Source organism: Halichoerus grypus, chromosome 2 (genome assembly GCF_964656455.1).
Source record: "Halichoerus grypus chromosome 2, mHalGry1.hap1.1, whole genome shotgun sequence".
In the NCBI taxonomy this organism is placed as follows: domain Eukaryota; kingdom Metazoa; phylum Chordata; class Mammalia; order Carnivora; family Phocidae; genus Halichoerus; species Halichoerus grypus.
The window spans coordinates 192,278,230-192,400,756 of NC_135713.1; the positions used below are offsets into that span (position 1 = coordinate 192,278,230).

Here is a 122,527-nt window from a genome sequence, read left to right on the forward strand (position 1 = left end):
GGTGGGAGGTGACTTCTAGTGGCGAGTCAGAGAGGGCCTTCCTTCCCTGCCTCCAGGGTTCTGGGACCCTGCCCCCTTCCTAATACCAACTGCTCCAAGCTGGAGGAAGACACCCTTTGTTGCCTGGTCCAAGGAGGAAGGATGCGGGGTTGCTGTGCCATCGCTGGCCCTCCTGCATGACCCACGGTTAGCTGTAACCACCTTGTCGTCGCTCCAGGGCATTTCTAGGAGGGGAGTGTTTGTGGAGTTACTCCCGTGGCTTTGAGCTAAGGCTGTGGATTTTTAAATGTATCTTTTCTATCATTCTTAGGGATTTTGGTGGAGGTTGGAAGGGTAGAGACTTGGCATATTTCAGTCTGCCAACTTGAAATAGCACAACCTCTTAGGAAAATAATTTTGTACCCCTATTAAATCCTAGAGAAACTTAGGCACAAGTACAAGAATGTTCAAAGCAGCACTGTTTGTAATAACTAAAAACTAGAAAAATCTAGTATCCACCAACAGTAGAATGAATAAAGTGTGGTATCGTCTTAAAATGGAATACTATTCATTTGAAATATAATGTAAGGCACACAAGTCATCTCAAATTTTCTGGTGGCCACTTAAAAATTAAAAGTAAAAAGAGATGACATAAATGTTAATGTATTTTGTTTAGCTCTTATCTCCAAAATATTATCATTTCAATGTGTAATCATTATATACATTATTAATAAGATAGTCTACATTTAAACTGTCTTCAAAATATCCAAAATATTATCATTTCTACATGTATTCAGCATAAAAATTGTTAATGAGAGAGTTTATGTTCTTTTTCCCATACTGACTCTGAAATCTCAATTTGGTTACTAATTTTTTTATCAGAAATACTTGGCTGTATTTAGATTTCATAAAATTTACAGTTGAAAAGCTAACATCACATACCCACATTGTTGCAAACATATTTAAACATTTTCTAATAACTGTTGAGTATCCGTTTTTTAATTTAAATTTTAAAATAATTGAAATTAACTAAATTAAAAATTCAGCTCCTCAGTCACACTAGCTACTCCCAAGTATTCAGTAGCCACATGTAGCAAGACATGCAATACTAGGCATTGAAGTGAACCAACCTCAGCTACATGCAACAATATAATGAATTTACAAGATAATGTTGAATGAAAGAAGTAACATAGAAAATAATACATATGATTCCATTTATGTAGAGTTAGAGTTCAAGAAGAGGCAAAATTAACTTATGTTGTTTACAGCTGCCATATGATAGGTAAAACTACATTTAAAAAGAGAGGAAATTAGGGGTGCCTGGGTGGCTCAGTTGGTTAAGCATCCAACTCTTGACTTGGGCTCAGGTCATGATCTCAGGGTCGTGGGACAGGGCTCTTTGTAATTGAACTCTAACTCTATATAAATGGAATCATATTATATGTATTATTTTCTATGTTGCTTCTTTCATTCAACATTATCTTGTAAATTCATTATATTGTTGCATGTAGCTGAGGTTGGTTCATTTCAATGCCTAGTATTGCATGTCTTGCTACATGTGGCTACTGAATATTTGGGAGTAGCTAGTGTGACTGAGGAGCTGAATGTTTAATTTAGTTAATTTCAATTATTTTAAAATTTAAATTCAAAAACTGATACTCAACAGTTATTAGAAAATGTTTAAATATGTTTGCAACAATGTGGGTATGTGATGTTAGCTTTTCAACTGTAAATTTTATGAAATCTAAATACAGTCAAGTATTTCTGATAAAAAAAATTAGTAGCCAAATTGAGATTTCAACTCCCCACTCTGTGGGGAGTCTGCTAGAGATTCTCTCTCTCCCTCTCCCTCTGCCCCTCCCTCTCTCTTTCAAATTAATAAATCTTTAAAAAAATAAAAAAAACCGAAAAGCAAGGAAATTGTTATTAAAGTCAGCATAGTGGTTACTTCTGGGGAATCAGAGAGAGGGTTGTGATTGGAAGGGGCACACTGGGGGCTTCTGGGATGCAGGCAGGGCTTTTTCTTGACATGAATGGTGTTACATGGGTATTTGCTTGATAATTATTAAACTGAACATTTATTAATGAACATTGTTTTAGTTCTCAAAAATAGTTTTTAGTCGGGGAGAAAAAAAACGAACGGCTTTCTCTGCCACACTGCTATAGTTGTGTATGGGGCTTCCGAATAGAATTTGGGAAAAGAGAGGAGGAAATGGCAGTTCTGCCAGGGTTGTTGGCACCCAGAGCTGGGTTCTAGCAGAGACTTTGTGATCCAGAGAGTAGGCATTAAATATGCATTTTGGTGCAAAGAGTAGATAGGGGTGTGTGTGTGTGTATGACAGAGAGAGAGAGAGAGGGAGAGAGAGATGGAGAGAGATGGACACAAAGGAGTACATGAAAAGGATTTGAATGGAAACAGAGCAGAGATCAGTACTCCTAAATTAAATAAGAATTAGTGTATTTACGGGGCACCATTACCCAAGTTTCCCCTCCCATATGGAAGTTAATCCTAGGTAGTAAATAGTTGTAGTTATTTTGCATTTTGATGCAAAAATAACCTTTTCATTTTTCAGAATTCTCAGTGAAAATAATTTGACCGAATTACATAAGGACTCATTTCAAGGCCTACTATCCCTCCAGTATTTGTAAGTTAATTAATCATTTATTATGACTTTTTAGTTATCTATAAAATAAATATGGGGTTCAAATTAGATAATCGCGACAATTTCTTCTAACAATAAAATTCTACAGTTCTGTAAGTCTGTAGGGCCCCAACCCATCTCTAGCATTAAATGTCTTCTATGCGTTTTCAGTTTTTTTAATTTTATATACAAGATATAGACAGAAAAAGACCCTACAGTTATAGAGCAAAAGGGGTAATGAGGTCTGAGCAATTATGGACACCCATATGTACCTTGTTTCCTACGTGTTCATATACCATCTGCTTACATTTATATTTAGTTTATGGCTCATGGATCAAATCCCGCCCATGGGCTGTCTTTATACAGCCTATGAGTTAAGAATGATTTTTACATTCTTAAAGGGCTATAAAAGAGAAAAGAAGAGGAAGAGAAGAATATGCAACAGAAACGGCATGTGGCCTGCAAAGCCCAAAATATTTACTATCTGGCTTTTACAGAAAAGGTTTTAAAAGTTGGTTTAATAAAATGAGAGGAATTAAAGTTAACCTCAAATTATCACCTACAGGACAAGAAAATATAGAACACTCAGATTAATTTGAATGCCATTAACGCAGAATTTTTTTAAAATTTAAGCTCAATTAAATATTTAAATATTAAATATTTAACTAAGCAGGTAAATTATGTAAGCAGTATGATCAAGTACATATTAAGTTACCAAGAGAACAGATTAAGGATTTCAGTGTGGGAATTCTTATACCAATATTAAAAATAGATGTTTAAAATGATGGTTAAGGGGTGCCTGGCTGGCTCAGTTGGTAGAGCAAGCGACTCTGGATCTCGGGGTTGTAGGTTCAAAACCCACATTGGGTATAGAGATTACTTGAGAAAAATAACCTCTTTTTAAAAAAAAGTAAAATAAGGGGCTCCTGGGTGGCTCAGTCGGTTAAGCATCTGCCTTCGGCTCAGGTCATGATCCCAGGACCCTGAGATCGAGTCCCTATCGAGCTCCTTGCTCAGCGGGGAGCCTGCTTCTCCCTCTGCCTGCCGCTACCTCAGCTTGTGCGTTCATCCATTCTCTCTCTCACAAATAAATAAATAAAATCTTTAAAAATAAAATAAAATGATGGTTAAGTGGTATAGTTAGAAATGTTTACGCTAAAGAAACATATCAGAAATGCCCCTAACTTCACAAATTACAAAATAAAATCTCTCCAGCCTCATTGTAAAGGAGGAAATGCTTGCATGGTATTTCTATGGATTTAGACATACAGGGATACTATATTCTTTGTTACGAAGGTTCAATTTTTATTCTTCTTTTAATTTTTTAAAAAGATTTTATTTATTTGTTTGACAATGAGAGAGAGAGCATGAGCAGGGGGGGAGGAGCAAGGGGAGAGGACTCCCCACTGAGCAGGGAGCCTGATGCGGGACAACGCAATCCCAGGACCCCGGGATCATGACCTGAGCCGTAGTCAGACGCTTAACCAACTGAGCCACCCAGATGCCTGGTTCAATTTTTCTTCTTTGTCCATGGCATCCAGAGCTGTGTACGTCATTAATCCTTATTAATGATGCTCTTTAGCAAATAGATTCTTCTTGTAAATGTAGAAGGTTTAAGGGTAGTGGGTAAAAAGAGCCTGATATGATATTAAGAATAGTCTTTTAAATGATCAAACCTTCTAGGTCTTAGGAAACAGCCAGTCTTGTATTGGTCTTCTTGGATACCTCTGCCATCTGGACTCCAAACCTTACAAACACAGTTTGGAAAAAAACAAATGAGATAAACTGCTCGATGGATTCAGTCCTTCATTACTTCTACTGTGAAATACTTTGTAAACCAATTACTTCATGTTAGCTGAAGTATTCTCATTCATTTAAAAAAATGTCAATCAAAAGCTAATATGACAGGCACTGTGCCCAGTATCATAGGCTCACAGATGGTTAACACAGGCTTCTGACCCTTGTAGGAACCCATGATCTCACAAGGAAAATAAACAGAAGCTCAAGCCATAATGTGTAAAGCACTAAGCGGACAAGGTGCCGGAGAGGTGCAGAAGAGGGAGCCATAAAGTCATAAAACTACATTTCTTTTAAAACAGTCATTTTGCTTCTGCTACTCATTACCCAGCTATTTGTTTATTTTATAAATATTTGAGTTTATTTTATGTCCCTGTGTCAGTTTTAAACATGGTAGGCAATGCAGATGAACACAACTAGTCCATAGTTTCAAGGAGTTTATGCTCAGTGGACATGGGATGCCAAAATAAGTATATTAAAAAGAAATTGGGGTGCCTGCCTGGCTGAGTCGGTAGAGCATGTGACTCTTGATCTTGGGATCATGAGTTCAAGCCCCTGGTTGGGCATGGAGCCTACTTAAAAATTTTTTTAAAAAGAAGAAGGAGGAGGAGGAGAAGGAGAAGGAGAAATGGATATGGGCAATGAGAGATAGAAGTTGTTTTTGGAACACAGATGAGGGAAAAAAGACTTCACGTTGGATCAGGGAAGCTACTAGAGCAATGCTGTTAGAACAGGACCTTGAAGAGCTATTGGGTATCATCAGACAGACATCTTAGGAAGAATAAGCTTGCAAAGGAGAATGGGAGAAAGGCCAAATGCAGGAATATCTTGTACCTGTAGAGTAGGAGGTTGGAGCCAGATCTTCTAGGATTTTGAAGGCCATGGATAGCATGCCAAGCTACTGGGTTATCACAGCAGTGCTCCAGGACAGACTTTAGCCTACAGCAGAGTCACCTGAAGGGCTTGTCAGAACACAGTTACTGATTACAGACTACTCAGTCCACAGTAGGGCTGAGAATTTGCATCTTGATTAAGTTCCCAAGTGATGCTGGTATTCGAGAACCACTTCGGGAGAATTAATCTGGTAACTGTGTGTAGGATGGATCAGAAAGGGAGAGACTGGATATGGCAATGGCCATCAGAAGACTAGGTGGAAAGTGAGGAACTAAGCTGGGATGAGTGGAAGTAAGAGAGTCAGCTATAATCAAGAATGGGTGTTTTCAAATAAAAATCCAGTACCATGTGGTTTTTATTGTTGTCTCACTACCTGCAACTGAAGCACTTAATAAATTCATGGACTATTAAGGCAGTGTGTGACCAAAAATGAATTTCTATTAATATGATAATATAATTCTGAGTTAGTTCAAAGTTATGTATTGATTAGAGGAGTGATTTCCTTTCAAGTTAAATGAAAGGATATCTTTTATTTCTTCTGCTATTGAATTGGCCTAGAAAAATAGAACTAAACCAAGAAGTTGTGCTAATGTGAGAATATCCCTTTTAATATTAGAAATTATAATTATAGGGGCGCCTGGGTGGCACAATTGGTTGAGCATCTGACTCTTGGTTTCAGCTCAGGTCATGATCTCAGGGTCCCGAAATGGAGCCCCGCATTGGGCTCTGTGCTCAGTGCGGGGTCTGCTTGGGATTCTCTCTCCCTCTCCCTCTGCCCCTCCTACTTGTGCTCTCTCTCGCTCGCTCGCTCACTCTCTTTCTCTGAAATAAATAAATAAATAAATCTTTTGAAAAAAGAAATTATAATTGTATGTGGAGATAAAAACTTTGACCTCATAATCTAGAAATTGATGAGACCACAAAAGATCCTCTAATCAATTCTTCTGCTCTCAGGAGAGATTCCTTCCAAGATCTATCAAGATCTATAGTTGTGGATTTTATTTATGAAGATCTTGAAGGTGAGACTCTTTTAAGAGAGGTGAGGACAGAGTAAGTAGAGTTAGGGGCTCTGGAAGGTTCAAAAAACAATTCCTGAGATTCAGAGTTTAGGCAAAAGCTACTTATTCAATACTATCATCCTACTCATTAGATATCTAATAGATAATTGAGGCAATATTTTCCTTTTACTTTTTCTAGAGATTTATCCTGCAATAAAATACAATTTATTGATATCTAATAGATAATTGAGGCAATATTTTCCTTTTACTTCTTCTAGAGATTTATCCTGCAATAAAATACAATTTATTGAAAGAGGTACATTTGAAGCACTACCTTTTTTGCAGTTTATGTAAGTTACAAATATAATTTCATTATACTTGGGATTTTTGTTAAACTTAATTGTAAGCCTCTTTGTTATAATCATTTTGAAATATGATTGAAATTTTATTAGTAGAAAGCTACTAAAATTATGTAGCAAATCTTTTCTGTCTGTAGCAAAGATTAGTGTGAGAATTTTATATAGATCAGACTGAATCATTCTAGAGCAGTGGTTCTCAACCGGGGTCATTTTGCACCCGGGTGACATTTGGCACTGTCTGGAAACGTTTATGGTTGTCAGACTGTAGATGAACTACTGGCATCTAGTGGGCAGAGGCTGCTAAACACCCCACAATGCGCAGGACCGCCCCTCCTAACAAAGACGATCCAACCATAGATGTCAATAATGCTGATGTTGTGAAACATTTTTCTAGAGAAATAAAGATTACTTGACACAAGTATTTATAGAACACTGACTGATTTGTATCTAATGCACCACATGTATAAACATGAAAGTATAAATCTTTCGTGCAAGTTTTTTTCAAAAAGTAAGTATCTTCCATAGTGAGATTTCTTCAGTGTATGGAGAGAGTATTGAGGTTATGCTTCATCATATATAAATTGGAATCACTGCCAAAGGATAAATGTTCTGAAAGAATATCTTTTGTTCTTCTTTTGCTTGTGTCTTTTTTTTTTTTTAGAAATCTTGGTTGCAATTTACTCACGGAACTGAGCTTTGGAACATTTCAGGCCTGGCATGGAATGCAGTTTTTACACAAAGTGTAAGTGAAATAGAAAATGAATACATGTAAAAAACAATAACTATGTGTAAAAACATCATACAGTTATTGGTTCGGTGGGTATAATAAGCCTAGTATGAACTCTGAAAAGTATGTCTTAAAATCTATTCATTTTTTCAAATGAGGAAACTAAGGTACAAAGAGGCCAAGAGACTTGTCTGTCTCATAAATGGCACACTCTGCTTTCTCTAATACTCAGCTTTGGTGTGGGCAATAAAAGACCCCAAGCAAATAACACCCAAATCAGCATTATCCTGGGACTCCATGACAATGATGCTTCTCCAATAGGTGCGTGGTCCTTGAAATTCCACTTTTGAATTTAACTTTGATTCCTGCTCATGTGCAAAGTTCCTAACTGCTTCAATACATGCAAAAAAAGCTTCAAAGAACTAAGTTTAGCACAGAGTTCTCCAGGGAGCAAAAGTGTGTGTCCTTCCTCAGCCATCAGCTTCTTTTAAATGGTAAAGCAGAAAGAACTCCTGAAAACTTACCACAGGACACTTCTCTCCCCAGTCACCCAGAGCAAAAAGTATATACCTCTGAAGTAAATGATCTGGGGGCAATAGCAAGGTATGGAAAGGTATGGAGGTATGGAAAAAGATGTGTTTCTGCTAAGTTGGAGTGTGAAAAACGTTCATGAAGAAAATACATTGCTGTAGCCTAATTTCATATGCTTTCTTTCCTGGCTGTTCTTCAGTAAGAAGCGTGTTATTCCCTTTCAGCTGGAAAATTCCGTGATTTCTCTGTGACATAGCAAGTCATAAGTGGGTATGTTCAATGGCCTGAGTGGGATTTTAGACACAAGGTGAAGATCCTCCTCTAACCCTGACTTTGGAAAAGACTATCTTACCTGTCTCGTGGTTCAGAAATACAATTTCACACAGTTTATTTTAGAATAGATGAAGGTGTTGAGGGTGTGTCTGGAGCTGAGTAACTGTTGCCGCCGATGTCCATCTGCAGTGGCCTCCTCTCTCCTCTCATTAATTTGCTGATGCCTCACTTGGGGAAGGAGTCCTCAGGGTCAGTTTTTTGTTTTGCCAGCACACCAGAGAACAGGCTCATTGGGTTTCTCCACCAAGAGGTATACCGTCTCAGACTCACCACCTTTACTAAGCACTCTCTAACACCAAGAGTCTCTTACGAGAGTCTGCATTTCATTATAGTTAGGTGGGCAACATAGGAAAAAGTCGGGTGGAATCAGTTGATAAAAATTAATGGAGTCACTGAAAAACATTCACTGAGTGCCATGCCCACCATATGTTGACACTGTACTAAGTACTGGGGGTGCAAAGAAGAACGGGACAGGGACTGCTCCCAAGAAACTTTCATACCAGAAGGAGGAAGATGGGTGTTGAGGGGAAGGCACACGGGAGTCCTGCGGGCATCTGTACAGCAGGGTCCCAAGGTGGGGGGGTGACAAAGTAGGCAATGGGTTGCGGGATAGGAAAGATTCGTAATGGATGAGGCAACAACTTGTTTGTGTTGAGTTTCTGCGTGCATCTTAAATGACAGAAAAAGGTAATTAAAGAACCAGAGCTAGCTGGCGTTGAAAATCAATTCATACACATGTCACATGATTTGAATAGAGCTGCACTACTGAAACTAATTCACGGTTCCTTCCGAAAGAAATCACAGTATAGTAAGTGTGTACTGGGGGCGAGGCTCCTTCTTTGTTTGGAGCCACATTTTTCTAATAGACAAAGCTAGTCTGCTTCGGGAAATGTTTGCCATAGTGAGATATAGACTTTATTGCATCTCTTTTCAAAGGCAAGTTGCCAAGGGAAGGTGCTACCCCTTGAATTAAGTCATGTTATTACCTATGTGACATATTACCGGGGTGTTTATAAGTTGAAACGATACTTTCTCTGGCATTAACTTAGTTTGTAAAACTTAGAGGCCCCAGCTGAGGTGGATTTATCTTGAACTTACGCTTCAGGGCTCCTTGCTTACACAGGCCCCTTCCAAGGTCTTGGGAGAGGGTCCTAGCAATTTTTTGTATTCATAATTTTGCATGTTTTTATTAGACAGGATTTCCCAAAGTAGATGAGGTTCAGGCCCCACAAGATCCTTGATTTACCCCTGGGTTTCAGATAACTATAACTCAGTAAGTTTCCTGCATGAAGCCTCTAAGTTATTGATAAACACAGAGTGAACTAGTTAGCAGTGTGGTAAAGTCTATTTTGAGTGGGCATGGCACTCGGTGAATGTTTTTCAGTGAATCCATTAATTTTTATCAACTGATTCCACCCGATTTCTTCCTACGTTTCCCACCTAACTATAATGAAATTCAGACTCTCGTAAGAGACTCTTGGTGTTACAGAGTGCTTAGTAAAGGTGGTGAGTTTGAGACGTTATACCTCTTGGTGGAGAAACCCAATGAGCCTGTTCTCTGGTGTGCTGGCAAAACAGAAAACTGAAATCCACCTCAAAGACATTCCAAGAGCTTATTAATAAGGTACCACTTTCGGGGTTTTTTGTTACATTTTGTTTTAATAAGGTACCACTTTTTGAATGGTAGTAATAATCATATCTCTTTCAGATGAAATCAGGAATGAAATATATTATGGAAAACCAGCAGTGGTTGATAATCCTAAATGTTAAGTATACTTTTTTTTCTGACTTTAAAGTGCTTCTCCTTCATTCACCTACACAGGTCCAAACTGATGGCTTATTTTTTAAAATTCTTTTAGTCACTTCATTGGTTCTAACAATACAAGCTCCATGATTTTAGAAACTGAAGGACTCTGCAATATAGAAGGGTTCTACCTGATCCACATAGAGCACATCCACATGCTGGCTTGTCTGTGGTGCATCAGTGTTGTGCCAAGAACATAAGCACTAAGAGAGAATGAGGAAAATCTAAGCCTTATCCCTACTGAATTATTTACCCCACTATTGAGAATACCATTGAGGTAGTCGTGGCCACACTGTGAAGGCAAATCGAGCTGCAGTCACAGAGACACCCTAATGCTCCCCCGTCATCCAGCATCGGTTTCCTTTAGATGGCTGTGTGCACACACAAGTGTATACACTGCAGGGTATCGTCATCACTTTTTGCTATGTACTGGAAATCCTGGCAGCTTCTTCTCTGATTCAGAAAGGCATAAACATTCAGGATGAAAATAATAACTCGGGTCTGTCCTTTGAGGGAACTTCGGGTGGCTGTTTTATTATTTTCTATTTGTAATAGTTCAAAAGGTTTGAGATAGTCCTACCCAGCAACTACCATACTTTCCTTCTCCCAGCCGCATCCCTTCTTCCCACATATCTAACAACATATCTTCTTTCTCTTGGAAGCAGAGTAGTTCTTCCTCTGCCCCTTAACATTTCTTTATGACCTATCTCTAGTAGGCGCTTACTGTGTTTCAGGCACTAGGCTAGGGACCTTTACGTATTGTACAAGCAAGATAGTGTGCCCAACACTCTCAGATAGTGCCTGGCACATGGAAAATGCTCAATACATGCTCTCTCACACTGTATCTCATTTTCATGTTTCCAACAACTCTTGCAATGTAGATATCGTTATCCCCACTTTGGGGATGAGGAAATTGAAACTCGGAGACGTTGGGTCACTTGCCTAGGTTCACACTGTTAACAAGTGGCAGAACCGCCTAGGAGCTTTGCAAGTAAGGCAACTCCGCATTCCCTTGGACTAGGAGCTGAATGATGACTATTTGGTGTTTTGTGCATCGTCTCTTGGAGTTGGTTTCTAACTGGAATAGGACCTTTTGGGGAAGAGAGCTCCTTTTCCCCACGACAGTCGCATGCTTCTGGAGCTCCTGGCCATGCCACCTCTGGGCATCCCCAGATTTTCTGCTCACTGCCCAGTGCAAATGTAACATCATTATTACTAGGCACCTACTCTGTGCCCAGCCTTATGTGAGGTGCTTTGCACATGCTCTTTCATTTAATCCTCAAATTGCCTTATGAAGTAAATGGTGCTAAGTGAGACTCAGAGATGTTTGTTACTCCAGTCACTTCACCAGGATGTCACAGCCAGAATTCAAACCTAGGTCTTCCTGATTCCAGAGGCCCTTGCTTCTTCTGCTGTTCCTCACTGCCAGGAACTCTTCTTCAAAGCTATTCTCAGAACTTTGATTAAAATATGGGCCCACAATTTCAGATCCTTTAGACTTCGCCCTCCCCTCCCACCCGAGAAAGGATTTACGTCATGAAATTAGATGTCTTGTATTGAGGAGCTTCACATGGGGAGTCATGTTCTCGTGGCTCATGGACCTATGTAGATGAATAGAGGAAAGGGGTTACTCCATCCCCAAGTACTTCAAACATACTGGAACAGGTTCTAGGTCACTCTGCTTACTTCTTGGACTGCCTTCCTCCAAAGAGCCAGTTTTCCCTGCCTGCCTTGGGATTCTAGCATAGATAGTTTGGAGTTGGTCCTATTTTAAATTTATTTTCACTGCCTGCTTTGGACATTTTTTCAGCTAAACCTGTTAGGATTTCAGTACATTCAGGACAGTGATGACATGCTTCAGTCCTCAATTCTTCTCTGTCTCCTCAGTTAATAGAAAGGAAACGTAGCCCTTCTGTCTGGACCTGTATAGAAGAATTTGGAGAAAAAAAAATAACAGCTAAGAAATGTTCCCTTATTTTGTGAGCTACCTTTAATCTGTCCCGTTGTTCTACAGCAAAAGGCTTTTGCAAAAATACTTGAGTTTTCCTCTTCAAGTAAGGTATATTTTTAAAAATCATTTAGAAGCCCGTGAATATCAAAAAGCTGATGGACTAGGAGTCAGCACACCTTTTATCGGTAAAATGAGGGAATTGAACTGAAAGGGAAATGGTCTCTAGTGTGATGTCCTCAGTGCATCTAAAACCATTCGTTTTGTGATTTGTAGAAAAACGGTTACTGTGGAGTCCCCCACATGTAAACTGTTGAGTCAGTTCTCATTCTGTCCGCCCCCCAGGCACAGCTTTCATGAAGAAAAGACAGCACAAAAGACAGGAGGAGGAAATAGGATAATTTAGAGTGGCCCTATATTTTGGTTTCACTAGGGATAAACGCAGGATGTTAATCTCAGTAGGACAAGGGCTGTCTGGTTAAGAGGAAACACTGAGCTGATGGATACAAGGCCATGGGTGAGCACCCAGGAAAGAGTGGAGGGTTAGAGAACTGAGATAATTTGGGGGGAAGGATAACTAATTGCTAAATTGTTTTGGCTACATAATGCCTTATAGTCATTTTTAAAACAGAGAAAGATGCACAGGTGGAGGAACTCACTTGCACAGAGCCCACCAATGAGCTTATAGATTTTAATGCCAATTTTTTTTTCAAAGCAAAGGACATTCAAAGTCTCAAAGTTGAGGAACTGTGCTTAACCAGACATGTGACACTCACATTCTTCCTCTTTATAACTAGTGTTACAAATCCAACATGTTAATGGTACTGAAAAAAATCTAGAAGAATGGGCTAGAATAAGAAGAATAGGGGAGTTTCCAAGGCAAGAACAAAAATGCATGGTTCTTCCCACCCCCCACCCCCACCACCCCCCCCCCGCTGCCCCCCGAACCCCCGCCCCCGCCCAGAAAAAGCATGGCTCCCAGCCTCACCATTGGCACCCTCTGACCTCCGTTGTGGAAGAGTCTGAGTCTTTACTCCTCTTTTCTCCACCTACCAACATATTTGGTCTTCTGACAACTGGTGCTCTATTTATCACAATATGATTCTTTTTTTTAATGGAGATATAATCCACATAATATAATATACAACATTATAAAGTATACAGTCCAATGGTATACTTTGACAGACAATAGTCAGCATTAATGCCAGGGAATTTCCATCAGCCCCAAAAAGAAATACCATACCCATCACCTGTGACTCCCCATTCTCCCTTCCTCCCAGGCCCTGGCAACAACTAATTTACCTTCTGTCCCTGTAGATTTGCCCATTCTGGACATTTCATAGAAATGTGTGTCTAGCTTCTTTCACACAGCATGTTAGCTTCGAGGTTCATCCATGTTGTAGCATGTCTCAGTACTTCATTCGTTTTTAAGGCTGAATAATATTCCCTTGTATACATACATCACATTTTGTTCATTCCTCAGTTATGAGACATTTGAATTGTTTCCACTTTTTGGCTATTATCAATAATGCTGCTGTGAGTATTCACATACAAGTTTTTGTGTGGACACATGTTTTTAATTCTCTTGGGTACATACCTAGAAGTGGAATTGCTGGGTGATGTGGTAACTCTATGTTTAACCCTTTTGAGGAACTGCCAAACTGTTTTCCACAGGTGACTACACCATTTTATGTTTCCACCAATGTATGAAGGTTCCAGTTTCTCCATAATCTTGCTACCACTTATCGTTGTCTGTTTGTTTGGTTATAGCCATCTTGGTGAGTGTAAAGTAATATCTCATTATAGCCTTGATTTGTACTTGCCTAATGACTTAAGACATCAAACATCTTTTCATGTGCTTATTGGCCATTTGTGTATTTTCTTTGGAGAAACATCTCTTCAAATCCTTTGCCCATTTAAAAATTTGATTATTTGTCTTTTTATTGAGTTGTAAGAGTTCTTTATATTCTGGATATTCTGAATACTAGACTTTTATCAGACATATGATTTGTAAATGTTCTCTCCCATTCTGTGAGTTGTCTTTCACTTTTGTGATAATGTCCTTTGAAGCACAAAAGTCTGTTTTTTTATAAAGTCCGATTTATTTATTTTGCCTTTGGCTATTTGTGCTTTTGGTGTCATGTCGAAGAAGCTGTTGCTTGATCCAAGGTCAGAAAGATTCCTAGTTTTATAACTTGAGCTCTTGCATTTAGGTAGTTGGTCCATTTCGAGTTAATTTTTATATATGGTATGAAGTGTAAGAATCCAACCACATTATTCTGTATGTGGGTATACAGTTGTCCCAGCACCATTTGGAGAGACCAGTCTTCCCACAATGAATTGTTTTGGCATCCTTGTTGAAAATTAATAGACCATAAATGTGAGTATTTATTCCTGGACAGTCAGTTCTGTTCCATCGATTTATATGTCTGTTCTTTTTTTTTTTTAAGATTTTATTCATTTATTTGACAGAGAGACACAGCGAGAGAGGGAACACAAGCAGGGGGAGTGGGAGAAGGAGAAGCAGGCTTCCCGCTGAGCAGGGAGCCCGATGCGGGGCTCGATCCCAGGACCCTGGGATCATGACCTGAGCCGAAGGCAGACGCTTAACGACTGAGCCACCCAGGCGCCCCTATATGTCTATTCTTATGCCAGTATCCCACTATGATTACTGTAGCTTTGAATTGGGTTTTGAAACCAGGGCACATGAGTCTTTCCACTTTGTTCTTCCTTATCAAGATTGTTTTGGCTATTCTGGGTCCCTTGATTTGACGTATGAATTTTAGAATAAACTTGCCAATTTCTGGAAAGAAGTCAGCTGCGATTTGGATAGGGAATGTGCTGAAACCATAGTTCAGTTTGGGGCATAGTGCCATTTTAACAATATTTTCTTCTAATCCATGAACGTGGCGTATCTTTCCATTTATTTTGATGTTCTTTAATTTCTTTCAACAATGTTTTATAGTTTTCAGTGTAGTCTTGTACTTCTTTGGTTAATTTTTTCCTAAGTATTTTATTCTTTTTAATATTGTTATACATGGAATTGTTTTCTTAATTTCATTTTGGACTACTCATTGCTAGTGTATAGAAATACAGCTAATTTTTACACATTGATCTTGTATCCTGCAACCTTGCTGACCCCATGTATTAGTGCTAAGTTTTTTCCTACATTCCTAGGAATATGTCTTGTGGTCTTCTGGTTTCCCAGGAATATGTTGAAGCATTTCAAAGTCTCTGTGGACATCTTATTTCTCAGCTTTTTCCTTTTAAGATTTTTGGTTAGGCTATTTTTTTGTCCCGCCTGTTAATCCATTGCCTCACACGACCACCAGGATAAAACATTTACCTGTAATTGTTTTTTAAAAATGCCCCTTGAGAAGAAGAGGCTTTTAGCATTGTGCAGCTCTCAGTGAGGTCAAAGACAAGCTTTTCAAGCGAGGTTTTCCAGGGAACCCACTATACAGGTAAAACAATGACAGTTCTTTGAAAATGAGGCTTTAAAAGAGCCAAACTGTGGAAAGAGCCGAGACGCCCTTCAACAGATGAATGGATAAAGAAGATGTGGTCCATATATACAATGGAATATTACTCAGCCATCAGAAAAGATGAATACCCAACTTTTACAGCAACATGGATGGGACTGGAGGAGATTATGCTAAGTGAAATAAGTCAAGCAGAGAAAGTCAATTATCATACGGTTTCACTTATTTGTGGAACATAAGGAATAACATGGAGGACATTAGGAGAAGGAAGGGAAAAATGGGGGCGGGGGGGAATTGGAGGGAGAGATGAACCATGAGAGACTATGGACTCTGAGAAACAAACAGGGTTTTAGAGGGGAGGGGGGAGGGGGGATTGGTTAGCCCGGTGATGGGTATTAAGGAGGGCACGTACTGCATGGAGCACTGGGTGTTATACGAAAATGATAGATCGTGGATCACCACATCAAAAACCAATGATGTATTGTATGGTGACTAACATAACATAATAAAATTTAAAAAGAGAAAATGAGGCTTTAAGGAACTCCAGCTCCATTTTGCTCCCCTGGGATGTGGGCTATTTTTCAAGGCGACCATCAGGATAGAGAGCAGAGGTCTAGGACAAGTTAAAACAACAGAGCTCACTGTTCTTACAGAAATTAGTTTTTATTTAATAAATGCTCTCTGGGTTGCTGCAAGCCCATTGGTTAAATTTTCCAAACTTCTAACAAAGTTAATTCTGACCATTTTTGCCAGTTTTTGTCATTGTTGTTGTTGCTTTTATGAGAGATGAATTTTCAGATGTCCTCACTTTCCCATTTTAGCTGATTTGCCTATAACATGGTTTTTTAAATCTCTAAAGTCTCAATGACCATTGGCTAATTAAACACTTAATCATGTGAGATGATTAGAGAAAAGGAATAAAAATAGAAAATGTATTTCTCAGAGAAGCTCTCCCAGATGGAGAGATGAAGTTCAACAAAGTATTTCTATATTTAGTGCTCTCAAAGTTAAGTTTAAGGTAACAGCTATTTTGAAATCCCCTTTTCTTCATATGAGTTAAACACAGGCTTTGAAGTCAAAACTGATTTCAAATTCCAGCTCTGCTTCTGACTCTCCTGACAATCTAGGACAAATTACATAACCTCTCTGTACCTCAGTTTCCTCATTTGTAAAACGGGGTAATGATCATATCTATCACATAAGGTTATTGTGAGGATTAAATGTGAAATGCTGATCACAGATGCCTTACAGTCCAATAGTATTGGTTGTGATGATTATCTTTCTAATATTTGGCAAAAGTACAGTAATGATTCTTGAGTATAGTCAACCTCAAGGAAGATTTTCTTTTCTTTCTTCCTATTTCTTTTACCTTTTTTGTTTTTAAAGCATTGAGAAGAAAATGTATTCAACATTTTGGAATAAAAACTTGTGTCAAAGAATGAAAAAATGTTATTTATTTATTCGACAAACATTCATTAAATAACTAGTAAATAACAAGCACTATGTCAGGCACAGGGACAATGACAATCAAGTATGGTCCCTGCCCTCAAGGAGCCGACAGTCCAGGAGACTGACAAGGAAACAGGTGATTACATGCCATGACAAAGGCTGTGATACAAGGATACACGGAACATGTGGCGGGATATAGCTTTCACCAGTTCCTCCTACATTTAGCCCCTATTGTTTGGCTCCAAAACTGAGGAATTGGTCCTCTTTTTGTCTTTCACTGCGTGGCTTAAACTGTGGAATTTTTAAATTTCTAGAGATAAGAGAAAAACACCTTAAATCATGGAGGACACTAGAAATGGTGTTTCCTACAGAGCCAGGGCTTCCTACTAGTGTAGTCACTTCTCGGGTTTTCAACCTGAAAAGTTCTTTGGCATAGTTTTTCTTTGCCGTCCACTTAAAAAAAAAGTTTTTTCTCTTTCCCACTTTATCATTCAGAGACCTGGGTAGTTCCCAAAGGAAGACTGCTTTACAGATTTATAGGCAAAGGCAGAAAATGATTACTTTTAACCTTCAAGTCCCATACCAAAAAAATGAACATAAACTTTCATGGTAGTTATTGAAAATGCAGATAATTTTAATTCCATTGCATTTTTCAGAATTCTCAATCATAACCCTCTGACAACTGTTGAAGATTCATATCTTTTTAAATTGCCGGCATTAAAATATTTGTAAGTATTACAACAATCTCATGGCTCATGAGATGATTTCTGCTGTTTTTTAAAGATTAAGTATTTTGCATTTTGGTTAAAAAGTCATAATTTAAATTTTAACTGGGTTATTGAAATAAGAATTATTGGCAAAGAAACAATGTATATGGGCAAGACAGCCTGCAGAGGAAGAAAGCAGTATTGAAGAACACATACAGATATGGAACATGCAGATGTATGCAGAAATATCATTTATCATGTATGTAGAAATATCATTTGTCTCAAAAAGCAAAGTGGAATAAGATGTACATTATTTTAAAAAAAAGATTAATCAAGAGAGGTGGATGCAATTGAGAATGAGAAGTAGGATAATGGTAAAAAGAGATTGTCCTGTTCATCACCAAGGTGATAAATTGGATGATGCACATATATTTAAATTTCTTCAAAAAAAGTTCTCTGAACTTATTGTCCATAGCAAGTTAACTCTTGAGCTGGCTTGACGGAATTTAACTAATCACATGTTGTTAAGTCTCTTTTTAAGTATAGAATTTTTGTCTTTGGTATCATTCATGTTTGGACTTTCTCCTTCAGAGACATGGGAACAACACAGGTGTCACTTCCAACAATTGAGAGCATCCTCATGATGACCCTTGAATTGGAAAAACTGTAAGTTGATTTTTCTTATGTTTATTTTCACTTAGTTGTTTATGTTTGTTTGATTCTTTTCTTAAGTCAGATTTATTGAGGTATAATTTTCATTTAATAAAATTTACTCTTTTTAAGTATACAGTTTGATGAGTTTTGGCAAACATATAGCTACGTAACCACCACCACATTTGAGATCTAGAACATTTTTGTTTGCAGTCAATCCCCTTTTCCCACCATCAGCCCCTGGCAGCCACCAGCCTCATTTTTGTCCCTATAGTTTTGCCTTTTCCACCATGTCTTATAAATGAAATCATACAGTATGTAGTCTTTTGTGATTGGCTCCTCTCACTCAGCATAATCCTTTTGAGATTCATCAAGGTTGTTGCATCTATCTGCAATTCATTCCTTTTTATTGCTGAGTAGTATTCCAGTTGTATGGATACACCAGTCTGTTTATGCATTCATCAGTTAATGGACATTTGAGTTGTTCTTAGTTTTTTGTCTATTATGAATAAATCTGCTAAAAGCAGTCACATGCAGGTCTTTGCGTGAGCATATGTTTTCATTTTGGGGGAGGTAAAATACTTAATGGTAGGATTGCTACATCATATGCTAAGTGTATATTTAACTTTTTAAGAAACCGCTTACCTGGGGGCACCTGGGTGGGTCAGTCGGTTAAGTGTTCGACTCTTGATATTGGCTTAGATCATGATCTCAGGGTCGTGAGATCAAGCTCCCAGTTGGGCTCCACGCTGAATGTGGAGCCTGCTTAAGATCCTCTCTCTCCCTATTCCTCTCCCTGCACCTCCCCACCCCCGGCTCATATGCACCCACGTGTGTGCTCTCTCTAAAAAAAGAAACAAACAAACAAAAAACACACAAAAAAACTGCTTACCTGTTTTTAAAATGGATGTACCTTTTTGCATTCCAACCAGCAGTGTATGAGATCTTCACCTTGTGTTTCAGTTAAAAAAATTTTTTTAGACCTTCTTATAGGTATGTATGTAGGCTGTATCTCATTGTGGCTTTAATTTGCATTTCTCTAATAGCTCATGATGTTGAGTGTCTATTCATGTACAGATACCTTTTTTTTTTAATTGCAGGAGAACCAGTTTATTTTTTTTTTTAAGATTTTTATTTATATATTGGACAGAGAGAGAGACAGCGAGAGAGGGAACACAAGCAAGGGGAGTGTGAGAGGGGAAGCAGGCTTCCCGCTGACCAGGGAGCACAATGCGGGGCTCGATCCCAGGATCCTGGGATCATGACCTGAGTCAAAGGCAGCTGCTTTAACCACTGAGCCACCCAGGCACCCCATGTACAGATACCTTTTTAAATGATGTGTCCTTCAAATCCATTTTTTCTTTTTCTTTTCTTTTTTTTTAAGATTTATTTATTTATCTTAGACAAAGAGAGAGAGAGTGAGTGAGTGTGGTGGGGGGAGAGGCTGACGGAGATAGAGAGAGAGAATCTCAAGCAGACTCCCCGCCAAGCATGGAGCCTGACTCAGGGCTCAATCCCACAAGCCTGAAACCATAACCTGAGCCAAAATCAAGAGTCGGACACTCAACAGACTGAGCCACCCTGGCACCCCCAAATCCATTTTTTAATTGGATACATATTATTGAGTTTTAAGAGTATGTTCTATATTCTGGAAAAAGTCCTTTCTCTCAGATAGGTGTTCAGCAAATTTCTCCCAGGTTGTGGTTTGTCTTCATTCTGTTCTATCTCTGAAGACCAGAAGTTTTTAATTTTTAAATTTTGATGCACTCACCTATTTCACCTATCCTCCCACCCCCTGTCCTCTCTGGTATCCATCAGTTTGTTCCCTATAATTAAGAGTCTGTTCCTTCATTTGTCTCTCTCTTTCTCGATTCGTCTCTCTCTTTCTTGCTCTTTTTTTCCCTTTGCTCATTTTTTTTGTTTCTTAAATTTCACATATGAGTGAAATCATATGGTATTTGACTTTCTCTGACTGACTTACTTCACTTACATTGTACTCTCTAGCTCCATCCATGTTGTTGCAGATGGCAAGAGTTCATTCTTTTTTATGGCTGAATAATATTCCATAATTTATATATATGAATCTCTTCTTTATCCATTTATCTATCAATGGACACTTAGGTTACTTCCCTAATTTGGCTATTATAAATAATGCTGCAATAAACAGAGAGGTGCGTGTATCCCTTTGAATTAGTGTTTTTGTATTCTTTGGTTAAATACCCAGAAGTACAATTACTGGATCATAGAGTAGTTCTATTTTTAATTTTGTGAGGAACCTCCATACTGTCTTCCTCAGTGGCTGCATCAGTTTGCGTTCCCACCAACAGTGCATAAGGTTCCTATTTCTCCATATCCTCACTAGAATTTGTTGTTTGTGTTTTTTATTTTAGCCATTCTGACAGATGTGAGGTTGATATCTCATTGTGGTTTTGATTTGCATTTTCCTGATGATGAGTGATGTTGAGCATCTTTTCATGTGTCTGTTGGCCCCATCTGTAGGTCTTCTTTTAAAAAGAAAAAGATTTTATTTATTTATTTGGGACAGAGCACAAGCGGGGGGAGAGGCAGAGGGAGAGGGAGAAGCAGACTCCCCACTGAGCAGGGAGCACTATGTGGGGCTCGATTCCAGGACCCTGAGATCATGACCTGAGCTGAAGGCGGACGTTTAATCGACTGAACCACCCAGGTGCCTCTGTGTGTCCTCTTTGGAGAAATGTCTGTTCATGTCTTCTGCCCATTTTAAATTGGATTATTTGGGGGGGGGGGTTTGGTGTTGAGTTGTATAAATTCTTTATATATTTTGGATACTAAACCTTTATTGAATATGTCACTTGCAAATATCTTCTCCCATTCAGTAGGTTGTCTTTTAGTTTTGTTGATTGTTTCCTCTACTATGCAGAAGCTTTTTATTTTGATGTAGTCCCAATAGTTTACTTTTGCTTTTGTTCCCCTTGCCTCAGGAGACATATTTAGAAAGATGTTGTTAAAGCCAATCCCAGAGAAATTACTGCCTGTGCTCTCTTCTAGGATTTTTATGGTTTTCGGTCTCACATTTAGGTCCTTAATCCATTTTGAGTTTACTTTTGTATATGGTGTAAGAAAGTGGTCCAGTTTCATTCTCTTGCACATAGTTGTCCAGTTTTCCCAACAACATTTTTTGAAGAGACTGTCTTTCTCATTGCATATTCTTGCTTCCTTTGTCGAAGATTAATTGACCATATAATTGTAAGTTTGCTTCTGGGCTTCCTATTCTGTTCCATTGATCTATGTGTCTGTTTTTGTGCCAGTACCATACTGTTTTGATTACTACAGCTACGTAATATAACTTGAATTGTGGAATTGTGACATCTCCAGTTTTGTTTTTCTTTTTCAAGATTGCTTTGGTTATTCAGGGTCTTTTGTGGTTCATACAAATTTTATGATGGTTTGTTCTAGTTCTGTGAAAAATGCTATTGGAATTTTGATAGGGATTGTATTAAATCTGTAGATTGCTTTGGGTAGTACTCATAGATCTGCTTTCTGTTACTAAAAATTAGTTTGCATTTTCTAGAATGTTATATAAATGGAATCATGTGGTAAGTACTCTTTTCTAACTGGCTTCTTTCATTCATCATAATTATTTTGATTCATCCATGTTGTTATGTATATCAATAATTCATTTTTATTGCTGAATAGTATTCCATTATATGGATATGCCACAATTTATCTGCTCACCATTGATGAACATTTGATTTGTTCCAATTTTCGGCTATTAAAAATAGCGCTTCTGTGTGTGTACGTACACGTCTTTGTATGGATACGTACTTCCATTTCTCTTGGGGTAAATACCTGGAAGTGGATGGCTGGTTCATATGGTAAGTGTGTGTTTAAGTTTTTAAAAAATTATTTTCCACAGTGGTTGTACCATTTTACATTCCCACCAGCAATGTATGAGGTTTCCATTTTCTTCACATTTTTGCTAATACTTGCTATAGTAAGTGTTTTTAATTTTAGACAGTTTAATAGGTGTATAGTGGCATCTCTGTGGCTTTTATTTGCATTTCCTTTATAATTAATGATGTCAGATATCTTTTCATATGCTTATTTGTCTTTCGGCTATATTATTATTGAATTTTGAGAGTTCTTTATATATTCTGGAAACAAGTCCTCTATCAAATATGTAATTTACTAAGTATTTTCTCCCATTTTGTAGCTCGTATTTTCATTCTCTTAAGAGTGTCTTTTCCAAGATAGAAATTCTTAATTTTGATGGTGTCCAATTTATCCATTTTTTTTTTTGTAGGCTATACTTCTGGTGTCATATCTTAAGAAATCTTGCCCAACACAAGGTCTCCTGTGTTTTCTTTGAGACGTTTATAGTTTTAGGTTTTATATTTGGATCTTTGAACCAATTTGAGTTCATTTCTGTATATGGTTTGGATTGATGTTTGCTTTTTTGCATATGGATATCCAGTTGTTCCAGCACCATTTGTTGGAAAGACTATCCTTTCTCCATTCAACTGCCTTGGAACCTGAAAATAAGTTGTTCATATCTCTTTCCTTCTGGACTTTCTATTCTGTTTCTTTGATCTGTTTGTCTAAATTTATACTAATATCACAAAGTCTTGAAAGTGTAGCTTCAGAAGTCTTGTAATCTGGTAGTGTTAGTCCTCCAATTTTGTTTTCTTTTTCAAAGCTGTTTGGCTATTCTAGGAGCTTTACATTTCCATATGAATTTTAGCATTAGCTTGCCAATTTCTACAGACAAGTCTGGTGGGATTTTTATCTGTAAATCAATTTGGGGAGAATTGACATCTTAACAATATTGAATCTTCTGATCCATGAACACTTTATGTCTCTTCATTTATTTAGGTGTTCTTTAATTTTTCCCAGGAATATTTTATAGTTTTCAGTGTGTAAGCCTTTTACATCTTTTCAGACTTTTCTAAGTGTTTTATACTTTTGATGCTATTATAAGTAATATTTTTTAAAATTTCAATTTCTAATTGTTTATTGCTAGGTATTAGAGATAAATTAATTTTTTGTATATTGATCTTTTTCCTGCAAACTTGATAAACTCATTTATTAGTTCTAGTAACCTTTTTATAGATTCCATCAGGTTTTCTCCATAGATAATCATTTTATCTGCAAATAAAGATAGTTTGGCTTCTTCCTTTCCATTTTGAATACCTTTTATTTCTTTTTCTTGCTGTATTGCACTGACTGGAACCTTCAGTGCACTATCAAATAGAAGTAATGAGAGAAGACTTCCTTTCCTTTGTCCTGATCTTGGAGAGAAAGCATTTGTCTTTCACTATTAAATACGATGTTCGGGTTTTTTCTGTAGAAGTCTCTTATCAAGATGAAGTTTCCTTCCATCCCAGTTTGCCAAGGGCTTCTTTTTTTTTAAATTTGTAATCAGGAATGGATGTTAGATTTGTCAGATACTTTTTCTCCGTCTATTACAATGATTGTATAATTTTTTTAGTTTATTAACTTGGGTAAATTACATTGATTTTCAAATATTAAACCAATCTTGCAATCCTGAGATAAACCCCACTTCATAATGTAGCTAGCATCTTTTCATATATTGTTGGATTTGATATAGTAAAATTTTGTTTAGAATTTTGCATCTGTGCTCATGAGAGATATTGGTCTGTTGTTTTCTTTTCTTGTAATGTCTTTGTCTAGTTTTCATAAAGCAAAAGTTGGCCTTAAAAATGAGTTGGGAAGTTTTCCCTTCTCTTCAATTCTCTGGTAGAGTTTGTGTAGAATTGGCATTATTTCTTCCTTAAATGTTTGGTAGAATTCACCAGTGAAGCATGTGGGTTTGAAGCTTTCTATGTGGGAAGGTTGTAAACTACACACTCTATTTCTTTAATAGTGCTATTTAAGTTACATATTTATTTTTGAGTAGTTTATGTCTTTAAGGACTCTGTCCATTTCATTTTGAATTGATTGACATGAATTAGTTTATAATATTCCCTTATTATCCTTTTAATATATGTAGAATTTGTATTGATGTCACCCCTCTCGTTTCTGTTATTGATAATTTGTGTCTTCTCTTGTCTTTTCTTGATCAATATGGCTAGAGGTATATCAATTTTATTTACCTTCTCTAAAAACTGTCTTTTCATTTCACTGACCTCTCTATTTTTCTGTTTTCCATTTTATTTCTGCCTTGATCTTTATTATGCTATTTCTTCTCCTTACTCAGTGATTAATTTTCTTTTTCTAGTTTCTTAAAAGTGGACGCTGGGGAAGCTGAACACTGTGTTAGCAACATCCCACATGTTGACATGTTTTCAATTTCAGTCAGTAAAAAAAATAGTTCTTAATTTCCCTTTTGCTTTATTTTACCCACAGGGTTACTTAGAAATGTATTGTTTAGTTTCCAAATATTTGGAGATTTTTCAAATCTGTTAATTTCTAATTGAATTCCATTGTGGTCACAGAACATCTGTTGAATAACTGAAATCCTTTTAAATGTATTGAGTCTTGTTTTATATCCATGTATTCTGGTAATAGATGAGAATATGGTCTATTTTGGTAAATATTATGTGTCTACTTGAAAAAAACGTGTATTCTGATTTTGGGTGGAGTGATCTATAAATATCAATTAGATCAAGTAGGTTGCTAGTGTTCAAGTCTGCTATATCTTTACTGATTTTTTATATTTTTTTTTCTGTCAATTATTGAGACAGGGGTATTGAAATCTCCAACTATAATTGTGTATATATTTGTTTCTCTTTGCCATTCTCCTTAATATATTTTGAAGTTCTTTTATCAGATGCATAAATATTTAGGTTATGTCTTTTTTATTAGTTGACATTTCTATCATGATGGAATAACCTCCTTTATCCTTGGTAATATTCTTTGCTGAAATTGACTTTGTGTTATAGTAATATAACCACTCAAGGTCTATTTTGATTAGTGTTAGCATAGCATAATTTTTTCCATACTTTTCACCTACTTGTATCTTTCTGTTGAAGATCATTCTTGTAGACAGCATGTAGTTTTGGCTTGTGCTTTTTTATCTGGTGTGACAACTCTATCTTTTAATTAGGGTGATTATACCATTTATATTTAATGTAATTATTTATATGATTACATTTAAAGCTACTGTCTAATATTTTCTATGTGTCCCATCTGTTCTTTGTTTCGTTTTTTTTCTTCTTTTTCTTCCTGCTTTTGGATTGACTGAGTACATTTTATTATTTTATTTGTTGACTAGTTACAACTCAGATTTCGTTATTTTAGTAGTTGCTTAATGGTTTGTAGTGCTCATCTTTAACTTATCACAGTCTATCTTCAAATTATATTATATGATTTCGTGATTGGTATAAGAACCTTACAATACATAGTATACTTCCATTTTTCCCCTCCTGGCCTTTGTGCTATTGTTTTCATACATTTTACTTTTTTTTTTTAATAAAGATTTTATTTATTTATTTGATAGAGAGAGACAGCCAGAGAGGGAACACAAGCAGGGGAAGTGGGAGAGGGAGAAGCAGGCTTCCCGCTGAGCAGGGAGCCCGACGCGGGGCTTGATCCCAGGTCCCTGGGATCATGACCTGAGCCGAAGGCAGACGCTTAACGACTGAGCCACCCAGGCGCCCCTACTTTTACTTATAAACATCACACCATATTATGTTTTTTGTTTAACCAATAAGTTAACTCTCTTATTGAAGTATAGTTGATGTAATATTAAATTAGTTTCAGATGTAGAACATAGTGATTCAACAATTATATACATTTTGAAATGCTCACCACGATAAGTGTATTACAGTATTATTGACTGTATTCCCTACATTATACTTTTCATCCGGTGACTGATTTATTTTATAACTGGAAGTTTGTACCTCTTAATCCTTTTCACCTATTTTGACCATATCCCCACCCTCTCTGCTTTAGCAACCACCAGTTTGTTCTCCATATTTATGAGTGTGTTTCTCTCTTTTTTGTTGTTGTTGTTTGTTCATTTGTCTTCTTTTAAAGATTCTACATATAAGTGAAATCACATTGTATTTGGATATTTAAATAGTAAGAAAAATCTTATATATTTACCTATGTAGTTACCAGTTCTACTGTTCCTCATTCTTTTATGTGGATCCACATTTCCATCTGGTATCATTTCCTTCCGCTTAAAAATATTTCCTTTAGCATTTCTACGGTGTAAGTCTACTAGTGATGAATTCTTTCAGCTTTTGCATGTCTCAGATAGTCTTTGTTTTGCTTTTGTTTTTGAAAGATCTGAATATAGAATATTAGCTTGATAGTTGTTGGGTCCCCTCTCCTCTTCACTGCTTTAAAGACTGAGTTCCATTATTTCCAACAAGAAATATGTTGTCATTATTATCTTTGTTTCTCTATATGTTGGGTGTGTGTTTTTTTTTCCTTTGGCTGCTTTAAAGATGTTCTCTTTATTGATGGTTTTGAGCAGTTTGATTATGATGTGCCTCCATGTAGTTTTGTCCATGTTTCTTTTTTTTTTTTTTTAAGATTTTTTATTTATTTATTTGACAGAGAGAGACACAGCGAGAGAGGGAACACAAGCAGGGGGAGTGGGAAAGGGAGAAGCAGGCTTCCCGCCAAACAGGGAGCCCGATGCGGGGCTCGATCCCAGGACCCTGGGATCATGACCTGAGCCGAAGGCAGACGCTTAACGACTGAGCCACCTAGGCGCCCTCATTGTCCATGTTTCTTGTGCTTAGAGTTTATTGACCTCGGATTTGTGGGTTTATTGGGCTTTCCTGTTTGGAAAATTTTAGGCTATTATTTTTTCAAAATTTCTTATATTTCCTCTCCTTCATTCACTCTAAGTACACATATATTAGGCCACTTGAAGTTGTTGTACAACTCACTGAGTTAAGTAGAGGCATGGGTTTCTTAGTCTGGGTTTTTTTAACATATGAAATACAGTTATAACTTTTTTTAAAAGATTTATTTATTTGAGAGAGAGAGAGCATGAGCAGGTGGGGCAGAGGGAGAGGGAGAGAGGATCTCAAGCAGACTCCACGCTGAGCTAGGAGCCCACTGTGGGGCTTGATCTCATGACCCTGAGATCATGACCTGAGCTGAAACCAAGAGTCAGATGTTTAAATGATTGCGCCACCCAGGCACCCCAGTTACAGCAACTTTTTAAATGTCCTTGTCTGCTAATTGTAATATCTGTGTAGATTATGGGTCAGTTTTGATTGATTGCTTTCTATCTTCAGTATGGGTCATATTGCAGACTTATTCAGACTCTTCTTAGAAATCTACCCTCTCCCTGTGTGCTCTCAACCCAAAGTGAGACTTTTGGGTTGGAAGGAGATACTTCTGAACTAAACTACAGATCAGTGTCACCCAGTTCTCATCTTTATCTTATTCTAGGCATACCATACCCCCTACCATCCTTACCTTTCTGTTGGACACCTCTGTCCTTGTATTTATTTACAATATTCAAGAGCAGCAATTGGCCAACTGGTCCCTACCCAAACATCCAGGCCATATGCCTCAAGAATTCCTTTTTGCACAGCCCTGTGATGCCCTTGGCATGCCTACTCAAGTAACTCCTTTAGCACTAATTTAATTCTCTGTTTTTCCATTTATAGGATTTTACCTAGCCATATGGCCTGCTGTCTCTGCCAATTCAAAAATAATATTGAGGTTGTCTGCAAGACAGTCAAGCTGCATTGCGACAGTGAATGTCTGACAAATGCCACACATTGTGGTGAGTCTGAATTGCCTCATGATAAATTTTTTAATTTTTATTTTATTTATGTTTTTTTATTTTTAATCAACAATGATAAATTTTTTTTTATTTTTATTTTTTTAAGATTTTATTTTATTTATTTGACAGAGAGAGAGAGAGACAGCTAGAGAGGGAACACAAGCAGGCGGAGTGGGAGAGGGAGAAGCAGGCTCCTGGCAGAGCAGGGAGCCTGATGCGGGGCTCAATCCCAGGACCCTGGGATCATGACCTGAGCCGAAGGCAGACGCTTAACAACTGAGCCACCCAGGTGCCCCGCAATGATAAAATTTTTAACTAATGATGTCATTGCATTATTTTTATTCATTCAGAGTCAAATCCCTAAGTCTCTCTTTTTTAAAAAAAGATTTATTTATTTATTTGAGATAGAGAGAGCACGTGAGTCGAGGGAGGGGCAGAGGGAGAGAATCTCAAGCAGACTCCCCGCTGAGTGTGGAGCCCAACGCGGGGCTCGATCCCATGACCTTGAGATCATGACCTGAGCCAAAACCAAGAGTTGTATGCTTGAGCCACCCAAACACTCCTCAAATCTCTAAATTTCTAAGAACTATTCCTTTGTTAAAAGTCAGATTCTCAGTCATGTTATTAAATTAATTACCCCCAAATGAAAACTTGTTCATATAGTGCATCACAGTTTGTAAACTGATTTTTTAAAATATTTTATTTATTTATTCAATTGACAGAGAGAGAGAGAGACAGCGTGAGGGGGAACACAAGTAGGGGGAGTGGGAGAGGGAGAAGCAGGCTTCCGGCTGAGCAGGGAGCCTGATGCGGGGCTTGATCCCAGGACCCCAGGATCATGACCTGAGCCGAAGGCAGTCGCTTAACCAACTGAGCCACCCAGACGCCCCTGTAAACTGATTTTATATGCATTAGATCTCAGGTGCCCTTTGTCTTATAGGACAGGTAAAGGTACATTTTTGTTTATTTTGTTTATTTTTACAAGTAATATAAGAGTAAAAGTAATGCTGATTTATAAAAAAGTTTTATTCAGAGGCTGAGACTTTCTGTTCCCTAACCAGAAGCTGCTACCTTCTAATGGATAGAGAGGGCTCTTCTATTCTTGGATTGTCCAACTCTGAACTTGTTCTGAATCTTAAGCTTTTCTGTCCAAAAACACTCAGGTGCTTTTAAGTATTTTTCTGTATACTATGTTTTATTGGCACTAACTTGATGACTTCCAAAATGTGCTTTTGCACTTGGATAGATGGAATACGGGTCCTTATCAATGATCTAGGGTACATCAGAAATAATACTTTGCTACTTCTGTAAGTACAGTGTTGCTTATTTTTCAAAACAATTTTTTACCAATTATATTACTCCCTTCTCCCTTAGAGGTGGACAGAATAGGCATGTTGAATCTCCTTTTACAGGTGAGGAAAACTGTGATCAGAGGTGTTAAGTGCTGTAGCCTAGTACTCAAGTGTCTCATTTTGCACTCTCTGCAAGCCTGTTGCTCCTCCTTTCTCGTGACCTCCTCTGACCCTCACCACCACCACTAAAGATACTTCCAATTCTTCTGGAAAAGAAACCCAGCAGCACAATGCTGTGCAGTCTACACAAGCTGTACACTTGACCTTCAGGTAGTTGGAAGCTCTGGACAGTTCCCTAAATAAAGCTGGAAATACTAGAAATGAAAGTGAAGTAGGCATCTGGCAAAAGATTCTTTATCCCTTGTGCATTTTAAAACCTCAAGTATCATTCCATTGATTTATTGAACATTCCACATTGACATATCTCTCACACCTGGGACATCTCTTAACCTAGACCCCAGATCCCTGCCCAAATTTAAGCAAAGAGCCAGGGTGGACATAGTGGGTTTTTTTCTGTTTAGAGCTTATGTTATGTGAGCTGCAATATATGGGAGCAGGGACCAAGCAAAGGAATTGGTGGGTGGGTAGAGAGGGCATGTCCAGATGAGGACCTGCTAACAGTGGGTGTTGTCATGGGCATCTGTGATGGCAGCAAGAACACAAGCATGCTGAAGAGTGGAAGGAGGAAGCATCACAGGATGGGGTATATGAATGCCAGGAGTCACATTAGATCTGCACACAGTTTAGCTGAGTGTCTTCCAGCCTTGACTTTTTTTGAGTACTGCACAATCGAGCCTTGGGGAACCCATGGAATAATCCCAAATACAGTTATTCACACTATAGAAGGTTCTGAGTAAATAGCTGCTTTTTCAAAAAATACCCTTTTCTCCTTTTGTTGTTGCCAATCATAGATTCGAGTTTGAGTTTGTCTCCTCTCTAAATGGTACTCAAATATTTGTTGATTCTTAATTTATTTGGGATGTGTGACTGTGGACTGACAGAAAGCTGTACTATCAGTCTTTCATTATCGAAACTAGTCTCTTTTTTGTTGACAGACGAACTATCTACAAATAATTTAGAAGGATCACTCATGAACGTATTGAAATCCCGGAAGAAGAGCACCAGTACTGAGCTGATAATTGAGCCAGAGAAGCCATCCTCAGACAAAAATCGCTTCAGTTTAGCCTTTATGAATGAGCAGCTAGACTTTAATGATGAAAGTGATGTTATTAGTGCGCTGAATTACATATTGCCTTATTTCTCAGAGGGAAATCTAGAAGATGTAGAATCAACATTATCACCATTTATTAAACTTCTGTTTTCAAATGTGCAAGACAGAGACAAGCCCATGGGTCCCTTGACAAACAACACAGGGAACCCTTTTCTTAAACCTGGACCCATAAACGATTCAACTTACAAAAATAAACTGAGGAAACTCCATTTTCTAGAAAATTTGTTAGATGCAGAAATTCAAGAAAAAATTGATGAGGTGGAAAAGAAAGAAAAAACTGCCATGCTTATACATGCCGGCCTTTTCGGTCCCAAATTCAGACGCCAAATCTTTCGAAAGAAATTGGAAACTGCCCAAGCACAGGAAAAGAGCCTCACCAAGGCTGAGAGTGTAGGGAAAAAGTTTCTGAGAGTAAAGAAGGTTATCAAGGGCCCAAAGGGCCTACGGAAAAGGTACCTCAAAAAAATGCGCCGTCAGAGAAACCGGGGGAAACAGAATGCCCAGCCATTTGTGGAGAATATGGCCAAAGAAAGTAGACCGTCCCCAAGGGAGCTGGAGCAGCTTCACATGGCGCAGAGGCCCAGTACGGAGCCATCCTTCACAAAGGAGCACAAGGCAGCAGTCTCTTCTTTCCTGAGACAGTACATCTTGGGCAGGCCTTCTGCCTCCACTGCTCCAAAATCCCTACCTGAGGTGAAAAACAAACCAAAAGACTTAACCGACACCATTTTTGTTTTAGAGGATGCAAATGCTAGAGTTAGGAATATGAAGGCTTCTAAACCAGTCTCACATTCCAGAAAAAAGTACCTCTTTCATAAAACTCGCTCGCGTGTGGTCCACAGAGCACCCAAGGCCAAGCTGAGTCGAAAATTCAGAAAGGAAAGTCCTATCAGTAATAGGCTGATGCTTGCAAAGAGGCCTCCGTTCTCCGCCATCAGGAGCCTCATAAATTCCCCTTCACGGGAGGCTTTTTCATCTTCAGGAGAACTGAGTTCTCAGGAAAATCCTTTTCCAGAATTATTTACTCTTTCAGAACGTTTTAAGGAAAACACTACTGGAGAAAACACTACTGCACAGAATGGTTTTGAGAAACCTATTTCTACAAGAAACATGACTGTGCCAGAACAAACCCTCCCTGCATTCAGGAACCATAAGATTAGTTCCAATGACTATTCTGCGGTCACCACAGACAACTTTATGCCAACTGTTAAACAAACCAATGAACCAGGAAGGATAAACCACAGCGTGGGCACTGAATTGCCCCCGAAGCCCACAGGCTTCACTGTGTCGAAGCTCTCAGCCCCAGGTGACCTATTTGAAATCCAGCTAAACCAGCAGCTACGGTCCCTCATCCCGAACAACGACGTGAGAAGGCTCATTTCTCACGTTATCCGGACTTTGAAAATGGACTGCTCTGAGACCCACGTGCAACTGGCCTGTGCCAAGCTCATCTCCAGAACAGGCCTCCTGATGAAGCTTCTCAGTGAGCAGCAAGAAGTAAAGGTGTCCAAGGCAGAGTGGGATACGGACCAATGGAAGACTGAGAACTACATCAATGAGAGCACAGAAGTCCAGAGTGAACAGAAAGGGCAGGAGTCCAGCGAGGTGAGGAAAACTCCTAAAACATGGGATCTGGACTTTGAGTCAGTTTAGGACGTGCCATGAAAGCACCCAAGCACATAGGCCAGGGGGCTCCTAGTCTGGGTCTTGTCTTGGCCAGGTAACGTTGGCTAAGACAGTGATCTGCCACTTTGCTCATTTAGAGAACAGTGCCACTATCCCCAGGGTAGATGAGAAGAGGACCTAACATACAAGATAAATAAAATTTTGAAGAAAATGCTAATGATAAGATTACATAACACATTAGATTTGGTGTGTTCCTTAAGAACCTGTAAGCCACTCATCTGAAAGAATGGGGTCTATTTTAGAGTAGCTGAAGAATAGTTAGCTTTCATCTTGTCTCTTTGTTTTCTAAAAAAAATTGTTCTTTATTTTTTTAGCTCACAAAAGAAGTTCCAGGTTATGGCTATAACAACAAACTCATCTTGGCAATATCTGTGACTGTAGTAGTGATGATTTTGATTATAGTTTTCTGTCTCATTGAGGTAAGGACAACTGTTAATTTAGATTTCCAGAGTATCTTCTATCTTTATAATAGATTCAGAACCCACAAACTGAAAATCAAAGCCACTTTCCCACCTACTACTACTTGATGTTCCTCTTCAGTCTGGAGGACTGAGATATGCTTTGTTCTCTTTTTGCAAAGTATATTCCAGGGAATTTTAAAGGAACCCCACTGACAGGAGATCTGTGGATTGTAACCAAGGCAACAAGCCATTAGACTGTTCTGAGACATTCAGTTTAAGAAGGCCAGAGTTGACATGATAGTAACATTTCTTCAACTCAAAATTATGTTGATTAGATGTACTCACCGGTGACTCTCAGACAACCACTGATTTCTTTCCTTGGCTGAAATGATGAGAGAGAGAGTCTCCACCCTCCCGGAGCTATCAGTCATCCTAGAAGAAAGGACATGGCTTACGGATAAAAATGTCATCTTGTTGATTAATTAGATTTACTTAGCAGCTTTCTCCTCCACTGCGAAAGGTGTTATGTGACTAGGTTCAGTTAAAACACTGCAGCTAAAATCCTGCATCAGACTCCTCCAAAGCATGTCATATTTATAGTCGCCTGTTCCTGGAGCTCGTCTGTTTACCTTTTCTTCAATCCTATAATGACTTCTTACTTTTCCCAACAGGCAGGTGCTAACATTTTTAAAAGAATGATTTAACAAGTTGACAGTCTTGACTCTATCCTACCAAACCAACCTAATTTACCTTATCTACCTTTTCTACTGCTGTGGCAGGCCTCCATTCTAACCAAAGCAGCCCCTCACCACACCCTAGTCACCCCATGCCCATTCCTGTTTCTGTCGGTGACTTTGCCCATCTGAAATTCCCTTAATTTGCTCTGCCTGTGGAAGTACCAGGAATCTCTCAAAAGCCAACTGAAGTTCATCTTTCTCCATAAAGCCTTCCCTGAATACTCCAGCGCTCGTGGTCCTAGTCCTTCTGTGAGATTTGTCACCATTTCTTAGGGTCTACAGTGATTCATTCCCCTCCCCTGATAACAAAAATAAGGTAAACAATTTTTTAAAAGGCAGTTCCCCAAGAGAGAAACACCAAGGTCAACACATGGAGCAGAGCAGAGATATGTAAGGATCAAGTGGCTTCCTGGTTTATCAGACTTGAGTAAAACCTGACTGGATATATTAACTGCTAAAGAGAAACATGTCTGTCTTCAGGAAGGTTGGTCAGTAGTAAAAACATAGAAATGGTGAAGAAGAGCCCAACATGGGCAGTGCCCGTCCTAGGCTTGCCCAAGAGTAGGGACGGCACCTCAGGCAGCAGATGAAAGTCAGGCCCACTAGTGAGGCTGTGCCTGTGGGGGAGATGGATGGATCTGGCTACTTCAGTCCTTTCTGGGAAACACTGGATTCAGCTGGTTACTTTCCTTCTAATTTCCCTTCTCACCAAATAGCCTTCTGATTGTGCTTCAGCGTGCCACGGAGGCCTGTGTCCACGGGAGGTAATTCCCAATCATGTAGACACAGATGCCCTATCTGTGGAACAGATATGTTTCTCCTTGTCAAGTCATAACCTGGCATTCTGATTTTGATCAATCCTGGGGCATTGATAAAGTGAGATTGCCTCTGTAGGAAGAAGTGAGTTCGCTTTTGATGAGGACAGAGTCTGATTTCTGAGCCCAGGAGGGTAGGAACTGGCGTGGAGTCAGCTTACCAAGGTCTCTGGGAAGATAAATCATTGGCCATTGTCCAGATAGTACCCTCTGCATCTCCAGGTGGCATGTGGCCTTTGGTTTTTAGCGAAGTTCTATAAATTCTTATGGCTGTTTTTAATTTCTTAACCTTGTGTTTGTATTTATGTGGTTTCATTATTTTGCCTCCCTACTTTGATGATAAGCTTTTCGAGGACAGAGACCATGCAGTGTTTTTCCTTTAGTAGACAATAATAGTGTTCATAGGAAGAGAGATGAGGCATTATGTCAATTTCACAATGAGGAATAAGGCAGCCTAATATTTATTTGAAGTAGCATACAGAGTCCAGCAATAGACAGACCCATGTGTTACTAGGACTTCTGAAATGTTACCTTTTAGTATTCAAACCAGCGGAAGAAAATAAATAAATGGTAATAGAACAACTGCTTCATTATTTGGGAGGAAAATAACAGCAGATACCCATTCCTCACCTTAAAACAAACATATTTCAGTAAATGTAAGAAGAGAAAAGAACCCATAAAACTATTAGAAGAAAACAGAAGCAATATTTTTATCATCTGGTGGTGGGAAAGAGCTTTCTGACCCGACACCACAGGCAGAAACCTTTGATAGATTTGATCATCCATCCAAAGGTGTCTGTGATACCATTAGCAAACTTGGCACTGGTTTATGCCAAGCATAGGAAGAAGAATTTCCCATATCTGATTTAATCCCCACAATCCTGTGATGACGATATTACCATCCCTCTTTGATAACTAAAAGAGGATGAGCTTAAGGTCCCAGTGGCAAAACCCAAAGCAGAACCCCGTTCTGCCTGACTGCAGACCCTGTGCTCCGGTTCCACGTGTTCTGTCTCCTTAAAGATGAAAACACTGGCAAATATTTGAAACATTGAAATTCAATGAAAGCCCCTGAAAGGATTAATGGATTTACTATGAAGACAGTTTTATAAATCAATAGGAAGACCAACAATCCAGGGAGGGGGAAGGGGGCAAGGACTATGAATGATGGGCAAGGACCTATCTGCCAGTCCTCTCCTCACGCCTTCTGGGATGTGGGTCTTGTTAACGAGGCCTTTGTTGACTCTATACTGTTTTCTTCTATGCTTTTATAACATTTGTTGTTATTTATAGTTTTTAATATGTATAGAATCTGTTTTGTTTTTTGGTATGGTTGAGGTAAGGGATCTAACTTTTTTTTCTCCCTACGTAAAGATCCAGTTACTTTAAAATCTTTTATTGAATGGTTCATTCATTCTTCACTGATCTAAAATACTATTTTTATCTGGACTCTATCAATCCAGTTTTCTTTCCCTGTACCAGTATCACACTATGTACTTAATTCCAGTTGCCTTATAATAACATATTTTGATGTCTGGTAGGGTAAGCTCCTGCTCTTTGGTCTTCTTTTTCATACATTTCGTAGCTAGGCTTGCATATTTTCTCCACCAAATGTCAGCTGGCCAGTTTTTGTTAAAAAACAAAACAACTATCTTGAGATTTGAATAGGATTGTTTTGAATTTGTAGGTTAATTTGAGGAGAACTGACATCTTTGCAATATTCCAGGAACATGGTATCTCACATCATGTATTCATTTCTTCTTAATGTCCTTCAGAAGAGTTTTAATATTTTCATCTCGTAAGTCTTACCCATTCTTTGCTATAAGTTTATTCCTAGGTACTTTATGCCTTTTATTGATATTGTAAATGAGATCATTCTTCCATTTGTTGATTAGTTATTTGTGGAATGTAGGAAAGCTATTGTGGTTTGCATGTTGAGCTCTTGATTTTGTATCTAGCCATCTTACTGACTTCTCATACTTCAGTAAAATTTTAGTTGATTCTCTTGGGCCTTTTAGGTTGTCCATAATTTCATATGCAAATATGTTTTGCTTCTTCCTTTCCAATACTTCATTTTTCCTATTGCACTGATTAGGACCTCGTCAACAATGATGAATAATAGCAGGAATAATAGGCATCCCACTCTTGTCCTTGACTTTAAACAATGCTGCTGCTTAGGTTTCTAGTAGATACTTATATTTTCCTTTCCTACCTCTAAGAATTTTTATTAGGAATTACCTGTTGAATGTCATCTAAAACCGTCAATAAGATGTATTGCCAACTACACACAAGATCCATCCCAAGTTAGGTACAGTGGAAGAGTCAAAGGACTATTAAGCAAACCGAATTCCTGTCCTCAAAAAAGTTATCGTCTCACTGGCTAGATAAGACTTAAAATACAAAGGAATGAATAAAGATTTGGAGGCAGTGGTCATCAAGATGGGTAACTGTGATCACGTTTTCTTCCAAAACAGATTTATTCTCACAGAGCAGCAGCCAAGAAAGCTAAAGAAGGAAGCTCAAGGTAAATATGAGTCTGGCAATTGTTAAAGTAGAATTTTAGAACTAGATTTTAGAACTCCTCTCTTTTTCAATCCCCTTGTTTTACGCCCAGGACACCACCAAAGGCAGAAAGAATACTTATTTGGCCTAATGCTCTGCCTGGATCCAGCAAAATTAGCTCCCCAGCCAAACCTGAGTTAGAATGAGACTGGCAGAGAGCATCTGCTGTCACCAGTCCTTTAAAGAAAGAGGGTGGAGGTGGGGAGGTGTTGGTTCCTGCTGGTAGTGAGCATCAGGCCTGGCTGGAGGCCTTCTCGGAGGCTCTGGGGAAAGGATAGGGAGGGCCACAAAGTCTTGGGCTAAGAGGGCTAAGTCTTCAAGGCTGATGGAAGGCAGGTTATATGACTCCTTCCTGTAAAGTGGCAGGAAAACTTTTCCCTCCTCCTCCTCCTGGTTTTCGAGCCCCCTCTCCATTCCCTTTGTCCAGATCCCATAGAACTGTAACTGGGAGAGGCCTTAGATAACAGTTTGTCTTTTCCTTTTATAATAAGGAAATGGAGAAGAAGAAAGGGAAGGTAAATTGCCCCATGGTCATACTGCTAGTGAGTGTCACAAGATGGTTCCTTTCCAGTTGGGCACTCCTCCTCTGATTACACTGTTCTTGGGCTGCAGGCTACATTTTATGTCACAATTCAGTACACACATACCGTAGAGACATAAGCAGTTTCTAAGACAAACTTCCTATACACTCTTTCTCTATATTGTTTGTATTCAAAAAGAATATTTTGTATTTTAGTGCTGGTTGTGACCTTTAAGCTGATTTCACGACTCACTCACTCATCAGTGACAGGCTGCAGTGTGAAAGTCAGTGAGCTAGATATCTTTGCTGGTTGGACTCAGGCATTTTCTTGGTGCAATTCAACTTGCAGGATAAAGCAGCTAGGAAAATAGAAGCACCTCTCCTTCCCCCTCCCCAGCAAATGATGCCTATGAGACTAAGTGCATGGGAGACCAATGTAAAATACTTCCGGAGAGTAAGGTGCTTCTGCCGTGCGGTTGCACGGTTTGTTCACTGCACTTGGCCAATGGCCCAGGTGAGCAGGATGAAAATCCTGCCTATACTCCATGCCGAGCCACGTACAAACATCTCCGACATTGTGGGGCCATTACAGACAGACATGGGAAAATTCTGGAAGCCCAGCATGCATGGGATTATTTTCAAGATCCCAGGTCTGTGGTTATTTTGCTTCCTGTGATTATGGACAGAGGTGTCCTAATAAGACCAGAGATGCACATTGTGAGAGGCAAAGGAAATGGCACGAATCACTAATTGTCTGCGTGTGTGTTTCCTCCAAGGGGCTTCTTTCGATCTCTGCTGCGGAAGAGATGCTCAACAGAAAGTGAGAGTCAGGTAAATCTGAGCAGGGTAAAGTCCTGTGGCTGGAGAGTGCAGGGGAAATGCAGAATTAACATCGTCCTTTCTGTTTTCTAGGAGGGCTTTTTCTGGAGGAGGCGGCCACTTTGGCTTCGGGACATGTACAGACCTCTCAATGCCACACGCAAGAAAAACATGGCACAGAAGCTGCATGACAGGGATTCTTCTGATGAGGATATTTTCAACATGGAACGAGGGTACCTGATTTACAATTCTTACCTCAAATGAGTATATTATGAAAAGTTGAATTGTTCCTCTGCAGAGTAAAAGCCTTTGGTATTCTTTTCGCAGAGAGAAAAGTGAAGACCTGGCAGAGAAGGCTCAGTTCACAGATTCCACCGGTGAAGAGCTGGGTGACGAGAGCGAGACTGTCCCCGAGATCGTCATTGAGTGAGCCCATCCTGCCTCCGGTCACCTACAAAGTTTATTTTCTGATATTGGCTTCTCAGCATTGCTTGTAAAATACCGATTTTTCTCGTATTAAAATGTATAAATTCATAACCAATTCTAGCCATGTGGTAAGGAATTAAAATGGAACTAGTTAAACATGTCTATCCAGGGAACAGGGGCCACAGGCGTGAGGAGCAGGACTGAAGCTAGAATCCCTTGTGGGAGCCAGTGCACTTCCACAAGAGCAGTGTGGGCAAAGGAGGATGAGTAGGGGCATCTTTCCCTCGCTTCCCTGATCAAATCAGTCTCTGGAAACTGGAAAACATATATTCAGGGGATGTAGACTCTTAAATCAATTAGCAGTTTATTCTGGTGCTCTCTCCCCTGGCTCACCAAGGACCAGCTATTCACAACACGCTTGACCTCCTGCCCAGAGAGGACCATCTATTTCTGGCCCCTCTCGTAAGGTCTTCGGCATTGCCAGAATATTTGGATCACTGAGCCTAGCTCCACTGTAGAGCTAAGCCCTGTCTTTCTTCCCAAGTGCTCAAACTCATGCACAAAATGTGTGCCCTGTCTTGGCAAGTAGAGGGTTCTTCACCCTTACAAGCCGTGGATAATTCACATTGGGGTGTTTTGGGTTTGTTTTCTTAAAAAAAAAAATCCCAACCCTTGGGTAGCTAGCAGGGAGGGAGGGGCTGAGGTCTAGGGTAAAGAAGAATGTGTGAGAGCAGTAATTACCCAAGACTGCCCTCCTCAGGCCTTTATTTCAGAAAACATACTGGTGGGGTCATTTACCCGTTCGCATGCATGTACCGCCCTAGCCTCTCCTGACCCCACTGAGGGTCAGACGTGTGCGGCCTGGCTCTCGCCAGCGCAGCCCAGCACCAAACCTACCACCACCTTCCTCACCCAACACAGATCATGGCCGCATGATTCCAAGGGATAATGCGGCGCAATCTGCGGAAAAGGCACAAATTCCTCCACTCCTGCGGCGCCTGGGTGGTTAGGTTGGTTAAACATTCAACTCTTGGTTTCAGCTCAGGTCATGACGGATGTCCGTAAACGTACTTGGTGCCCCTCACTGGGGGGCTAGCGGTGGTGAACGTCGGGGGCGGGGGGATCGCATCACTAGCTTTCAGGTTACAGCTGCTTTCCGAAGATTCAAAGCTGCTGCCACCACTCAACAGACTGCTGAGGTCACGGCAGCCTCCCAACAGTCCCAAGCCCAGTGACTAGTGGGGGAATATGGAGTCCAGCGTGCAGCCTGCGTGTCTGCTCTGCAGAGGAGGAGAGAGTGGCTTCCACCTTCCAGATTTCACCCAGGTACATTTTATTGGCAGAACTCTGCTGTCAAGGGAATCTGTGAAATGTGGTTCGTGGGCTTCCAGCACCTGCAAAGAAAGGGATAGAAGTGGGTGTCAAAAGCCAACCAACACTATCCAACAAATGGGTGGGTGTTCAAGTCTTTCTAAAAGGGGGGTGGTGTCTACAAGGAGTAACATGGTGGAGAGCTAGCTAAGTCAGAAACCTAGAAAGGTGTCATTCTAGCTGGGCAGCAGGTGAGGTACCAGATACTGGATACTGATGACATGCAGTCATCCCCAGAGGTGACTGGAGAAGCACCTGGAGTTGATTCTTAGTTTGGTCTCTGGAGTGTTCTCACTGGAATGAGAGCTGGATGGACTATGGGCAATGAGGTATCTGAGGAAACACAGCCCTCATTCAAAAGGGCTGCCAGAGAAAAGGTATCCATAGGGAAACACAATTTCTCAAAATATGGTCTTTGAACCTCGAAACTCAAACATCCCCGAGATGCTTATTTAAAAGACTGATCCTGAAAAATAAACAGATTAATTAAATTTAAAAGGCCGATCCTGTGCATCTCCCCTGTTGAAAATAAACCAAACCAGACACCACTGAAAGTGGTCCAGACAGATCTCAATCAGTAATAAAGGACTGCTGTAGTACATGGAATATGGGACTGCTGTAGTACAGGGAATGCGGGACTGCTGTAGTACGGGGAATACGGGACTGCAGTAGTACGGGGAATACGGGACTGCAGTAGTACGGGGAATACGGGACTGCTGTAGTACAGGGAATACGGGACTGCAGTAGTACAGGGAATACGGGACTGCAGTAGTACGGGGAATACGGGACTGCTGTAGTACAGGGAATACGGGACTGCTGTAGTACAGGGAATATGGGACTGCAGTAGTACAGGAGATACGGGACTGCAGTAGTACAGGGAATATGGGACTGCTGTAGTACGGGGAATATGGGACTGCAGTAGTACGGGGAATACGGGACTGCAGTAGTACGGGGAATACGGGACTGCTGTAGTACAGGGAATACGGGACTGCTGTAGTACAGGGAATATGGGACTGCAGTAGTACAGGAGATACGGGACTGCAGTAGTACAGGGAATATGGGACTGCAGTAGTACGGGGAATACGGGACTGCTGTAGTACGGGGAATACGGGACTGCTGTAGTACAGGAGATACGGGACTGCAGTAGTAGAGGGAATACGGGACTGCTGCAGTACGGGGAATACCGGACTGCTGTAGTACGGGGAATACGGGACTGCTGTAGTACAGGGAATACGGGACTGCTGTAGTACAGGGAATACGGGACTGCAGCAGTACAGGGAATACGGGACTGCAGCAGTACAGGGAATACGGGACTGCTGTAGTACAAGGAATACGGGACTGCAGTAGTACAGGGAAAAGGGCTCATCGTGACCGGAACTTAACTGGGGCTAGTACAGAGGTGACTGGGTATTTCACAGGGAGACTGAGGGAATAGGGAAGGGAATGACTGGGGACTCTATAACCAGAAGTGAAAAACTACAAAAAGCAGGACGGTGGGTTGGCCCATATGAAACCATCTGGGCTTGCTAACTGGCACTTATCAAAGTTAGGCTCTTACCCTCTCCCGGAAGCTGGGATAGAAGGGCCCTATCCTCAGGTGTTGGCTGGAATAAGCAGCAAATTCTTCAGACAGCCTTGAGCTTTTGAGGCAGGCACTTTAATGGAGGCTTGGGTTCTACTCGGGATGCGGCCATGAGCTGCTCGAAACTATGTTAGTGTTTGTTCAAGTCTTCAAGGGCCAAGCAAAGTTGAATGAAGAAGAGGGCTCAGAGGAGCCTGGCTAGCATTTAGAGAAAGAGAGAATCTGTCGCCCTCGAAACCCACATGCCCACCCCTCCTGAGCTGGTCTCCGAAACAGAGGGACCATTCTAACAAGGCTTTTTTTTAAGATTTATTTATTTATTTATTTATTTATTTATTTATTTGAGAGAGACAATGAGAGAGAGCATGAGAGGGGAGAGGGTCAGAGGGAGAAGCAGACTCCCTGCCAAGCAGGGAGCCCGATGCAGGACTCCATCCTGGGACTCCAGGATCATGACCTGAGCCGAAGGCAGTCGCTTAACCAACTGAGCCACCCAGGCGCCCCTCTAACAAGCCTTTTTATGCTCACCAAACTACTGAAGTAGGGCAAAGAGAGCCGGGAGGCGGTGGAGCAGAGGTTCTCTGGCTTCTTCAGGACTGGAGGTCAACAGGGATTGGAGGGTGGGAGAGGCAGGGCAGAGCCGACTGAAGATGACCAGAAGGCACCACTGGATTCTTACCCTTGGAGTCCCGAAGGCTCACGCCGGCTGGCAGCCGCCCCCATGGAAGTCAGGGCCTCTCAGTCCTGGGGAGTGCCAGGCACGACCAGCTCCGGCTCCTGAGGTCCTAGTGGGGAGGAGATGTTGTTGAGACCTGGGGGATGGGGGGGGAGGAGCACACTCATTCAAGAGTTAAAGTCCTAGAGGCCTGAAGCAGAAGCGGGAATGGTGCTTCAAGGTGGAGCTTTGTGTGTTCAAGGGTAGTGTTGGAGAAGGTTTGGCGCCACGCTGTGGAGGGTTCCAGCTTGCAGGGCCAAGGGAAATTAAGACCTCAACCTGTGAACAGCATAAAGACCTCACGTGGATGAGGGCGACACCCCAGAATGGTGGAGCCGTCAAATAGAAGGCGCCTGGCTCCCTGACATGTGAACCACCAAACCAGCCCTGGACTACAGTCCTTAACCAGATGATTATATCAGAAATCAATAAGCTTCTTTTTTATCTACCACACTGTTGTGTTGGGTCTCTACTGCGACTGAACCTATAGCCTAATGAAGGAGTGAGTACGTGCACTGGTTATCCTTCGCTACGACAATGCTAACTGATAAACCATCCCCAAACTCAGCGGACTGGAACACCGATTCTCGCAGGATGGCCGGTACAGCTGTACTCGAATGCTCTGCCGGCTGGGTCAGTGCTGGTCTGCAGATCGGCGGGGTAGCTCTTTTCCACCTGTGTTGGTTCTGGGGCCCCCCAGCTGCAGAGGCTACCGGAAGGAAGCATAATAAGAGGCGAAGCAGAAACTTCATTGGACCTCTTCAAGCCCAGACACAGAACGATCACACTTTCATTTCTGCCCATTCCATGGGCCAAAGCAAGTCACATGGTCAAGCCCCGGGCCAGGGGACAGGAAGTACACTCTGCCCACAGGGAGACAAAGCAAGAGTGTGGATGTAGGGAGAGCCAATAATTCTCTCTATCCCGGGATGGGACCGAGCCCTGGTTTAGAGGTTATGTACAAGGCCCCGCTCTTTTAGGTGTCCCCTGTAAATGGAGCAGAGGGAAAGATAGTCCATCAATGTGAAAGCCCCACCGCAGTTCTCTGTTAGGGCAGGAACCCTGACAAGGCAAGAATCACATCTCCTTCCTCTCCCCAATACCTAGTACCAGGCCCTGCCCGCAGCGATGACTCAGGAATCTTACTGGGTGGATTTTAAACCATTTCTTCATTCTCCACATATGATTTCCTTTTGAAATATAGACTGACCTCCTAAAGGTCAGCACATAGTGCTGAGTTTGCCCCAGAAGCTGCAAAGGGACTATGCCATTAGGAGCTGGGATTTGTACCTAGATCTGTCTACACTGAATCCTGTATCCACTGCTTCCCATAGGAACCTCCAGAAGAAAGGGCTTCTACAAGTTAAACATCAAACCAGGGTAATGAGGGGCACCTGGGTGGCTCAGTTGGTTCCGCGACCCACTCTTGGTTGTGGCTGAGGTCATGATCTCAAGGTCCTGGGATCAGCCTGTGTGGGGCTCCACACTCAGCAGGGAGTCTGCTTGAGGATTCTCTCTCTCCCTGTGCCCCTCCCCTGCCCAAATAAATAAATCTTAAAAAAAAAGAAAAAAGAAAAAAGGTAGTGAAATTTCTTTGTCTTGAGGCCTTTTGAAACTAGAAAGATTCTCATTGCCTGAAATGTCCTAAGAGGGAGGCTGTCTAAAGGCACGACCCTAGTCAGGGATCTGCATGGACTTCGGACAATTTGAAGAACAGTGAGATTCACCATCAGAGCCCCCAAGGCTCCACAAGGCCTCCGGCCCCTGTCATCATCTCTTTTGCCAGCTTTCAGGGCAAAAGCAGAACCGGCCCCAGATGCTCTACCTTAATTGCTGCCTTTCCCCACATACTTTGCACTCCAAAGGAGTACCACTTGAAGAGGGCCAGGATTAACCCTAGAGAATGCCACCGTCACCACCGAATTCCAGGCACGGGGCATGTGGGTGGAAAGTATATTTTAGGGCAGTGACTCATGGTAAGTTGCTTCCTCCAGTCCCTAAATGGGACTATTCAGTGTCAAGCTATCTCAGGCTCGGGCTGACAAAAGCAGAGGGATAGGGAACCTAGTGTTGCTGTAAGCTGTTGGTCAGGATACATGAATATATACACTGCTTGTATAACTTGACCAAGTTCACAAAGACAAATATATCAGTCGCTGTTCTTTATGCTCCAAGTGAAAGAAATCCAACTAAAATATGCTTGAACCAAAAATGTCATACAGTGGATCAGCTCACATACCCGGGAAGCCTAAGTGCTTAAAGCTGGCTGCATCTAGGGCTCAAACAGCGTCATCCTTTCCCCATCTGTTCCTCAACTGTGCTTTCCTCTGGCTTCAGGCTCTGAAGGATGCAAGCCCCAAGGCTGCAAAGATGGTCATTAGGAATTCCAGCTCTACACCGGTGTACAGGAAAACCCATCCTCAAAATGCCTCTGGTTGGTCTGCTTGGACGCTACCTCTGGGAAGAGGAGATTTCTGATTGGCCAGCCATGGTCACGTGCACATGCGAGGTCAGGCCTTAAACCAGTACTTAAGTTCGGTTAAAGCACAGGGACTGAGTTGAAAGTTAAGAGGGAGGTTGTCTTACCGCAAGATAAGGAGGTGAGGTGGCAAATGGAGGATGAGAGACTGAAGCTAGATTGAACAAACCCTTAAGCCTAAACTTGGAACAGGCTTTCAGCCGCCCCCATTCATAGATGCTATTGTGGTTAAGTAAAACACAAACTCACTTAGGAGCAGGAGTGCCTCCATGATAATTTTGGGTCCTTGTGTATTTTTTTCCCCAATTCGTAGCTACTAAAGGTATAATTACTATCATGAGCAGGTCCCAAGACCATTCTGTTCTTTAATATTCGATAGGGATTCTTAACTGCGGATGAGCTCCAGCAGAGAGAGAGAGTAAAGAAAGCAGGAAGAGAAGGGAGCCAGGAAAAGGCCAACCCAGGAAGCAGTGAGGGAAGGTTCCAGGGTGGCAGCTGTGGGACAGGTGGAGGAGGTAGCTGGAGGGCACGGGAAGGCTAAGTACCAGCCAGAGCACTGGAGGGGACCAGAGGAGTGCTAATGGCAGGTAGCACAGAAGGAGGAGAAGAACGGAAACGTTCTGGGGGTCAGGGATGGAAACGATCACAATCAGAGTACATGAGGAAGCTCGGCAGTGAACAATATTTACACAGTCACAACTCTGTAAACACTATCAGTTACCTTGAAAGAGTGACATAACTAAACCCCAAGAATGGACTGGGTTGTTAAAGAGCTAACTCCTTGTCTGTGGTATTAGGAAGTCAGTAGACAGTGTCTAAAATGGATAAATCAAGAGCTAGAAGCGCAAGATAGGTGGAGATAAGCACCAGAAGATTCAGCTAGAAGTAACCAGCCCCAGTGAGCTGGCTCAGGAGGGTGGGGATGGGGGGGGGGGCAAGAAAATGCTGTGGGTCATTAGGTTTCCTCACCATTTCATTTCATACTATTTAAACTGTAAGCTATGTGTATAACAACATTTGGGGGTTTTAAAAATTCATTATTTTGTCAAAGCTTTATTTTTGTCCAGCTTTATTGAGGTATAATTGACAAATCAATAATTAAAAACCCTTTAAATCCATTTTTTAAAAGAGAGTGGGGAGAACCAGCGTTCCTATAACAGAACCCAGGAGAACATTAGCTATTCCAGTTTTGAGAGAAAGGGCTGCATTAGTACTAGTTTGATGATTTCAGTCAGCTGCCAAATAGGGATACATCTGGGGTTCAAACAAGAAAGGCTCTCAAAAAAAAAAAAAAAAAAAAAAAGAGAGAAAAGAAAAAAGAAAGGCCCTCACTCCAGTGCTCAGAGAGAAGTTAAAAACAGATCTGACTGGATTGGGAAGGGAGAATTAGCCCAAACTATAATAATATAGCCAGTCATCTTTTCTTTTTCTTTTTCTTAAGATTTTATTCATCCAGGGGCGCCTAAGATTTCCTGGCTCCAAACCCCACTTGCTCCACCACCGAACTATGCCAGCCCTCCAACTAGAATTAGAGCTGGGTGAGAGTCCTCCCTCTACCATTTATTAGTTGTGTGGCCAAGTTACTCAACTTCTCTCTTAAGCCTCTCTTCTTATCTGTGCTTTGGAGGTAACAATGGCAACCTACCTTCCCAGTGGTTGGTAAGGACAAATCACAATCCATTGGCGGTGAGGGCTGGGCACAGGAGAGGTGGTCAAGCCGAAATTCTGGGGCCCCATCCCAGAGTGACTCTCCAGGGTAGGGGTGGGTTCAGGAATCTACACGTTGGACCTGTCCCCAGGGAATTCAGACACCCACAGTTCTCCTACCTGACTTTTTGCATGACTCTGCATAGTGCTTGAAATCTAAGCTGACAGACCAGTGGCCTGTAAGGGGCCTTTGGGAATGTTTCACCCCTTCCTGCACTGGCCTCCAACTGTGTCCATGCATCCTCCCTTTCCCCCTCACCCAATCTGTCTTTATCACCCCTCCTATCCGAACCCCCTCCCCTTCCTCTGTTCTTACCTCCTAGCTTCCTCTCCACCTCTCGCTGCACCCTCCCCTGAGCTCAGCCTGCATTCCTACTCAACAGCCATTTCTCTTCAGTCTCTTCACCTGCAATGCTCTTTCCTCTATCCATCTGGAAGGCTCAGATACAAGTTGCCTCCTCCAGGATAACCTTCAAGCCCTCTTCTCTGGCACCGTGGCACTTTGCATGTGCCTTTATTACTGTTCAAATGACATGGTAGTGTGAGATTTTTTTCTGCCTGGAGACTACCTGGTGGACTCACGGCCCATGAATGGTGGAAGTCACACCAGAGCAAGATGAAGAGAGGAAGACAAGCCCATAGACTTTGCAGAGGGGCCAAGAGGCATGGGAAGTAAGAGAAGATCATGAGATGGGGGCTCCTGAAAAGGCAGACAAGAGATTACTATGTGGGGGTTCCCACGGTTTTTGCAGACAGGGGCTGTGCAAAAATTCACTGGAAGAACTGAGGACTGTTGCTTGCTCCATTTAGGGGAGGGCATGCTTGTGTCAAGACACTGATGCTCTTGCTGTGCTAATTATGACGAGAAACACTATCCTTTTGCCTGGGAAACGGGATTTCCCTAGTAAATCCCTTACTTTCCACCTTGTTTAACACCAAGAGAATACTTTGCCTCTATGTCTTTATTTCTAACTTCCTCCTCAATGATTAACCATACTGAATGCATTCAGGCTCATCTAGTCTAAAACCAGGAAGAGGTGGTTCTCACTCCTGGAGAGAGAATTACTGAAGGGGCAGCCCCCACGCGCTCAAGTGCCACACCTCCAACAGCTGGTTTTATAAATGGAAACAGGCACTGGGACCTGGACCTTCCCAGAAAGGCCAATGAAGCCCCTGACCCAGATCAGTGGAGCTTGCTTCCAAGAACTGTCCTGTTCCTAGACCAGCCCTGTAGATACCCCCTAAGTTCCCCTGGACCTGCAGGTAGCGATACCTCTCCACCCCAGCACTCACCCCACACTCAGGCCCTAAGCTCCCATTTGACCAAAGCCTTCAGGTGTGAAATAGCGGAAGCAAAGACATCCCCCCAAAAAACACACACTTTTGACCTTTTGTTCTGAGTGCATCTGAAAGAGAAATACCAACTCTACCAAGGAAAGCAAACAAACAACTACCTGGCTGGATGAGAATAACCGGGCCCTTGATCTTCGCGCCTCCGGGCTGATGGGCAGGTTACGGGAGAAAGCCCAGGGGACCTAAAGGCGCTCCCCTGGTATAAGGTGTGGCCCAAACACGTATGCTTTTCCCCAGAGCCGCAAGGCGGGAAGCACCACCTGCGCTGATGCCCTCAGGGAGGCAAAAATACGGTAGGCTATTGGTCCGATTTTACAAGTGGGAGCCTTCCCCGCAGGAGGCCAAGAGACAGTCCCAATGTTACACAGGCGGTGCTGTGGCCCGGCGAGGTCATGAACCCAAAAGCCAGGATCTAGTCTGACACAGACACTGCTAGAGGCGGGCAGGAGGACACGTTCCGCCCGACGCTGGTGGCCTCGCCTAGTGACCTCACCTCTTCGCGCGCACCTCGGCGGGGTAGAGTCGGGAGCCTCCCAGATCACTCACCTGCTCGCGGTTTGGCAATTTGGGCGTGCGGAAGCGCGGGCCCCGCCCCACGGCTCCTCCAGCCCTGCGATTGGCTTCGGGGGCCGGGGGCGGGGCCGGGCGCTGAACCGACGTGATGGCGTCAGGCGCCGCGAGCGCCGTTTCCTGTTGTCAGTGGGGGAGAGGCCGCAGCTTCGGGTCGGAGGTTTAGAGGCTGCAGCGGCCACGAGTGCCCCTCGCCCCGTCGCCGCTCCCTCTGGTGAGTTAGGGGTCGGGGGCGAGGAGGGCGAGAAGGGGCGGCGGGGCCGAGACGCGAACGGGCGGTGGGCCACCAGCCCTGTCCATGCTCCCAAACCCCTGGTTGCCTTGACACTGTCCTGCTTTAGAGCCCTTTCCCTTCCCCGCCTGAGCCCCGCACCCCACCCCACTCGGACCCGAGCCTTCAGCCCGCACAGCCACTGCTGACCCGTCCCCTCCATCTTCTCCCGCCCGGGACCCGAGCCAAGCCCCTACCCCCCACCCCCTCACCACTGGTGCTGCGTAAATGCAGCCACACTTTTGACCCCACGGTAGCCCAGTTCCATCCCCCAGCGCAGCCACATCCCTCGGCCTCCCTCTAACGCATCTCCTCCTCACCCCTCAACCCCTTGGGCAACTCCAGTGTTCCACGCCAGCCTCCTCTGATCCCCACCATTCTGGTTTTCCCCTATTCTGGCTCACCTTTCTTATCCCAGCCCCCCAGCCCCCAAGGTCTGCTCAGCCGTAACACCCCACCTCCACCCAGCCTCATTTAATACCTACCACCAAAGCAGACGCTCTGTTGAGCTCACCCCCTCTTCTTAATAACTCTGATCTCAGCCCTATCCTAAGTCTTATTACATGTATCTTCTTGTCCTCACAGACTCAACCCCTAACTTCCGAGCCCACCACATAATTTCTTATCACCTCCAGCCGGCCCGAGGACACTTCATCCCTAAGTCTTTGCTAAACTGCCCCCAACTCTTGCTGCCCCAGTTCCTACCACCCCTCCCCAGTCTTATTAAAATGAGGTCTCCATGTCCCCATTTCTTCACCCCAACTCTGCACCCATTCTTCCCTTGACGTGGTCCCCGTTTGATCTGAGAACTTAGTGCAGCCCCCTGCCAACCCCACCTGCTTCCCCTCAACAGCCAAGTCAAGGTGCTTCCTCAGAGCCAGGCAGTTGCTGAGCAGCTCGATGGGTACAGGGCCTCAGATGGTAAATAAGTGTGGAGGAGTAGAGCTCCATCTCCTGTGGTTCAAGGGTTTTTCCTGGATGTCTGGTCCCCTGTACCTGTTGTCCCCAAGGATTGTGTTTCTAGCGTTCATCTTACATTACTTGTGTTGTCTGCTGGAATGGTAGGTATCATCCAAATACCTGGAAGGTGAGGGATGGCTACTCATTGAGCCTGGGACAGTGGAAACTTATCACTTCCTTTTGGATGGTAATCTGTAGAAACTCAGAGGGTCCTACCATGTGGGGTTGGCTGTGGTCACAGAGCCATGTCCAAAAGTGTTGTCCTGGCACTTAGAAAGGACCCTCACCCAGTGCTCCCCCCAGCCAGAGCTGATTGCAGATTAGTCCCAATACCGAACACAGGGAAACACAGTACCAGAGGTGATGTTACATGTTGTGAAGAGTATAGGTGAGTGGTCCTGGGGAGGCTGAGGCCTAGGTGGATTCAGAGGCTGTTGAATTGCTTCCTCTTTTTGCAGGTACTGGATCATTGAGTTTTGACCATTTTGATGACCCATGAACTCGGAGAGCCAAGTTATGTCAGAGTAGCTAGACCTTCTTGAGGCATCCAGGCCCCATTGTTAATATTTATAATCTCCTGGGCTTGTTGGGTGCACATCCCCTCTTAGTTCTGGTGACCAGGCTCCAAAGGATTGGCCATTTCACAGCAATTGTAAAGGGCCCCAAAGAGGACCCATTGTCTTTGCTTGCCATTTAGAGTCTCACTTCTTTGAAAATTGAATGCTCTTCTACCTTCAATATCCCCCTACCCCCCCCCCCCCACTAAGGTGTGATATATCTAAAGGGTTTTCAGCCAGTTGGTAGCTTGGTGTAATGGAAGGAATTCCACAGTGGCCCTATCACTGAAAAGTTGTATACCTCAACTTCTCCCTGAGCCTTTTTATTTTACTCATCTGTTCATTCAGCAAGTATATTTTGAGCACCACTGTGTGCCATGCAGTGTTCTAGGCACTAGAAATGCAATGGTGAATGAGTTGGGCAAAGTTTCTGCTTTCATTCCTTCAGAGTTTGGTCCTTGCTGGAATCCTAAGGGATGTGGGACAAGAATATGGGGGAGAGGGTGCCTGGGTGGCTCAGTCCTTAAGCGTCTGCCTTCGGCTCAGGTCGTGATCCCAGGGTCCTGGGTTCGAGCCCCACATCAGGCTCCCTGCTCAATGGGAAGCCTGCTTCTCCCTCTCCCACTCCCCCTGCTCGTGCTCCCTCTCTCGCTGTCTTTCTCTCTGTCAAATAAATAAATAAAAATATTAAAAAAAAAAAAAAAGAATATGGGGGAGATGCAGGGCGCCTGGGTAGCTCAGTCAGTTGAGTGTCTGACTCTTGGTTTCAGCTCAGGACATGATCTCGTGGATTGTGAGATCGAGCCCCTCATTGGGCTCCATGCTGGCCATGGAGCCTGCTTAAGATTCTCTCTCTCTCCCCCTGCCCCTCCTCCCACTCATGTGCATTCTCTCTCTCTCAAAAATAAATAAATCTTAAAAAAAAAAAAGAATGTGGGGGAGATGGGTGTTGTTGGGTAGGAGGAGGGAGGGAGTAAAGAAAGATACCCAATGTTCATAGACTTCACATTTCTGGCCTCACCCACTAGCCTTTAGACTGAGAATCACAAGCTAGAAGTTTCTTGCCCTCCAGCTGGGATTCAGTTGCTTCAAAGGCCTAGTTGCCTTCACCCCCATACACACACACACACCCATCCCACCCCTCACAGGACCCTTGTCCAGAACTCCAACTTTCTTCAGGTGGAAGGAGGTGCTGTTTACTCACCCAGCACTCACATGTCTGAAGGATCAGCTGCCTTTCTGAATCAGAAGATAACTTTGTCATTTGTTTCCAACTGAAAACCCTGACTCATCACCTGGTACAGCAGCTGGAGGGCTTAAACACCGGCCTGTTGTTCTGCATAGCCAGGTGCAGGATCGGATTCAGGCTGTGGAGACTGAGGCTGTCACGGATGGCGGGGAAGTCTCTAAGAAGAGGAGATTGCTGTTTACTGATGAATGGAGTGTTTCGAAAGCGGTGAAGCCAGGTCATCCATTTCTTCTTTTAATGTAAGTCTCATCTGGGCCTTTCTCCTCTTTTCATTCTTCCTTAGTCTCTGGAGGAAGTGAAATTGGAAGTATATAGAAGGGCATATAATAAAGAAAATCAACCAGAATGTCTCCTTCCTGTGTGTAGGAACATTTAAGAAAGGACAGTTCTGAAACCTAGCTACCGTGGAAAGAATCTGTGCTCCGAGGATACTTTGGGAGTATCTACAGGGCTGGCCTGGGAACAGGACAGTTCTTGGAAGCAAGCTCCGCTGATCTGGGCCAGGGGCTCCACGGGCCTTTCTGGGAAGATCGGGGTCCCAGTGCCTGTTTCCATTTATAAAACCAGCTGTTGGAGATGGGGCACCTGAGTGTGTGGGCCTGCCCCTTTGTTATGCTACAGATCTGACGGGCAAGATTGTTTCTTGTTGGTTTTAGGCCTTCTTTAATAAAATGGAGCTTCTGAGTGCCCCTAAACGGTCTCTGAGTAATAAGTTTGCCTGCAGCTCTTTGAACCAAGGACCTGAGACAGTTTGATCTGGTGAAAGGCACAGGACTTGGAATGAGGAAACCAAAGAATTCTGTCCTTTACCTGAGACCTGTTTCTACTGAGCCTCCGTTTTCTCCTCTATGAAATGGGAGATAATCATCCTCCTTTCACAGGATTGTTTTAAGAATTAAATGAGATTAGAGAATGAGATCCTGTGCCAGGGTGAATCAATGCTGAGGGACGGAAGTAGACTTAGGATGGGTTGGAGTTTCCTAAAGGCAGACGCCACTCACCTTTTCTGCTCAACTGCACTTGTGATGTTTGAAACTCTCTATTTGCTCTCCTCAGCCTGGGTGTCCCGAAGAGACACCCCTCTTTGGTTTGGTTCTTGGTGTCAGTGAAGACTGTTCTGAGGATAGGAAGTGAAGCCAGTCCCATAGGACGGTAGATTGGGGGTCTGGGCCCCCCAGGAGCCCTGCTGACCTAGCAGTCAGGAGACCCAGACCCCAGAGATCTCATAGACTGTCACGTTCCTGCCTCTGAGCTGGTTTCTTGCCTCCCTGAGGTGTTAGGGAACAGACAAGCCTCGGTAGGGTGCTCTGGCTTCTTGCAAAGAAAGATGTGCCCTTAACTTTGGCCTGACCCCAGAGTCTCATCCTATTTTGTGAATTGTCAAGTGGCTCTTCTGGATTTCTCTGTGCTGTTGTCATTTTGTGGCTTTTCTGACTCTTCACTTTGTTTTAGGCCACAGTTGTCTCCTATCTGCCCCTGCTCTGATCTCTCAGTGTCCGTTGACTTTGTTTTTTTTAGCAGACCCTGACTTGGCCAGAGCACCCAGTCACTGAGAAGCCTCCCTCCCTCCCTCTGTGAATACTCTATTATTTTTGGTTAATTAATTAATGAGGCCTTAATGGACCTACCATTCAAATTGTTGAGGTCCAAGTCATAAGGCTGCCTGAGGGAAGGGCAGTTTTGGAGCTTGAGGCTCTGTTGGGAAGGACCGGACTGAAGGCAGGCCTTAGGCCTCTGGAATTGCTGAAAGGGATTGGATGCCAGGGTCTTGGAGCCAGAGAACCTGGACTTGACCTGCAGGGCTGTAAAGGGTAACCTTGAAGGAACCTCGCCTCCAGGATCAGGCACAATTTCAGGAGGGACTCTGACTGCAGCCTTTTCCAGTCGTCCTGGTGGCCAGAGCGTGGAGCTGGTCTGCAGAGGAGGGTCCTGAGAACTCCAGGCGGGTAGGAGCCAGGAACATGGTGAGGGAGAGGCAGTCAGACAGGGGCTGTGGCCAGGGGCCGGCGCGCTCTTCCTGCCAGTCTGTCATGGGCTGACCAGAGCTGGTGCTGCAGGGGCCATTCCCCACACACACCTACGTCCCTCTGCATGCCCTTCCTTAGGAAGGTTGGCTCTGGGTCCTGTTTACCCTTGGCCAGCTCCAGAGGCCAGGGCTTGAATCAGAGCATCTAACATCATTTCGGGCCACCCTGCTGTTCTCCATGCTCCGCTGTTCTCTGTAAATCTTTCCCACCAGCCTGACCTTGATGTTCCCTTGCACCCCCTCAGCTGGGCCCCCAGCTGGAGAGCCCTCCTCCCAGACCCCCCTACTCCCATCCTACCCATCCCTTAGCCCTAGCTCACATTCGCCTCTTCCAGAAGGGTTGACATCGTCCTAGAGGGAGGTGGTGGAGTCTGCCACTATCAGCCCTGGAATCTTGGGAAGTTCCTTGACCTGGGTCAGCTTCTATTTCTTATCTGTTAGATCAGGATAATAAAACAGCTCTCCTAGGGTGACTAGGAGGAATGCAAGAAGCAATATATGTAAAGAGTACAAAATCCATTTAGCATGCCTTGGCTTTATTAACTTCTTTGGACAATGACCTATTTTTTGGTGTCTCCTCCTGCTCAGGCTGTGTGGTCACTAGAAATCTGTTCAGATGGGACGGTGCCTGCCTGGGAGGGGAGACTACATAAGGCCATGAAGACTGGGAGGCATGGTTCATTGGCAGGTGTCTTTGGAAACCAACTGCTACACTGATCAATACATGAGTTTTATAATTGGAATTCCAAGTATGTTTCCCTCCCCTGTCTCTTTTTTTAGAAATGTCATCTCTTGCTGGGTTTGCACAGAGTTACTGAAAAGTATTTGTTGACTATATAGAGTAATTTAGAGTCATGTGGACACCACCCAAACTACAGTCCCCTGGGATGGGTGTCATGTTTGTTTCTCCCATATCACCCCACCGGCCTAGGAGCGGGCTCTGCATACAGTAGGTATTAATATTAAATAAAAGCTGCACATTTTGTTGGATATTAGTAGTTCTATACCAGCTTTATTTTGGTTAATATTTTCTTTGTGTATCTTTTTAAAAACCTTTTCCTTGTACGTTTTCCCTGTCAATGTTTATGTAAGGCACATAAAATATAGCTGGATTTTAAAAATATCATCTTTTTCCTGGTGCCTTTCATCTGTTTTCATTTCTTGTGATAACTAATATAATTGGATTTGCTCCTACCATCTTATTTGGTGTTTTGTTTTTACCACTTTTTTAGTTGCTTCTTTTTTCCCCCTTCTTTCATGACTTCTACCGATTCAGAAGTTACACATTTTATTTCTGTTCCTCTTAGTGGTCACCTTCAGTTTTTAACAGCATTCTTGACCAGTCTGAAATTAATCAGTATCTCTGCCTTCATCCTGGACAAAACAAAGACTTCAAATGTTCAAACTCTGATGACCTCTCCTATCTACGAAGTTTTCTTATTCCACCTTTAAAAAAAAAAGAACTCTCTCCAAAGTGGTCATTATATGTATTTTTATTTTTAAATTTACATTCAGTACAATTCACTTTTTTTGGGGGGGGTATACAGTACTAAGAGCCTTGACAAATGCTTAGGGTTGTGTAATCGCCAACATAATCAGGATAGGGTTCTACCAGACCAACAAGCTTCTTCATGGTGCCTCTTTGGAGTCACAACCCCCTTCCTTCCCATAGGCCCTGATGAGCACTGATTAGTTCTTTGTCCCTATGGTTTTTTCTTTTCCAGAATGTCAAATAAATGGAATCATATGATAGGTAGGCTTTTCAGTCTGGCTTCTTCCACTTAGCCTCATATACCCACTTGCTGCAAGTGTCCATTGCTGTTATTGCTGAGCAGTATTCCATCATATGGATGTATCACGGGTTTTTTTTTAAGTTAAATTTTTATTTTTATCCATCTTCAGTTGAAGGACATTTGGGCTGAATCAGGCTTTGGTGATTATGAATAAAGCCAACATAATTATTCACATAGTTTTTGTGTGTATGTGTGAACAAAAGTTTTCATTCTTCTTCGGAAAATACCTAGGAGGAGCACTGCTGAGTCATGCAGAGAGTAGATGTTTAACTCTATAAAAAAACTGCCAAACTGTTTTCCACAGCGGCTGTTACAGTTTGCATTCCCACCAGCAAAGTATGAGTGTTCTAGCTGCTCCCCTCCTCAGGAGCACTTGGTTTGGTCAGTTGTGGGTGTGTGCGTGTGTTTCATTTGTTTGTATGTGTGCCTTTCTATGTGTGTGATGGTATCTCATTGTGGGTTAAATTTGCACTTTCTAGTGAATGATGGTGTTGAACTCTTTTCAGGTGCTTATTTCCCATCTGTGTATCTTCTTTGATGATGTGTCTTTAGCTCATTTTTTAAGTGGGGCTGCTTTCTCATTGTGGAGTTTTGAGAGTTCGTTACGCATTTTAGATACAGTCCTTTGACAGATAGGTGGCTGGCAAATATTTTCTCCCCATCTGTGGCTTGTCTTTCCATTCTCTGAACAGTGTCGCTCACAGAGCTCCACACCTCCCCGATCCACCGCCTTTTCCCTCCTGCTACTGTGTCTGCAGTACCTAGCAAATGTCTGCATAGTAGGTACCCCACAAATGTTTGTTGAATGGATGAAGTCATGAAGGAGTGGAAGAGCTGAGCTTTCTGGTCCCTGAGGAGGTGACTACGTATTGCTCCCCTCAGAACTACTGGCTCCTTGCTATGGTTTCTGTTTTTCAAGTGACCTTCCGAGCTCTATTTTGGCTTCCTTGGTCTCCTGAGTCCCCGAAAGGCCTCCCCAGAATAATGAGCATGAGTAGCCTAGTGACTGAATAGGCAGCTTTCATCCCCCTCCCGTTCTGAGTTTAGGAAGCAGCATTCTAGTGGCTCATCATTGAGCTTGGTCAGTCCTGAGAGGCTGGCCCCCTTCCGAGTGTCCTGACCCCACTGAGCTTTGGGACTCTTCTGAAGCCTGGACCATGGTCATCGCTCTGAATTCCGGGCTGGGAGGTCCTGCCTGAGGATGCAGCCAGCCTTCCTCCTGTGGCTTGTCTCTTGTATCTCTCTCTTCCCTGCTCAGTCCAGAAGTGAGAAGAATGGCTTCTGAGGACCTCCAAGGATGGGAGGACTTTCCATTGTTAGGGAGAGTAAAAGGAAGGGAAAAGTTTTGGGGTGGAGAGAGGGATGGCACAGGAGAGAGCCTGGAACAGGAAAAGTGCTCAAGAAATGCTCTAGCTTAATCCCTTCTTACCATACTCGGTGGAAGGGGTTTGCCATCCATGGGCGTTGGTAACAAAGTTTTACTTCCAAACGCAGATGAGACCCAGCAGAGCCTTTTTCTTTGCTCTAAAGATAGTCAAATTGCCTCTTTTCTTAGTTTCCAAAGGAAAAATGAAAAACCTCTTCTGTCTCTAGAGTTTTTAATGCAGCCTGAGCTACAGAGGCTGAAAATTAGTCAATGGCCCTGAAGCACTATTGGACAAAGAGAAATAAAGGTAGAATGGGGGTGGGGATGGGGGTGGTGGATTTAGGTTTTTCTAAAAAGAAAGCATTATACTTTTCCCTTTGAGGTAAACTTCTTCTTTAAAAAATTAAAAATTGGGGGAAAAATTAAAAATTAAAAATTGGAGGTTGCATGCTTTGCTGCCTGCCTCTGAGTTCACTCGATCAGTCAGACTGTCTATCTGTCTGCTGGTAGGAAGCAGATGATGCTTCTGCTAAGCCACTCTCTACCCCCACCTTGCCACCATCTTCCTTGTACCCCTCTCTGGTCGCACTCTAGGTTCCTCCTTGCATTCTTGACACTGACTCACTTGTCCTAGGACACGTCTCTGCCTGAGGAGGAGAGTCTTGGGTGCAGCTAATTTATCAGATTGCCCTGCATGGCCCTACAGACATCTCTTATCTTTGGGTTGGACTTTACTTTGGTAAAGCATTTCCCATCTCACTCTACTCACTCAGCCTTGTAATAGTTCTTCAAGGTAGGCTGCACATTTCACTGTGGGGAAGCTGAAGAGCCATTGAGCAAGTCAGAGAGCAGAGTGACTAGAGCTCGGTTCTCCCAACCCATGTCACGTGTGAGATTTTTAAGGACTGGACTCAGTCTTCAGGCAAACTCAAACTCCCCAGAGCCTTTGACTTCCCAGGAAGTTGGGTCCATCTGTTGTCCCCATCCCAAGATCTCTGGAGGCAGGGAGAACTTCTGTCCACCAGAAGTTGGTGGGGGGTGGGGGGGAAAGGTAATGCCCTGATGGCCCAGTCCTCACCCCCCACCTAGCACATCCTCCTGGAGGGTTTCACAGCCAAGCCTCAGACTAGCTCGTCTTTAAGGCTCCTTCCAGCTTCTGGTTCCAATGGTTCTTGGCTTAGTCAGGCTCTGAGACGCCTTGGTTCCTGCCGTCAGCTCTTCCTTCAGTTTAAGAATAAAAGGAAGCCATCCTCTGAGTCCCCACGCATGTCTCCCACCCCCAGAGTCTTCTTTGCTAGCTCCTGCTGTTGCAACTGTCAAGAGTGAATTTTTGGGTAATTGTTGCCATGGAGACTCTGCCTTGAGTTATTGTGCAAATGTGTCCCATCTTCTTCCTTATTTGGTGTGTGATATGGATGCTTGCAAAATGGTGAGGTTGAAGGCTCTTCACCTCTCTCCCTTGCCCTCCAAGTTGGTTCACCTGGGCCAAAGCTTCTTGGCAGCCTGCTTCCCATTTCTGCCTTCCCTGAGGCTTTCTGGCCAGTCACTGTCAATGGAAAGAAAGTCCTGCCAGCTGAGGACAAGGAGACCTGCACTATGTGGGTTGAATGGGTGGCCCAGATCCAGTGACATTTGGTGGCAACTGATCTCCAAAGCAGCAGCCCAGATTCCTGGGGCCACCAATCCCTGGATGGGGAACGGAGCTAGAGCTCCCAGCACCTTTCTCCAAGAGACAAAGCCTGTCTACAAGTGGAGGAGTTGCTCACACAGACCTCAACTCCATCCAGCTTCCATAACCATCTTCATGCACACTGATCCCCGGTGCAGAACCCTGGCTTCACGCCTCGCCTCCGTTTCCCCTGAGCATTCATCCTCCCACATGCAGATGATGGGATCATTAGCACTATTTTTTAGCATGTCTCTCTCCTATCCAAGATCTGCCCTTGTCTCCCCATTGCTTTTTCTACCAAATACAGACTCAACTTGCATTCAAGGGCTTCCGTCAAATCCCTCCTCTCCCACCAAACCAACCAGCCCTTAATGTCCTCTCTGCCCTTCCCCTCCTCCCTTTTGCTTTCTGCTCTCAGTAGTTCCTTGCAAGTCAGCGCTCCAGTGGCAGCCTCACCCACCTCACTCACACTGCCTTTACTCAGGTTATCTGTCCTTCCAGAATGAACAACTTTCCCTGACTCTTTTGGGAATGCATCACCTTCAAGACCCTACCTACGGTAGCATCCTTCCTCTACCCATTGCGCAGCTGCTGTTTAAAACGTTCCGTGTAGGGATGGGGGCAAGGGGCTACAATGGCACTGCAACATGCTGGAGCAGAGCAGGATGGTGGGATCCTGTCCCTCTGGTACTATCAGCTACGCAGGTTACTCCAGGGCTGCCATCCAACGGGAGCCATGAGACAGCATACACATGGCCGCCCCCTCAGTGTCTACTCGGATTTGACAAGCTTCCCAATAAAGGATTCATCATTACACAACAGTAGTGGAACAAGGGAAATAGGAAAGCTTGTAAGGCAGAATTCTGGCCTTACGTGGGGACAAGATTTCTGTTTATATGACTGCACAGGAGGAGACAGGACCTGAATTAGAATATTGTACGAGTTGCTGAATAACGTATCTGATCCAGGACTAATCTTAGGGGCTGTTAATCAGTTCTTCCCTGAAGGTTAAGATGGATCCTCCTGCTAACTGCTCTTTCCCCCTACTCTGTCCACTCTCCATCTCTACAGGGTTGTAGTCCAGACCATATTTTCTTGTCCTGCTGATGAGATTTCATGAGGTGTGAAGATGATTCTTGATTGTGCAGGTCCTGTTGTGCTGTGAGGAGAGGTAGCACCTGGACCCCCAATCTAACAGAGGAGTTAGAGGCCCTGACCCCAGAATGTGCCTAGTCTGATGGTGGAGACATAGCCCCTGTTCTAAAAAGCTCTTTAGTCGGTTAGCAGGAGGTGGGGTGGGAGGGATGACACACATAAGTTCTGCCCAAATGATACGTCTAACCAAGTACAGCTGGACCAAACTGCTAATGAAAGGAAGTAATCACAAAGGTAGGAAGGATGATGGAGTTAAGACCTGGTTTGGAAGGCTTCCTGGAGGAGGTGAGTGTTGAAGGAATGGTTTGGTGAAGAGAAGGGATTCCACACCATGTACTGCCACCAACGTGTGTTTGGCCTGAGCCGTCTATTAAAGATTGGAAATTCTGTTCCTGATATCAATGAGTCTAGTTCAGATCTCAAGTTTTCAAGCTGTTATTTGACTCAACATTGTTGAGAAAACAATTTGGGGGGCTCAAAGTCTATTCATTGTGTGCCAGCTTTGCATCTAACATCTTATGATGTGGGTAGCTTGGGAGTGGAGAGCAGAGACAAAGACATGGTCTTGGTCTTATGGAGAGTTTTCTTTGGGGCTCCTTCACTGAAAGAGAAACTCAATGTAAACCCACTTAAGTAGAAATGGGATTATTGGCTTCCCAAATTAGGAAGTTCTGAGGCTTCAGGCATGGCTCAATCCAGGTGCTTAACTAATACAGTCTTCTCCTTCTCACCCTGCACCCCCCCCTCCCCCCACATTAGAGGACTTCATTCTCAGGCAGCCTTTCCACACAGCAGGAGCAAAGGCCTCCAGGTGAAGATGTCTTCATCTTTGGTCAGTGATCACTTAGGATTATTGCTAAAAAGGGCCATGCCAGCTGAGTTGGTTCCTTTTGAAATTCTTTCCCAGAAGTTCCTCCCAGTAATTTCTCCCCGTATATTATTGACCAGAACTGGGTCTTTCCACTGGACCATTCCTAGTGGAAAGAAAATCTAGAGAGGTAAGTATTTTCAACTGGGCTTCCTGCTGTATTAACAAAACTACGCTTTTGTTAGTGAGAACCAAGGGGAGAATGGACATTGGTCAGGGAACCAGCAGTGTCCACAGGAATACCAGGGAAGATTCTGATTGGCTCTGCATGGTCATGTAGTCATCCCTGAACCAACCACTATGGCCTCCTGATAGAGTCCCCGGATTGACGAGGCCTATTTCTGGTGCATCCCCCTGTTGGAGGAGGCAGTTCTAGCTGAATCCCATGGAACAGGTCTTACATAGGAAAGAAAGATTCTGTTGCCAGCAGAAGGGCATATGGGCTTGTAGTCCAGAGATGGAATGCTGAGCAGATGAACATCATACACCCACTACAATAATTTTCCAGTACAGAAAATACACCAAAAAATAGCTTCATAAAGAAGAAAAAAGGCCCAGGAATCTCCCCCTCTCCCTGACGCAATATATACAAAGTTATGTTGCAGAAACCAAATATAACCATGCGGAGAGGATGCAGAGAAAAATGGTTTAGAAAGGAAGACTTCCTGGTGGGAGTGCACTTGGAGCTGGGGAGTCAAGGTGGTGATGGTTAGAGGGGGAAGCACCACACAGAGGCCATGAACAGGGCTGGCTGGGAGAGTGAGGGAGGGTGGGATGTACAGACCACCCTGAGTGTTCTCTTGCCCTTCGGCCATGGAGGCTGGGCTTCCTGGGCCCCACAGACTAGAAGACTCCCCCCCTGCCCACCGCCCCCCGGGTTAGCAGCTGCAGCTGGCTTTGGAGAAGCCTTGATTAGCATTATCTTGGTCTGGGAGGTTGGGCAGAGGGGAATGGGGAAGATCTCTACTGCTAAGCTCCAAAGGAGAGGAGGGAGGTGGTTCTGACACAGGAGCAAGAGGGGGCCGCTGGGAGCAAGTTCCTAACCCAATTAAGAAGTGATTATATGGTCATTTTCAAGGGCTATGCCAGTTACCAGGCACCTCCCAGGAGGCCCTAGCTGGCAGCCTGACAATTTACCATTAAACCTGGGATCTGGAGCTCTGCCTGGTGTGGCAGCTGGGCAAGGAGCCCAGGCTCAGGCAGCTGGGGTAGGAATCTTTAAGGATGAAAATGATGGATAAGGAGTTTGCTGTTACCATGGAAACTGACTCTGGGTGGATAAGCTATAGTCTAGTGGATAACGGGGAGAATGCCATCTACCACCAGGCTTCACTATGGTGGCAGGTGGGCACCTCTGGAACCCACCAAATCGGCTGTGGGCATGGGCTCTGTCCACCTCTGTCTTGCATCCTCTTAGGGACATCACGATCTGCAATGTGCCTGCCAGTTCATGTCAATATCTGAGGGGCCTTGGGAGATGCCCCCAAATCAGAAAAGCCTCTGGGGCTGCCACCCTGAGTTAGAAAATAGTACAGTGCCAGGCCATGGGATTGTAGTTGGGGTGAGGGCCACACGCTAGGGCCAGGCCCAGGGGGCATGGTGTGAATGCCCGTGGGCAGCAGGATGCTGGATTGGGAGTAGGTGACCTCCACTCTGATTCCAGATCGATCATTACCAACTGGCTAAATGACCCTTGGCAACTCACTCTCCCCAAGGTCAGCCTTGGTGATCCCCGAGACTCCTTCCACCTCCACTTTTCCTCTCTTCTGGGATTTGGAACCCGGCAGTTTTCATCTCAGCCCCTCGTGCCAGCCCACTGAACTGCCCTGCCAACGCAGACTGCCCCCCCCCCCCGCCCCGCCCCCAGAGACATGTCCAGGCTCTTCTCAGGCTGCTGTACCGGGTCTGAGACAGGCCTGCTGCTGGGGCAGCCCCTGTTCTGCTGGTCTTTGCTGCTTCGGGCCCTCTTGCTCCTGAGCTCAGGGGGCTCTGAACTCACACAGGGATGTTCCTGAAGCTCGAGACTTGCCCCGCGCTCCGGGAGATGGGCTGAACCAGCTGCCTGTTGCAATTACTGTGCCATTTCCAGTAGGTGCTATTTTAATTGGGCCTTTCTCTGGGACAAGTGTCAAGGGAGAAAGCATTTGCAGCGTGGGGTTTGGGCTCTGGCACTGTACACACTGACCGATTTAATCTTCTGTCCCCTCATTCTCCATCCCCTCCCTCTTGACCCTTTCACTCCCCCTCTGCCACCTCCATCCCAGGCCCCTCAGCCCGCGGCCCACTTCCCACCCTAAGAGGGGCAGCAGTGCAGGTTGGGGTCCAGGAAGCAGGGGAAGAGGACCTAAGAATCCTGCCTGGGGCGAGGGACAGGAAAAGAAAGTGATTTGGGTACTGCTACCGGCTCCTGGGGACTCTTTCAGAGACACTAAAAAATACGGAAAAGCCAGCAACTAAGAAGGAGGACACCGGGTTCCACAATAAAACAGTGACTTCTTGCCTGTTTTCATCCCACACCTCCTCCAGGAGGCCCAACTGCATCACTTTGACACACACTGTTCACTCCAAATTCAAACATTTATTAAGTGCCTACTGTGTGCAGAGGGGTGGGGAACGTAGGAGAGCAGAGAGTAATGACTCTACTTTCAGGAACTGTCTGGCTTTCAACCCCAAGCCTGAGCTCCACCCCTCCTGGGTACACCCTTTTGCTCACACTCTTCCCTCTGAGACCTTCCTCCCAAGCTGTGCTCGGTCAAATCTGACTCATCTGGGGATTCAGCTCAAAAGCCTCCCCCAGTGTCTCAGGTGGCTAGACGCTCCCCGGTACCTATGGTAATAGAGTTTGCACGTTTTATTGTTGTGAGCTAGATGTGTGCATTATTCAAGGGGAGCGTGGCAGGCTGTACTTTCCAAAGACAGCCAGGCCCATGGGTTTATCCTACCTGCTCTTCCTAACACTGTGACTCACACTTCCCCCCGCCCCCGAGAGGTGGGGGGGGGCTTGAGATTGGCACAGCCCAGGTAGTAGGGCAGAACTGATGGCATGTGGCTTCTGAGACTTGGTCATAAAAGGGGATACAGCTCCTACCTGACTGTCTCCCTCGCGCCGCTCACTCTGGGAACCGCCACGCTGCGAGGAAGGCCTGGCCACAAGGCACAGCCTGTGCGGGCGGTCCCGTGCACGGCCCTGGCTGAGAGCTCAGCGGGCATCGAGCACCACATGCGTGACTCAGCCTTCCGATGATTCTCCGCCCCCGCCCTGGAATCTTCCAGCTGAGACTCCAGCACCATGGAGCAGAGGCAAGCCGTCCCAGCCAGGCCCCGTCCTAATTCCAGATCTATGGAAACGTGAGGTATAACAACTGAGTATTGTTGTTTTAAGCCCCTGGGTGTTTGTGGTGACTTGTCACACAACAGTAGATCACTCATACAGATGGGACCTTGTGAAATCACGTTGGTGCTCCAAGGCCCAGCCCCATGACCGGTACGTAGTGGGTGCTCAAGTACCAGTTATTGAGTGAATAAGGAACCTGAGTGGGCAACAATTCCAGTCTGACCTTTCAACCATCACTCTGGCCTCTCTTCCATCCCTTCCCCAGAATTCCACTACCCTCAGGGAACCGAGGCAGTCCCCAGCCTCCCCTTGAGGCGTGAGGGCCCCGAGCCCTGAATCGCCCAACCCTGCAGCCTGCCCCAGCTCCACAAGCTCTCAGTGTTTAGCTATTTGGAGTTGGGGGTGCTGCTTCTCACAGTCCAGAGCATCCTCACTGGTCCCCACATGTCCGATCATTCTGTCCTCACTACAACTCTGAGGAAGGTCATTAAAACCATCCCCATTTCACGCATGAGGGCACTGAGATCGAGAAACAGATGGGGGTAATCAAGTGGGGACCTGAATTCAGGTCTTCTGATACCAAACTCAGTATTGTATCTACACGATACCTATTCCCAAACCCAGTCCAACTGGAGGAGACTGGTGGTACTTTCTGCAGGGATATCAGATCCTCGACTAACCACCACATCAAGTTGAAGAGGAAGGGACCAGACTCGGGTCTTCTGCAATGCAGACTAACAACACTTCAGCTACTGTCTCTTTATGGCCCGGCCTGTGCAGTAAGCACTTTATCTACATTGCAGTGTTCACTGGCCCCCAGCCGGCCTGGGAGATGGGCACTATTCATCCCTAGAAGGTAACAGAACAGAGGCTTGAGTGATGTGACTTGCTCAAGGTCACACAATTAATAAGGGATGGAGCTGAGCTGCATACCCAGGCCTGCTCGATTCCCATCATAAACTCTTCTGCCTCCTTACAAATCAATGCCACTTCCTGGCAAAGCTCCGAGTGTGGCCATACGAACCACCATTCTGTAGTATTATTATTCTCATGATACACACAGAGAAACAGGTTAGGGTGATTAGGCCCAAGGCTGCCCTGCTAAGAGTGGAAAAGTCAGGATTCTAAACCACATCTGCCATCCGCATCCCAAACAGCATGGCACCACCTCCATCACCCTATGTCACATCTCAAAATACACAACAGGGTCCTTGGGGGTCAGGTCCTCCCAGGACAGCTGAGCCTGTCCGCACCCCACACCAGGCTGACTTCTCCACTAGGTCTCATCCACATGTCACCATCAAGAAAATGAGCTGTTAGGGGCTCTCAGGCTATGCAGCAGTGCCAGCCCCCCATACCCAAGCCCATTTGGCGGTTTCACCAGGTCGGGGGAGTCCAGGTTGCTGGGTGCTCCTGAGACTGGCCACCCAGAGCCCCAGCACACCCTCTCTCCTACACACTTACACCAGATGAGGCTGCCGTACGAGCATGCACCCCTGTACTGAGCTCCTGGGTCCAGAGTCCAGGGTGTGAGCAGGGCTCCTTCCCACATCTCTGGTTTCAGGACAGCTAGGGACCCCTACACTGGCATCCACACCAGTGCCTCCTGTCACCCCCTTCCTGCTTCCCACACAATACTTCCCCACCCTTTCCACAGGACACCCCAAACCCAGCCAGCTGAGAACTGAGCTCTCCTCCCTGAGTCCCCAGGAATATCAGTCAGTACCACAGCTCTGGCCACGAATCCATTCTCTACCCAGCTCAAATCCTCCCTCCTCCAGGAAGTGCTCCATCACCACTCCCACCCTTGTCTGGACAAACCGTCCTCTGAACATGGTCTCTAGTGTCCAATCCACTTGCTTGGCACCTATCACCACCCTGTGATATCTGTTGTCATTTTTTAAAAAGACTTATTTATTTTAGAGAAGGGGGGAGAGCGTGAACAGGGGGAGGGGCAGAGGGGGAGGGAGAGGGACATGCAGACTCCCCACTGAGCGTGGAGCCCAATGAAGGACTCGCTCCCACCACCCCGAGATCATGACCTGAGCCGAAACCAGGAGTCAGATGCTCAACCGGCTGAGCCACCCAGGCGCCCCCTTGTCATTATTAAATTGACTTTTTGTAGTAAGAGGGTACAATACTAGGATTGAGCTTCTCCCCCGCCTTAAGTATCTCAGGCCCTCTACATCGTTCATTAAGTGCTGTTCCCTCCAAATGGGGGACCTCAGAAAATTGATTCCAAGGTGTTTTCTCATGGAAGGAGGCGGCCACAACTTCCATTCTGGAATTCCACTCTTCTTCTGAGGCTCTGCTTCCGTGAAAGAGGCTGCCCTCTGCCAAGGGAGTAAAGGAGGGGGAAGGAAAAAAGTTTCCTGGAAGAAATTCTAGAGGACACTGAATTTACACCTGCCCCATGCATACAGCACCCAGAATTTGGACAACATGCAGGAGAGTTCAGGGTTTTATCTGCTGATATTCATGCCAATGTGGAGAGGTCGGAGGGGCAGCGGTGAGTCTTCTCCTCCTACAGAGGTCCAACTTCCCGATTCCTTGCCTCTGTCTCTGCACACGCCCTGGGCACGGGAAACTCTTTGCAGAGCAGGCCTGGAGGTGGGTAGAGCCAGACGGTTGGCTCTGCCCACGCGGTCCCAGGGGCAGAAACAGGGAGCCCATTGTACTGGCTGGACCGGGGAGGGGGGTGGCATGGCTTCCCGGCTGCCCAGGGCGGGCACACCCGCTTGCCTCTGAGGAGTTACTGCCCACCAGCGATCCGGCTCCACCTCGGGCTTCTCGGGCCTCTGAGCGGCAACACCTGTGCCAGGAAGCTGTGCGCCAAGGGGACACCGGCGTCAGCCCTCCCAGCAGCGCTCCCCGCTGCCTTTGGCAGCTCCAGGCTGGTCGGAGCTCGGTAACTGTGGCCAGCACCTCGCTCTCCCAGAAAGCCCCTCCTAGTTAGCCCGCTGTGACAGCCACTCTAGACTCTTGTCCCTTACCCTAGACACATCCACAGGTCACTCTGTTCTCCAGTTGTTTCATGTGAGCCCTTCCTGTCCTCCCAGTTAGACAGGAATAACCACCGGTCACACCTGGGAGGCATTTAGAGCAGTGGTCTCAACCTTGGCTGTGCAGAAGACTCTCTTGGAAAATTCAAACAAATACCCTGAGCTCCGGGCCGCCCCCCAGATCAAGCAGCTCCGCAGCTCTGGGGGCAAGACCCCGAATCCGGACTTGGTAAGCTCTCCAGGAAGCAGCCGTGGCCCCAGACCTTCGGGTCTCTACAAACACCAGGTCACTTGGGCCCCGCATCTGCTGTGGGAAGGGACACGGGATGGGGGTTACCCCAAAGCTGAGGCTGCCGCCTGCACCCTGGATTCCGGGCCCTCACTGCTCCTTACTGCAGCTGCAGAGACAGGGGCTGCTTCCAACCCACCTGGGCCCTGAAACAGTGAACAGGGTGCCAGGTGCATGCCGGGCTCTGGTGGCTGTGTCCTAAAGGACTGAGGCACCGGGCGGGCTCAGCTGTAGGGCCCGGTCAAGGCCACGTCCTCTCCGGGAGGCATCACAGGTGCCCAGGAGGAGGGGCCGATGAGCCCCCACTAGTGGAATCTCTAGGTCAGGGGTCAGCCTCCAAGGTCACAGTCCCCATCCCTGGGCGCTCTGCATCCGTCAGGGTGGTCTGAGCCTCTAGCGTGGCTGCGGTGACCAACCATCCGGATTCGCTCCGGCCCGGGGAGGTTACCAGGAGTCAGGACTCTGAGCTTTAAAACCAAGAGGAACTGGTCACCCTACTGGCCTCTCCCCTAACGGTCCTTGATGCATTCTTGCTCACGAAGTCCCACACCCTTTTACTTCAACCACAGCACATGGCTAGTGGCATCAGTGGCCTTGAGCCTTCTGGCTTCCTCCCAGCCTGGCCACAAAAGCTTTGCTGAGCCATTGTACCCATTTCTCAGAAACCGGTTACCTGCATGGGCTGGGCTCATCAAGTGCCCTCCTGCAGGCCAGTGGCCCAACCACTACTGAACACCTCCGTCTCCATACGCAGGACGCACACAGGTCCCCGTAGTGAAGCCCTTCCCGCCACCGTTCCCCAGATGCGCGGTGCCAGTGCTATGTTGGGGGGTGGCGGGGGCAGGCTTCTTGGAGGGGACACGGCATTTGGGGTGTCTGTGGCTCACCCCAGAGGAAACATCTTGTGCAAAGGTGCAGAAGGTTCCAAGAAGCCCAAGCGGTCCGGGGAGGATGCAGAACTGGGGAGGGGGTGGTGGGGAGGGCTGACAGGTGCACCAGATGTGACAGCATGAGGCTGGCCTGTCCCACTGAGGTGCTTCAGCCAATAGACACAGAGGCGCCAGTCAATGAGGGGGCCCCACTGGCCAGGAAGGATTTGGCCCCTTCCCCCACCTGATGGGAGAGTGAAGCTTCCACCCTCCCGAAGCCCACCCCAGCTGCTCAGGGCCGTAGGTCCCTGGTGTGGCCACAGGGAAGTTCACAGGGGGACAGCCTGACCTCGGGTAGAAAGCTCTAGGACTAAAGCAGTCTTTCTCACCCTCGTCTACATGTTTCAATCGCTCGGACAACCCTTAAAACTCCTCATGCCCAGGGTGCACCCAGGCCAATTACATCAGATCAGGGTAAGACCCACAAAGCTCTGGAAGGAATCCCCATGTAGAGCCAAGATTGAGAACCCTGTGCCAGAAGGATGTAGGGAGGAGGTGGGGAGGGCATGCTCCCAGAGGGGTTCCTAAGGCAGGGAACTTACCAACTGCACTGGAGGGCGCCAAGGACCTACCACATGCCCTTGCCCCATCCCACCTCCCTCCTGTCCCACGTGGCACACGAAACGAAAGGACACGAAAAGGGGAGTAGGAATGAACACGCGCTTTGAGAAATGTTTTCCATGCTTGTTTGCGATAATGTCCATGTGCTGAGGGAAAGACTGAACGGAAGGGGAGTCTGAAATCAGAACTAATAGATTTCAGGTCTTTTTTGGCCATATCCTGAGAACCCCAAGGAACAGCCCAGAACCACTACTCGGCAGGGAATTTTGTATCTAAAAGGAGCCAACCCAAGTGTACGGCTGTTTCCTCCTCTTCCAAACATACCAGGCCTCAGGCCCAGAGCCCAGTGCTGGACAGCTCAGCCACAGGTAGGGTTATGTCGCTCCCTAGTGGCGAGGCCTGAGTACAGCGCCCATTCTCCACTTCGGAAACTTCCCCACAAATCCCCTCTCCCGCATTCAGTTAGGAAAATACTTTCGGACAGAGAACCTGCCCTGCGAGGCACAAGTGCCTTACAGCCTAAACTCAATCCTGGCATCCGGCCTACATCTCCTGCCCCTCATCCCGGGCACGGGAAGCGCCTCGATACCATGGTTATGATATTGGGCTATAAAGCCAGACAGATGTGGGGCCTGGAGAAAGTCACTAAATCTCAGCCACTTGCACAGTGGGGATAATACATGACCTGATTCGGAGGGTTTGTGAAGAGCAGAGGGGAGGGAGACCCAGGAGAATAACCATACCTGACTTCCAGTAAGGGCCACACACAAGCTAGCAGTATTAAGGGTCTGGGTTTTCCTCTGAGCAAATGACATCCCCACCCGCACTGAGATAGTAACGGATCATGCTTCTCTCTTTGCTCTGGCTGCTGGGGTTCAGAACCAGACCCAGAACAATTCTGGAAGGGCTTCATGACTTGCATTTGGGTTTTTTTTCTGAGTAATGACACTCTACTCTGATTCGCTCTTGGTCCTCATTTCTTCATATTGCACTGTTTTAGTTAGTTCCTGTAAATTTCCTCAAATCTTTTCTGGAATAAGATAGGATATAAACAAATGAGACTTTATTTTGGACTTGGTAAGTTTTGTTCTTTACACATATATGCCCGCCTAGTTCAGCATTTATTTTCAAATGATATCATCTTTGATTAAGACAAAAGCCTTGTGTCTAAAAGACAGTGGTTCCAAAATACACACATCAGAGTTACCTCAGAGACTTAAAAAATACTCTAATTTAGAAGGTTTGGGATAGGCCCCCAGGAATCTATAATTTTAAAAAAGTTTCCCAGCTGCTTCTGAGGCAGCCAGCCTAGCCCCTGGCCATGGAGCAGTGTTTGAGAATCTCTGGCCTGGAAACTTTTAAAAAAGGGCCATTAGTTATAAAAGATAATTTTCTAAAAAATATATCAATCTCAACTTTATTTAACTGACGTGTTTCAAAAACAATGGGTGTAAATCCAAATCTGCAAATCAAACCCACTTAAATTCATCAGGGCAAAAGACCCTGGGAAATCCCAGCAGTTGAAGCCTCGTATAAAAATCAAGACTCTCAGGGCGCCTGGGTGGCTCAGTTGGTTAAGTGACTGCCTTCGGCTCAGGTCATGATCCTGGAGTCCTGGGATCGAGTCCCACATCAGGCTCCCTGCTCAGCAGGGAGTCTGCTTCTCCCTCTGACCCTCCTCCCTCTCATGCTCTGTCTCTCATTGTCTCTCTCGCAAATAAATAAAATCTTAAAAAAAAAAAAAATTTAAAAATCAAGACTCTCCTACTTACTTGGGTCTTTGAGTTTGGTTTTTCTTAAAGTGGTCACCCCTGGAGGAAACTTCCACGGAATGAAGATAATCCCAAGTTCTCTGACAAAACACCTGTCTTCAACCGCCACAGGCACATCCAAATCCTGTACAGGGTCACAGATCCTGTCCCCTGGAGAGTCTTGCACTTGCGTGACCTAAGACTTCACCCCAGCTCCACTAGAGGGTGCTCCTTCCCCAGCCTGGAACGCTTCCCTACGCTCTGGCAGGGGAGAGGGGGGTGTTGTGGAGACAGGAGACGCAGTTAGGCCAAGGTGTGTTTCTCACAAGGCCCTGAAAGCCAGTTTATGCCATCTCAGGGCCTCTGGGTCCCCAGACACACTGTGGGGGCTGTTCCTTAGCCCCAGGTGGTAAAGACCCACGAACTGCCTTCATAACTTTTTAATAAAAGTCGGGAGGATGGCTCTCAAAGTACAGCAGGACAGAAAGCCTCAGCTCTGGCTCACCAAGACCAGCGCTCACTGGGAGGGCGCGTGTGGAAGCACGCTGGTGTACACTACAAATAGATCTATCACATCAGCCGTGCAGGATGGGGCGTCAGGTCCACATGGCTTAGTTGTTCCTTACGCACCTTCCTCTAAAGGATGCTCTTCGGCAGGATCCTTAGATGCCCAAGGGAATAGGACAACTGGCTCTGTGCAGTTTAAAAATCCATTTTACGGAACCCTTTTTATGGACTGCTAAGATCCCTGTGCTGGCAGGGGGGCTAGGGGTGCTGGAAATTTCACCTCCCCAAAGTCAGACCTAGGTCTGAAGATGCCCAGACTCCTCTGTCTACCCTCCAGGCCACTGTTCTTACTCCGGCAGGACCCGCAACCCTTTTATGAAGGGGTCCTAGACCCCCCCTTCCTTGGTAGCCCAGGGCCCCTGGTTAGCACAGAGGGGTAGGAGCAATGGAGAGCCCACCAAGTGTGAAATCAGTACCAGGGGAAACTCATGTTGAAAAATCTGTGACAATTAAGACACATTCGCGAGAAGGTATGCCTAAAAAGACCAAAATTGCTACAGAAACAGGCGGGAGGTAAATAAGGGAGGTGGAATGGAACACACACAGAAAAGGAAGAGAAGACAGATGACCGTCCAAGTGACAAAAAACATAGGATGCAGGTGGGGCAGGACAATCCCAGGTGGATTAATACTGACCCGGGTTCCAGTTCTGGGAAATTCCAAGTATTATTTCATGTCTTGCCACAAGGCTAGTGAGCTTAGGGGCTGGTAGGGCCTGTGACAGATGAAAACACATGCTAACCAGGTCTTTCTGGAACTTGCAGTGCTCACTCACAACAGAGAGGCTGGCTTTACAATAAATTCCACAATGCACCAGGTCCTGGTGCAGCCTTGATCCAGGGTTGGTCAGAGAGGGAAAAATGTCCTGGTCCCTGACAAAAGAGACCCACAGGACATCAGGGACGTCTCCAGGGTGGTGCCCGCCCACACTGGCTGGGCAGAATGGGGGCCTGGCTGGCAGCTGCTAGATTTCAGGGAAGGCAAGACAGCCAGAGAATCAGAGACGCTAAAACTAGAGAAGACGCTGTAATGGACACAACACTAACCTCCGCATACAGCGACTTTCTCAGGGGCAAAGGCCCACCAGGGCCTGGGCGTGACGCCAGGCTGCAGTCCTGGAACCGCAGAAACCACCCATTCTATTAACCACTGGAAAAAAAAAAAAATCAGTGATCAGGGTCTTCAGTCTCAAGACCGAACATTCTCAGGGAATAATACTGGCCTCACTTTAGAAAGGAGCAACACCCAACACCCTCATGTGGAAAATCTTACTAGCTGTCTGCAATAGCATCAGTGCCTCTGTTTCCTCTAGGTAGCTGCTTCCAGGGAAGGGTGACAAGTACCGGCAGTTAATCATCTGCATGTCCCTGGGGGATGGGGGAAGCTAGTAACAAGAGCATGGAAATCCATCTGTTACAATGATGTAGGGAAAGAAGGCCTCTTTCCCCTCCTTCATTTTGCTTCTGCTCTGACCTACCCATTAGGAGCCAGGAGGCCAGACGATGACAAAGTGGACAGTCCTATCTGCAAGGCTCACTATGAAAGCCTTCCCAGGGTGCGCAGCAGCTACGTGGACAAAACTGGCAAAGCCATCTTCTCCTTCCTGCTTCCTCCCTTACCCTTACCGTCACTTCCTCCCCCAGTGAGGGCAAGAAAGAGAGAGAGAGAACAGGTACTTCTTTCATTTCCTAAGCGCCGTGCATCGTGGGGGCACTAACTCCCCCCTCCAAGGTACCACAGCACACAGAGCAGGTTTGAAACTCCCACTAGGTTACAGATCACAATTACTTCCGAGTGGTCTTCACAGTTAAGAAGGGCATACATTTCAGAAGGCAGCCTCTGGGCCCCCCTCTCTCGCTCACGCACACGCTCTCACGCAGACTCTCACTCGGCGGGAACGATGGTAGCCTCGGGGCGTGGCTGGCTCACGTCAGGTACTGCACCACGAGGAACATGACCACACAGGTGAGCAGCATCCCACCGATCATAAAGTACTTGTCCTGGAAAGCCCGCTTCTCAATGAGCCGCATCACGGTGTTGGACAAGCCCAGCATGTTGGCAATGTCGAGGATCTTCTTCTGAGTCCCCTGGGGCAGACAAGCAGAGAACGAAAAACAACGATCAACTCGTCTTGCCAAGGAATGGGACTTTACCAACAGACAGTCTCCTGGTCATGCCTAAAGCATATAAAATGCAGTATTAATCAGAAACAGATCGACGCTTACGGTCAAATGACTTCTGATTAAGGTACCAGAGCAAAGCAAGGAGGCAAGAAAAGTTTTCTCCACAAATGTGCTGGAACAATGGACTCTAGCACACATACGTATCACGGACATATACACACACACACACACGTCTCCTATATATCATATACGTGTATGTGTGTGAGAAGATCCTCAATTCATATTATGCACAAAAATGAATTTGAGATGGATCGCAGAATTAAACATAAAGCTTCTGAAGGAAAACACAGGAGAATATCCAAACACTGGAAACAATCCAGGTGTACGTCAACCAGAGAATGGGTAAACAATGTCCAGTGAATCTGCATGATGGAGATACTCCTTGACAATTAAAAGGACCTAATGACCGACATGAACAATATGAAAGAGCTTGGAAAACACTCCTGAGAGGAAGCCACACTTCCGAACACATTTATATGAAGTTCAGTAACAGGCAAAACTCCTTTATGGTGAGATAATCAAAACAATGGTTGCCTGGAAGGAGGAATCATCTGGCTGGGAAAAGCAGGACGGATTGTCCAGGGCCGATGGAAAGAGTCTCTGTCTGGACAGCAGTGTGAATTACAAAGGGGTGCGCGTCTGCTAAAATTCAATGACCCGGGCAAATTACATCTGTACACTGTATGTACGTTATACCTCAAGAAAATTTTTTTATGTTGGAATGTTTTATGTATTTTTTTTGAAAGGGCAACATCCAAAAACTCTTCCTCTGCTCCCTAACCTGTTCACCTTGTAGAGTAGAAACCTCTGGGATTCTTTGGTGTGTAACGTGTGGGTCAACATCCATGTTTACCAGAGGGTCCGACGTGGGTGACATGGAATGACAGACACCAACACAGCGACCCCTTACATAAACGCCACCAAAACCAAAAGGGTATTTTACTCCTAAATCAACAGCACACACCACCCAGCGTGCCCTTCCTCTCTGCTTTCTAAGTTTTGTTTTTAAGCACACTCAATTTCTTACGAAGTAACAAGTATAAATGACTCCTGGGGCAGACCCTAACCTACTTCTGTACACACCACCCACCGCATCCTTACAGATGGCATCTAACCTAATGCCCTCCATGCATTTTTTAAATGAACGATGCATCAACGAGCAAGAGAGAAGAGGCAGAAGTGAAAACAACATGAGGACAGGAATTCAAAACCTGGGTTCAGCCCAGGCAATGACGAACAAGCCTGAGAGGGATCTCTCAAGTCCAACTTAACTGTTGCCAGAGGAGGCCAGAGATGTGTTTTTTCCACGACAGTGATGGTAAAATTTAGGCTCACGCTAAAGGTTCTGCTTCGCTCTGAGAGCAGATTATTTCATCACTGTACAAAGTGCAAGTAGCAAGCTTCTAAAATCACCTGAAAATTAACATAAATTTCAAAAAAAAAATGTATTCCTTTCCAACCACAAATTTCTCCAAACCACGGCCCAGTTCCTTCATGCTCTCTCCTATATTCCTTTCAAATGGTTTAGGCAGGAAAACCCCGGATGGAAGTGGGGTGGGAGGTGGGTGGCGGGAATCAAGAGACAAAAGGCAAGTAGGGTAGGTGCGTGGAGGAAAGTGAATTAGAAAACTCACATTCCAACCCTACCCGCCTCTCAGGCTTCCCTGCACTTCCTTCTGGGGACAGCCTAGGGGCAGATGCTGCTTGGACTCCCCCGTGACACCAGACTTTGCTGGGAAATGAACACTGGGTTTAACAAGAAGCTCTAACTAACCCCCACCAGGTCGACATTAGTGCAATATGGTGAGTCTTATTCTAAAAGGGTTTTACTGGGGCGCCTGGGGGGCTGAGTCAGTAAGTGTCCCAACTCTTGATTTCAGCTCAGGTCATGATCTCAGGGTCGTGGGATCGAGCCCCTGATGGGCATGGGGCCTGCTGAAGATTCTCCCTCCCTCTGCAAGCTCCCCCCACCCCCCGCTCTCATGCACGCTCTCTAACATCAATAAACAAAAGGGTTTTACTGTTTTTCTGGGATGTGGACAGTTTTCTAAAGAAAGGGCAGATGAGTCATCACTTATCAGTTGAGATTACTGCAGGTGGCCGCTCGGAAAGAGGGGCACCTGTGAAGCTGTCAGAGACCACACTTCTAGACCATCAGAAGCACCACGGCCAGCGGCAGGAGGTCAAGTGTCCCTCACGGCTCGCCTGACCTTCTCCTTAGTAAAGATGGCAGGGGCTGTCCAGCCACGTACTGAAGTCCTGCGGAGCTGACAGGCTCAACGTGGTCCAACAAAAACTAAGATAAAGCTCACACTTCCGAGTGACTGTTTCTCACAGCTCAGTGGCTGGGAGTGCTTCGTTCACAGGGGACCACACCCTGATAATAGGCACAGCCCACACCCCATTATCCATCAGGGCTGATACAGGAAAAGGGCTGAGGCTGAAACACCACGATTGACATCAGAATCTGTGTAATGTTTCTGTAAACCACTCCCGGGATCGGGGGTGGGGTGGGGGGAGGTTTGAGTGTCAGCCAATGGGGCAGGGCTTCTAGAAACACCTGTGACTAACGAGAGTGCTAGCGGTGCTGTGGGTCAACAGCCGGTGCTGCCGGTCTACCAGGGCGGCCCTAAGACCCCACCCACGGGGGCTCAGTTACAGGAGCACAAAAGGTCTCAGTTCCAAGGTGGTCTGTGTGTGTGTGGGGGGGGGGGGTGCTCTCTGGGAAGCCATGGGAAGGGGAGGTGCCCCATACGGCCGCATCTGCCTTCTTAGAATCATGGATTCTGTCATTTCTGAAATTGTGGAATTTCTTGGTCTTATTGGTTCCTTTTGTAGCAGTCACTTTCATGACAGGTTCAGTAAATGGAAAAGGACCTAGACACCGAGAGATGCTAAATTATGCTTCGCTGCAAGCACAAGAAATAGCTCCTGGCGAAGACAGTGTGGTGACCTGTGGACTCACAATAATTCAGCTCTGATAGGAAGGATCCCAGACTCCATCAAAATCTCAAAATGTGAGGATACGGAACCGCAATGTAAACGCAGGTACCAAACCGTTGGATGAGGCCAAAACAAAGGGCCTTTTCCCTGTCCCCCAGAAGGGCCCCCACCTTCAAGGTCAGTCTCTGGGCCCTCAGTCCCTCCAGAATACTGTGCCCTCCTCCAATGAGGTCATCCATGTTGTGGTGAATTTTCTGGAGGGAGGAGTTGAACTGCAGCGAGTCATCCATTGGGATGGTGGTATCAGAGTCCTGTGAAAGAGACGCAGGCACTGGATTAGCTCTGCTGGCTGGTCAGCTCCTGGGGTCCCACCGCATCTGGCCGCTCTGCCTTTTGGCCAAGGCCAAGCCAGAGGAACAGCCAGAGGAAATGGTGCAAGAATCAGAGGAACCTAACAGAAAGGAGAAAGCAAAGCCAAGACCTGGGGTGGCCTCTGTTCGCTCAGAGGAAGAGCAACTTCCCTCTGACTTGGCACTCTGCAAATGAGTCCCGCTACACAAGGCCCGTTCATTCCTGCCTCTCTACCATGACCACCGCCTAGGAAAAACATCAGGCCTTCAAGGCCTCGCTGGCCTTCTCCTAAAGGCTTTCTCTGACTACTTCCCTGACTATGAACTTAGCGTGGTCCACGTGTTCCTCTCCTTGGCTTTCCCTTAACACAGTATTAAAGGTTTGCTTTGGTTCTGCAGCTGTTTTATCTACAGCTTATCCCTGCCATTAGATGGAGACTCAGGACAGAGGAGCCCATTTCCATGGAAGGCCTAATGGTAGCCTGAATGACAATTCTCCTAAGCAGGCAAGAAAGGGCTGTAAAGAAAGGAAGGGAGGGAGGGAAAAACAGACACTGATCAAGTGCTTTCCCCTCTGAGTGCGCATTACCCTAAGCTCACTTAATCCTCACTCTTAACGTGACGACGTAGTTACTATAGTGTCCCCATTTTAGAGGTGAAGAAACTGAAACCCAGAGAGGTGGAACAGCTTGTCTGAGATCGGGCGGAGCTGCTAAGTCCAGCGGGGCCTGCATCTCACTACTGAGTGCGGAGCCTGCCCTCTTAACCACCCTGTGGAGACAAACCCTGAGACTGGTCCTGGGGCTCTGAGTTTACACCAAAGTGGGCCATATACAGAAGCCGGTCGGGACTGGCCGTACTTCCGCTTTCCTGCCTCCTGACCATAGCACACTCTTCGGCCTGGCAAGCAGTGCCCTTCTCACCTCCTTCAATCATCACCAAGAGGCTAAGTCTGCTGCACAAGTCTGGAATCATTTCCCACGCCCCTGCTCTCCGTCCCTGCAGCTCACACGGGAGCGTCTCCCAGGGAGGAGCCCCGGCTTTGCCTTTTTTCCCAAGCTTTACTCTCGGCACCTTCAATAGTGTTCTGCACATGACCAGTGCTCAGGGGGGCGAAAGACTCCAGCGTTTGAATGAATCAATGAGCGACTTCTCTTCACCTGACCAGCATCTGCAGATCTGCCTTTTATATACAAATCTTTCTTACCCTCTAATAGCTAATGTGGCATCATCGCTCAGAAAAACGTATCCTAGTTTTAGCTCACAGAATGACCAGCAAGTAGCTCATTTGGCAAGTCAATTTTTACTAAGGGCACTGTGTGCTCCGCACCGCACCAAGCTTATCAGGGAGAGGTCTTATCAGAAACAAAATAATTCTAAGTGATCGTCCCTGGCCTAAAACAGGCCTGAATACCCAATGCCATGACTATCAAAAGCCCACAAACCTTTTAGTGTGTTGTATAGTTCATTACGCTTTTGAAAGGCATCTATGAAAACCTGGAAACTACAAAAAAAAAAAAAAAAAAAAAGGAAAGGAACTACGCTTACCGCTCTACCACCAAGCACATCCTCATTACACTTTTCAACTGTTAACCACTGATACGTGACTGCTTACCCTAGAGAAGCAAAATCTATGCCGGCACATTCTGAAACACTCAGGGAGATTTACTGCCAGTGGAGACGTGGCAAAAAGACAAACCTCTGTGACATGTGGACTGATCTGAATTCTAACGGCAGGCTCAGAACGCTAAGACCTCATCAGAAAATGAACCTCTCTGTAAAACGAAACAAAAAACATAAAGTCCCCCAAACCCACCTCGCCTGGTGGAAATATATGATGCAGGACATGCAAAAGGCCAGCATGCTCTACAGCCGTGTGCAGGAAATGATCCTATCGAGATCCAAGGGCAGGGCCAAGGGTGTCCCCCAAATCAAACATGTAAGCCAACAGGCCACTTTCGAACAGGCTCAAAGTTAAGCAATCTGTCCAAAACAAAGTATCTGTTAACAAATTCCTCCAAACTGCTGCTCAGATTCGGGGCAAAAACATTTTCACGGATCCGAGCCTGGAGCCACAGACAGCCGTGCCGAGCGCCCGAAGGCAGGTTTGGGACGCTGCCCTCCTGACAAACGGTCTCCGTTCTCATCATCATGTCTCTATCTGACCAGAAAAAAACGTTTCCACCACATGAACTTCCACCTCTCGGTCCAACCAGGTCATTTTCACCTCTGCCCATTCCCTCAGTGTAACCGCTTCCTTGTCGGGCTTCTGTGTCAGCAAAAGAGATTCCCTGTCTGGGTCTAGTGTCGGCGGCAATGCACGAAGGCCACTGTCGTTTCCAGTTAGTCTCCTCCTCCTCGGTCGGCTTCAGACACCCCCGAAGAGGATGAAGCTCCAAGACCCCAGCCGCAGCTCCAGGGAGCTGCCAGGTACCTGCAGATCCCCACCCCGGAGCCCGGCTTACGTTAGTGGTGAACGTGCGAGACAGAAGCTCCGCTCGCTGTCTCTCCTGCTGTTCCCTTGTGTACCGCCGATGCTGGAAGTTTTGGAGAGCGGTCTGCAGGTGCTGGACGTCATACTTCAACTGGTCAACACGCCTGGAATTGATGGAGAGAGAGACTACATGTCAGGAACCCGAGGCAGCACACTGCAGTGGCCAGGCTTTGTATTCAAGGAAGATGCTTCCTTCCTTCTCCCCACACCGCTTCGCATTATCCCCGACAGAATCATCTGATTTTGATCAAAGATGGTGAAAAAAAAGCAGCAGCCTGTGGTTCCAGTCGGGTGGTAGCCCACGAGATTCCAGCAGCTTTACTTAAGCTCTGCTGGTCTCTGAGTCTGGATGCATGACAGGGAACAGGTGACAGGAAGCAGGCTCAAGGACCTCTCCCTGACCTTCGATGGACTGTATCGCTTTCCGAAAAGAAGCCCAAGGGCATCTTTCGAGTAAAGCATCAACAAAGTTTCATAAAACTTTTGGGAGCAGGGGCTGGGGTGGAGGTGGTGAGGGGGGTTTCATTTTAATTTCATAGGGGAGAATCAAACCTAAGATTGGCATCTCATTATAAACAGACTGACTGAAGTGATTAAGGGCAAGATTTCATTTCAACCCAAGAAGGCAGCAGGAACCAAAGGCCAGAGCCAACCTCTCCGACAGCAGGAGGCTTCAAGTGGCCCTGGGTCTGGTCAGAACAGCAATACCGGAGGCAAAATTTCAAAATGACCCAACGTGAGGAGACACGAGGCTTCTGAGCCACTAACCTCACAGGGTTTTTATTTTGAGGAAGCATCACTGAAAGGGAATCGTGCCCTTTAGGGGAACTTTATCTTTACAGAGTCTCATTTTTCAATGCGTAAATGGATTTTCAGAATATTCGCTAGCCTCCCCTGGGCTAGCCCTCATGGGCTGAGGGTGTCAGAGCACTCACAGTTTGGCATTCTGTCTTTTGTTAGGGGGCTCCTTGCTGGACAAAATCTCCAGACGTTCTAGATGGCTGAATATCTGGTCTATGCTTGCTTGGATTTCGTTTTCTACTACTGCACAAAAGAGAAAAAAGAATAATTGCCGGAAAAGAGACAGCGAACTTAAATTAGAAGGATACATTAAACACATCTTTTTTCCATATCCAATAAATTCAAAGAAACGCATTTTAAAAGGAGAAAAACACATATACTAGTGAGTAACTGGAAAAAATTCAAGTTATACCAAGTGACTCTGTAAATGTTGTTCTAAACACACACACACGTAGCTGTTAAAGCCATAACAATGCCAATTTTTTAAAAAGCTAGATAAATCTGTAGAAATAAATTTCTTGCTTTTAGAAATGAAATATTTTAAGCAAAATGCAGTATCTTCTGAAACAGAATGAGGTCTCTTTTCCTTTGAGATTATTCTCAGATACGAGTTATAAATATCTAGTAAAAAGGCTGCCAATTGAATTCCCTACAGTAATGAGGTTAAAAGAAAAAAAAAGCAAAGGGGAAGATTAGTGTGTGAAACACAGAGGAGCGCTCCCTTAAGGCTTTCCATAAAAATGGGCAGGCTGACGCTGATGTCCCCAAAATAGACCAAATATCACTAGGAAAGGCCCAGGAAAGAATCCACAGAGGTAAAGATATGATAAATACACTCATTTTCCTTATCCCTTTTGATAAACAGTTGAAATTACCGCTTTTCCATTTTTAATCGTATGACGATGGGAATGTTGGGAAGGCAAACAGAGCTGACTGGACACTAATCTGTGCACAGAAGAAAGGCATCCAGACTGCTTCTCGCCCCAGAAAGACATGACAGTGGACCTGTCCAACCTACAGCTGATATACAGTTTAGATGAGAACGAGGTGGGCACAGAACCCAGAGATGCTTTTGAGGCTGTGGAAAGGAGGCACAAGTGGCCAGAATCGGGCGTGCTGACAGCCAGGCAGGGAGGTGAGGGGGTGGCCTCCGCAGCGTGTGGGGAACCAGCGATGCCTGTCTGACCAGCTCTGAGAGAGGACCTTTCCTTACAACGGCAAAGAAACCACGAAACAAAAAGCAGAGCTCTTCTCCAAAGAAACCAGGGTGTGGGAACTAAACTAATTAATATTGCTATTCGTTTCTGAATAATCCTCCTAAAAAGCCACAGTTCTCAGCTCAGAAGAAATGACCGATTCCAGTTAAATATCTCTGAGTTGGTATGGAGTACATTCCTCTAAGCGCTCGGTAATTAGATTAAGACAGATGGAGGAGAGAATGTCCATTCCCATAGGGCCATGTCAGGTTGAGTGGAGGGGTAATGGGGGATAAGACTGGTGGGATTCCACAGGGCACAATCAGGGAAGTCAGCGACTTTGCCAGAGGGTTTTTCTGTCCACCCTAACAACAGAACTCATTCTGCGCCGAATCATTAAGCCCCTGAGGCAGAAACGCGGTCAGGAAACCCAGCCCATTAGCATCGTGTCATCAGAGAAAGGACTCTGGTCTCCATAGTTAATTACTCACTGTGCAGAGACTGCTTGTCTGCCGTCTCCAGGCGTCCCATGTGAGACTGGATCTCGTGGACCTGCCTATCAAAGGAAGAGAGAGGAAATGAGCGAGACAGGAGTAATCAACAGTGCTTCGGTCAGGAAAGACACGTTTTCTGATGCCAACATGTAACTGATTTAAATTGACAGCATCGCTGAACTGTAAAATTTGTAAGTGGCACTTTAGGCCACATGTTTTGGCAGGGTTTCTAATAATTTAACACGAATATGAATAATAATACCGACAGGCAGCATTTACTGAGCACTTGCCACATCTAAGACATTCTCGAAGTCAATAACCCCACGAAGAAAGCACCATTATCATCTTCATTTTGTAAATAAGACAACTGAAGCCCAGAAAGGTTACGTAGCTTGTTCAAGGTCACACAGCAAGTGATAAACCTCAATCTGGACCCAGCCAATCCCACTCTCTGTTCTTTGACCCAATGTGCTGAGTGCTGGTCTGTACTAGGGAGAGTCAAAGGGCAGGACAGATATAATCCTTGTCCTTGAGAAACAATGTAATTAGGAATGACAGGCCAGAGGGACATGAAAAGTCCCCAGATTTGAGAGAGCGCTCATACATACAAGTATAAACAAAAAGGAAGCTGAGGAGTGGTGGTATCAAGCAAAGGCAAGAACATAAAAGAGTAAGCTGGGGGAACCTGGTGGGGTGAAGCGAGTTCTGAAGATCATTTTGAAGATGGGAGACATGATCTGGTGAGAGAAGAGATGAAGAAAATGATATGCAAAAAGGCATGTCATGTGGATTACAAGCAGGCTGGCCGGCCTGAAAGAGAGTTGGGGTTGGAGGGGAGAAGGGATGAGGCGATTAGCTGCAGAAAACGATCAGAGAAGGTCCTGAAAGATAGGGATCTCCTGTTTGGTAAACACCTCTCCCTGGCAATACCAGGCGATTGCTATCTTGTTTGGAAATGCAACACCGTACCCTGGCCCTCTAGCATGGTCCCAGACATCAGGCCCTAGAGCACTCTCTGGAGGTTCCCCTGGGCTTGGCCAAGGTCACCCTCGGAGCCCTTCCTAGCAGGCCTCTGTGATCAGGCCTGGACTACTGCTTATGCTGCCCCTGACAACTGCTTCCTGGTGCTTTTGGCCTCTGTACCTTAGAAGCACAGAGAAGGAATCTGCTGAGCTCTTATTTCCTCTCCAACCCTGGAGGGAAACATCAGCAGCCATCCTCCACCATGAGCACCACAAACTGTGAACCCAAATTGACCAATGCAAGCAAAGGAGCCCAAATTTTGTTTCACCTTCCTCTTGGCTTTTCCAGGGCTTTCCTGTAGCCCCTAAACATGACCCCTGGCACCAGAAGCAAGACCCACTCTCTGATGACTCTGAGTGCACCTGGGGGAGACCCATGGCCCTGAGAGGAAACTAGAAATCACTACTAGAGATGGAGGGACCAGACTGCTACTCCAGTAAGGTAAGTCCTGATAGTTCAGAATGGGGCACGTGGAGATTTGGAGGCAGATATAGGGATGCAGCTTGACTTAACCAACATCTGGATCAGGTTACCATAGAAACAGCAGTAGAGGACTGCATGGCAACACTGAAGGAAAGGAGAATTAGGATTTCACAGAAGACCTGCATGTAGGCAGTGAGGTAAATTTTCAATGGTAGCTTCATAGAGCAAATCTGAAAATTAGCGGCATTATTGACAGGAACAGGAACATAATAAAAAAAGGGGTGGGGGGCAAAAAATATCCAAGACAACTCTGAGTTAAGTATGAGAGGGATGACCTGTCCCACCTCCTATGAACACTTATTACAAAGTCGTAATAGTAAAACCAATATGGTAGCAGTGCAGAGACAGACAGACAAACCCTGACCCCAATGCTGACTCAAGAGCAAAGAATAGAGGCTAGAAAGAGTCCTCCGTGTTTGGGGACTCGATGACATAAATGAGTGGGAAAAGAATGGACTACCATCAATGCCAAAGGCTCAGTTTGTTACCCACGCAGAAGACGGTATCTCACATAATACACAAAAATAAACTCAAGATGGTTTAAAGCCCAAACGGAAAAAGCGAGGCTTTAAAACTTTCTGAAGAAACCAATGAATCACTGAACTCTACCTCAGAAACTAATAATACATTAGATGTTAAGTAACTGAATTTAAATTAAAAAAAAAAACTTTCTGAAGAAAACACAGGAGTACGTATTATGATTCAGGTTAAAGAATTTCTTAAACAAGACAATAACCAAAACTATCCCCCAAACCTCAAAAACCACAAGGCTGGTAAATTTGACTACATTAAAACAACTTTTCTACAGCAAAAGCACTATAAAAAAATAAATAAATAAAAAGACAGGGAGAGACTGGAAAATACCTGGAGCAGATGAGAAAGGACTAATGTCTAGAATATTTAAGAAAAATGCTACAAGTCAATAGGAAAAGTCAAACAAAGCACTTCTGTAAAATGGGCGAAGGGCAACTGACAGAAAAGAAAACCCAAAAGGCCAATAGGTATATAAAGAGACACTCCACCTGACTAGTCATCAGGAGAATGCAAATTAAAAATAATGAGATATCACATTTCTCCCAATGGATTGACAAGTATTTTAAACTTTAAGGATGAGGGCTTCACGGTGGGCTACATGATGGTACCCAAGGGATGCCAGGGAAGATTCCCAGCATTCTACCACAGGACTGCCTTTGGCTCTATGTTTTGTTCAATATTTTTTTTTTAAACTAACTTACGCTTATGAAATTTGCGTATGATTCTGTACTATAATGAACGGGTAGGATATTGTACCACAAAACAAGTATTAACATTTTTCATTTAGGCTAAAGTAGTAAGATGAAATTTGTCAGGGATGAAAAGCATTTTGACTTAAGACTTTTTAAAAAAAGTCAAATGTACAATATCGACTGGCACTTCATTCTGGGAGCCATCTGTTAAAGGACACTGTTTATTAAAGGCTTCCCCTAACGGAAGATGGATGAACAAGATGACCGGGGAAGTCTAGAACTCAAGTCACAAAGAGGAATGGTCGAAAGAGCTAGTGATAGTAAGCCTCTGAGGAAAGAAAAGGGGAAAAACCGTAAATTAAATGGGGCAGCTGGTACTCTTCAAGTATCTAGAGTTAACACATACGAAGAGGAACGGGTTTGTCCTCCACTGCTGTTCCTTAAGGGAGATCCAGAACCAAAAGGTGCAAATTTCAAGATGACAGATTTCAGCGCAGTGTGCCCCTGCCCCACGAAAAGAACCCGAGAATAATTATGAACTCTCTCTCTTCAAGAAAAGGAAGAAAAACAAGAGCTCCTGCATGCTTAAACACAAGGTACATGAACTGTCTTGGGTTTTATAAAGCGTCTTCCTGACCAAAGTGTGTTGGAATGGAAGATCTTGCCAGTCCCTTTTATTTTTTTTAATTTCTTGAGAGAGAGAGAGCGCGCGCGAGAATGTGCGAGAGTGGGGGGGGAGGTGTGCAGCAGAGAGAGAGAGGGAACTCCAGGCAGGCTCCGTGCCCAGGGCGGAGCCCGACACCAGGCTCAATCTCACAACCCTGAGACCATGACCTGAGCCGCAACCAAGAGTCAGATGCCTAACCAACTGAGCCGCCGAGGCACCACCACCCCCACTTTCAGATCTTAAATTCTATGAGGACAGAGGGAGAGAGGATGGCAACACCCACCCTATAAACACCCTTCAGGTGGCTTTTACTATTTTCCAAGCTAAAACGGATAAACTTTAGTTTGTAGGGAAACATTACTGACTTTTCCCATCTATGCTTAGAATGAACTAGGAGAGATAGAGCCAAGAAAATTATTCCAATCTCTACATTTCATGTCTGAGAGGAAGTAAATGCAAAATAACAAAGCAAGTACGAATGGCACGGTGGGAACCACTGTATGCCAAGTAGGAAATCTGTTTTAAACTGAACTGGGAATTCAGACAACACACTTGAAGCCAATAAGGAACAGGTGATACAAAGGTATGACTTGGGGGTGTGGACACTAGAAACCGGAAGTCCTAGCCCTGTCCAGCATGGGAGTCATGGTGGGCTTGGGTAGTAACATAAATAAGCAGAGAGATCTGATAGCAAGTCACTGTTGCTGACTTAAAAAAAAAAAAAAAAGTCTGTAGAAGATGTGGAAGATCTAGGAAGAATTTAAGAATGAAATTTCTTTTTAAAAGTCCATGGAACTACCATCATCCCCCTTCATAAACACCACTTTGTATCCACGCTGCCTCTGACCACGGTGAGCAGGAATGTTTTGGAGTTAAAAGATACTGGTTACAAGTTCTGGCTCCACTATGTAGTGGCTGAGGGACCATGAACAAGTCATTTAACTCCTTGGCACCTCAGTCTTAGGTATAGGGTACTAATAATCACCATTATTTAAAGGCTCAGGATCCAAATGCAGGATGAAACTGCTATGTAACCTACGGAGCATCACACACACCTTTGCGGTTGTTTTTACTTAAAAGTAGTGGGAACCATCTGGTCATTCTCATCTCCCTGACTTTGCCTCTACTATAATTAGCCTCCCACCAGAAGGCAAAATCAAAAAAAGGAAAAACTGGTCTTGAGATAAAGTAATAGTTTTTACACCCAGCTGCTCATCAAAAACACTTGGAGAGCTTTTTAAAAACAGAGATTCTTGTGCTCCAGACTTAATGAATCAGAATCTCTGGGGATAATAAGGTGAATGAGGCTGGACGATATAGGGGACAAGTATGGGCACCTTTACAACCACTGGAATATCAAAAATAGAAGGCTGGCTACTTATTCCTCTATAAATTTCATCCAAATGCAGTATTATTTAACTGTAAGATGTTTATTCTGATTTTCATCTTTTTTTTTTTCACTCGTTGCTCAGGCGGTTCAGGAGTTTTCAAGATACATAACTTTAAACTATTGATCTCAATGTAATTTCAGGGACACGGCAAGAGATAACCACAAATTGGGTTCAAAGTTCCAGTGCAATTCATATGCTCAGTTACTGCTGTGTCAATTCAGCTACAATCATTAATTTTGGCAACTGCAAAAGTTAATTGCTGATGCTCACAGAATTGTGTATTTTCTTCTTTAAGACACTCAATCACCAGGATTACGAAGCTGAAAGGAGCCTGGAAGTTTAACTGGCCCAAAACTAACATTTTATAGATCAGAAAAACAAGGTGAAGAAGTCTAGAATCAGAACTCCCAGGTTCAGTACTTGAGGGGAAAGACAGACTTTAAAAGACCTGCCCTTAGCAACGTGAGAACTGTCATTCCTTTTCCAACTGACTCATAGGTCGAATTTTTAAAGCCCCTTCCTATAATTTTTATATGAGACTGAGGCTCCCAGGGTGAGAGCAAATTCTGTCATTTTAATACCGTTACAAAGTAGGCTCTATATTTTTACTCACCCAAACCAAACACTCCATCATTATGGTCTCTAGTATAAACCATAGCAGAATAAAAAGGGGGAAAGTGTAGCAGCAACAAGATCAGTGTTAGTAAACTGAGTAGGGGCTGACATCATTTAGGAGCTGTGAGCTACAATGAAGCTTTTTCTGACGACCTTAGTCCAATGATGGATCTTTCCAAATTGTTAAAGAAGATTCCGTTTGTACTGCTCATTTACCCTCCATCCCATCCGGTCACACCTTAGATCTTTCTTCGGACGTCCCTTGACTGTTCCAAGTAAATAGTAAACTATGTGTAGGGGCCTTCACTCCCCACCAGCTCTACCAACCCAGAGCATCAAGCTGGCAGGTGCTGGACAAAGTATTATAATCTGTAAGTGTGACTTTCCCTTCGCCTAGTCTACCTAGCAGGTAGTCACGGCCTCGAAGATCCCAGGAGCCGTCCGGCCCAACGTCCCCACGCATCAGGCGGGACCCTCCATCCGCCGCTGACTTGGGCATCCCGCCAGAGATTGAGCGCTTCCGAGCTGCCCCCGGCAGCGCCCCGGCGGAAGGACTCGGCCTCCACACTGGCGGACGCCCCGAGGCCCCAGCCAGGGGAGCCGGCCTCGCCCAGCCTGGCTGCGCCCCCGCCCGTGCCCCGACGCGGCCCTCACTTGTGCGTTTGCTGGTAAAGCGGCTCCATGTCGCCGGCCCCGCCGGGTCCGGCCCTGGCTTCCTCGGAACACGTCCTCACAGCCCCGCTTCCGGCTTCCGGCTTCCGGTCGCAGGACCCGCCCGCTCCTGCCGACCAGGGCTGTCCCCACGCGCGCCCTGTTGGCGGTGGTGGCGAGAGAGGAGGAGGACAACGGGAGAAGAGGCCCGGACGAGAAGGCTAAGTGTAGTCAGGGGCACTGCCGCAGGTTGGGGACGAGGAAGCATAGGTTTTGGCAGGGGGCGATCTTCAGCATCGAGTCAGGCGTTTGACAAGGGCAGTCGGAGAGGACTGACGTGAGGTCCTCAGAGCCCGGCTGCGGGAGAGCAGGTGGATACCTGCCCTTCGCTGGGGTGGGTTTCGCGGTCAACTACCTAACTGTGGGTCTGGAGGTTTCGCTCTTCACTGGCCTTTCTGACCCAAGCTTCTCCTATGTCAAATCTGTCCGTTTACTGCCCCCCCCCATTTATCCTTCCAATAAACTCACAATGAATGAGTGGTTACCACGTGTCATGTGTGCTGTGGGAGAAACCGGGTTCCTCTTGCCCTCAAAAGAGGTCGCGTTCTAGGAAAGGAAGTAAGATAAAAGTACAAATAAACATCTACAAGGGAGAAAGTCCAAAGAGACTGAGCCGAGCTGGGGTCAGCCCCGTCGGAGATTCAGGAAAGACTTAATGTAGGAGGTGGCGTTTGAGTTGGGACTTGAAGGATTTGGACGCTTCGGTCTCTCCACGTAGACCTAACCCGTGTCCACCCTCCCAGGCTTATCTGCAGTTCCTCCCAAGGGAGGAGATGTTCCTCTTCCTTTGACAAGTTGATGCTTTTATTTTCCTGTATCCTGGAGCCCACCCAGTTTTGTGTCCCAAGAGACTGTCCACCCATGTACATTCTTTCCCTAACATTTTTCCATTTATTCTAATATTTATTTATTCATGAGCACCTACTATTACTAGGCACAGATCCTGGGGGGAGGAATACAAGTAAGTTAGCCCTCAAACGTCTCATCTCTCATAGTCTGTTGAGAGGGCTAATTATGCCCTCAAGCTACATGATCAGGTAGAATAAGTGCTATAAATGGTACAAAGTACCATTTTTTCTGAAGAAAAGCACAAAGGGTTCATGGACTAAATAGCCTATGAATGGGACTTTCAAGAATCAACAGTTTCTTGTTTTTGTTTTTAAGAATCAATAGAGTTTTAACAGTGTCTTGCACACGCTAACCACTTTGTAAATGTGGGTTTTTTTTCCCTAAAGATTTATTTATTTTAGAGAGAGCACACACCAGCTCACCCTGGGGGAGGAGGGGCAGAGGGAGAGGGAGAGAGAGAATCTCAAGCACACTCCCCACCCCGCAGAGCCCAACGCTGGGCTCTATCCCACCACCCATGAGATCATGACGTTAGCAGAAGCAAAGAGTCGGTTGCTCAACTGACTGAGCCACCCAGGCGCCCCTGTAAATGTTTATTTTGTTGGCTTAATGGAGATGAAGGGAAGGACATTTGAAGCTGAGGATATAGCTAGAGAAGAGGAAAATCGTGAGAAAGAACATTAGACCTCCCGTGGCTGGGTTTAGGGACCTGGGGGCAATAGTAGTGTTAGAAGGAAAGTTGGAGCCAGATCATGGGGGGATCTTAAATGTCATGTGTAGATTTTTATTTACAGATTTTTAAAAAATTCTATAGGTAGATAGAAGCTTTTAGAGGTTGGATAGAAATTTTAAATTTTCTCGAAGAATTTTTATACCTATATTTTGCTCTTCTTTGGACCTCACAGCATCCCAGTGAGGTGGGTAAGGCAGATAAGGAAATTGAAGTCCAGAGGACCTCCCCTCTGCTTCTCAGGCTCTTAGGTCTTTATATGGGCATAGGGCTTTCTCTAAAGAGAAGAAAACTCCATCCCTCCATCTTGCTGCATTTTTAACTTCTATCTCATTTTCTTTTATGACTAAGCCATCTGGACAGTTGATCTACACTGCCAACATCTCTGTGGGTGGCTTGCCTTCCAACCTCTCCTCTGTTCTCCTAGAACTGTTTTCTAGCTCACCAGAGTCTACTTCACTTAGTCCAGTGGTCTCTTTCCATGAATCTTCATACATATATTCATTAAACTCATACTATGTATCAGGCACAATGCAAGGATTGGGGCACAAAGATGAATAAAACATCCATCAGCTTGCCATAGAAGTTCTTTATTTTTTATTTAAAATCAATTAAATAACATATAGTGTATTATTAGTTTCAGAGGTAGAGTTTAGTGATTCATCAGTTGCATATAACACCCAGTATTCATTACATCAAGGGCCTTTTTAATGCCCATCACCCAGTTACCCCATCCCTCACCCAACTCTCCTCCAGCAACCCTCAGTTTATTTCCTACAGTTAAGAGTCTCTTATGGTTTGTCTCTCTCTTTGATTTTGTCTTATTTTTCCTTCTTTAATATACACATCTACACAGAAGGGAAACATCCACAGAGATATTTAGAATATCATGTGGTGAGTGTGGAATAGAGGTGATTAGGAACTATGTGATGACAGAGAAGTGACACTTAGCCTAGTTTGGGGATTCAAGAGGACTTCAAAGAGAAGATGATACCTGAACTGAGTGTTTATTTATTTCTTTAAAGCTAGTTACATTATTACTCATGATGCTGCATCAACCTTCACACTGACATGAATACCGATGACCCAAAGTTTGTTACTATGCTTCACTGATGATGACACTAACGGCAAATTTTCCCCAGGGTATGCAGGAAAAGATGAATAATAATTCACTGTTCAGAATTTTTTAGTATAAATTTATAATAATATAATATATAACTTATATATAAGCTATTATATATTTTATATATATATATATATATATATATGTATCTTCCAACTATGTCTTTTCTTCAATTCTTTAGGCCTTAATCCCTGCATTCCTAGAATATGATCTCTTTCAGTGTTGATTGCACCCCTGCCTTCCCCACACTGAAACCAGTTGGCAGAGGAGAAAGGTTAGTTAGCCTGGAGGTGCATGGATAAAAAAAGAAGAGAAGTCCCATTCATGCAAGGAATACATGGCCTTCCCCTAGCCCTACTTAAGACTGATTCAGTGGCTCATGACATCAATAGAGTGATCAAAGGAAAGAGAAGACATTGATAGTAAAAGCCAGTCGGCAGAGTAATTGTCTCGAGCAGAGAAGACAGACATGGCCACCTCTGGGGGACTGCCTGACGTGCAGTGCAAAACCTATGGTGGGCGTGGGGTAATCACTCTTACCAGGGAAGGTAGGGAGCCCCACATGGGGCAAAAAATGCTGCCAGCCCCACTATTCTGGTGTGTTGTAGACTGGAGGCAGGCTTGTGGTCAGAACACAGGCTGGCAAGAGCCATGATGTGGACCCAAACAGGTGGCTCAGCTCCAAGGGTCAATGGTGGACTGTCAGTAGCCCAGAGTCCTGAACTCATCCTGTATCCAGTATGAATGGGAATCACCCCAAATCAGCAAGTCAGTACCATTCAGTTGGGGTGACCTTGGGCAATGCCACAAAAGAAATACTGTGCTGGTAGACAGAAGCAATCTTCTTGCCAGATCGCCCTGGACAACCCACAGGCATGGGCTGTGGAGCTTTTCAGGGCACTTGGTCAATCGATACCACGTACGGGGTGGAAGGTTGGACAGTATCCCGAAGTGGAGAAACAGAGGAAAATGATCCCAGCCACTGAAGGGGGACTTAGAAAAATTCAGAAATAGCACACCAAAGTGAGGTCCCACAGGCCTGGGACCTGGGCCAGGGACTTCACTTGCCCGGATCTTAGGACTATATCATGTTGCAGAATAAAGGTGGTCTCATATTCTTTCCTCCCATTAAAAGATGGAGTCTAATTCCATTTCCTTTTCAATCTGAGCTGGACTTAGTGACTTGTGTAATCAATATAATGTGGCAGAAGAGAAATGCTGGGTTTCCCAAGGCCAGGTCATAAGAACTCTTGCAGTTTCCACCCAGCTTTCGGGAGCACTCCTGCTGGTAAACCTGAGTCACCTTGGAAGTTCAACTACCCTGACACTATCATTCTGGAAGGCCCGTATGTGTAGGTGCTCCACTCAACATGCTCAGCTGAGCCAGATCTCCCAGCCAAGGCACCAGACATGTAGGAGAAGCCATCTCGTACCCTTTGTACTAGTCTATCTGCCAGCTGAATCCCACCCAGTGACCTCAACAGGAAGAAGAATGGAACTGAAGGATCATCGAACTCAGGCTATGCCTGAATTCCTGTCCCAGGAAATCAAGAGATAACAGCAAACTGGGTGACATTTTAAGCCACTGAATTTGGGGATAGTTTGTTATACAGCAATAAATACCTGACCTCAAAAAGTTTGTCATCTAGGTGGAGAGACAGGGTACAGGACTTATGAAAAGGTAACAATGCCATAAAGACAATTAGGTTCTGTCAGAATGCAGGGAAGGAAGAGATTCCTTCGAATGTGGATGATGAAAGAAGGCTTTCCAGAAGGGATGAGATTTCAGCTGGACCTTGAAGTAACAGGAAAGATTAAGACATATGGAGAGGCAGGCGCAGGGCATTCCTGGCAAGCCGGGAGGTAAACTTGGCAAGGTGGAGGGAGTCCCGGGCAGTCTGTGTGGTTCCTCTGGGCCAGAGCAGAGGGTCGCTGCAGTAGAGAAAGATGAAGCTGGGATGCTGACAGGAAAGATGCGTGGGGAACGTCTGCAGGGCTTTGAGCCTTGGCTAATGGAGTCAAGTAACATTTCAGGAAAATCAATATGATGCCTTCATGCTCTCTCCTTTTATTTAAGCTTCAAGAGGTGCCACACCGTTCTATGGTTCCAGGATTTGGCACACCAACTCGGGATCAACCTGTGTGTTCCCTTTGTGGTGTGCTAAACTTGAAACCTCTGAAGAGTATTTTTGACCTGTCCAATTTGATGGAACTTAATTCTTGTCTCTGAAACCAAATTAATCTGTTGTGTGTCTCTGGCTGCTTCATTCGGTTCCTTCTCCTAAACTGTCAGTGCTCCCTATACTCCCCAACCCTGGTCTCTGCCCCCCCCCCCGGCGCATCTCCTAGTCCTGTTTCCTTCTGAGCCCCGTTGCCCCTACTGTCCATCCCACCTGTGCCACACACCACCATACCAGCTCAATTCCCCTACCGGACTATGAGAGCCCGTCAAGAGGTCCCATCATTCCTCAACCACTCCCTCCCCTTTTCAATCATCTTCTTGAATGATGCCCAAGCGATTCTTCTAACACAGAGATTTGCTGTCATAGTTACATTGGGATTTTTGATAGCTCCCTGGTGCCTACAGAACCCGGTAAAAAATTCTTATCTTGGCAGACAGAGCCTTCTTTACTGACCACATCCCTGGCCATTCCCTCCATCCTCACTAACATGATTGCAGCTGTTCTCGCAACGGCTTTGGTGTCCTCTTGCCTTTGCATGCACTATTCCCTGTGCTTCAGACATCCTTCCCTCTGCCTCAGGCCCGATTAACTCCCACTCATTCAGGTCTCAGCTCTGGTTTCACCTCCCTTGGGGAGCACCCCTGACACCCAGGCTGGAGGGGAACCCCTCCCCCGTGCCGCTCTGGCACCTGGTGCTCCTACTTCGCACTTGTCACGGGTGTCCCAGTTCTGTGTCCACCAGCCTGAGGGCGGGAGATGGGGCTTTCTCTGCTGCGCCTCCCCAGCATCCAGCTCAGTGACTGGTATTAGGTATGTGCTTGCTGAATATCTGTTGCCTTGCAATGGACTCTGTTTTAATCAACTTGTTCTCCTAAGTATTCTACCTGCCTGCCATTTTGGAAGCCCAGAATTATTTGAGGGTCGACTTTTGGGCAATTAGAAATGGCCTGCATCACAGGAGCCATTTTTTTTTTTAAGATTTTATTTATTTATTTGACACACGGAGAGAGGGCTAGAGAGACAAGTGGGGGAAACAGTAGAGGGAGAGGGAGAAGTAGACTCCCCGCTGAGCAAGGAATCTGACGCGGGACTCAATCCCAGGACCCTGAGATCATGACCTGAGCTGAAGGCAGACGCTTAACGACTGAGCCACCCAGGCGCCCCCAGAGGGGCCATTCTTGCTGAAAGGCTCATCACTTGCAACCAGTGCAGAGTGTTAAACAAAATGCCTCCTCCTCAAGTACTTTCTCAACAGGTTCTCATTCTGTGCTTGTAAGTACCTGGTTAGGGGGCAGGACCAGCATCGCCACCCCGGTTTTCTAGACACACATCCTGAGCCTCACAGAAATGAACTTGCTTGCCCAAGCTGACGGTGGGTAGGGGAGCTAGGTCCAGGCTGCAACCACACACTGCCCCCCGAGGAGCTGTTGGTTCATCCTGCCGTTCAACCCAAAGAGGGCTTTGCCATAGAGAAGTTAAGACACCTCTGATGGCTTCTGCTTTGGACAGCAACAAAACCCTAGTCACTCTCCAAAGCCAGAGAAACATAATCTCACTGCCTCTGGGTTTGCTCCCCAACCCCTTCGATTAAAGCTGAGCAGACAGAAAGGATGGCATTTCTGAATTCAGAGGCTGCAATGAGCTAAGAAAAACAAGCATCTGTGGCTCCTTCCAGGACCCACCAGGTGGAGGGGATGTTGCCCTGGGTGCTGTGGGAGGTGGGGAGGGGGGTCCAAGGAAGCTGCCCTCCATGGACAGTCCATCAGCAAATTGTCTCATGTAGCACATAACAGCCAGGAGCAAGGTGGGGGAAGCAGGGTTTTGTCCAAGGAGAGCCAATGTATTGTAAACAGGATAAAAGGGGCTGGAAAGCCCCACTTATCACTGACTAATGTGTCCCCAGGTCATCGGGGAGCTAGACCCCCACCGACAGCCCTGAGCAAGGAAAAGAGAATTCCCGATTAACCCCATCACCTGTGAACAGAGCCAGGGCAAAGGTCTGGCTTTTCCTCTTGCTAAGTGATTCCCAGGGTCATTAGGCATTCGTGGGGATCAGCACAGTTTTTAGGAGGCCCTCTGCCAGACTAGAGAAACGCCTTCTGGTCCTCGGCTCTTTGGGGTCACACGGAGCAGGCTGTATGTGCTGCGGGTATCCTAGGGAGGAGAGGAGGTCTGAGGAAGGCAGAGGCAGCATGAGGTTGGGAGTGGTTGTAGCGGGGAGGGTGGTGGTCTCCCAGTTCATCGCGGGGGACAAGGAGGTCTGTGTGTCAGCACATGGAGCAATAGATTGGCTTAATTCAGACTGGAGGAACTGAGAGATTGCTCTCTGGACTCTAATGATCTCATTCATTCCTTACAAGCCCCTTGTGGGCAGGTACATTAAATTACAGATGAGAAAACCAAGCCTCAGGGAGGTTAAGTGCCCAAAGCTACCCGGTGGGTGGCCCGCGCTCAGTCCTCACTAGCCAGCAGCCAGGGCAGCTTCAGCTGGAGTAGGGGTACCTGGTCGGTAGGTGAGTGTGGCAACTTCTGAGGGATGCGTGGCTCAACTGAGTTCCGCTTTCCTCTGAACATACTGCACCCATCCCAAGAGCCTTCCTTGGTCCTCTCAATCTCCTCCTTTTAGGTTTGCATTTTCCTGGACCATGGAGGCACAGGGTAGTAGGAAGACTTCAGGATTCGATACAGAGAGCCTGAGTTTGATTTTCCTTTGAACTTGATTCTTTGGACAAATCAATTCATTCCTCTGAGCTTCCGCTTCCTTCTCTGTTAGACGGCGACAATAATACCCACTCTGTGTACTTTACCAAGTTGAAGGAGGATTAATGAGAAGGGAAACGAAGGGTTTTGCACGAGATTCGAGGGTTCATTATTTTCACAGTGACTGTTGCGAGACCTCCTGAGTAAATTTCTCGCCTCCAGTTTTCTCTCCACCGCCCACCTGCCTCTCCAGGCATATCGCTTTCAGATCCACCTGCCTAAAATACTACCTTATGCACGTCTTCTGCTCGGGAACCATCGGTGTCTCCCTGCTACTATTTCCTTGGCCTGGAACTCACCTTTCCTGGTCTGGCCCATCTCCAGCTCCCAAACCCAGAGCCTCTGCTTCCTTGCCTGACCATGCGCTTGAGTCACAGATCCCACTTGGGGTGTCCAAACACACTGTGTGTTCTCATCCTCTCATACCTGTGGGCCTGTGCTCCTTAAAGTGATCTATCCTTTTTCCAAACTGGCTCAGATCCCAACCCCTCCTCCAGCCGACTTCCTGACCACCCATCCTGTAGCAGCCTCTCTACCCTCTTGTCTTCATCTTTCTCTGTGCCTTAGCATTCACCTCCTGGGAGTGTTGGCTTTCCATGGATAATAAGTCTCCAGGTTAGATCATAAGCTTCTTGAGGACAAAGACCTGCTAGTGTCTTTCAATCAATCTGCTCAACTAATCTAGGCTAGAGAGGCAGTGGGCTTAAGGGAATGTCCTCAGCAATCACTCCATCTGCATGTCAGGAGACAGTGCCTTACCCCAACATGTGCCCCTGGAGCAGCAGTACTTTGAGGATCTGGCTCACATGAGGGCTCAACATACATCCATGAATTGACTAGAGCTGTAGCAGGCCAGTGTGTGTGTGTTGGGGGTTGGTGTTTAGCAGGTGACAACTTAGTGGGACCTGGCAAAGGGTGCCAATCTAGAAGTCCTCTTTTCTACAGCCCCATGGGCTTGCCCCAACCATGTAGGAACCCCTGTGCCATCCCCTTTCATCTCTGCCCTTCACTGAGTCTTCTGGGTTTTAGGTGTGGAGTGGGAAGCAGGAGGCATGCAGAAATTTCCTTCCATGCCCTTGATAACCAGTGAACTGATAACCAATCAACCTGCTCATTTACCATCAGAGGAGCTGAGTCCTTAAAAGGGGATGTGACCTACGCATATCACCCAGAGTTCAAAGCCTAGCTGGGCTTGGAATCTGCATGTTTTAATTCCGGTCCAGGGCTTACCTCCCTACCTCTTGGTGACACACACATGACAAGGCCCTGTAGTCAGGGCTTCTAGAAGTGCAGGTCTGGGAACCAGAGCTCAGGAACCATCCCTGAAGCCTTGTCTTCAACATGCCAAGAAGTGAAGCAGGCTGATCCAGACTGAAAAGTCTCTAAGAAGGAGTCTCTAGGCCCCTCTCCAAGGCCTCTAACCTGCCATACCTTGGTACATCCTATCTGGTTGTTTTCTCCCCTTGAAATGAAGGTGCTGTCGGGACGCCTGGGTGGCTCAGTTGGTTAGGCTTCGACTCAGGTCATGATCCCAGGGTCCTGGGATTGAGCCCCACATTGGGCTCCCTGCTCAGTGGGGAGCCTGCCTCTCCCTCTCCTCCCTACTCGTGCTCTCTGTCTCTCTCTCTCTCTCTCAAATAAATAAATAAAACCAAAAAAAAAAAAAGAGAGAAAGAAATGAAGGTGCTGCCCCCACAGTCCAAGCTCCATGCGCTGTCACAAGCCACTAGCCACACGTGGCCACGGAGCACCTGAAGTGCAGTTAATGCAAATCAATGTGTGCTGTAAGTATAAGATACGCACCGGCTTTCACCAACTTAGTACAAAAATACATGAAATATATAAGTACCTTTTAACATTGATTCACAGTGAAACGATAATGTTCTTAAAATGAATTTCACCTGTTTCTTCTTCCTTTGTTACTATAACTTCTAGAGATTTAAAACGGAATATGTGGCTCACATTCGTCGCTTCTGCTATGTTTCTATGTGGGCAGCCCTGGTCTGGAGTATTTGCCCTTGGCCTCCCTCTGAGGTTGCTGGCTCTTGAGGGCAGGGAGCTGACTTGAGTAGTACTTCTCCCCTCAAGTTGTCCCACCCGGACAGGCCCCCCAGGACTGGCACATGCTGATACATAAATTGGGTTCTCAGTTCTCCGGAACGCAGAGCCTGGCCATATGGGCTCCTCTGGGTTCCTTTGGGTCCACAGAGTCTCAGAATGGCGTCTGAGAGCGATCAAGGCAGGCTTTCCATTGGAGATGAATGGGGCTTCAGGTTCAGGTCCAGGATAAGGCAAGCCAGGTAGCGAGGGCACAGAATTTAAGGAGGCACTCATTCTCAGGATGGGGCTAGAAACTTCACTTGCCACCTGCCCTGCCCCCAGCCCTGTTAGCTTCCACTACGGTTCCGCCAGAGGGACCCAGGCAGGAGCCACATCTCCACAGGGGTCCAGAGCTGAACACACCGCTGTCCCAGGGTGATCCTAACAGCCACCTTCCAGGGCAAAAACCCCACTCAACCCCCACCAAGTCAACCCCAAATAAGCCAGATCTAGCTGTGAATCCTCCACAGCTAAGGCCTCTTCGCTGTACTTTGAGGGCCTCCGGGAGAGAAGCTGCATTAATGGCGATAATTTTGCAGCTTTGAAAGGGAAGCGCCCAAGACCCTGAGGCATGGGGCAACAGGAGCTCTCTGAGGAGAGGGCCAGACAGCAGGCATCCCTCAGAGGCCTCCGTCCCGCTGCAGGCCATGGGGCCAACGTGTCCCAACATTGACAGGCTTCCTTGCACAAGCCAGACCTCACAGAGTGAGGGGGGTGTGTGAGGAGGGGGGACAAGGAGGCTCGACAAGAGGGTTGGGGGCTCATCCATCAAGAACCGTCAAACAGCAGGGCCACAGGCCTGCCTGAACGTTTGGCTTTTTAAAGGGGACTTCTGCAGCTCCCCCACCCCAAAACCTCAGCCTCCTGAAATCAAGCACATTCCATTGGAGAGGGATGAGGGGGTTGGCAACCCAAGCTGGGCTGGCCCCCACCTGCTCACCCACAGTGCTGGGACTGAACCTCCCTACGCCACCCCCCCAACTGGAGCTGCGGTTACAGGGCCCCGGGCAAAGCAGAAATTGGTGGGGCCTTTTTGTCTGCCCCTGCTTTTAAGAAAGTAGCACACAGTTTGAGAGGCAATATTTACTATCTTTTCTTTTTTTAAATCAAGAGAGCTGGGTGGCAGTGGGGGTCTCCAAAGCCTTGTGTAAGCCAAGTGCTGGGGTTGGAGCGTGGGAAGGGCCCCTTAGGTAGGAGGACCAGTGTCATCCTCCCCACCGAAGCCAACGTGCGCCTGGCCCACCCTCCTCACACACTGGGGATCAGCCAGCCTCAGGTGCCCTGAGCGCTCAGCTCACAGCCGCAGTTAGGTTTCTTTGCCAGGAGGGACAAGAGTATGGACTTCCCTTCTCTCCTTCCCTCCCAAGGGAACCCCAACTGGGGCCCTTTAGTCCTGAGAACAGCAGGGCCAAGAAGAACCTCAAACCCTGACAGTTGCTCATCAAGGCATCAGAGAGGCCTACGTTCAAATCCTGGCTCAGCCCCCTGCCCCCGTTGACCTCGGCAGGCTACTTGAATTCTCTTAGCCCTGTTTCCTTAATTGGCATGTGCTCCTAGTACACTCCTAGGATAGTGGAAAGCTATCTGGCCTTGCTATCAGAGAGACGCAGGTGGGGGCCAGCGGCTGGCTGTGCATCCTTGGGTAGGTTACTTGACTACTCTGACCTACATTTTCCTTATGAGGTTTTTACAAGGATCAAATGAAATCACATATTTGAAAGTACCCGGCACAACACATGGTGGGTGCGGCGATTGGATGGAATTCATGCTCTTGTGTCCTGCCCTCCCGCTTCCCAGTATAACTGCCCTTGGTGCCTTCACAACAGAGCTCTGATCACCCTCATTGCCCTAAGTGCGGTGTAGCCGTGGCAGAGTTCGATGCTGGTCTCTCAGGCGGTGGGTTGCAGCCGGGACCCTGTGATAGCGCCTAGCACACATGGGTGCTCAAGCAGTGCTCTTATTTTTGCATCTTTGGGAGGTAGGGTTGCATATGAGTTAAGAGCACCAACAATTCTGCAGCCTGAGTTCAAAAGCTGGCTCTGCCGCTTCCTGGATGGGCAATCTCAGGCCCGTTGCTTAACCTCTCTGTGCCTCAACTTGCTCATCTGTAAAGTGAGCAGAATGATGGCACCATCTTCATAGGGTTGGGAGGGGGTGTTAAATAAGGTGATAATTATAAAGGGCACATGCTACATGTCGCAGGAGTGTTTTATTGATCACCTTCCCTGCCCAGAGATGCTCACCATCCATCTGCTGGTCCCAGTCCAGACCTTTGGCAGGCTTTGTCCTATTAGTTCAGGGAAGTTCTTTCTGACCCTGTGTCTATTTTCTTATGGGAGAGGGGAGGGAGCCAAGCTCTAGAAGAGGCCCGGGGAAGGCCTCGGCTTGGCCTCTGGTCCTTGCCTCCCACCCCGCCCATCAGCACTGGTCAGAAGCCAGGGCTTGTGGCTCCTTTCCTGGGCTGGCTTTCTCCAGGGTGGGGGCTGGGCTGGGCTGGGCTGGGCTGCCCCTCACTCTCAGGAAGAGATCGGACAGGCAGGGAAGGCATTTGTAACCGCCCAGCAGTCAGCACAAAGGTGGCTGCAGGAGGAGCTTCCTCTCGAGGAGGAAGGGAGAAGGTCAGCGGCCCACATCCGGCCCTGCCTGTTCCTCCCAGATGCTGTGGAAAAATGTCCCAGCCACTTCGTCATTGCTGGGCGGGGTCTTTCCTTCACGCTGGGGCAGGTCCCTTGGAGGACCCTGGTCTGCAGGGCTGGGCACACACTCAGAGGCACACAATCTCTCCACCTTGCCCCCACTCCCCCCGCCACACACACACATACACACAGTCCAGGGGCTGTGGGACGAAGCAACCACATTCCACTGGGCTGGCCCAGCTGCCTGGATGCACCATGAACTTTTGGGAATGATGGTTTAACTGTCCGTGTTCATTGCCCAAGAAGTCAAGGTCATGGGTCAGTCCTTAGATAGGGCCAGAGATTTCCTTCTTTTCCATGCCACCCTGTACCAGGCCTTCCTCTCTCATGCATGTGCAACACGTACAAAAAGGGATCAACTATGACTCAGCAGAAGGGTACAACTGTGTCTTGTTGTTTTGGCCACTCTGGCTAGGGGCGGGTTATTATAAGCATCATCTTCACGGGGGACCTTTGGATTCTGTGATGCAGGCTAAGATCATCTCACTAGGGCCACTGTGTAAAAACAGAGGTTTTAGGACAAGTGGAGACCTGCTCCAAGATCCCAGAGCTGGTTCCTTGGTGGTGGGAGTGGGCAGCTCCGGCTCTGTGTTTTGGGAGGTGGAGGCCCAGGAGATGGGAGCACCTCATTTCCAAGGGAGAGGCAGAGTTCTGCAGGAAACCCTGGGCAAAGGGCCTCAGGGTCATGGACTCAATGGCATCCCTGAGAATTAGGATTTTTTCTCTCTTTCGGCCTGACTACGCCCCAAGCGCTTGCCAGCTCACCTCGTGGTGTCGAAGTGGCTGCCACACATCCAGGTCTTGCAGGCCAATGCTGTAAATAATTGAAACGTAAGAGAAACAGTTTCTTCTCATGTCCCTTTTTAAGAGAGAGGGAAACTTACTCACAAACCCAGCAGAACTTGCTTTCAAGTCTCTTTGGTTAGCATTGTGTTACCTGCCCATGTTCAAATTAATCTCTGAAAAGGGAAAAAGGGATGATCACACCTGGATTTACCCCTGAGCTGGGGGGTGGAGATCTCTTCCCTGGAGGGGATGGGTATCTCATCAGAACTGGGGTTCTCTTTAGCAAGAAGAAGGGGGAGCTGGCTCCTCACAGTGTCTGTTGACAATCGATGAAAGATCCAGGCGTTTTGTGTTTCTTCCCCTATCCCAGGAGCAGTAAACCCACCCCTGGCTTTCTCAGCTCCCTGCTCTGTTTGTTTTTCCCTCTAGAAGGACTGCTTGGCCACAAACTGCTCCTTGTTTGTTGTTAAAACTTGGCCAAGTGAAAACTTCCTGCCACAGCGTTCTCTCTCTCTTTCTCTCTTACACACACACACACACACACACACACACACACACATGCGCGCACTATCTAGTGTCCACTGAATTACTCTGAACCCCACATATGTATGAGCAAAATGCCTTCTCCAGTGCATTGCCCAGTCTCCCGCATGGACACCGCCCCCATCTGTCTCTGACAAGGTGTGCACAAGTAGGCATCCATGAGCCTCCATTTTTTCATAAACAATTCACAGCCAAAGACCGGGCTTGATCTAAAGCAAAGGAGAAAATGACATGTGTGCTCCACGTGGCCCAACCAGAAGGAAGATGCTTACGAGGCAGCGTTCAGGGAGGGGGCAGCTCATCTAGCTGGATCCATAGCAGGCCCCAGAAGGAATTTCCGTGGTAAAATTCTTGCTCCAGCTTGCTCAGAGATGATGCCTGGCAGCTGCACACTGTGGAGGAAACCAAAAGATTTGTTGCAAATGACCCAGCCCCACTCCATTGCTGTGAGCATAGGGAGACACCACACTAGACACCATGCCTTGGGGATCTGCTGTTCCCCTCTCATTCCCCCTCGCAAGAAGTCTGGAGAGCCTTCCCATGCAGCCCGCGGCCCTACATACAAAAACCGAGTCCCTAATGCAGACCTGCTTGCTCTGCGTAAGAGGACCCCTTGTCTACGTCAGGGTCTCCCCTTGCTGCTCCCTCTGCTCCAGCCACCTTGGCCTTCTTGCTGTTCCTGAAATGTGCCAGGCTCGTTCCCAGTTCAGTTCCCTGTACCTCACATGCCCCCAATCCTATCTTAGCCCACAAGCCTATTTTTCAAGGAAACTTCCTTGAACACCTGTATAAGGTAGTCCCTCCCACCTTTATTTTATTTCTTTCAATTGCATTATAGCTGGTGAGAAAATGCATCCTTTTATGGTTACTTCTTTATTATCTACCTCCCCCAGCCCCAGAATAGAAGCCCCATGAGGACCACACCCTGGACTGGCCTGGTCCCCACTCTATCCTAGAGCACTGAGCTTGGCCTGTAGATGGTGTTCAATAATGAATGAATTAATGATATCTCCAGACTAGACCACTATTCTGAGATGAAATGAAAAAAACAAACAAACCAACATCAGTCTGCTGCAAAAGTGCTTGATATCGGGGCGCCTGGCTGGTTCACTTGGTGGAGCATGTGACTCTTGATCTCGAGGTCGTGAGTTCAAGCCCCACGCTGGACATAGAGTTTGCGTAAAAAAAAATGTTGTGAGATCAAAAATGCCTGATGGAGATTAGCTACAACCATAGTCTTCCCACCCTGCCGTGTCCTGAAGTGCTGAACACGCAGGAGTGACTTGACAGAGAAGCAGATATAAGACCCTCATAAACGCTTCTCTTTCTCTTTATTCTTCATCATCCTCATCCTCTAAGAGTGACTGGACTTTAGGGGGCTTGAGAAGTAGAAAAGAATGGGAGGACGTCGTGTACTATCTCTAATGGCAATGATGCCCATGTGCTCCAGGTCCTACTGTGTGTAGAGCATTCGGATCATGGTACCCATTTTACAGATGAGGACTATGAGTCTCAGGAAGGCTGAGGGACCTGTTCAAGGTCACAGTAGGACTGCAAGTTCTGTGCTCCACACTGCTCTACTAGGCCACTTCCCTAGCTCTCCGGCGGGTCTCTGTAAGAATTAAATGCAGTAACAATCAACTCACCTGACACCGTTTCCTAGCACTTTTCTGAATAACAGCTGTATTGGGAGAATTCACAGACCATAAGGTTCACCCTTTTTCAAGTGTACAAGTCAGTGGTTTGTCGTACATTCACAGAATTGTGCACCATCACCACGACCCTACTTTCAGAGAATTGTTCACCACCTGCCCCCCAAAATCCATGCTTGTTGGCAACCACACCTGATCCTCCCTGCCCACCCCCCCTCCCCTGCCCGGACCTAAGCAACCACTGCTCTATTTTCTGACCCTATAGACTTTTCTCTTCTGGACATTTCTTGTAAACGGGATCATGCAATGTGCCGTGTTTTGTGATTGGCTTCCTTTACTCAGCCAAATAGTGGCAAGGCGCGCGCACGCTGCACTGGGCATCCGGACGTCATTCCTTTTGATGGCGGAATTCTATTCCATCGTGTGGGTAGCTGGTGTGGTTTATCCATTCACTGGTTAGTGGACTTTGGCTTGTTCCCACCTTCTCACTATTGTGGATAATGCTGCCGTGAACACTCCTGCACAAGTTTTTGTCCAGACATATGTTTCAGCTCTCTTGGGTAAATCCCCAGGTGTGTAACTGCTGAACCATATGGTAACTCCATGTTTAACATTTGGAGGGATTGCCAAAGTGTGTTCCAAAGCGGCTGCACCATGTTATGTTCCTACCAGCAGGGTATGAGGCTTGTAATGCACGAGAGTTCTAGGTGCTGCGATTATTCGAAATAGACAGCCATCTGACTCTCTGTTGAGGCTGGCTCCCTTAGACAAGGATCCTTCCTGAATTTTGTGGTTCCACAAGGCAAGAACCCCCAGCATGACCTTTATCTCTGTTTGATTGTCTCTGCTCTTCACTTCCCTTCTTGCCATAAGACCTACCCCACCCCCTGGCTCTGTCACCCCCGCAGGTCTCGCCTGTGGCCCTCGTTACACACAGTGGGGCAGCTGGAGGCCCCCTGTGGGCGAGAGATGAGACCGGGTCTCATGACAACAGCCATGTGCACAGGCTGTGGCCAGAGGAGAACAGAGCAACCACGTAGCTCACTTCCTGGGGGACCCTTGAACTTGGCAGTGGAAACTCTTGAGGTAGCAGGCCAAGGATCCTATTGGAATTATTGAAAATGTATATCTTTTTGGGGGGTGCCTGGGTGGCTCAGTCAGTTAAGCAGCTGCCTTCAGCTCAGGTCATGATCTCAGGGTCCTGGGATCAAGCCCCGCATGGGGATCCCCACTCAGTGGGGAGTCTGCTTCTCTCTCTCTCTCTGCTTCTGCCCCTCTCCCCACTCATGCACTCTCTCTCTCTCAAATAAATAAAATTTAAAAAAAAAGAAAATGTACACCATTTTTAAAAATTGAAATTACTAAGAGTTCCATTGTTAAAACCCTGGAACTTTGTGTACATTTGTGATATTCTGAAGCTGTGTATTTGTTGGTTGGGAGAAGGTGGGGAAGTAGAGAGAGAAGAGTCCGTTTCCACATCTTGCCTGGGTATCTCAGCAAGGTCACAGTCTCGTCCAAAGCTGAAAAGCGTGGAGAAATGTTAGCCCTTGAGTAGGTGGGATGGAGAGCCTGTGATTTAGGGAGTCCCTGTCCCTGATAGTCTGCTCTGTCTCTACGGAACTAATGTCGCCTCTTCCAGGAAGTCCTTGGATCCCACTCCTCAATAACTTTCTGGAAAATGAGGAGACTACATTCAAAGGCCACACACTCCCTCTCTCGCTGAACAGGCCCCACTCAGGGATGGATGCTGGGTATCCAGAACTCACCCCCATGACACACATTACCTGTTTTCCTCTTTGAAAAGTTCGCAGTGAGAATCCAGGACCCAGCTGAGCAAGGGGAAGAAGTTCAGGCAGGGGGAGAAGCTGCCCACAAGACCCCGTGATATCTTACTGCTGCAGAGTCAGTAAAGGAAAATATACCCAGAGCCTATGCAAGAGAAGCCGTGCGCTAAGTGCCAGCGTGACCTTACCACAAAGTTCCTTAATCCGATACAAGTCCAAGGACAGACCGGACATCGACAACTTTGCGGTTCGATGTGCTGGCTCATGGTGACCCTCGAGGTTTGGTTGACAGCAGCCCTGGGTGGGCTTCTCTGGGTACTAGGTGCCTGTGTCCTGTGGGTCTAAGTGGTTCTAGCGGTCAACAGCAGCAGGTGGAGGTGGCCTTGGGTTTTTAGAAGAAGGTGGCCCTGACTAATGGTGACCTCTAATCCTAGACATCAAGGACCCTGTTTATGACCACTGAAGGTAGTAGCTCTAGACTCTGGTATCCCTGGCTAATTGGGTGCCTCTCATCCTGTGGCATTAGTGACAGAGACCCCATGGTTCTGGGTGCTGGCAGCCTCTGGTACAATGTTGGCCAAGAAGTCTGTGAGCATTGGCCCGAGCTGGTCAAAGAAGAAGGGGAAAGGAGCTAAGCCAGAATTGCCCCCTCCACCCCCCACCCCCAGTCCTGAGGGCAGCTCCTGAGCCTGCATGGCTAAGCCCTGGGCTGCGGACACCTCTGAGCTAAGCTATCTGGAGGCACTTTGAAAGGGACAGCACACAAGTTAGTTATTACAAGTCACTGACGGGGCGGGACTGGGGGGATCCCAGCCAGCAGCCTCCACACTGACCGGTGGCTGAACCCGAGCTGGGCTCTCTGCCCTGGGAGCAGGGCGATGCCTGGGGATGGGTGGCCTCCTGTCCTCTTGGCCTGGCCCCATGGGAGCCTCAGGCCACCTCCCAGTGGGCTCTGTGGAGGTGCAGGGAGGGGCCACCACCGAGGACAGTGGGATCCAGCAGGTCTGGGCAGGTCTGCTCTGCTGAGGCCGGGCCCTCTCCTGGGTGGCTGGAGCACCCCAGAGCGGGCAGGCAAGCACGTCCCAAGCACAGGCCCCTGCCCGGGAGGCCCGGCTAATGACCCCGTGCATTCCGGCCTGCATGGGCCGGGGAATTGGCTGAGGGCAGACCCATTAGCTGGAATTCTCCCAATGCTCACACATCAGAGTAGAGGGGGGAGAAGTGAAAAGTTGAAAAAGAGCTAATTATCGCTTTTATCAGAGCGGGTGGGTTGATGGGTCCTGCCCGAGGGCAGTTGGGGCTGCATTAAAGATTAAACGCCAGGTAGGGGGGAGCAGGGCTCCTCATTCCACAGGAGGGAGGCCGGCAGGCCGCCCTATGGAGAGCTGGTGGCAGGCGGCAGCCTTAGATCTGTCAGCCGAGCCCTCCGTCCCAGCGCCCACCAAAGCCACATTCCACCAGGGGACCCCCACAGCGCCCGGCACTTCCGCCCGCCACTGCGGGGAGTGGAGCTGAGGTCCACATCTGCTCCCTCGAGGGATGAGGGGTCGGGGCAAGCCTAATTATCCAATTGGTAGGTTTCCTGGCACCTGTCCTAGGGGGACTTAAATGATCCCTGCACATCACCCAGTGACCTTATGTGTAGAACCTACTTTGGAATTATGTGAGGCCTGGCAAGGACTCAAGGTCAGAGAGTCTGATCCTCCTCGTTACTGCCGAGCGGGAGCCTAAGGCCCAGAGAAGGGAAGGGACTCACTCAATCACATTGCCGGGTGGTTAATCCCACGAGGTTGGAAGTCCCTTGAGGGTGTGGGCTGCATCCTCAATTTCTCCTCTTTACACCGAAAGGAACCAGAGGGATTAGCTGCGAGTTGTCAAGGCCAGGGTGCCGTCGTTCACTGGCCTGAAGAATGGATGTAGGTGACTATTACGGTCTAGAGTTATTAGAACAAACCGAAGCCGGGGTCGGAGGGGGTGCTGAGTGCCGCAGACAGACTGTAGGCAGATGGCGTCAGGGTGGCCCGCTGTGCTCGTCTACGTTGTGTGTCCTGACAAAGATGTCCACTAACACCACGGAGCCCCTGGAAGCATGGTGTCCACTCTCTGGCCCCTCTAGGGACCCATAGCCCTGTGTGGCCAGCAACTGCCCATGCCCAGAAGGATGAATTAGGCTCCTTGCTTCTTTCTTTTCTCCCAGCCTCTAGAAACCAGAGCCTTTCCGGTTTGGTTTCTTTAGGCTTCCAACCTCAACTCAGAATTTGGTGCTGTTCTCACCTCTCCCCGTGGTGAATGATAATTTATTTATTATCCAGACCTCCTGAAGCTTCTGCCAGCTGGGCAGCCCTTGACTGTCGTGAAACAAATATTTGTTGAAGGAGGGAGGAATGGAAGAAGGAAAGACGGCAGGAAGAAGGGGCAGAACTGTTGCAGGAATGGAGGTGGATGAGAGCCGGGCCTTGCTCCCCAGGAGCTCATAGTCCGGGGAGGGGGGCGGAGAGAGGGAGATGATTGCCCAGGTGCCCGCAACGCAGGGCGCTTAGTGTCAAGGTAAAGGGAAAAGCGGTCTGATGGTAGGAGCTCCCAGGAAGGCATGATTCACTCTGGGGAGCCGTGGGAAGCTTCTTTCTATAGTTGAGTCTTTAAGGTGGGGCAGGAGTGAGGACAGTGCACAAAGGAAGGAAAGGCATTCTCAGCAGGACCGGCACGAGCAGAGGCTCAGAAGCGGGAAAATGTGGCCACACGCAGGGAGAGTGGAAGTGGATCGGCTGGCTGGGGCCTGGGACACGGGCTCAGGGCCTGGAGCTACGGGCTGAGATGGTGGCGAAAGGCTGAGGGGCACACCTGGGGATGACAGCCACGGTTCCAAGCAGGGCTGTGACATGTCCAGCCTGTAAGAAGTGTAAAGAAGGACTTTGAAACTCGGAGGACTGGCATTAACTTTCACTAGAAACAGAGACCATTCCATCTGGAGCCAAGAAAGCTCTGGGGTCCCCAAGGCCCAGCAGAGAGTGATCCTCTGACCCTCATGAGTAAAGCGTGAAAAAGGACCAGGACCTGGTGACAGGGTGAGCCTGGGCCGTGGATGAGGACATCGCAGCCGTAAGGCTGTTGGGCCGGGTGATATGGGAGCCATTTCATTTTCTCCCAGACACTCTCTACAAACTGACATCCTCCCCACTGAACGGGGGGACTGGAACAGGGGAAGGTTAGAGGGGCCCGGATGAGATCCCCCCACTTGGGTACCCGCTGGAAATCTCCTAGCTCTCAGGCAGCAGGCGACACGGCTGGGAACCCTGCAGAGGGTGGGGTAAAGGATGACTCTCCCCTTAGAGAAGCCGGAGCGCGGTGCCCCGCCTCTGCATGCCTGGCTCCCGCAGATCTGGCTTTGAGTTCTGGCTCACCATCTTCCACCTGCAGCCCAGGCAAGGGCCTCACCTCTTTGAGCCCTGGTTTCCTCATCTGCAAAAAGAGATGTCTCGGCCTCCCCTGGGAGCTCCTGGGGGGGCTCAACAAATGAATAATAGCCATGGAAGACACTTTGTAAATGGGAGCGTCCTATACAAAAGTTAGATGTGATGATTAAAATGTAAAACCTGAGTCCCAGAGCAGGAAAGACCCAGACGTGGGTTGTCAGGGTTCTGTACCCAGAACCTTTGCCAGGGTCTGGGACTTGCCCGGGAGAGCCCCGAGAGCTGCAGGGGGCCCCTCCTCTGTCACCTTCATTAGATGCTCTGCAAGGGAGACAGGCCAACCTGAATCTGAAACCTGCTTTCCCCCTTCCTAGCTGTGTGACTGGAGAGCCTACCTCAGGCGGCTGTTGTGGGAATTAAGGAAGTCGAGGCCGGCCGAGTCCTTGGCACACTCCCTGCCGGGCCGTGGGGAGCACACACCAAAGTGGCCTTTTGCTTGTCTTGCCCCCCTACCTGCACACAACCCCCTCCCAGCCCTCTGCTCCCACTCTTGTCTCTTCCCGAGGAACACTGTGGCTGGCGAGACCCCTGGAGGGAAGGGGCGAACAAGGCTGAGCAGGGCTCAGGAGAGAGGCTTGGCCCTGGAGTCACAAGAATTCTGCAATTCCCAGTTGCAGAATTCTTGCGACTCCAGTACTCCTCTTGGACTGAGTGCCCAAGATGCAGGCCTCAGTGGACTCTGTCTGTCAGGGGACGCTGGGCTGAGAATCTACCCCAGGACAATGAGGTCAAGATCCCAAGACCCCCAGTTCCCTGGTCTCCTGCTCACAGCCCACAGAGGGGCCACTCCTCCTGGCCCCCACCCCCCAGTGCAGCTCCATGTCCCAGGCAGGAACCCACCTGGGGAATTCACAGACCCCGCATTCCTTCTCCCGAAGCTTCCTCCAGCTGGGCAGCCCTTGCCCCTTGTGGAGCACTTTAGGCAGAGCTGGGAAACCACAAAAATTTTAAGCTGAGATGAAGGAACGTAATGGGCTCTAATCTGAACTGACAGCAGCGTTATTAGCTGGCCAAAGGCCTTAGGAGCAGTGGGTTAATAGGGAGGGAAGGGGACAAAGGGGGAGGGGGGCCCAGGGAAAGAGACACACAGCCAACAGGGAATGAGGCAGGGCCTCGGGGATGGAGGCTCAGGCAGGGCCCAAGTGGTGGTAGGAGAGGGGTAGCCCAGGAGCCTGGCGGGCAGAATCTTCCCAGGAAGAGCGCTGATGGTAATGATCACAGCAGCTAACGCTGGGTTAGAGCTGACAGTGGCCCGGGCGCTGTTATGAGCTCCTGTATTAATGAGTGGAATCCTCACAATGCAGGGGTTAGCATATCCCGATTTTACAGATGAATGTAGAAATTACGGCACAGAGAGATCTGTCAATAAAGATTGCTGATCCTGTCCGCAAGGCTGGGGTCTGTTGCTTCAAGAGGTCTTCTTCTGCTCTCTAAAGGTCCAAAGTCAAAGGCCTCACTCAGGAGTCAATGAGATGCAACCAGCACACGGAAGGCCGTGTGGAGCTCCTCCCTCCAGGGTCTGGAAGGGAAGAAAAGACATGTTCTCATAACTACCACGCACCTGCACGGCTGATGGGGGTCAACTGAGTGCCAGGGAGAAGGGGGGCCAGGAACACAGAGGGCAGAGGTCTGAATTAGGTTTTAGGAGTCGGAGATCTGAGGTCCATTTGGTCAACCCAGGGGCTGGAGGCCATGACCACTGACAGCTGGCCGAACCCCGCCAAGGCCACGATGAAGCTCTGTGCTTACGTGACTCCTGCTTTCTCCCAAGAAGTAGAGAGGGGCCGTGGTCGCCAGCCCTGCTTCCTTGTGGCTCACTAGGTCACTGCTTGCCTGGGGTCAGGGCTCTTCCCCGCTGGACCCCAGCCACGGGGTCACATGCTGACCCCCTCTTCCTGTCAGGCTAAGGCTGTCACACCCCAGAGGTCCTGACTCCAAAGGGAACACCTCTCAGGGAGCTGTGCGCCCCCACCCCATCCTGCATCTAGATGTAGTCAACTCCTGACCATCCGGCCTCCCGGGAAATCAGATTTTCAAAATTTTATTGTTGTGATCATGGGTTCTAAGTCCAGAACACAAATAAGGTTTTCGATGTGCTTAGTGGGCTTTACTGAGTTGGAGGAAATGGTTCTCTTCCTGTTGCAGGGAAGGGCCGAGCAGACACGCAGAGAGAATCTGAGACACAGGAGCTCTGCTTTGGGGCCGGGAAGTGGCCACGAGGCTGCCCGGGGTCAAAGCCTGACCGCGTGGCCTCAAGAACGTGACCTCGTGGAGGTTAACTTAACCTTTGCATGCCTCGGCATCCTCATCTGTAAAATGGGGGAGTAATTTCAGTCCCTTGCTGCTGATGGGGTGGTGGTGAGGCCGAGGGGTTGGTGCACCCTTCGTGCTTACCATGCTGGTTTTCGCCACTATGCCATACGCTGTCCTGGGTCCGTGGTCCTTCCCAGCCTGGGGGGGTTTCTTGGTCTGTGACATGAAACGAAAAGGACCCAGGCAACCGTCCTCTGCATCAGAAATCCAGGGTTGTCTGGGCCCTGTGTTCGAGGGGGAACCGCGGCGAGAGGAGCCAAGGACCCCCTCCCCGGAACAAGGCACCCTCAGCTTGGGCCTTCTCTCTGTCGCCCTGCACCCCGGGCCGGGTCCATGTGGACAATAAAATGCCGCAGCAAGTGCTGGGAGTGCCCATCACCAAGGGACTCCCGGAGGCCCCGGAATATACCGTAGGGGCAGCGGCCGTAATCGGAGGGTAATAGTAGTAGCGACTGTTTTACATTAAGCACATCATGTGCCAGGCCCTTTCTAGAACTACCGTCTGAGCCCTTCGACGACCCTGCACACCCCATAACCTTCCCGCCGGCACCTCCCTTATCCTCCCCTCAAGCTCCTCACCGGGCCAAGGCCTCACTATGCAGCAGGCTGAAGCTGGGTTCTCCTCCTCCGAGGAGCCTTCTCTCACTTCCCCAGGCCAGGTCTGCACCCCGCTTACCTGCCCCCCCACCCCGTCTTCCCCAAAGCACCCTGTACTCATCCCTTGTCACCACTCATCACACTTTATTTTTATTCTATCTTTTATTTTGTTTATTTTCGGGGGTAAGTAATGCATTCACATGGTTCACAATCCAAGAGCAACAACAAGGAATACAGTGAAAAGCCTCCCTAGGCTCCCACCCCTGTTCCCCAGCCACCGGGTTCAGCTGCCTGGGGCGACCAGGGTTGTCAGTTTATCACACTGAATAGTGATGACTTGTTTATCTGTCTTCTGTCCTTTAGGAGCTGGGACTGTGCCTGCCTCGTTAACTGCTTCATCCCCAGGGCCAGGCACAGCGCCTGGCACGTATAAGCATACTATGTATGCAATCTGTCTATCTATCTATCTATCAATCATCTATCTATCGAGGGAGACCTATATAGAGCTTTTTGTCCTGTTTGTTTGTTTCAATGAATGAGGCTCAGAGAAGAAAGGTAATGTGGCTGCTTGGCTCACCTAGAACTCTGTTTATCTGACTTTTAAAGACTACCTATCCTTTCTTCGTGGACATTTAAGCACCTTCTGTGAAGTGAATCCTGATTTCATTTTTTTAAACCCTAATTTGTAATTGGAACATAAGTAGTACCCCTCAATAAATGATCACAAGGGAAGAGCCATGTGTCAGGAAATAGTGTCTCCCCACTTCAGAAGTCCCCCTGCCGCCAGCCCAACCCTGATCCCAACGTGCGTTCAGGATGTTATGGCGGCTACTCCCCTTGGGACTCAGTTTCCTCATCTGTAAAATGGGAAGAGCCCATTAGGTCCGAAGTTCTATGGATCTTTGATGAGTTCCCGTCCAGCTGGTACTGCTTTGTGCCTTTTGACTAAAGTGAATGCTTGATACTAATGCAAGAAATGAATGAGGTGGGTGAGGACAGTTTTCTGTCCTGGGATCTACACCAGCCAATCCGGCCATGTCCTAGCTCTGGCCCAGGCCAAGGGTCAAGTACACACAGCTGGGGGTCCTCTGAAGTGCTGAAGGGAGAGGCAGGGGAGAAGCTCAGCCTGGGGAAGCAGGTGGAGGTGAGGGGTGAGGACCTCCTCGGGGCGGGCGGGTTGGCCCACACACCCTCTTTATAAGGAGACCAGCAGGCTACTTTCCAGTTGATTAGCTCATTTCCGGCCTGGGGCTGCAGAAAGCAGCTCTCATCTTGTGGAAGCTCCAGGCTCCGGCTTCTGAGCGGCCTTGTTACTGATGGTGGGGCAGCAGAGGGTCCTGGGAACGGGGAAGGTGAGGCATGAGGGAGTGAGGGGAAGGAAAGGGAGAGAGAGAAGGGCAGGGAGCATGGCCGGTGATGAGCCAGGGTGTCCGGGAGGCTGAAACAGGAAGCCTGCTCTGGTAAGACGCTGCTAGGCAGGGAACCGTATGGAGGGCAAGATTCACAAATTCGTTGGTTCATTCATCTTTTCATTCATCCAATAAGGCAAAGAATGTCAATATTAAGAGCTATTTGCTAGTCAAGGTATATGCAACATGCTAAGAAAATGTAAATGAGGGGGCAAACAACGATTTAAGGGGTTGCAGGGGTGGAGGAGTTGGGGGCAGGTAAATTTCAATGAAGATATTTAGGCCAAGCCATGAAGCAAGCCTAGAAGCCAGCCCCCAAGTCCTCCCCAACCCTGTGGCCCATCTCTTGCCAGACCTCCAAATCCCGGTCTGGCTGGTGCCCTCACTGTGTCTGAGTCTTAGATCCCCCACCTCCTTGCTGTGTGACCTCAGGTAAGAAATCTAACCGCTCTGAGCCTCAGTCTTCTCAGCTGTAAGGGAGGGACAACACCAACTTGGAGGGCTGTCTTGCGATTCAAATAGGGCAATGAGAGGCACTCTGCAAGGTGCTTGGCACCTGCATAGAACATGCTCGAAACAATGTCCTGTTGATATCATCAGTATCAGCGGCGGCAGCAGCTTCATTTCCCCAACTCTGGGCCTCTGTCTCTGGGCAGGAGAGGAAAGCCGAGGCTGTTCCCAGCATCTCCCATCCCTGGCCCCCAGCCTTTGGGGAAACATGAGAAGCAGAGCTGGAGGATCTAATGTGCGCCCCCCACGCCCCTTAATCCTTCCTGAACTTGGTGGGGGGGGGGGCGGCACTGTGGTAACACCTGCGCGGCTCTGACATCTCCCGCCTCTGGGCAGAGAAAGCAATTTCAGAAATGACATGTTGCCAACAAGCAGAAATCAGCTTCTGAATTAAACTGTGTTGGCGTCAGGTGACCCCAGGCTTGGAGGGCTGGCTGCATGAAGACAGCTGAGATTAGGGCCTGTCAGCCACCGGAGGGGCTGTGCGGGAAGGGGTGCGGGGACCCGGGGGCTACCGTTGGCCGCCCTGGACTTGTTCAGACGGGGGCAGGAATTTGGACTCTGGGTCAGGTTCTCCTGCGACTCTCACCGGCCTCCACCTCTCACCTGTCCACTGCACAGTGGGGGCGGGGCGGGGAGAGTCCGGTCGGGCTCCCCTGGGCCCGCTCCAGCGTAAACACATTAATGGGACCGAGAGAGCCGGGGAGGAATGTGGGCCTCACAGCCCCTGGGGACTAGAGGAGGGACGGGTTGGGGGGGGTGCAGAGAGGGGATCAGACACCCCAGAGGCAGTCAGCCTCAGCTCTGCAGGTATGCAAGGAGGAGCAAGAGGGAGAGGGAAGCAGGAGGACTGAGGGAGAGGGAGGGGACCCCAGCAACCACACTGAACCCTCGAAATTTCCCTGGCGCCTTGGTCTCTGCACCAGCCGTGCCCTGCCCTGCACTTGGGACAAGAGGCACGAAGGGGTTGTTTAATGGCCAGCCCCGTCATGTACTGTAGGGCTTTGGGCATGGCAGGGAACCTCCCTGAACCTCTGTCTCCTTATCTGTGCAATGGGGATCATGTTTGTATATATCCCAGGGGTTGCAGTGGGGACTAAAGTTGATGACCTGGGGAAGGGCGCCGGACTTCCAGTGCCATCAGGCATCTCTCACAGAGCTTAGCACCTAGTGACCTCTTCCCTTGCCTGTCTCCTTGTCCATGACCTCCCTGAAGCCTGTGTCTCAGTCTTGTTACCGGGGCATCCCAGCGCATGCCTGGCACACAGGTTTGCTGAGCGAGTGGCTATAGGAAGGGATCCCAGATGAGAGACGGAACAAAGTAAAAGTGGAGAATGAATGGGAAGGGCAGGAGGTAGGCAGAGGACTCCACCCCACTGCTCTCATTCCGGAATGTCCCCCGCTCCAATGACCGCTCCTGCCTCTGGGCCTTTACAACCTTTCTCCTGGAGCAGGATTTAGGCAGACTATGCTTGCTGGCTAGACAGTGACTCTAACTCCCTGACCGGAAATCGGACTTGCAGGATCATTCCATGTGTCTTTAGGAGTCAGTGGGGCAGAGTAATTGACCTTGGGCCCTTCTCCAGAGCTCTGGGACTTGGGGTCACCATGGTCATACTCCACAGAGCCAGGAGCCCAGCAAAAAATGGAACACAGCCCACAGGGGTGGAGGGCCTCAGGGAGCAGCGAAGACGGATTTGTCAGCACTACACAGCCTCTAAGGTGGGAGGCGGGCCTGGGAGGCGGGAACAAGGCCATCTCCTGATTTCCAAGGGAGGAAATCTCTGTCCCCCACCCCACCCCTGCTGCCCTACAGTTCTCTCCCACCTGCTACAGGAACTCCACTGGGAGAGGGCTCCACTCCTCACCCCCTGTTCGGAGCTGAGTCATCAGAGAAGAAACCCAGAAATCTGAGAAGATTCCAGAGGGCAGTGGGTGAGGGCTCAAACAGGAGGAGGGCCTGTGTTTGAATCCTGCTTCTGCCACTCACTCAGCCAATGACTGAAGCTCCCTAGATCTCAGTTCCCTCATCTCTAAAATGGGGGTAACCATTCTTGGGGCATCTGGGTGGCTCAGTCGGTTACGCATCTGACTTCAGCTCAGGGTCCTGGGATCGAGCCCCATGTCGGTCTCCCTGATCAGTGGGGAGTCTTTTTCTCCCTCTCCCTCTGCCCCTCCCCCTGCTCGTGCTCTGTCCCTCTCTCTCAAATAAATAAATAGAATCTTAAAAAAAAATGAGGGTAACAACTCTTACCCTGCAGGGTGGATTGTGAAGATTAAAAAGAATACCAGGGAGGGTAAGGAAGAAGGGAAAGCTCTTTATAGAAGAATGCCAACTACAAAATAGGCAAGGAATGATGGAATTCGAAAATCACCATTTGCAATCAGTTTCAGTAAGGACATCAGTGGATGCTGGAAGTTTTGGGTAAAATGTTTGTTGAGCAACAAGATATTCCCACAGTCTCAAAACATCACCTCGCAAATGAATCATGAATCACCAGGGGAAACAGGGGAAAAGGGCCGCTTCATATCAGAGAGATCTGGTGGAAACCACCTGAGCCAAGTGATGAGATTCAACATCACCAATCATGTTGACAAGCCAACATCCCACGGCTCCTCACAGCCCACACAGAGAGGGACACCCATCACCCAAGGAGAATTCTTACCAAAATGTCAAACCAGAATCTAGTCATAAGGAAACAATCAGAAACATCTCAATGGAGAGACATTCTACAAGACAGCTGCCCTGAACGCTTTAAAATATCAATGGCATGAAAACAAAGGCAGGGAGGCTGTTCTAGATCACAGGGGGCTGGAGAGGCATGACCACAACATGCAAGGCCTGATTCTCAAGTGGATTCTGGATCACACACACACACACACACAAAATTAGAAAGGACAATTTTGAAGGACAACTGCAGAAGTTTGAATAGGGAGTGTGTGGTAGATAATATTGTGTCTTGGATATGATGATGGCCTTGTGGTTCTTTTGGAGAATGTTCTTGTTCTTAGGAGACGTGTAATAAAGTATTTAAATGTCCTGGTGTCTGCAATGTTCTCACAAATGGTTCAACAAATATATGTATGCATAGAGAGGAAGACAGAAACAGCACACGTAGCTCCATGTCTTTAAAAGGGGAGATACGGTAGGTGAAGTGCCCACCCCGTGGTTGTCTCAGCAAGCACTGATCCCCAGGAAGAAATCCCCTCACCGAGCAGCTGAGGGGTGAAGAGGCCTGAGGGCCTGTTTGAGAACAGGTTTATGGGCAGGAGCGGATGGAGGGAGGCCAAAGGTGGTGTAGAGTAGAAAGAATACAGGGTTTGGAGGCAAAGACCTGGGTTCTGGGCTGTGTGACCTTCAGTGGGTCTCTTAATCATTTTTGTGCCTCAGTTTCCCTATCTTTAAAAAGGGAAGAAGGGTGCCTGCCTTGGGAAGCTCAAGTGAGAAAACAGGTACGAATTCCCTCGGAACACTGGGGCCTGCTGCGTGGATGCTTCTGTCACTGCTCGGAACCAGCCGGTCCCCGGGTCCCGAGGAACACTGAGCAGAAGGAGCACGTTAGGACAGGCACAGGTGGACTGGACCGCCCTCTGCCTCCCTCTCTGGGGATCTGGTGCCAGGGCAGGCTGGCAGCAGGGCTGGAGAGCTGGGGCAGGGCAGCTGCCAAGCCCTCTCTGCTGCCCTCTGCTCAGTAAGGGGCCCCCTCCCCCCGTCAGACCTCTGGGGCAGTGGCGGTGAAGGGCATGCCCTTCCCGAAGCATACTGGGAAGGCAGTATGGCGAGAGAAAGGAACTCGGGGGCTCGCTCATAAAAGGGCCCAAACCACTGGGCAGCTGTGCCTCTCATTTCTCCTACTGGGCCCTAAGTCCCTGAAGGCTCCTGCTTTGCATTATCTTGCCCCCCACCCCAACCTGCATTGCTGGCCATGGGATGAGGACGCTAGAAATATTGATCAAGTCCAGGAGCGGACCCAGCCTCCAGCCTGGTCTGACTTAGCACTTAACCTTGGCTGGGTTACTTCCTTCCTCTAGGCCTCAGTTTACCCAGAATCCATAAAAGGGGGTGATCCAGGGACGCCTGCGTGGCTCAGTTGGTTAAGCCTCTGCCTTCGGCTCAGGTCATGATCTCAGGGTCCTGGGATCAAGTCCCTCATCGGGCTCCCTGCTCAGGAGGGAGCCTGCTTCTCCCTCTGCCTGCCGCTCCCCCCTGCTTGTGCTCTCTCTCTCTCTCTCTCTCTGATAAATAAATAAATAAAATCTTTTTTAAAAAAAGGGGGGGGTGATCCATTCCTGCCTTACCTCTATCTGAGGGGAGGCAGCAGTCCAGAGAGGGAACGAGCCACACTTTGAAGGCCAGCAGATCTGTGCTCAAATCCTGACATCCCTGCTCCCTAGGGGCGTTCGAGAGCCTTCACTGGTTATGTCCAATTGCATTATTGCAATAAATCAAGACAAAGTGGGTACAAATATCTGACATGGAGTTTATTGGTGTATTGTCTCTCTCTCCCGCTAGAGTGTCAGCCCCACGAGACAGGGACTTGGTTTCGCTCGCTGCTACACCCCAGCGCCCAGAGAGGTGCCTGGCGCTCAGTCGGGGCTCCCTACGTAATCGCTGATTGAAGGGATGGACGTAACAGGTGCTCAGTATATGATAGCTCCCATTAGAATTCCACAACGTGCTGAGACAAAAAGCATTTGAAGTTCATTGGTTGTTGAGAGAGGAAACTCTGGAAAGCAAGAAATAATCTTTGGGCTGGCATGGGTCTGGCTGTGGGTCTGTCGGCCCGGCCGTGAAGGACACAGGGACACTGGGCTTATCTGGATAGGGGGAGGGACACGATGTGCCCATGAGAGCCAGGCAGGAACACCCATGAGCGAGGTGGACTGAAGTGGGGGGTACTTGGCAAACTGGGGACCCCCCCATGTGGCCTGTCTAATAGGGTTCCCTCTCTGTAGCTGACTGTGGCCGGGTGAGAATGTAGGCCCCGTTGGCCAGCCCGATTGATTGCACAAGGCAAGCCAGAAATCCAATGGAAAACAATTCGTTTTTAAGAGAAAACCACAAATGAGAGCAAACGAAACCCATCTGTGGGCCGGGAGGGGCCCTGTGGTGTCGCCCACTCCTCTCGAGCAGCCCCTGGGGCCCTTTCTCTCCAGGCCTCTCAGGCAGTCCCAGCCCCTGAGACACAGGACTCCGCTTGGAGAGATGCTGACGTGCTGTCCAGATCCGAAAGGCCGGGGTCACACACAGCAGGAGAAGGAACCACTTCCCTGGGCTCTTGGGCTCAACGTGTCTCCAGGCTTGGGGGCTCCTAGGCTCAGGGCAAGTCAGCTCGCACAGTGCCTGGCCCATGCAGAGTTTCAGAAAACACTCCTTGAGCGGACCTCCTCAGTGTGACTTGGGGCACAGCCCTCCATCTCTGGGCCGCATCTGTAAACCCCGCACAGTATGAGCCCCCACCACACACACAATTCAGGGATAACGGGGCAAATCAAGCGGGATTAAAGGGACAAGAGTGTTTCTGAAGACCGAAAGTGCTTTACAAACGCAAAGTGTGGCCATCTTTCTCGTCGTCATTATTATGAGCAAGACAGTTTTGCCAGAGCAGAAGAGGGGCCTGGGACCCAGAAGAACAGAGAATTTACAAAACCTTCACAAGGAAGATCCGGATCAAGCCCACTAGGGCTCATGCATGGAGGGGATGCGTTCTCACCAGCGCCAAGACAGGCTGCTTGCAGGACCTACGAGACAGCCCAGCCCCCTGGGGAAGAGCGCAGGGGCGGCCCCGCTCCGGCCAAGCGGTGTCTCCCCGGACAGGACGGCTTCTGACGGCGCACACAACCCCCGCAGGTGCTGCCCATGAAATATAGAAACTATATAAATATTATACATAAATATTTTCTCATATATCTTAGCTATATAAATTATTCTCTTTTGCCCTAAAAACTACGTATGTGAGGTAGACAAAAAAATACCCTGTGAGCGTTTCCCTTAAAGCTGTAGAATGAGGGGCCCCAGCAGGGCTGAGGTGGACCTTTGGGGACACCCGGAAGAGAAAGGGTGGAGAAAGGGAGGAGAAGGGGGAGCTAGATGGGGAGGACCCCCCAGGCCGAGGGGCCCTCAGAGTCTGCCTTTATCCTCCTCCAACCCCAGCCAGCAGGGGAGTTGGGGTGCAGATGATATGTTGGTGGATCAGACTCCTTCTTCCTGCCAGGGAGGCCTCTGGTGCCTTATAACGAGGGCTAGGGCAAGGTGGAGGCAGAGTTGGGGTCTCAGAGGAACAAGATGGATTGGGCTGGCCAAGAAACAGTCTCCATACAGTGGGGGGAGTGGAAGAAACTAGAAAACCAGCCCACTCTCCTTTTTGCTCTCTCTGACAAGAGGTGGGCCGGCTGCCTGGGCCAGCAAGGTCAGTCCAGCGAGGGGGGGGGTCTCAGGTAAGTTTGGCTTCTCCTCAGAACTTCTGCAGCCAGAGATCCTTCCAGCATCTCACAAGCTGCCCTGACTCACCAAAGCCAGGGAAGCTCCTCACCCTTGGATGTCCCAGGGAGCCTGGGGCTCCTTCCTGGGCTCGAACTGGTGGTTTCTGAGCATACGGCTGATTCTGAAGTTTCCGTTCAGCAGAGGGTCAGCAACTCTGGGTTCAGGGAGAAAGGAAGCTGACAGAGGGCGCGGCAGGGCCGGCAAAGCGGCCAAGGGCTTCCCGAAGGAGGTCACTCACTTCCTCCTGGCTGGCATTCAGCTTCTAGCAGAGCGACCCCTGCAAGGTCCTGGTTCTGAACCAGAGTGTGTGCTGCTAATGGGAACCCTCCAGCCTGGCAGGTCCAAGGGGTGTGCATGCGTGTGTGTGTGTGTGTGTGCACACGCACGCGCACCCGTGTGTATGTACCAGCTACTCTCTCCTCCTCGCACACAGGGGCCTTGGCAGGTAGCCCCTTAAATGTCCACAGGATCAGAGGAAATTAGCAGAGTCACTTCTATTCCTCAGGTATGAGCCAAAGTGGGGGCCCTCCGTGAGTGAAGGGGGTCCCCAAGGAGCAGGCTTAGCAAAGCCTGTAATGTCAGGGCAAAACCTTAATTAAATGAGTAGCTAGAAGAGTGGAATTGTAACCAGAGCCAGAACTCTTCTGGGTCGCGAACGTCAGCTGCGTTGGGGTCTCACGGCACGGGTGACCGCAGCCACGGGCAGTTGACCAAACAGGGCCTAAGGGGAAGCTGAGAAGCCGAGCTCCCTGCATCCCTGCCTCCAACCAAAGGCCGTCACCCTCGCCTGGGCTGGGACTAAAGGTTCCCCAGCTGGGAAAGAGGGGAGGGGTCGCTGTCGCTCTGCACAGCCCCAGTGCTCTATCTGTGCGCCCCCCGGGGACAGCGAGACCCCACCAGCCTCGCATCCGCTGGGGCTCTTACCGAGCGGGGCTGGCTGGGCGTGCATAACTCAGCTCTCAAGGCAAGAGTGAGGCCTCAGTGCCTATTTTAAAAGCCAAATCAAGGACACAGGGCTCCAGGGCATGTATCTGACTTGGGTCCACTCGAGCCCAACAAGCTTTCCTTTCTGCAAACAAACAGCCCCTACCTCCCGGCCTCTCCCCGACCTCTAGCACAGCAAAGCCACCGGGTGTGGAGCTGCATGGCCCCCAGGGCTCACTGTGACCTGAGCCGGGCCCCCGGGCTGCACTGACCCATCCCTGCCAGGCTCCAGCCTTGGCAACCGGCTGACACTGTCTTCCCGTGCCCTGCTGGCCCGGGAGCTCACCTCCCAACATCTTGCTGGCTCTCGGCCACTCACCCGAGGAATGGAGCTAGCGGGATGTCCCCCGCCTAAGCCCCTCAGTGCTGGCCTCCTCTTGGTCTCCCTCACCCGGCCCCCCACCTCCTGCTCCAACAAGGCTGGGGACCCTCCGTGCAGGTCCCCGCGAGCCTCTCTCTCTGTGGAATGTGCAGGGAGGGAAGGGCTGAGGCCCCGGAGGGAGGAGTGCGCGTGCAGGGGCGCGGGCGTCGGAGAGTGCCTGCCTGCGGTGCGTCCCTGCGGGGGGGGGGGGGGGGCGCTCAAGGGGGCCGGGCGCCGGGGGTCCTGGCAGCGCCCCCGGGCACCCCGGGCAGCCGACCTAGTGTTTGCAGGTGTACAGGAGCTCCTCCTGCACGCACTGCTGGCACTCCACGTAGCAGCACCACTGCACCTGGCAGTGGCAGGAGAAGGCCACCAGGCGGCTCTGGGTGTCGTAGCCCCGCCCGCAGCACAGGCTGCTGCAGCTGGCCTCCCGGGAGCACGCCCTGCCCCCCGTGCCGGGCGAGTACTTGCTGGGCCGGCAGAAACTGGGCGAGTCTTCCATGTAGACCAGGTCCCCAGGCCGCGGGGCCAGGCCCTTGGTGGGGCTGCCGGGCCGGGCAGGGGCCCACAGCTCCAGGCGGCCCAAGGCCTCGTTGGTGGCGCTGGACACCTTGACGGCTGAGTCATAGCGCAGCTTGAGCGCCTGGCCCGTCTCTCGGAAGGGGGAGAGCTGCTTCCAGCAGGTGCGCACGGCGCAGGAGCCCGACACGCCGTGGCACTTACACGTGGTCCTGAGGCCACTCTTCACTGCCTGCAGGGAGAGACAGAACGCAGGTGTGGCCGGGGCCCCCGAGCCCACGGCGCCAGCCCGCCCCCAGAGCGTAGACCCTGGCAGGGACGTGGCAGCAGGATGGGCGAGAGGCAGCAGAAGGAGGCAAACAGGACCCAAGCTAACCCACGTGCCGCCTTTGTGCAGACTAGTTCAAGGCCACCCTTCCGCTGGGCCAAGGTGCCTGCCCCGGGGAGAGCAGTGTGGGCCAGATCTCAGCCCCTGCTCCTTCCCTTGGCCCAGAGTCCTTGTGGAGGAGAAAGCTTGCACAACTGAGCACAGCAGCCCTGGTTTACACCGAGTCAGCAGCAGTGAGGACACGGAAGTCAGTTTCCAAAAGAGGCGGAACCCTTGCCTCTACCAGCCTCTGATCCCAATAGACCGAGAAACTTTTTACCCTCCGGCCTCCCACTACCATGTGCCTCTGCTAAGCCCCTTCCCTTCTCTGGGCCTCCTCCTCCGTCTTTCCGTCTGTAAAATGGAGGAAGTGGGGTGTTGCACCAGATCAAAGCTTTCAAACTTGCATCTGGGACATCCAGGAAGGCCAGTCCCAGGAATGGAGACCCTTCTCCAAATATGTTTCGGCCTCATCAGGGCTCAGTCCCTAGCCTGGCTCCCACCTGCTGCCTAGCCCGCGATGGTGCCCAGGACCCTTCCCTACTTCCTGGCACCTGGTAAGGGCATGTCGGTGGAAGGAATGGGGCTCCCCGGGGACAGCTGCGTGTGTGCCGAGGGGCCTCCTACAGACCGGCTGCCCGCACCAGCACCCTGGCTGGGGCAGGGCTCTGCGCCTCTGGGGAACGTGCTCACCTTGATGCCCACGTGGGTGTTGTGAGCATCCGCCCGGGCCCTCAGGTCTTTGCTTCCTCTCTTGGGCCCCAGGAAGTTGCTCAGGAACTTGGTGCTGTACTTGAGGTTGTCGCCGCACACGCCCCACTGCCAGGCCTGCCGGCTCTCCAGGCCCGGAGAGTCGTCACAGGTGCAACGCTCCATGCGGCCGGCGCTGCAGGCCCGGGCCAGAGTGTGGGTGAGGGCGGCCGAGGACACTGCGTACAGGAAGGCCGTCTCCTTGAAACCTGGGCCAGGCACCCGAGGGATCCGGGAGGGAGGAGGAGAGTGGGCTCAGAGGCTGCCCTTTGCCCTCTGAGGGCAGAAGAGGATGATGGGGGCGCCGTGATGA

The 122,527-nt window shown here is 47.2% G+C and overlaps 3 protein-coding genes and 1 long non-coding RNA gene across 7 annotated transcripts in view; 2 read left to right on the forward strand and 2 right to left on the reverse strand.

Annotated features, from left to right (window-relative positions):
* Positions 1-30,860: 30,860 nt before the first annotated feature.
* Positions 30,861-38,659, forward strand: LOC144381048 (leucine-rich repeat-containing protein 37A2-like). Its single transcript, XM_078066498.1, has 5 exons — positions 30,861-32,183; positions 36,692-36,741; positions 38,076-38,130; positions 38,212-38,351; positions 38,446-38,659. Exons 1-5 carry the CDS (start codon positions 30,861-30,863, stop codon positions 38,546-38,548), a joined length of 1,671 nt encoding a protein of 556 aa, XP_077922624.1. The 3' UTR covers positions 38,549-38,659.
* A 9,742-nt stretch (positions 38,660-48,401) lies between these two features.
* Positions 48,402-72,287, forward strand: LOC144380874 (uncharacterized). Its single transcript, XR_013445145.1, has 3 exons — positions 48,402-48,535; positions 51,454-51,597; positions 72,152-72,287. It is a non-coding gene; the product is annotated as an uncharacterized LOC144380874 (long non-coding RNA).
* Positions 72,288-72,334: 47 nt separating this feature from the next.
* Positions 72,335-87,302, reverse strand: GOSR2 (golgi SNAP receptor complex member 2). 4 transcript variants are annotated; one of them, XM_078065854.1, is made up of 6 exons: positions 87,188-87,302; positions 81,126-81,190; positions 79,573-79,678; positions 78,609-78,741; positions 75,964-76,104; positions 72,335-72,754 (listed from the first exon to the last, which is right to left on the reverse strand). In XM_078065854.1, exons 1-6 carry the CDS (start codon positions 87,214-87,216, stop codon positions 72,593-72,595), a joined length of 636 nt encoding a protein of 211 aa, XP_077921980.1. In that variant the 5' UTR covers positions 87,217-87,302; the 3' UTR covers positions 72,335-72,592. The 4 variants fall into 4 exon arrangements, with proteins under 4 accessions (XP_077921980.1, XP_035959024.1, XP_077921981.1 ...); XM_036103131.2 differs by having other exon boundaries at positions 79,573-79,681; positions 87,188-87,289; XM_078065855.1 differs by lacking the exon at positions 75,964-76,104.
* Positions 87,303-120,821: 33,519 nt separating this feature from the next.
* The window catches only part of WNT9B (Wnt family member 9B), a 20,968-nt gene continuing 19,262 nt past the window's right edge, over positions 120,822-122,527 (reverse strand). The window contains exons 5-6 of the mRNA XM_078066388.1: positions 122,158-122,423; positions 120,822-121,329 (exon numbers count right to left, since the gene is read on the reverse strand). Of these exons, the coding sequence (XP_077922514.1) occupies positions 120,856-121,329; positions 122,158-122,423 (740 nt within the window). The 3' untranslated portion in view covers positions 120,822-120,855. The remainder of the gene's footprint in view (positions 121,330-122,157; positions 122,424-122,527) is intronic.

What these genes read in the sequence shown, in the direction of transcription:
- LOC144381048 (XM_078066498.1), top strand. Translation starts at nt 30,861, where the DNA reads ATGCTTATACATGCCGGCCTTTTCGGTCCCAAATTCAGACGCCAAATC. An exon ending in GCTAAAGAAGGAAGCTCAAG is followed by an intron (nt 36,742 to 38,075) that starts GTAAATATGAGT and finishes GTTTCCTCCAAG; the next exon opens with GGGCTTCTTTCGATCTCTGC. An exon ending in CAACAGAAAGTGAGAGTCAG is followed by an intron (nt 38,131 to 38,211) that starts GTAAATCTGAGC and finishes TCTGTTTTCTAG; the next exon opens with GAGGGCTTTTTCTGGAGGAG.
- GOSR2 (XM_036103131.2), bottom strand. Translation starts at nt 87,216, where the DNA reads ATGGAGCCGCTTTACCAGCAAACGCACAA. An exon ending in AGACAAGCAGTCTCTGCACA is followed by an intron (nt 79,682 to 81,125) that starts GTGAGTAATTAA and finishes TCTTTTGTGCAG; the next exon opens with TAGTAGAAAACGAAATCCAA. An exon ending in CTCGCACGTTCACCACTAAC is followed by an intron (nt 76,105 to 78,608) that starts GTAAGCCGGGCT and finishes TCTCTTTCACAG; the next exon opens with GACTCTGATACCACCATCCC.